This window comes from Akebia trifoliata, chromosome 6 (assembly GCF_017979445.1).
Source record: "Akebia trifoliata isolate Shusen 1 chromosome 6, ASM1797944v1, whole genome shotgun sequence".
Classification (NCBI taxonomy): Eukaryota; Viridiplantae; Streptophyta; class Magnoliopsida; order Ranunculales; family Lardizabalaceae; genus Akebia; species Akebia trifoliata.
Window position 1 is genome coordinate 6,196,115 of NC_141380.1, and position 143,469 is coordinate 6,339,583.

The 143,469-nt window shown below is 34.6% G+C and overlaps 13 protein-coding genes, 1 non-coding gene and 1 pseudogene across 32 annotated transcripts; 7 read left to right on the plus strand and 8 right to left on the minus strand.

Annotated features, from left to right (window-relative positions):
• The first annotated feature begins 1,850 nt into the window (after positions 1-1,850).
• Positions 1,851-3,466, plus strand: LOC147399906 (Chloroplast-targeted copper chaperone protein). The gene is made up of 3 exons (XM_086446625.1): positions 1,851-2,358; positions 2,475-2,550; positions 3,080-3,466. The coding sequence occupies exons 1-3, from the start codon at positions 1,960-1,962 to the stop codon at positions 3,232-3,234; spliced, it is 630 nt and encodes a 209-aa protein (XP_086302751.1). The 5' UTR covers positions 1,851-1,959; the 3' UTR covers positions 3,235-3,466.
• A 7,233-nt stretch (positions 3,467-10,699) lies between these two features.
• Positions 10,700-11,672, minus strand: LOC147399907 (dirigent protein 25-like). Its single transcript, XM_086446559.1, has one exon. The coding sequence runs from the start codon at positions 11,294-11,296 to the stop codon at positions 10,700-10,702; it is 597 nt and encodes a 198-aa protein (XP_086302685.1). The 5' UTR covers positions 11,297-11,672.
• A 1,263-nt stretch (positions 11,673-12,935) lies between these two features.
• Positions 12,936-18,042, minus strand: TRM19 (afadin). Its single transcript, XM_086445470.1, has 5 exons — positions 17,582-18,042; positions 16,343-16,431; positions 14,283-16,229; positions 13,957-14,143; positions 12,936-13,880 (listed from the first exon to the last, which is right to left on the minus strand). The coding sequence occupies exons 1-5, from the start codon at positions 17,712-17,714 to the stop codon at positions 13,255-13,257; spliced, it is 2,982 nt and encodes a 993-aa protein (XP_086301596.1). The 5' UTR covers positions 17,715-18,042; the 3' UTR covers positions 12,936-13,254.
• Positions 18,043-30,400: 12,358 nt separating this feature from the next.
• Positions 30,401-31,728, minus strand: LOC147399909 (protein SLOW GREEN 1, chloroplastic-like). The gene has a single exon (XM_086445471.1). It carries the CDS (start codon positions 31,631-31,633, stop codon positions 30,605-30,607), a length of 1,029 nt encoding a protein of 342 aa, XP_086301597.1. The 5' UTR covers positions 31,634-31,728; the 3' UTR covers positions 30,401-30,604.
• A 4,899-nt stretch (positions 31,729-36,627) lies between these two features.
• LOC147399910 (putative glutathione S-transferase DHAR1, cytosolic) lies at positions 36,628-41,533 on the plus strand. Its single transcript, XM_086445472.1, has 6 exons — positions 36,628-36,786; positions 36,877-36,967; positions 37,105-37,248; positions 37,873-37,990; positions 38,078-38,218; positions 41,244-41,533. Exons 1-6 carry the CDS (start codon positions 36,729-36,731, stop codon positions 41,331-41,333), a joined length of 642 nt encoding a protein of 213 aa, XP_086301598.1. The 5' UTR covers positions 36,628-36,728; the 3' UTR covers positions 41,334-41,533.
• Positions 41,534-44,000: 2,467 nt separating this feature from the next.
• On the minus strand, positions 44,001-45,536 carry LOC147399911 (uncharacterized). Its single transcript, XM_086445473.1, has 3 exons — positions 45,337-45,536; positions 45,118-45,223; positions 44,001-44,420 (listed from the first exon to the last, which is right to left on the minus strand). Exons 1-3 carry the CDS (start codon positions 45,367-45,369, stop codon positions 44,266-44,268), a joined length of 294 nt encoding a protein of 97 aa, XP_086301599.1. The 5' UTR covers positions 45,370-45,536; the 3' UTR covers positions 44,001-44,265.
• A 12,702-nt stretch (positions 45,537-58,238) lies between these two features.
• On the minus strand, positions 58,239-59,947 carry LOC147399912 (uncharacterized). The gene is made up of 3 exons (XM_086445474.1): positions 59,718-59,947; positions 59,483-59,588; positions 58,239-58,657 (listed from the first exon to the last, which is right to left on the minus strand). The coding sequence occupies exons 1-3, from the start codon at positions 59,748-59,750 to the stop codon at positions 58,506-58,508; spliced, it is 291 nt and encodes a 96-aa protein (XP_086301600.1). The 5' UTR covers positions 59,751-59,947; the 3' UTR covers positions 58,239-58,505.
• A 2,837-nt stretch (positions 59,948-62,784) lies between these two features.
• On the plus strand, positions 62,785-62,937 carry LOC147399913 (U12 minor spliceosomal RNA). Its single transcript, XR_015179553.1, has one exon. It is a non-coding gene; the product is annotated as a U12 minor spliceosomal RNA (small nuclear RNA).
• Positions 62,938-63,654: 717 nt separating this feature from the next.
• Positions 63,655-69,056, minus strand: LOC147399914 (metal tolerance protein 11-like). Its single transcript, XM_086445475.1, has 6 exons — positions 68,753-69,056; positions 66,952-67,061; positions 66,590-66,835; positions 64,891-64,971; positions 64,548-64,781; positions 63,655-64,193 (listed from the first exon to the last, which is right to left on the minus strand). The coding sequence occupies exons 1-6, from the start codon at positions 68,919-68,921 to the stop codon at positions 63,846-63,848; spliced, it is 1,188 nt and encodes a 395-aa protein (XP_086301601.1). The 5' UTR covers positions 68,922-69,056; the 3' UTR covers positions 63,655-63,845.
• Positions 69,057-74,376: 5,320 nt separating this feature from the next.
• LOC147399915 (auxin response factor 16-like) lies at positions 74,377-78,331 on the plus strand. 4 transcript variants are annotated; one of them, XR_015179144.1, is made up of 5 exons: positions 74,377-74,799; positions 76,109-76,214; positions 76,504-76,694; positions 76,774-77,142; positions 77,257-78,331. XR_015179144.1 is itself a non-coding variant. In XM_086445476.1 (5 exons), exons 2-5 carry the CDS (start codon positions 76,197-76,199, stop codon positions 77,295-77,297), a joined length of 360 nt encoding a protein of 119 aa, XP_086301602.1. In that variant the 5' UTR covers positions 74,377-74,799; positions 76,109-76,196; the 3' UTR covers positions 77,298-78,327. The 4 variants fall into 4 exon arrangements, 1 of the variants encoding a protein (XP_086301602.1); XR_015179145.1 differs by having other exon boundaries at positions 76,112-76,214; XR_015179146.1 differs by having other exon boundaries at positions 76,125-76,214.
• A 297-nt stretch (positions 78,332-78,628) lies between these two features.
• LOC147399916 (20 kDa chaperonin, chloroplastic pseudogene) lies at positions 78,629-80,094 on the minus strand (annotated as a pseudogene).
• Positions 80,095-82,557: 2,463 nt separating this feature from the next.
• On the plus strand, positions 82,558-90,903 carry MKP1 (mitogen-activated protein kinase phosphatase 1). Of its 9 annotated transcripts, none has more exons than XM_086445478.1 (4): positions 82,558-82,704; positions 83,027-85,662; positions 89,912-90,077; positions 90,282-90,903. In XM_086445478.1, the coding sequence occupies exons 2-3, from the start codon at positions 83,206-83,208 to the stop codon at positions 89,984-89,986; spliced, it is 2,532 nt and encodes an 843-aa protein (XP_086301604.1). In that variant the 5' UTR covers positions 82,558-82,704; positions 83,027-83,205; the 3' UTR covers positions 89,987-90,077; positions 90,282-90,903. The 9 variants fall into 9 exon arrangements, with proteins under 9 accessions (XP_086301604.1, XP_086301603.1, XP_086301607.1 ...); XM_086445477.1 differs by having other exon boundaries at positions 82,595-82,704; positions 82,941-85,662; XM_086445481.1 differs by having other exon boundaries at positions 82,600-82,704; positions 83,111-85,662.
• A 1,363-nt stretch (positions 90,904-92,266) lies between these two features.
• LOC147399918 (UDP-galactose/UDP-glucose transporter 5B-like) lies at positions 92,267-104,457 on the minus strand. 8 transcript variants are annotated; one of them, XM_086445488.1, is made up of 12 exons: positions 103,633-104,457; positions 103,417-103,530; positions 101,813-101,926; positions 101,627-101,719; positions 101,384-101,453; positions 100,256-100,354; positions 98,764-98,839; positions 96,409-96,521; positions 93,574-93,662; positions 93,348-93,434; positions 93,026-93,094; positions 92,267-92,939 (listed from the first exon to the last, which is right to left on the minus strand). In XM_086445488.1, exons 2-12 carry the CDS (start codon positions 103,519-103,521, stop codon positions 92,835-92,837), a joined length of 1,020 nt encoding a protein of 339 aa, XP_086301614.1. In that variant the 5' UTR covers positions 103,522-103,530; positions 103,633-104,457; the 3' UTR covers positions 92,267-92,834. The 8 variants fall into 8 exon arrangements, with proteins under 8 accessions (XP_086301614.1, XP_086301613.1, XP_086301619.1 ...); XM_086445487.1 differs by having other exon boundaries at positions 98,764-98,843; positions 101,388-101,453; positions 103,633-104,456; XM_086445493.1 differs by lacking the exon at positions 103,633-104,457 and adding an exon at positions 102,444-102,574 and having other exon boundaries at positions 98,764-98,843; positions 101,388-101,453; positions 101,824-101,926; positions 103,417-103,532.
• Positions 104,458-118,686: 14,229 nt separating this feature from the next.
• Positions 118,687-120,315, plus strand: LOC147399919 (uncharacterized). The gene is made up of 2 exons (XM_086446626.1): positions 118,687-119,305; positions 120,053-120,315. The coding sequence occupies exons 1-2, from the start codon at positions 118,694-118,696 to the stop codon at positions 120,131-120,133; spliced, it is 693 nt and encodes a 230-aa protein (XP_086302752.1). The 5' UTR covers positions 118,687-118,693; the 3' UTR covers positions 120,134-120,315.
• Positions 120,316-123,498: 3,183 nt separating this feature from the next.
• Positions 123,499-125,624, plus strand: LOC147399920 (uncharacterized). Its single transcript, XM_086446627.1, has 2 exons — positions 123,499-124,188; positions 125,383-125,624. Exons 1-2 carry the CDS (start codon positions 123,547-123,549, stop codon positions 125,461-125,463), a joined length of 723 nt encoding a protein of 240 aa, XP_086302753.1. The 5' UTR covers positions 123,499-123,546; the 3' UTR covers positions 125,464-125,624.
• The last annotated feature ends 17,845 nt before the right edge of the window (positions 125,625-143,469 follow it).

Consider the following 143,469-nt stretch of genomic DNA (forward strand, 5'->3'; position numbering starts at 1 on the left):
ATATGTACTAGTTTCCCTAATCTGCCTCAATATTATCAACTCCATGTAGCCAGGAAATCTACCTAACATATGCATGGAGCATTAAATGTATTTCGTTGGTGTTATAAACAACCTCAGCATTAAGATTATTAAAATACCCTTCATTTTCCTAATTGATTAGAACATACAATCAAGGAAGATTATTATACCATCAGATGATCAAGATTATTATGTCATGTGTCTCTTAACCAATGTGTGGATGTGCTTAAAGCACATATTACCTTGATAAATAATATTAATGATATTTGAATAAGAACAAAATCATCTTTGTTCTACATTTGTTCAAATAAAATGCTTAAGCTAAATCCATTTGGCTAAGTGAAAAATCATTTCTTCTTCTATATTTACTATCTTCCAATTCATTAATACTGGTTCTTCCAAGTATAGGCCAACAACATTAAAAAAAGGCTCACTATCCCAAATATGTTTTGCTAATTAAATGAATTTTGTTCCTCCGTTTTATTATGTCCAAAATTGTAGAGTGTATATTTTCCTCTACTCTTAACCCTTGTTAGCAATCTCCCGTTTAATTTTTGAAAATTTCACGAATTTTCATTTTTTTTCAATGAAAGTATTATTCTCCGGATTATTGAATTATTCTGAATAATTCATGGATTTTAAGTTTGAAAATAATAAAATGCATTTTTTTTTATGACTTTTATGAATTGTTATAAAATTCAGTCGGAAAAAAAAATGCTACTATAACTTGTTGTATCTTGCAAATTGTAAAGTTGTAAGTTGTGACATGTAACACAAGTCGACTTTAAAACAGCCGTTCTTCAAAATTTTGGAGAAGTCCATCTTTTTACGAGATAAATGTCTATTTTATCTTTAAAAAACTAATGACATGACCCTCTACATTTATTTGAGATTACATCTTAATTTTTCAAATTGATGATTTGTCCATTGACTTTCATTTTATTTTAAAAATCAATGGAACAATAACCTCAATGTCCTCATTATCACCACCATCACCTTCATCATTAACTAACATTACCAATTTTATCATCACCATCACTATCATAGGGTCAAATTTTTTATATTTGAACTTTTGAAATGATATGAATAATACACGTATGAAGCATATGCCATATATTTTTCATTTATCATATTTTTGACCGAATTTTAGATCGGGTTTTTGCAATCAAAAATCGAATAGAACTTGAATTTTTTACAAATTGAATTTTTACTGTATTCTGAATTGCTAACAAGGCTCTCGATTGTTTCATATCCCAGTTAAGCCCCATGACCCTCTTATATTCATAGTTCTCTTCCTCTCCAACAGATCGGTCTTTTGGAATAGTTGTTTGATTAACATGGTATCAAAGTGCTAGGTTCATATAGGTCATGCACGGGTTCGATTCTTTCCACCCTAATCGGTGAGAAGTGTATATTTTCCTCCACTCTCAACTGTGTTATAACCCAGTTAAGCTCCAAGACCCTCTCATATTCATAGTTCTCCCCCTCTCCAACATATCGGTCTTTTGTTTTAAAAAATGGACTGGACTAGTGATCCCACCTATCTATGTAATTAAATAGGTTTGATTTAGGAATTTTTCTTTTTTTTAAGATAAGATTTAGGAATAATAATATGATTTTTTATTAATGAAAGTAAATATAAATTTCCCTAACCAAATTGAACCATGGTCCAATCAATTTGACAAATTTTAGGTTCAATCATTTAAAAAAAAAAAAAAAAGTTGGGAATTATCATATTTATATTTTTATACTCCAATTAATCTTGTTTTATTTTTAATATCTAGTGGTCCTGTCCTCAGTCCTCACTGCCTCACCAAGCTTAAAAGCACATCACCCAAGCTCACTTGGAATCCCTCTCTCTCTCTCTCTCTCTGTCTCTGTAGATTTATTAAACCAGTCCTTCTCTTTAGTAAACTATCACTTTAACTTTCTTCAACAAAGATGAAAAGAATTGATCTCTTCTGTTCATCTCCAGCTTCAACAGCCATATGTGTGAGCATGGATCAACGATCCATGGTTCGACACAATAACAGATCGATCGATCGCCACCGTCGAAATCCTCTAAGAAGCATAGGTACCACCCCATGTTCCTCTCTACCACCCATAAACCCTAAACCCTACCATCAAAGTGGAAGAAAGAGTTCTTCTAAGCCCTCTGAACTTATAAGCCCTTCTGGGTCTTCTAGATATCTCTTGCCCAATACTTCTCTCTTTGACATGTTATCAAACTTCGACCCGGTTTCTGCTCTGGTTCCTTTTGAACCAACCAGCCGGTCTAAGTCTGTTAAACCAAGTAATCTTTCTGATGTAAAACCTTCTTCAACTACATCTAGTAATCAGGTTTGTTTAAGTTTAAACTCTCTCTCTCTCTCTCTCTCTCTCTCTCTCTCTCTCTCTCTCTCTCTCTCTAAATTTGTGTTATAGTTTTTAATGAAAATTTTGGATAAATTTGATAGGTTGTGGTTCTAAGGGTGTCATTGCACTGCAAGGGTTGTGAAGGGAAAGTGAGAAAACACATCTCTAGAATGGAAGGTAACATATAGTATTAGTTTCCATAATAAAGGAACTATATATGCTCTCCATCTTATTTTACTTTAAAAACTCATCTTAGTATGCTAATTTGAATTTTGAACTTTGAAGTAGTAGCTCTTATACTATTTTTAGTTGAATTTTAGTTAAATTTTAAAGACCCATTATTACTTGAAACAAACCTAATTCTGGGTCTTGTAATTTTGTAATTTAGATTTTGATCTATGAATTAGTAGATCTGATTCTATTAAGTTGAGTTTTAAATCAGAACCTACTTATAGTTTGATGAGTTTTTTAAATCAGTTATCACTATATGGTAATTTAAATTTTGAACTATTAATAAGTAGATCTGATAACTTATAATTAAATTTGATTGACCCATTAATTCAAATTAATAAAAACCTAATTATTAGTTTGATGGGTCTTCTTTATCCACACTATCATAATTTGAACTTTGATATAGATCTAAATAAATGAGAAATTTTGGGTTATTATGTTTTTTTTTTTTTTTTTTTCTTGGTAATGTGAACAGGGGTGACATCATTCAGCATAGATTTCGCGATGAAGAAGGTGACGGTGATTGGGGATGTAACACCGTTGGACGTGCTTGCAAGTGTCTCGAGGGTGAAGAACGCACAGTTGTGGCCATCATCACGTGTCGGTGGGGGCCTCGACTTACTGAAATAATGGAACAAAATTTTAATTGTAAAATTCAATTGAGTTGTGTGATTGATCTGGAACTGTTTTATTTTAATCTAATCTAATGTTATCGTCTAGGATAATTCTAATTTGATTCTCAAAAAAAAAAAAAAAGTTGTCTGATTCCATTCTGCTCATCAGTTTTTGATGGAAACAATGGAATCTCATGGGTGATTTTATAATTTTTTTTAGCCATTCCATGCAATTTGCACGCTTTTGTACATCCCAATAACCTTTCTCAGTGTTGAATATAGTTTCATTGAGTCGACTCAATTCGAATAAATTTGGTTGGCATGGTATATAAACTTGAAAATGATCGATTCTCTGAGTCAACTCAAAAAATTATTACGAGTCAGACTTGTCCAAGGCATGTTGATTGTGGATATTCTGTTTAGAAAAAACAGAAAGTAAAAAAAATATAAATGAATGTTTTTGGGATTAAGATAGTTTGATTAAGATAAATCTAAGTTAGAAGGGACATGCGAGCTATATATGTTATAATTATAAGAATGAAGCATAGTTTTAAAACACATCGAGTTGACTTGAAACTTGACTGAGTCGACTAATTGACTCGATCAACCACTAAACTCAATGGAACCAATTTGTTATAATTATAATTTTTTTTTTTTTTTTTTTAGGAGATAAATATTTATTTATTTAATATATGTTTACTTGACTCAACTAGATGCACATTCGACATACATAAAATAGTCAGAATAGATAAACACACAAGAATTTAAGAGTAGACCAAATGGAGGAACAAGATTCTTTCAATCGACCCTAGGTCATAGAATAAGACTTTTAATAATGATGATGACGATGATAGAGATTAATTAAATATATTGATCTCAACTCGTGAGTTATCGAGTTGTCTAGAATGTTGAATTCTAAAATACAAGATTTCTTAATTGTTAATATACATTTTTACTCATTTTTATTTGAAATAATGATTTTTTGACGCCACGTTCTAACATAAGCCCCCATCATAGAATCATAGATCATTTGCCTTGGGATACATAGAATCATAAGTTTTTTTCTTGTGTATCCCGAGGCAAAAGCTGCGGTTTTGTAATGGAGGTGTATGTCAGATGGGGGTGTCAGATTATCACGACCCTTTTATTTAATGCTATACATAGATGACTTGTATATTTTGGTGCACATGGACCATCAGATTACAATCCATCTCTCTCTCTCTCTCTCTCTCTCTCTCTATATATATATATATATATATACACACACACATACACACACGAAGCGTTCGGAGGCCCTAAAAAAATCAAACATTTTTTAGGAGATCATCCTCACCAAAAATCAGTTCATTCCAAAACTTATAACCCTACTTTACAAGTTGAAGATCGTGGACCATTCGATTTTTGTAAATCACTTTGATGGGGTTAGAAATTTAGAAATAGACTGATTTTTAATGAAGATGATGTCTACATCATAGAGATCACCATCAATAAAAATCAGCCCATACCGAAACTTCTAACCTACATATTGAAAAAATATTTGACACAATGTTTAAGTCTCTTTAGGGCCTCCGAACGCCATCCTATATATATAATTTCCTTCATAAGTTAGTAAAGAAAGACCACACCACGTTGTGGCATCCAAGCGTTATAGAGGTTCGTGGTGTGGTCAAGAAAATTTCAAGTAGAGAGTTGTAGATCACACAACTTAAAGAACTTTCATAAAATAATATTTTAAAAAAAAATGTGACAAATTTACGAGTATGGCTCATTGTTTATTGTAATTATCAAAATGTGAAAGGGCAATTATATTTGAGATTTTAATGTGACAATTTCACAAGTTTAAAGTGAAAATCTCGCAGGATTTACTATTTTAGTGAGATCATCACTATACAAACCAGTGAAATTGTCACTTCAAACCTGCGATCTCGCCACTTGAAAAATCTGCAATTTCGATCGATCACAAATTGGTAATTAAAATGAACAGTGAGCCAAAATCATAAATTTGCCAAAACTTGGTCATGAAATGGTATCCATTTTCATATGCCAAAAAAAAAAAAAACTCAACTTTTCTTGATCATTTGTTTTTAAAATCTGAATTTTACATTGAAATTTAGAGGTGTGTGGTGTTGGATGGCAATCCAGGTGGCCCCAATGACTAAGTTAGTCAGGCTAGCCTGACTCATACTTGAAACCCCATCATTCAACTCTCACTGCCACTGCATCATTTCCGTTCTGGTTGAGATGATGTGTTAATGTTCATGCTCAAGTGAAACATAGTGTACATTGCACATGTGTGGCAGACTCCATGATGAATTCAGACTCAGAACTTTAATACCCTTACTATTGGGTGTTGGTGGGGGCTGGGTCCACCCAATTTCATTCAAGAATCTGTACCCATACTGTATATTTCAATACTTTGGTCCTGTTCGATACCCCCAACAAGTTCAACCAAATTTTAAGATTTTTTTTTTTTTTTTTTTTTTATCTAAAATATTTTACAAGATCGTTTTAAAGGTAATTCGGGATTGTGCAAATGGATAACTAATCTTTCAACAAAAAAGTTACAATAATTTAGAGTGGTTTGGAAATGATTTTAAGGGTGAAATCTTTGTTAGAAGATCACCTGTAGGGTTGGGCGGAGCCACGATTTTCTTTTAGTTGGGGCAAACTAATAGTTAATTGGAGGGGGAGAGGGCAAAAATTGGAGGGAGTGGGGGCAACAAGGTCAAACGGGGAATATTAATAGTTCAAAACATAGGGGTGTCTTGAATTTAAGTATAAATTCAAGGGTATCTAAAATGCCCAAAAAAGTTAAGTGGGGGCGATTGCCCCCAATGTCTACTTACTAGCTCTGCCTCTGATCACCTAATCTATCAACTAAATTGTGGGGAGATAAATCGATAATTTTTTAAATATGACACATATTACCTTGAGATACAAGATGAGAAGTCGGGATTTGTCACCTATCTTCAGTGTTTCATATTAAAGGTCAAGGCCAACTTCTAGTTTTTGCTTCTCAATCTCATATTCAGAAGCCATACAAATACAATCATTTGCCTTAAAGGGAAAAAATAACTGGAGAACGTAAATTTTCTCCAATCGAGGTTAGAATGAGTGGATTGGAATGTAATAAGTTGGATTCGGGTTGGTATTAAGTAAAATTGATCTGTGTATGGATAAAATTTCGAAAATATTGACTTCAATTAAGAGATGTGAATCTAAACCATATACGTGGATCCCGACTCAAATATGGACACATAGGTCATGTATTAAATTGGATTTAAGACACCAAATCCACTTTGATCAAATCATTGTAACTAAAAATGGCATTTTATTTATTTAATATATAAAGTCTCATTGTTTTGAAAACACCATGTTTTTTTCGTTTTAAATGCATTTTTTTTTTTACGCTTAATATAAGTTGTTTTCACGTCTTTTTTTTTAAAAATAAAATAAAAATTAAAACTAAACACTATATTTCTTTGTTGTAATTTTATTATATATTGATAGGTAACTTTATTTTGGAATTATAACATGTATAACTAAGTTTGAGAGACCCACCCATGAGTTGCCTAAGTGGTAAGGGCGAGCACGTAAAGTATGGGTTAGGTGCACGTCACGGGTTTGATTCCTCTCTCTTGAATTTTTCTCATGATTTAACTGGAGGACCATGGCGGTAGATTGTTGTGGTAGTCCTCCCCGAGATTAGTCGTGGTGCGTGCAAGCTGGCCCGAACACTCGATTAGCAACAAAAAAAAAAAAAACCTAAACTTGAGAACATGTTCTATTGAAAAAGTAGAATAATGTAAAATAATATCTTATGTTTTATTAAATATATAAATTTTTTTCCCCGTTTTTTACATTTTTTTTTCTGAAGTTTACCCTCGTCGTTTAAACCTGTATTTCAACTTTGTGACTATGGATCGATCCAGATTTGAACCCAAATGATCAGATGAACTGATCTGGGTCCACAATTACCTTGCTTTTATTATTTGGATCTACATGGGATTTCACGCCTGACCCGACCCGACCAATTTGCTGACCACCTTTCTGATCCATCCCATTCTCCTGAGTCTTGTCCTGTTGTAAAGGATATCGTTGAGATTAGTAAGCTCCTTTAATATTCCTAACGGAACACATATTAAATGTTATATTAAAGGCCCAAACATAGTCGAGTCAACTAGATGACTCGTGAGTTGACTCATACAAGTTTATAATAGATATATATATATATAGAAATATCCATTCAATTTTTTTTTGAAAATTAAAATTATATTTATTTTCATTTTTTCATATAAGAATAATAATTACACATAACTTAACCAAGTTTTCAATATGATTTTCAAATTGACCCGATAAATCAACTTTGGTCAAGTTGTTTATCCATTAAGATTAAAAAAAAAATGGCACCAAAGTGAGTCGACTCAGCTGAATTTATAGTTCCAGAAGAACTATGATTGCATATTTGCATGTACGCAGCAGGACCATATGGCAGGCACTAAAAGGTAATTAATGTGTTGGCAACATTTTTTTTTTTCAACTTTTTCCAATGGAAGGGATTTTTTAGAGAGCTGCTATTGTCATGCCAACTTTTACTAATGCCACTCCAATTCATATGTAAATCACTAAAGAATTTACAGTTGGCATGGCGTTAGTAAAAGCTGGTGTGAAAATAGTAACTCTTTTTATTTATTTATTATTATCTGTATAGAGAGTATGAACATCGAGTACAATAATAACTTTTTCTTTTAAGGGCAAACTACCAAAACAGCCATATATGAGGCTGAAGTTATTGGACCAACCATGTTTTTAAAATGGGTAAATTATCACCAAAAACCAGCTCATTCCAAAACTTCTAACTCATGTAGGACAAAACATGTTGGGCAAATTGTTGGGCAAAATTTTGGGTGCCGACCATTTCCATATATATGTATGGGAAGCGTTCAGAGGTCCTAAAGAGAACCAAACATTTTTGAAAATAGGGGTTATAAGTTTAGAATGGGCATAGAGATCATCCTCACTAAAAATCAGCTTATTCCAAAATTTCTAACCCTAATTTACAAGTTGAAGAATTGTGAACTGTTCGATTTTTATTAAACACTTTTGATGAGATTAGAAGATTCAGAATGGCATGATTTTTGATGAGGATGATCTCCTCATCATAGAGATCATCCGCACGAAAAATCAGCCCATTTTGAAACCTCTAACCCATACATTGAAAAAATATGTTTGGCACAATGTTTGGCTCTCTTTAGGGCCTCGGAATTGCACCCAATATATATACCTGATTTATTTTTCTATGATATCGTCACTTTTACGATAAATACCAATGTTCTTACTAAATGTTATCAGTGAGATTGTCACTTTAAAATTAGAATAAATAATTGTGAATAAAAGATCTACGGCTCTCCTCTCACACACTTCTAAATAAGTTATAAGAAAAAGGATTTTTCCAATTAATTATAAGTCTTGCTACAATTATTTGAAATAGTACTCGTCGAAGAGAACCATCGATTTTCCTTGAGTGTATGACACTCGTTCTTAACAAAAAACCATGTATGATTTTTAGGCCTGTCGGGCTCTACCTAAACCAGCCCTATACCCTTATCGGGCGACTAAGCCCAACTCTGGCCTTAACGAGTTTGGACTTGATTCGAGTTGAGTTTAGACCAAATAAAATTTCTACAATTCAAATTTTTTAATTAAAAAATATATATATATTTTTTACAATAATTTATTTTGTGTGTTTGAGGATTATGCTATCAAATTTGCAATTAATGTCTTATTAACTTATAATTGTTGTAAATGATAGTTAAATTCTAATTATACAACATATTTTACTTTTTATTAGAAAAATATTTATCTAATTAATATTATATAAATGTTTCCAAAATATATAATAGTGGGCCGCGTCAGGTTGAGTACTAGCAGATCTTAGCCCAACCGGGATTTGATGGGCGAATTTTTTTTTAGCCCAACCCTATCCCCTTACGGGCTAAATATAAAGGCCTTATCTGTGCTGAGCCGGTATAACGGGCCAGCGGACTCAATTGACATCCCTAATGGTTTTCTATATACTCAAGTTCAGCAACACTTCAAGTAGCACTGTTGCTGAACTTGAGTATATAGAAAACCATTAGGGATGTCAATTGAGTTCGCTGGCCCGTTATACTGGCTCCGCACAGATAGGGCCTTTATATTTAGCCCGTAAGGGGATAGGGTTGGGCTAAAAAAAAATTCGCCCATCAAATCCGGGTTGGGCTAAGACTTGCTAGTACTCAACCTGACGCGGCCCACTATTATATATTTTGGAAACATTTATATAATATTAATTAGATAAATATTTTTCTAATAAAAAGTAAAATATGTTGTATAATTAGAATTTAACTATCATTTACAACAATTATAAGTTAATAAGACATTAATTGCAAATTTGATAGCATAATCCTCAAACACACAAAATATATATATATATATATATATATATATATATATATATATATGTCCATTTGCCCCCACAAACTTCTCCCTTGGAACTAACTTAATCAACATATCAGCTAGCTTGTAACCCTAGTTTGAAAGAAACTTATCGTCTCTTCTTAACGTAGGCAATCTTTCTGAAACACGTAAATTATGTGTCATGTTTTTTTTGGTCTAATTTGCGTCCGTCTGATTGTTATCATACTTGCCCTTTCAGAATACAAGACATTTACACAACATAGGACTGACAATGTTGTATAAAAGAAGAGTCATGAAAATCTGACTACCCCACGTGGCACACTCAATTGACTCTCCTAACGTGACAAGTTCAAGAACCGTAGATCTGTAGGCCTCAGGATACACGGTTCCCTTGAGATATACATTTTTATGGGGAAGTGCAGTTTTGTTTCCCGAGGCGTACAGATTTAAGGTTCCCGAACTTGTCACATCTCAGGAGAGTCGATTGAGTGTGCCCACATGGGCAGGGGTGGATTTAGACTGGGGGCAATGGGGGCACTTGCCACCATAAAAAATTTCAAACCTTCTTTGGAGTAATGAACTATTGCATCCCAATTTGTTTTACACTCTTAGTTGCCCCCACAAAAGAGTTTCCATTGTTATGTTGCCCCCACACAAAAAATTACAATCTTCGTTGCCCTCACAAAAAAACTTCCACTCTTACATTGCCCCCACATGAGTTAAATCCTGGCTCCGCCCCTGCACGTGGGGTAGTCAAATTATCACGATTCATAAAAGAAACACCACCTCTAGTGAGTCTCTGGGATCAAAGTTGATAGTCACATTAAACCCCATCTTTCTATCTGAATTGATTCACTTTGGAAAACAAATTAAGCTGATACGTAAAAAGATTTTCCCACCACCATCAAATTTTTACCTATTCTTTTCTATTAGATATAGATTTCAATCACAATTTAAACTCTAAAACACATTAGTATGTAAGGTAGATGGTAAACTGCAGCAAAGTCTCTACACCATCGGTGCTATGCTAACTCTGTTGCATATCCCTTTGCATTTACATACTTTGCGTTGCCACCCATGATGGCAATCTGAGATTCGGAGACTGCAGTACAGTGCACCCCGAAGAAGCTGAGATTATCAACATAATTGCCGCTCTCGAACATAGCAGTAAACGCCATGGTCTGGCTACCACTGTCCTCCGAGCTCCCAATGTAGAAACCTTGTGCTTTTCCAACTAGGCCTGAACCGTGCTCGTGTCCTTCAGTTAGTTCATCATCGATAACTGTCATTGTCCCAAACATAAGTTTCTGGATCGTTGTCCCCAACGGAAGTTGGGCCCCATTGATCAAGTTATTACCATTGTTTTGAATAATAGTGTTTGTACTGCCACTGAGGCCAGTGAGGAACGGAATGTTGTTGTTGTTGATAATTTCGTTATTGAGGGGAACACCGTTATTGACAGGGAGGACTGCTCCATTGGGCTTGGAAAACGGGAGTCGACCATTGACTGCTGAATTAGTCACAATTCTTGTCACAGCTCGAGCAGTGGGGTTGGACCCATCAAGGATGTCGTGCATGAAGAAGGATAACGGGTGGTGAGGGTCCGTAGTAGCCACCATAGCACTAGTTGATGAAGATGGGCCGGCATTTGGTAGTGTAACGGTGGGCGTGTCTATGGGTGCTGCCTTGGGTGCAATTGTGGGTGTTGATGGTAAATCTTCATCGAGAATTCGAGATGAGGCAGCACATGTGATGGTGAGTGCTAGTAACAATAGGAAGGTTAGAGCTTTGAGTTTAGTGGAATTGGGCTTGTGGGGTATCCATTTGATGATTTGGGGGGAAGAACAAAAGATCAGAAGGTTTCTTTCTTGTGGTTTAGTTATGATGGGTTCGGACAATTTATTTGTGTTTATAAATAGTAAGTTTGGGATTTAGAGATAGAGAGACATGAGTTGGTATTTTAGGCTGTGATTGCATTGAGAGAAGTGGAGAGAAGAGAAACTCAATTTCGCTTTACCATGTTTGGATTGACAAGAGAGAACTTGGGGTAACTTTGAAATTTTAAAATATCTTAAAAGAGATCTAGGGGCAGAGTTGGCATTATAAAATATTTTAAAAGAATTTATTTCCTCTTCTCTCCACTTATAGAGAGAGAAAACTTACCTTTTTTTTCTCTTCTCTTCTCTCCAATTCTTATCTCTTCTCTCCCCACTTAACAATCCAATCAAAAGAAACACAGAGAAACTCAATTATTTTCTCTTCTCTCTCCATTTCTTCCAGTCCAAACACAGCGTTAGTATTAGAGTTGGAAGGGTTGGAGTTGGTGCTGTGTTTCCATCCCTATGGTGTGTGTGTGTTTGAAACCTGAACCTCATGAGGAATGGTTGGGATATAAAACTGGATGTTATATTGTCAAGACCTATGGGCAGTTAATGGTTGGTTGGAGTAAAATCTAAACTCAGTTTATGCTTTTAGTTCAAAGCCCATAAAGCCTCCAACCCTATAATGGGTTTGGACAATTGAGCCCACTAGGGTTTAGGGTTTAAGGGTTTACCTTGTAGAAATCAGAGCGGTTGTATGATGAAATAGCATAAATTATACTAAGTGGATATTAACTATCAAAAAAAATAAGCAAAGGGACAAATCCACTCGTAGATCCTAATATCATTGTTGTTGTCGTCATCAAAGCCTTCAATAACAAAACTTTAGGTCAGCTAAATGAATTTTGTTCCTCCAGTCAATTCTATCCAAAGCCATGTCATCTGCAATTGAAAGTGTGTTCTTTTTATTTTCACTATCTCAATCTATGTTCTTTTTCCGTCTACTTGCCCTTTTAATACCTTCAACTTACACATTCCTTCTAATTGGAGTCATAATCAACATACACCGAATTTACCCCAATCATCTCAATCGGTTTTCTCTCAGTTTATCGCCTATTGGAGTGACTCCTATATTTTCTCAAACATGATCATTTCTAATTTTAACCTTCCATAGTTATTCCATTCATCCATCCAAAATTTCTAATATAACTGAAAAAAGTTCTACCAAGTTTAGTACGACAAATTTGGTGCAAGGCAGACGGACAGGTAATAGTAATCAATACTAGAGGTTTTCTCAATTCTCACCCCAAGTTTTGTTCCAATTTAATTACTCAAATCCAAATCCAATCCCATTCCCAATCCAGGCACCATAAACACCCAACCGGAGGTTGGGCTCAACTTGTTTAAGAGTGTGTTAGGCTTAACCAGGTTGAGCTCATACATAAACCTCCATTCATTTGGCATTACAAAAGCATTTTCAATTGATTTGTTTCTTCAGAATGTGAAGACTGATCTATATTTTTTCAACTCTGAAATGACAACTACTCCAATACAAGTACCTATACTCTAACTGTTACAATAAAAGCAGGTTCTTGTTCCAACTGTTTACATGCTCCCGAACTCAACGACAAGTTCGCACGTTTCACTCGAATTGTTTACAAGCTCTCAAACTCGATTACAAGCTCATAGAGCTTTTCATAAAACTGGTTACGTGCTCCCGCACTCAGTTACAAGCTCACAAATTTTGTTCAAACTGTCTACAAGTTCTCGAACTCAGCTACAAGTTCATCAATCAACAATCTCTCTATTCCCCTACCCAAGGCGTCAATATCATCTCTCAAATTCATCCATCTTATCTCCTCCAACACCCCTTGTGGGTCATCCCTCACTTCCTTTCCACGGCTAAGCACAAACTTCCATAGCTCGTCTGTGAGCGTCTCTTTGCTCCACCGATGTCCAACCCTTCTCCCTGGCATCACCCATGGGTGCAAGTCCATATGCGGCTGGAGAATCTCCACCAATCCCAAGTTTATACGGTCAAACAATAGTTTCCTTTCTGATCTTGGCCATGACATCTGTTCTCCATATTTCTTTTCCAGCATCTCAAACACAGGAGAGCCCACCGGGCATTCTGGCGAGTACCACGTTGCCAAGTGCATATCCCGGTCAAAATCATGGAAACCTGAGTCAAGAAGCACATCTACTATGTAAGAGAAATCTCTCTTCTCTTTGTCTCCCAACATTCCCATCACTTCATCTTTTTCTTTCAAGAGACCAAGAGATCGTTCTCCAGTGTCTTCATCGCTTGAGACAGTCATCTCGGATCCTTCTGAGTATGCATTCGATGATTCCAACTTGAGAAGTTGAAGCTGCATCCGGAGTCCTGCCACAAGGAAAAGATGTGTAGAGCTTAATATGAAGAAGTAAGTCACAATGCAAGTAAAATATAGTTCACCAACCTTGAAGGTCAGCACTGAGACTCTCAAAGGAATTGCAACCAGATGATAAATCCTCTACAAATGGAGGTTCTAGAACCGAAATCGGACTCGGCTGTCCAGCCTCCTTAGAACTTGCAGGAGATTCAGTTTCAGTTATGGTGCAGCGTGACAGAAGTGAAGTTCCTTCTGGGGGTCCTATTGACGCTCTCTGGAATGTCATTATAGATTGTTAGAACAAAAACAGTCCCAAATATAATTTTAAGCGTAATTTACGTCATCAAATGAGAAACCACCAACGTATTTCTGTATACTGCAAACCAATTATGGAGAAACAAGAAAAAACAAACCTCTGGGATTGAATCATCCAGATAGTATGCAGAAGAGTCTCCATCTTTCACTGATGTGATACAGGATTTTGCTTCGGATAGCTGATCTTCAGGGGTTTCGAGAGACATTTCAGCATCGTCGGGAATATCGACTGCAATTTTATGAGTAAGTTGTATTGCCTCCTCAAGATCATCACTCAATAGCTCAAAAGTTGTAGGTTTGTGTTCCAACAGATCCTTCTCTTCAGGACCCATCCTTGATTTACCTGGTTTCAGATAAGTTTCCTGTAAAATGTGATTTTTCTCTCCATCAAGAGTGGTAGAATGAGATTTTGTACTGTTGGTTCTTATGTTGCTTTTGGAGGAAAAACGTTCAATCGGACCAGAATATCCCTTTTCTGACTTATTTGAGCCTCGATTAACAGATTTTTTTCTCATTGAACACCTATCACTGCTTAGTGCTCCACGTCTGAGGCTTGTTTTTGGACTCCCATAAACAGTAGATGAAGCTGGAAGAGATCTAGACCTTGGTAGGCTTCTGGCACACTCATCCTTCCAACCATCCCTACTGCTAATACCAAAAGGACTACACCTTTCAACTCCATCTTTCCTAGCAAATCTATCTCTGAAACCATCCTTACCAGCCATGGGATCGAAAGGCATCGGTCTCATTTCTCTGTCAGACATAGCAAGCATTTCACCAAGAGTACTGCTCCTACTAACCATACCCACTTCTTGAAACTTGTGTGTCATCCTCCATCGCTCTGAGAGTCGCTTCTTGGCCTCCCTAGAGATAGATGACTCGGCCGAATAGGATGACGATGGGCTATATCGGCTTTTCCGATCATAAAAGTGTCTTGAAGTTGGTGTCATAATCTCAGACTCATTTGCAGAGTCATTTTCTGACATTGTATATGAGCTCTCATCCCCAGAATACCCTCTGAGTCTTACACTACGTCTCATTTGTCTAGTGATCTCCTTAGCAACTTCTCGGGATCCCCGCACCTTGTGCTTCATAAGTTCCAATTCAATGGATGAGTTTCTCCTTTCCCGCACTTTTGAAAATAACTCCAGGTTCTCAGAACTTCGATATTCATCATGTTTCCTGTAACCTGAATGAAGACCTCCGGAAGAACTAGGAGATGAGACAGGTCTTGTTGTACTTGATGGGTTCCTGAGGTTTGATTTCAGTATGACAATCCTTGTAGGGAGAAGGCAGGACTCATCCTTCTCATTAAGTCGAGATTTCGAGACCTTATTTGAAATTTGAACACCAGGTTCATTATGAGAGTGACTATGCTTCCGAGGATAGTCTGTAGCATCCTTCCTTTCTATTTTCCTCTCAACATCTCTGTTCTCAAGACTCTGATCATTTGATGATTTTGGTGGAATACCCTTCAGATCTTGGAGATGTTTTGTGAACAAAGAATCTGGTTCTTGGAGAAATTTCAATAAAACTTCTGTATTGGAATCTAGCACTTCCAATGCATCATGAAATTCCTTTGACTGCAGAAACTTCTCATCAGTCGAGAAACGCTTCACATCCATGAACTTCTGTCGTATGAAATCCATCTTAGTCTCACTAAGCTTGGTGTTTTCCATCCCCTTTTGGACCAATGAATTACCATGCTTTTTGTCCTTTGATGTTTCTAAGACTTCAAAGACATCCTTGAACTCTTGCCGTTCCTTGTTACACATCTTAAACGACCGGCCCTCATAAGGTGTGGACTTTTCTAGGAAACCTATACCTATAGATGCCGTCCTCTGTTGATAGTCCTTTGAGAACTTCTTTTGTTGTTTACGAATGGGCTGCTGAGGTGGCAGTGTATCGAGACCCATCAATCTAGCAATAACACTTGGTGGACGTCGTTTGGATTCCGTTTCTTTCGATAATTCTTCTGCTAATAGCTTCTTCATCGGGGTTCCACTTGATTGCTTTGAACAATCTCGATTCAACTCACACTTAAGCTGAAACAACACAGCAATGCAGACGCAACAAACAGAGAGACTTTCCATCATTGATTCACCATAAAAATAAAAGGAGAAAACCCCAACAAGCACAAACAAGAAAAGTGGCTTACCAAATCTTCCTCTGTCGAGCAGCTACTGCAAGAACTAGAATCAGATAAAACCTTTGAAGCGTGTACCCATTTTCTCACCTGTGAGTTTCCTGGAAATAAATCCAACTGATATTAACAAGAACATTCGAAGAAAGAATATGAAAAGCATAGAGGAAACGAATTAGCCAAACATCGATCACAATTCACAAATATCAAATCCTAACCCAGAAAAACTAAAACTTGAGAAATCAGAGAAGTGCCCCAACTCAAAAAGGTAAAATAGAAAATATCATGCTCAAAACCCATTATGACCTATTCCAAAAAACCTAGAACTTATCAAAGCACAAGAAACAAATAGATATTGAAATACAGAAAATGAAACCCGAGAAAATCCGAGAAGTGCCGCACTCGAAAAGGTACTGAAAAGGGTTCAAAATAGAAAATATCTGGCCATCATGCTCAAAACCCATTACAACCCTAGAACTTATCAAAGCACAAGAAACAAATAGAAATTGAAACACAGAAACTGAAACCCAAGAAAATTAGAGAAGTGCCCCACTTGAAAAGGTAGTGAAAAGGATCCAAAATAGAAAATATCATGCTAGCATGCCCAAAACCCATAACAACCCTATTCCAAAAAACCTAGAACTCATCAAAGAAGAAGAAACAAATAGAATACCAGATAACAAATCATATATTTGCACAAAGAAGTTCGGCAATGATTTAAGTAACTAGCAGGTTCGAATAAAAAACATTAAAAAAAATAAAAATCAGGCGTGAAAATTATAAGGGATTTTAATGAGTCCAAAAAATGGAGCAAGGCGTCAGTAACAGCATAGAGTAAATTCAAATACTAAAGCTTCATCACTTCCATCAGAGAAATAAATGGTTTTCCTGAGCAGGCCTTCTACTTTTCCTTTTATTATATTTTTATTTATTTTTAATGATTATCAGGGATAAAGGTGGGATTTTTTTTATCCCAGGTAGCGCCTTCCTGATCAGACCTTTTATTTGGTGGGAGACATCAATGGAGCTAATTTGAAGAAATGACCTTAAATCATAGCTAATCATAAACCCTAGAAGTCATTGCAAACTAAACACAATCATGTCAATACTCTACCATAAAAAAACATACTTAATTCCAGAAGAAACTAAACCCTAAAATTCAACAAAAATGATGAACTCTACATTCTACAAACACTACTGGAAATTGGAAAGGAGGAAAATGCCCTAGAAATCACTGAAGAAACAAACTATGACCTTCTCCGATAATTCTCCTCGTCGAAACCAGATTAGTTGCAGATTTCGAATCAGAGTAGCTTTTGATCTTCGCCTCACTTCCTTGGTTGGGTTTCTCCCTTCCAATCGATCTCTTTTGCTGAATTCTCTCCATCTTCAAACACAAAAGATCAGAAATTCAACCTCGGAACATCAATCTAGATCAGAAATTTCGCAGAAATAACACACAGATTTCTCGAGAAATAGAACCGAAGAATCCGAGGAAATCATGGTCAGAAAGAATCGATTTTTAGCTTGTTTTAATCAAGAAATCATGGAGAGACCGAATCTGGATTCAGATATTGGAAACGCAAAGATCGGAACTCAAAATCGAAGTTTCAGAGAAACATGTGAGAGAGGTAAAAGTGAAAAAAAGTATATTGGGGTAAAAAAAAACCGCAAAAAGCGTAGAAAGTTACAAAGAGAGGAGACATTAATGTCGTATTATATACTACGCCTTTGCCCCTAAAAGAGAGATTTTGAACTTTCAAATAGCCATATCTTTGACGAGGTGCTATTGGCACACAAACTTTTACTTATTACATCCAAATTTTTTAAAATTACTTATCACACCCCTGTTACATATTAGAAGAAAATATTGGAGTCACTTTAGAATCACTCATTCAAACCTTTTATTTTTTGTTTTTTTTTTCTTTTTGAGTGGTGATACATTATACAAGTTAAAAATCAAAGTGTGAATCAATGTCAATTTTTAAATAACTTCTAACATCATCAAGATTTGGCTCAATTTATAATCTCGATATTACAAAACGTCACAATCGTTGGTTTAAACAATTTCAATAATTATTTATAATTATGTTTAGACACATATAAAATCCTAAAGACAAAATGTTGAAATCTAACGTACACAAAACAAAATGAAAAAACTTCTATTAGCACCTCAACTTTAATTTATTCTAAAATAATTTATTTATTTTCTTTATTTTTATTTGGAGTGTAATAATTGAAAGTTAGGGCGCCAAAAGCATCTCTCGATCTTTAAATTCTCTGACCCTGTAAATCTGATCGGGTTAACCTGTACCCGTGGTCCCAATTCAGGTGGGCCCGGTCAACCTGGACGATAACTGATTTCTATATAGTTGTGTAGTAGCTCTGAGAAAATGTCCCCTACCGTTGGATATGGTTAAGACAGCATCAAATAGACAGGTGACGTAAAGAATCTCGAGGTAATTAGATCCAATGGTCCAGATCGAATCGAATGCATCCAAGGAGAGGTGTGGTAGTTACAAACTGGTACAAATGAATGTGCACCGTAGATATGAGAATGTGCCCGGATTCACTTCAGTTGGGAATCTTCAGGAAATAGGGCTTCATCTTAGCCGTTTGTTTGATGGAGAGTCCCAACTCTCATTTATAGAGGTTTTGGCCCTATTGGGAATTGTTGTCAGCTTCTATGGTTGCAAAATACTAGAAACAGAGTCTAAGGAACATTTTTGGGTAAATCAGCATTTGATAACCAAAGAGGCATTCTTTAGTAAGTAAAAAATATTTGAGAAAATTATTAAAAGAGAATTCAATATGTTAACATTTATAAAAAAAGATTTTTTTTTTTTTTTTTTTTTTAATTATCAAACAAAGTCCAACCTTTTAATAACAACGGTTTAAATGGAGGCTAAATTGTTGGGGTGTTAAAGTATATTAAAATACTGTACAATCCAGTATTTTATACATTTGGAGGGCATTTTTGGTAAAATAATACATTTTAACACATAAACCTCAAGGGTTTGGTCCAGTGGCAAGATGTGCACTGGACAAGCATTGAGGTAGGTCATGTGTTCGAAACCCCATGAAGCTGTGAATTTCTTGGGGTCACCCTCCGAGGTCATGTTGACCAGTTGCACATAGGGTTTTCTGAGAGGGTGGTGCGTGTGATTGTTGGAAAAGTCCCATCCGAAGGGTGGGGACACCCACGATATTATTAAAAAAAAAATGTATTTTAACACGTTAAAACGCTGAACGATCCTACAACTTGATTCATTTTTTATAATTTTTGAAATAAAATAGATTATTTTTGTAAATATTAAAATAGTTAACCCTCTTTTAATAATTTTTCCAAAGTATTTTCAATTTTAATTTGTACTCGAGATGTTTCATGCCTCTTTAAGCACCCAATTATTCTTGGGGCAAGTACAATCTCCTCCCTCGGCACTCACCGGGTAATTTCTAGGGTAACTCCACAAGAGTAGTCCCGAAAGAGTGATTCAAGCTCAAGACCTTTGCTTCATGAGAAAGTACTTGTAATAATTGAAATTTTATGAGGATACAATCATAATTATCAAAATTTATGAGAGTATAATTGTAATTTAAAATTTTTTATGACAAATAGAAATATAGATTGGAAACTTAGATTTTGCTTCAAATGCTTTTCTAATGTTACCAAATGGCACTTTAGTATTTTTATAGCTAAATTGCTCTTACTTAGGTGACATGAGGCTATCTTTTAAGCAGACTCAATTATATCCTTGGATACTTGTTGGAATACTATGTCTTCAATTAAAAATAATGATTAATTTCAAGTCAAAGTCACTTTTTATATTTTATATATATATAGAAATAAAATACAGCTTTTCTTTCTTCTTCTTTTTCTCTTGTGACCAAACATGATGTGATAGAGATTATGGCTGATTAGATAGTGATGGTAGGGTATGGAGCCTATACAACACAAAAAGATGTGATAGGCTCCCATCTTCAATTAATCAATCGAGATTCGAAAATTATATGATTTTCATTTACTTAGAGAAAAATGATCATCAGGGGCTCTTTTTTTTTTTTTTTTTTCAAGAAGTTAAAGACGAGGGCATTTAGGTTATTATTTGCTAGTCTTTCAAAGAAGATCATGGCCAAACAATATGTTATCAGTTTGAACCTATGGGATTATCTCAAATATTCATCAAAATTTGAAGTGTTAATTCAAGTAAATTAATTTTCATTATTATTATATTATTATTTTCTTTGATATTTTAATTAATGATTGAATCATCCAACATTATCATCATGTGGACCACAAATAGTGGTAAAAAAAGAGTAAGAAATTATTGTATTATTGTAGATGATATGTATAACTCGTACTTTTATTAGTAATTCGTATGCCTTAGGAAGTTAGTATAGAAACATTGTTTCTCATAATTTACATTTATGGCACAACTATATAGTAAATGATGGTCCCTACATTGTGCACTTATGACAATCATAAATTCAGAAAGATTTCTCGGCACATTTCTTATCGGTGAAACTTCACAAAATTTTGCCATGTTTTTAGTTCAACAAAGTTTTATAGATTTCTAAAAGAAAAATGTGGGAGAGTGCACAAATGTATGGTGATTTTCAACCAAGGAGAACCAAGCAACCATAAGTTTTGTAGATTTATAAGAAAATAAGTGCAATCGAAATAAGAAAATGAATCGAAAAATCAAATACAAGATGCAATCACACAAAGAAACACAGAGATCGTACGTGGCTCCCTCTAGATTGAAGTACGTCTACGGATCATACTGATTCCATTATAAAGAAAAAACTCATGGTTACAGATTACACCCACCAAAAGTGAGAAATATAAATACTCCAAGAAATCTAATTAGGATTTTACATAATATTAGTAAAATTACAAAAATACCATTGAAAAATTACAACCAACGTGAAGGCGTGGTTTAATTTACAGTACCTCCTTGTTGACCAGTACTATCAAACTCCACAAACCACAACAACAAATTATAGTTATTTGCAAAGGAACGATCATGAATCACATTCTCTCGTTTTAACTTTATCTAAAACCAAGTCTTTTACTATTGAGAAGAAGCTTATATGCTTTTAATATCTTTATCCAAGATCTTTTAGGTCTTTTAACTTGAAGATTTCATTTAATTGAGATTGTAATTGGCCTTTATTGAACATGTACTTAGTCAACTTTCCCTTAGTTAATTGCTTATAGGAATCTTCTACATTTTTAATTTAAATAAGTTTATTTCTAATTTAATTCTTCACAACCTTCCCACTCATCCATCTTAATATCTTTATCTCTATTATGCTCAATTTATATAGACGATGTGCTTTAACTATGCAATATTCAACTCCATAAAATATAGCTAGTCTTACAATTGTTTTATAAACTTTTCCTTTTAGTTTGAGTCTATCGTAGTATTTCAAAAATGCACCGTCACTTTAACCATTTAATACTAATATTATATTTTTTAAAATCCTATTATTGGAAATCAAATTGAAGAGGAAAAAAAGAATCTTGAATAAATTCGATCACGAGAAAGATAATAAATGTTTATAGTTTAGTTTAAAAATTAACTAAAAAAATATCATAAAAATACAAAAGATTTATAATTAAATCTAAAATATATATTTTTCTTATCTTTTATGAGATTAATTGGGAATATTTCTCCAAATTAAAATATTGACAAAGGATAGATGTCTTTAGATTAGAGACTTAATTTAAAGAGCCAGAAGGCAAGAGTAGCTTTAGAGCGGTCTTTAGGTGTGTTTGATTGAGAGGTCGATGGGACCTTTGATTGATTTTAAAAGTATGGGTCTGTGTTTATTTTGAATATTTGCATTTCTTACCCAACAAAGCTGGTTTTTTTGAAAATTGGAGCCAACCACTAGAAGTATGTAATATAAAAAATTCGATAGAGACGTTTCTAGTTTGGAATGATCGTTTAAATCGGTAAAATAGAGAATGACAAAAAATACAATATGGAAATAGTTTGACAATATTGAAATAGTTATTCAAAAATTGAGAAAAAAAAGAAAATTCCTCAAAAATTGAAAATCACACAAAAATCTCTTTAGATCAATAATTCTTTAAAAATCACTAGGGGTTCTTTTCTTTTCACAACTAAAACTGCCCATAAACTATCACAATAGATGAGCCATAACTCAAAGATACGAATTGAAAAACTCTAAGAGAGTTTTTTTTTTTTGGGGCCTTGCCCCGTAGTGTAGTTGGTTTGACACATTGGAAAACAAATTTGAGGTCGTGGGTTCAACTTGAGCTTATCCATAAAAAAAATTATCGATAAAAAAAAAAAAAAAAAACCCTAAGAAAGAAAGAGACTAATTGGTACATAATTTTAAAATATTAATAAGTTGTTGGTGTAGAAATTTGAATTTTATTGAGATTCTTGGATGAATATTATATGAACCAGGATAAGATATTTGTAGGGATTACATCAACTAAGATAAGGAAACTAGCCTAACATAAATATTTTAATTTATTAGAATTTCTTAATATAGAATATCCTAATTAATATTACTATATATATTGTTCTCTCACACTGCCATCCTTTTGAGATGAGATACATTGATATAATACATATCATGATATGATGCATCATGTTCTCTCACAATTGGTACCATCACTATTTTCAAGTTATAATGAACATTTGATGGCCCTAAGTAATATTTAAAGGATCCTCATGGAGGGACTTATTTCTAAATAGTCCTTAAGTTTTCAACGATAGTTTGGCAGGACATTTAATAAATTTTTCTTTTCTAAATGGTCCCTCATTATTGGTGAACTCACAACTTTTTTCTTTACTGTCGAGCTCATCACTTTTTATTTATTGTCGAATTCAACACTTTGTATTTTCTATGTCGAGTCACAATTTTTATTGTTGAACTCACCACTATTTACTGTTAAGTTCACCACTTTTTATTATTTATTGTTGAGTTCATCATTTTTAAAATACAAAGTAGTGGACTCGACACTGGTATAAAACCGACCCATTTTTAATTTTTAATTTTTTTTTTCAGACTAAAATACATGGAAAGATCAATTAAAAACTTGAGATAATGACTTGTTTAGATGATTTCAATCCAAAAATAACCATTCTATACCGATTTTCATAAATAAATAAAAAAAAAAAATCCCATTGAAAATGACTTCTTCTTTCTTCTTAAATCCTTGCCGATGGAACAGAGTCTCCAAAACTTGATTGACATGCCAAAAATCTAAATTTTTTTTTAATGAAAATGATAAGTTCGGACAATTAGAGCATTCAATCGTGAGAAATGTGGGAGATGAGGTCTAGGGACAGTAAAGAAAAGAAAAATGTTTACTAAATAGACTATTAATAGACCATCGAAACCTTAGAGACTATTTAGAAAAAAAATCCCTCTACAAAGGTCCTTTAAGTAATTTTTCTTATGTAATATAGTGTATTAGTACTCAAAAAAAAAAAAACAAAAAAAGATAGATGATTTTAAAAGATTAAATTGGTTGATTGGAACCATCATCTTTCTTATGTAATATAGTATATTAGTACTCAAAAAAAAAAAACAAAAAAAGATAGATGATTTTAAAAGATTAAATTGGTTGATTGGAACCATCATCTTTCTCCAACGGTGATTAATGGACACTCAACGACCCGAAGCCATATTGTACATTAGTACCAAGGAAAAAGATATAAATGACATTAGTACCAAGGAAAAAGATATAAATGACAAACCAATTGAAGCCATATTGTACATTAGTACCAAGGAAAAAGATATAAATGACAAACCAATTAAATAGAGGTTGAACTAAGGTCCACTAATGGGAAGCAAGACTCTGCTCAGCAACAATGATTGATGAAGTGATGAGCCACAAATAACCACAAAATGACTTTAGGAAATAATTTATGTTGTAGTCCGGAAGATTTTTTTTTTTTTTTTTTAAGATTATTCATTTAAGAGTGCTGGTAATCTGACTCAGGCACGTCGGAACTCAATCGACTTACCTGACGTGACAAGCTTCTCGGATACAGAACTACAAATCCCCATAAAAAAAAGTGCAGTTTTGTATTCCAAAGAGAGCAGTTTTGACTTGTATTTTTGTGGGAATTGCTTCTCAAGTCTTCATCAAATATTAATTTGAATTCCAAAAATATGCTTTTTAGTAACAAAAGCATGAGAAATGCTCTCCAAACACATTTTTAATTGCTACCTTATTTGTAATGCTGTGGTGATGTAGTGATTTCAACTTCATTATTATCATTTGTTGGAGTAACTTGATTAGGTATTACATGTGATAAATCTTTAATCATGGATCACTCTCACAAGCATTTGATTTATGAGTTAGATCGAGGATCTGAGCAACGAAGAAAGACAAAATAAAAAATAAAAAAAATCATCGTTAGGGACATATGAGCATTGGCAAATGACTCCATCATGCAACCATACAAGGTTTTGTCAAAATGTAAATTTTAAGTGATTTAGATAGCTTTTTTAACCCTTTTCGTTATGCTTTCAAGTGTAATTTTATAATGAGTCGTGATAATTTGACGCCCCCATCATAAGACCGTAGATCATTTGTCTTGGGATACACAAGAAAAAGATTTATCATTCCACAAATCCCAAGGCAAATTATCTAGGTTCCGTGATGAGATGTATGTCAGAGGGGGCGTCATAAAATCATTTTTCTTTTACAATTTCTAGTGGGTAATAAATCTGAAATGTACTTTTGTTTGCTAAAGAAAAATATTTTAGCTAAACTTGAAAGCCTAATATTTTTAAACCATTGTCTCAACTCTCAACCCATCTTCATTTTGGGAAAATTGACTAGTTGGTGGAGATCAAATAATTAATTAATAACTCTTTCTTTTTCATTCTTAACCATCCAACTTTCTTAACCACAACTTAAGAGATATTACTTATGAAAGAACTTGTATTATGCCGTGAGATTATCAAATATCATCTATGAAATTATGTCGTGAATTGATCGGATTGACTTTACTAATCCCTATTTTCATTAATTTCTCTTTCAAATACATCAATTTCCAACAATTAATCCTTTTAAAACATCATAACTTGTCCACATTAGCAAAATCTTTATGAATCTAGAAACTCGAAAGAGTTTATAGTATCGTGTTAACTTGAACAATAAAAATAAAATCAATCAATCAAACTTTAATTAAAGCAAAAGCCAGCTACATGTTTAGGCGAGGGATGTTAATAGATACCAACCTCACTAATTAAATGTTCGTTAGAGAGAAGAAGATATAAAGAGAGAGAATAAGAGTCAGGTGTTAAAGAATTAATTTTATTTTATAAATACATGAGAATTTGGACTATTGAAGATGGTTTTTTTGCTGTTTTGGTCAAATTTGTTGGGTTACACTTTTTTGGGGCCCACCCATGGTGAACCTATACCCAACAATTGTGATTTTTGGCTATTTGATTAGAATTTATTTTGGGATTATTGAGATACCCCCTTTGTTTTCAAAGTGATGACGCACTAGTTCTGACTTAGTGATTTAATAATATTTAAAAACCAATTATTCAAGAACTAAAATCACTAGCTTTCCTTGTTATGTTAATTTGGAAACAATCATAATTTTTGTTTATATGGGCCTCTTTTAGGCCCATTCTTTGATGGATATCCAAACTAAAGTCAGCTTGATAAGAAAATTTTAGTAGTTGGGCACACAGATTTGAGGCATGAAATATAGATATCTTCCCTAATGATGTGGCATCAATCTCTTCTGTGAAAGAGGTGTTTGTTGATTTTACTCTGACGTTCAAGTCAATACAAGTGTTTACAAGAATAATCAAAATTTCCTATTCTAATTTTCCCTCATTTATGAAATTTTTTGCATAATCAAAATAGATTGTTTTCGGGGATCACTCCTTTATTCGATTTCCTCAAAAAAACAAAAAAACATAAAAAAGGTTTTGTCAGACTAGAATGTGCAATCTGGGCTTTAAATACTTCTCAACTAGGGTGTTAGGTCTCAAGCTCACAGCTTCTTTGAAGAGTCTTGGATTCAAAAATTTATGTGTTCATAATTTATACACTTTCGCTACAATTTGGTTAGGCCAAATTGCAGCAATGGGATTTAAAAGCCCAAAGAATAATAAAGGGAAGAATATTCGAGGCTCTCGTTAAAATTCAGACATACATCGAATTTGGTTCCTAACCCCATTGGTTTTCTCGTGGGGGATTTCAAGACCCTCATAGTTCCCACATTTTTTTTGGGTGGGACTAATCCCACGGTCACACACACACCGCCCCCTCAGAAAGTCCTACGTGCAACAGGTTGAGTCGAGGGTCAACCAGACCCTGGAGGGTGGCCGCCTTAAGAAATTCAGAACTTATCAAGGCTCAGCTTGCTACTAGGACAACCCCTTGGGGTTTATAGTACCGCCTTAATTACATGCAACTTGAAGATGATTTCAATAGCCGAAAATCATCCTGGAAAATGCCTTGGGAGATTCCTTTGGAACACAATTATAGACACAAATGGTACCTTACAAATTAACTTCTGGATCTTAAAATATTTACTCTCGACCATGTCTCTCATTCTGATTTAAGAGATGTAGTTAACGATGCTAGAGTTAGAACCTTGAGGTTGGTAGTGAAGAGACTATATTGATTGTGAAGCAATTTGCTTCTAAGGGAATATGAATTTCTTAGGAAAATAGATTCCATCGTTTGACTGCACCTGGGAAAATTGTCAACAAGAGAGTTGGTTCTTAGCTTTGGGGGTGGTGGAATCGTGAGAGAGAATACTAGGAGGTGGGAAATCATTTTCCTGGAGCATAGACAGCAAATTATTTTCCCTCCCAATATGAAAACTCACTGTGGATCCAAAAAAATGAATTCCAGAGAATGTGCAGTCAGACACATGAAAATCACATTTTTTTCAAGGAAAACATTTAACAGACAAGTTAGTTGCTATGCAGTATGCACAATCATACAGACCGAAAGTTAGTTGCTTCTCCGTAATTGGTTTGTATTAGAATTCAGACGAGTTTTGATACGTAACTCGTTTAGAGTAACAAACACACTACAAATGAGAGGTGAAGGGAATGGAGTTCAAATTCATGGGAACTGGGGATTACAAACACCCCCGGAAGTTGCAACTCCTACACCCACCTTCACAATGCATTGTTAAGTCGTAATTTTGATCCCCGAAATGATCTAATTAAGGTATATGATAAAATGCACCCAATAACAAGGATCCTTCTCAGAGCTCTCTGACATGCTTCGTACGCTGTTAATTTTTTTTGCCAAATGGGTCCTCACGTGGCGAATCTGGACCAACAGAGGTGAAACAGGTTGAGAAGATGGGTGTCCCAACAATAAAACAAGGATTCCACAACCAATATGAACATGGAAGATGAAGAGATCAGAATGACTGTCATGGAGGCCATCCCAATCTGAGCTATCAAAGCTGAATGTGCAACATTTACCCACAAAAATGTCTATTAAGCTTGTGTAAGCTGACATAGCTAACAACAACACAACCGGAGTTCTAAGGGCAAGTTGACAAAATCTTAGGAGGTGCTTAGTGTTACTTGACGCAGCTAGAACGAATAAGATCGAATCCAGTCTACTACATGAAATCGATGTTGTAGAGCAGAATCAGTAGCTCTAAGAATTTCTCATAGATATTAGATGCCATTCTTGGCTCATACTACCACCACCTTCCCTGCAAACCCCAGCCTTGAGGCAACAACTAAGCAGGTTCAGTCTTTAAACTTCCTTTAGCTATAGAAGACAATACATATCAGTTTCAATTGGATCATAAATCTAAGAATGTGCTCACCCAAATTTTAGGTTTCCCAATTTGGTTGTCATGGCCAGCGTTTTTATAGCCTAAAAGAACTCTCACAAATTTGCAAACCTCCAAACCTTCATCTGACTGGATCTCCTAGATTTTACATTATATGCCCGCAGATCGCATCCAATGCAGGTGGTGCATAAGGCCATCCTTTACACAGTGGGTTACTAGAAATGACGGTCTCCTCTCAGACAGGGATGTGGCCATTCAATTACCCTTTGTGCTAACAAGAGTGGTGCAGCTCCGGGAGGACCACGTGAGGGAGCAAATGGTGTCAGATAAAACTGCAAGTTATAGTTGAATAGTTTCTATTGTCGTAACCATGCAAAAAAAAGCCTTAAACACATGTAGCTCCGGTACGAATTTGTTAGGAACCGAGGCCTGGTTCACCCGTTCTTTAGTGCTACTTGTTGGAATAGAGTTGCCAAAAGGCATCAAGTACACAAGAACAAGAGAAAATTACATGGTTGACTGCACTAGTCCACAGGAGCAAACAATAACTGAAAACACCCACTCTATGATTTGAGAAAATACACGAGATACTGAAATTTCCGGTTCTCAAACCCTTTTACTCAACTCAAAACCCTCAAATTGAGATCACCCAATTGGAGTCTTCTCCAAAACCTAGAGATCACCTCCAGAAACCAGGATATATCTGGTATACAGAGATTTCAATACAATACCCCCAAGTACTCAGGACCCCTCAAGAAATACCTCTGAATGCTTCTACATTACCTTCGGATGCCCACAATGCTTATCCCACACCCCCTATTTTTTTTTTTTTTTAAAGAAAATATAGATTTGTATTAAAAGTGGTTGACTTGACCAACAGATAGTACAAGAAAAAGTAAAAGAACAGAACCAACCCCCCAAAACTTGCAACTACAGCCTACAAACCCAGACTCATCTCCCCATAAAATCGTCAAAGAAAATCACTTTGAATTCCTCATAGGCTACACAACAAGAACAGAAAACCTTCTATAGACACTCTGACATTATCAATCGACGCCACTTTTCCTTCAAAAACCCACTGGTTTCTTTCTTTCCAAAAGGCCCCAACACGCAACAAAAGGTAAAATAGACCACAAAATCCTCTTTGCCATCATGAAGGAAGGATCTAACCCCATCCAACACTCAAGAAATCCTCTGACTGTCCTAGGAAAGCAACCGACGATACAAGACATAAGAACCAAGTCCTTTGATTGGGTGAAAACACATCCCCCAAGATTGGGATTATAATAACTCATTTCAAGGACCCAGAATTACAATCATAAATGGTATAAATTCTCTGAGAATCATGGCCAGGCTAGAAGTGGGGAAGCCAAAGATCGATCTAGTTTTACCTTCCCAGGTGTCCTGCACTATTTTATTCTGATTTCATGTAGTTATTCTAACATGATTTGATGGCTAAGATCATACATAATACAGTTATATTTGCCTGTAAAATTTTCAAATAGGCATGTCCAAATAAAGGGAATAAAAAAACTTACATATACTCACATACATGGTTTTTAAACTCATCCGAGACCGAGACATATCGCCCGAGTTAACTCGGTATTAGAGCTGAACGAGACCAACTCACAAAGTATTTTGAGACGACCGCGTATCGTAAGATAAGCGAGTCGTCTCGGACAATATTTTCCAAAATCTTGGACGATACAAACGAGACAGCGCAGAAAATGATTAACTCACGAGTTAAATGGGACGTATTGGACGAGATTTTCAAAATCTCGTCCGAGTTAACCGAGACAAACGAGTTAAAGCCTCACCTCTCTATTCTTTCACCCCCAAATCGATTTTTTTTAATTTTATATTTTTTTGGGTTCATTTTTTAATAGGGATCATTTCTGAATTTTTTCAGAATTTGTAAATGGTTAAAAACCATTGTCTCAATGTCAAACGAGACAAGACGTATTGTCCGAGTCAACTCGGTATCTGAACTGAACGAGATGAGATGTGATACCGAGTTTAAAAACCATGCTTACATAAGCATTAAAGGGAACATTATGAATCTTAGCTTCCAATACTTTTGTAGTAATTATTTACAATTCGATAACTTATGAGTGTGCTTTACACTTTTTTAATTGTTTCCTAAGTTCGAACAAAAAATACCCATAAAACTTTAATCATGCCCATTAAAATATTGGATTTCCACACCCAAACCATCAAATAATTCAGTTTTTTCCCTCTTTTTGCTAACTAATTAAGAAGTAGAAATTCAAAATTCAAGTAATTGAAATAATTCAAGACAAAATTTCATCTCATCTATTTAGAATTCACTAAACAGTAACCTATGAGACTACAAATAAAAAAACATTACTATCTAAACATAAATAGAAAACCAAAGAAAAATAAACTTGACATATATATGAACCTCCCTTACCATGCCCAAATCCGCAGTACATTTTGCTCCTAACAAAGAAGAAACTCAATCCTCTCAGCTCTTCGAACCCATCTTCTGATTCTCTGCCATTTGTGAAAAAACCTTTGTGGCAATCATATTATCTTCAAAATACCGAGAATATGGGTGTCCCTTCGGGACAAGCCGTCGATACTTCTCAAACTGTTTCTCAGCCTCATCTTTCTTCCTCAACAGAGTATAAATAATTCCTTGGCAGAGATACGGACGAAAATCCCTCGGTTCTTCTTTCACAAGCTCCTGATAAATCTTCAATGCATCAGTATATTTCCCCTCCATAACCCTAATTTGGGCAAGAAGCAATTTAAAATCCCTCAAATCCTCTTTTTTCTTCTCCTTCTTACACCTCTTCATTGCTTCTTCAATCCTCTTCACTACATTCTCCAAATCACCCGATTCCAACTGGGATTCTGCCATTACCAATCCATGGTAAGCTTCGACGGATAAAGGGTTTTTAGATAATATCTCTTCGAACCCTAATTTTGCCAATTCAGCGTCTCCGCTGTAACTACGAATATGGGATTTTAACAAAGGCCATTCCTTTTCTGCGGGTTCGATTTCAATCAAACGATCGATGATAGAAATCGCTTCTTCGAGCTTACGGGTCTTAATCTTGACCTCCATTAGGGCTTTTAGGGCTCTAATGTCGTTTGGGTAGGAATCCAAATACTCTTCTAGGGTTCTCTCTTTCTCTTCATCGGTATCTGTGGTGGTGTCTTTGGTGGACTCAACAGTGGGTTGGGTGACGGGAGCAGCAATGGAGGGTTTACTAAATCGGTTGAAGAAGAGAGAAGTGGCGGCGATGGCTATGCAAGTGGTTTTGAGGAAAGATGAGAGTGGTTTTAGGGTTTCGAATGGTGGTTTTTGGTGGTGGTTTAGTGGGGTTGGAGGGAGAGGGATTGAGGAGGCTTTGAGAGTGAGAGATACTGTTGAGGTTTTGGAGGGAGATTTGAAGATGATTGAAGAAATGGGTTTTGAGAATAATGGATGATGGAGTGAGAGATGGAGAAGATGTTGGTGGTGATGAATTTTAGTAAGAGATTCCATTTTTTTTTCTTTCTTTTGGGAGGAGATTTGGAGCTCTGGTTTTGGTTTTGTGTGTCTCTCTCTCTCTCTCTCTCTCTCTCTCCACGACGAGACTGTGACTCTGTGAGTGAATCAGTGAAACCGACACAAGGGTGAAGAAGCCTAAAACCCTTTGTTTCAAGGTTTTGAAACCCGTTTATTGCCTCGTCGCGTCACTTACTGATTCTGAGTCATCTCGTCCGCGTCAAACCGACTATTATCTATATATCAGTATAGTAAAGTTTGGCCGTATCCTTGAATTTAATTAAAGGAGTAAAAGAGACAGGATAATAAAATTAAAAAGGTATTATTTTTATAATTAAAAAAAAAGATATAAAAGGAAAAATAATAAAATTTTAACTTTTAAAAAAAAATTCTAAATGACAAGATTGCCCATATGATGAATAACAAAATCATCTTTTCTAGTATAATCAGAGAAGGTCAAATAAGTATTTATCTACACTAAAATTTAACTAAAATGTTCAATGATATTTGGATAAAAAATATCTAATAAAATTATGAAAAATTATCAACAACAAAAAAAATGGTCAAATTACATACGAATTATAAAAGAAAAAAGCAATGCTAAAATTTAATAAAAGCAAACTAAAACACTGAATTGTTCGATACCAATATTTTACATTGTATTTTAAATATAAAAAAAAAACTGTGAAAAAATGTCGCTCTACGTATTAAGGCATTTGGGCATTTTCATCATTCAAATTCATACAACAATTGAAGTCATTTTTTTGTAATTTCAACAAATTTATTATTTTTTATCATTAAGTATAAAGAAACTTGACATTTTTTAATAATTTTTTGATAAATTTAAAATATTACTTTTTTAAGTTATAAAAGTACAAATTCGAGAGAGATGATGTTCTAAGAGGCTAGTTGCCTCACCCCTGCTAGTCGGGCTTATGGGTCTGAAACCTCTGTTGTTAAAATAAAAAATAAAAAAAACTTGCGTAAAATAGTCATAATTAGTGTTCAACGATGTTGGATATAAAATATCCAAATTATCTCTTTATAAAATTAATTTTCTTTTCTTTAATCCTATCATATATTTTTTTAGATCGATAAGTCTATTTTTAATAAGTTTAGTATCTTAGTGCTAGCGGGCTTTGAACCCGAGTATCTAGTATTATCAGCCAAAAACTTTACCAACTACACTAGTTGGCACCTGCAATCCCATCATATCTTATCGATTTTGTTAGGTAATTGGATAAAGGGTTGGGATATGTTGTCCCTTAAGAAAGACTTGTGAAAAACGCATATGATTCCAACTTTTTAAACACAAAGTCTAATGGTTGAGATTTATGAGTATCTTGATAACACAAATCTCGGCTATACTTATCTTGATGATAAATCTCAATCATTAAATTCTACATTTAAAAGGTTGGGATCATGTGTTCTTTTCATGAGTCATTCTTAGGAGTCAAGGAATCATGACCCAATAACATTTTTACCATTATCAAAGAAAAATATTTTGAAGTCCACATTTTGGTTTGTTGTAGAAAAGCTATGTTGGACGTCTTTCAAACAAGTTTATTAATCATTTCTATTAGTGAAATTTACGACTTCCAATCACCAATAAAATGGAAAGAATTTTTTTTTTTTTTTTTAACTTTCCTGGTGATTAGTACAAGATTCTTAGGGATACATTTTTGTACAAAACCCCAAAGAATATCCTATATCTCAATTGTAAACTTGAAGGAAATTTTTCTGAAAAAAAAAAAAAAAAGTATATTTAAAGTATTGTTCATGTTAACTATCTATGAGTGGGAATTGGGAGAGTTTTTCAAAACAAATCAAATAAATTATAACCCCTTACAAGTTGGACACGTTGGAATTTGAAGGGATTTCCCCCCCAAAAAAAATTTATTTCACACACTTACATGTGGGAATTAGGATAATTTAAAAAAATAAAAAAAAAACAAAAACAAATTAGAATATGTTCAGAATCTCTTACATTCTCATAAATATTAGTATAATATACTTGTACATGTAATCCACTATATCTTTTGCATTATCAAAAACCCTTTGTACCCAATCAACTTCCTCATATATATTTTTAAGAAGTAATTATACTCTATGTGCAGTATATCGTGTTTTATAAATATGTAAGTACAATTTCATAATCATTTGATTGTCACTTTCATAGTTAAATGCATTATTCGTGATAATTTACACAACGTTCTTCGCTCCAATCTCTTCTATAGTATTACAAAATAAGTCTCTAAGATACACACATGTATTTTTCTCACTTGACTCTTTAAATGATTTTAAAATGATAGTCTCTTTTAGAGACTATGCAATCATATTGATAAAATATCGTCATTTCAAATCAATCCAACCATTAGACATAAGTGTGTATCCTGATCCCATTCAAATCCAATAATCTTTAATTTCTGAAACATATTGATTAATTTCTACCTTGCCATTATGTACTAATTTTGTATGTAAAGTTGAATATGATGGTACTAAATAACTAACACCTTAATTTGAAAGAGCCTTGCAAAATTCAATAAACGATACATCTTGAATAATATTAAATGATATATTATACATAAAAAATGCTTAAACGAGTGCCCTATCTATAAATTTTTTATTTTTTTTGTGACACATAGTTGGTATTGTAGTTTGATGTAAACCCAACGTCGAGTTTTGTTCCCCAGATTGTGATAAAAATTATGTTGTCTTTCTTTTCTTATTAAAATCGTCACTTTCTTTAATAATTAAAAAAGTTGTAGCTTGAACATCATCTGATACAAGAGGACAACATGCAATATCCCATCTTGGTTGTTGAGACAAATGAGACTTTATTATTGCCATTCCCCCAAGATAATCCTTATTACAAATTTTGTAAATAAAACGTCCCTTTAGATCATTCGCATATTTTCAAAATTTGTCCTTTCTTCTTACCATTTTTTCTACGATAGTAACACATAATATTAATGGAAGAACCATCTTTGTGTCAAAAGTAAGCAACACACTACCTTTTTGAAAAACTATTAAAATTCACAATTAAGAAATTAAAACTATTAATCACAGATAACCAAAGATGTTTCTCATTCGTATCTCAATGAATAACATTTGTGGTTCTATTACCAAACCTGCTAATAATAAAAGTTACTTTGAATTGACAAACATGTATTGAAAGCGACAAACTCACTAGAAAATATGTTTTGAGAATTAAAATGAATAATGTACCGAACTAGAATTCGAATATAAGATGCAAATGTATTGAAATAAAATAATTATGAATGCATGCGATAAATCATATACGGTTTGTACGCGATTGATGTGGTAAGGGCACAGAGGCTATTAGTTTTTAATTTTGATATTAGTTTCCTAATTTGATATAATTTAATTTTGAGAATTCAACTTGAGGCTATTAATTTTCTAATTTGATATAATTTAAATTTAAATTTCCTAATTTGATTTAATTTGTAGTCAGGGCGTTAGAAAGCAATAAATTAATAAAAGTAATAAATTAAATCATTTTTTTTTTCTAAAAGATACCATAATTCATGATAGTTTGGTGCATGAAGGGGAGGACACGTGGCCCTACACTGTGAGAAAGACTGATGAGCTTGGATTGTGCTGCCTTCATCATAATTACTTCCTCTTCTAGGATCCTATAGACAACCTATAAGAAGGACCCTACAATGAAATTATCTACATTTTTCCAATTAACTATCAAAATATGCCTTTGTAGGATTTATTTTGATACATTATTGCTTGAACTTATAATGACACGTGGACCAACCATTTCTTAGGTCTATAGTCCTTGAAAAAAAAATGCCACATGAAAAAATTTAAGAAGCATTTTATCAAAAAGAAAAATAAGTGTGATATAACAAAAATAAAGGAGGGCAAAATTTGCATCGAAAATCATTTCGATAAAGGTCAAACGAATGTGACTAAAATATTAGGGGAAAAAAAAATGAAAGAATTGCATAGACCAAAGGGGTTTTTTCAAGGGTCCAACTCCAAACCACGTTGGACATTAAGGGGTTCTTATTTTTATTTTTATTTCTTTATTTTTGTAGAAGAAGAGAAATTGAAAAAAAAAGTTTCGTTTATACACCGAATAGACTAGAGAGAGAGAGAGAGAGAGAGGGGTGACTGGATTCTATATTAAAGAGAGAGAGAGAGAGAAAGACCATGAGGATGTGTGGAGCCGTGGAGCAATGGAGGACTGAGGAAATTCTTGGTCACTCATAATCTGGCGACGAAAATTTCACCGGACGACGGACGACCAATAAGCAAACTTCAAGAAGGGCCGGTGGGGGTGATTTTCAACTTAAGGTTTTTTCCCTCTTCTCTTGAATCTTGAGTTTTGAAGTGAGAAGAGAATATGAAAATACGTCGTATCTTAATAAAATACTTACGAAATATATGTATAAATCGCAATCTAATCGTTGTGATTCAAAGAATCTACGAATTAATTCAAATATTTGAATTTAACAATAGTTCTGATCGAAAAAAAATTTATATATTTAATTCGCTTATAATACACAAATCAATCACGAATTTACCAACTATGATCTCCCCTTTTAGCTTGGCCAAGATTATATCATTTGATGTTAATTTGAAATCACGGGAGTATACATTCGTCAAACGATTGTTCACACTAATGAACTTGGTCATGAAAATGGCCACGTTCGTATTTTTCAAATGTTGTGGGCCCAAATGAGGGGAAAAAAAATAATAAAAGAAAGAATTTGATACCATACCTACAGCCCACGGACTGGAGTCATCTCCAAACCAATCAATCATCTGGTCAAACATGATACGGTTCAACCTTCGTCTAAGAACGAAGAACTAACTGACTCCATATAACATTAATCTACTAACAGAAGTACTACATCATCAATTATATTTTTTTCCAAATCTAAAATGATCTGGAGAATCTCTCATTTAATAGGGGTACATACGTCTTTTCAAGAATATTCTTATAAAACAAACAAGTTGTTGTATTTTGCTGTCCGCTGTTCCTTTGTTCTTTGACTTGAAATCTCTCCAACACCACCACCGACTCCTCAACACCACCAACTCCTCACATCTGTTAATGGCTTTGGAAATCTGTGCTAAAGCTGCAACTGGTGATCCTGATGTTCATGGGGACTGTGAGATTCGTTTCTTCATCTTTTTAATTTCTTGTTCTTTGTCTTTTTAATTCATCTAAATTGAATAATTAAATCTAAATCTGATTTCAGGCCCTTTCACCCAAAGAGTTCTTCTAACTTTGGAGGAGAAGAAAATTCCCTATAAGTTACACTTGATCAACCTTGACAACAAACCCGAATGGTAATTTTTAGATAAATTTCTTTGTTTTTAACCCCTCTTCACTCTAAAAACGAATTAAACTCTGTAAAAAAAAAAAAAAGATTGTGTCTTTGGTGGTATTTAGGATGAATGGGTTTGTTTCTGTTTTTGATGATTAGGTTTTTGGAGGTGAGTCCTGAAGGAAAGGTGCCGATTCTGAAACTCGAAGACAAATGGGTCCCTGACTCTGACGTTATCACTCAGCTCATTGAGGAGAAATACCCTGAACCATCTCTTGTCATCCCCCCTGAATATGCCTCTGTGTAAGCTCTCTCTCTCTCAATCTTTTTAAACAAATGTGTCAAGCATGGTTGAAAAAGATTTGATTTTGAAGTGAACCCATGGAACAGAAATTTGATTAATAGATATTGGAGTCGATTATTTTAACTTTTTCATCTCTTTGGTAATCATGGTTGAAAAAGATTTTGATTTAAAAGAGAACCCATGAAACAGAACTTTGATTAATAGATAGCGGATTTGATTATTTTAACTTTTCATCTCTATGGTAATGGATCTAATTGTTTGCTCATTTGATACAGAGACTCTTATTCCATTAACCTTTTTTTTTTTGGCTTTAATTATTGTGGAACTATAGGGGATCAAAAATATTTATTTCTTTAGGGGATCAGAAATTTGATTAATAGATATTGGAGTTGATTATTTTAACTTTTTCATCTCTATGGTAATAATGGTTGAAAAAGATCTTGATTTTGAAGTGAACCCATGAAACAGAACTTTGATTAATAGATATTGGATTTGATTATTTTAACTTTTCATCTCTATGGTAATGGATCCAATTGTTTGCTCGTTTGATGCAAGAGACACTTATTCCATTAACCGTTTTTTTTTTTTTTTGTTTTCTGGCTTTAATTATTGTGGAACTATAGGGGATCAAAAATATTTATTTCTTTTATCAAGTTCTTGAAGAGCAAGGATCCAAGTGATGGCCTTGAGCAGGCGCTGTTGGATGAACTCCAAGTGTTGGACGACCATCTAAAAGCTCATGTATGTGTTTCTAGATCTATTCATGTTTTTTTTATACCCATTTTGAAAACACCCATTAGCGACTAATCTATCTTGGGCAAAAACCAGGGTCCTTATATTAATGGGGAGAATATATCTGCTGTTGATTTGAGTTTGGCGCCTAAACTGTTCCATCTCAAGGTTGTTCTTGGCCATTTCAAAGGATGGACCATCCCAGAGAAATTTACTCATGTCAATAACTATATGAAGGTTTGCAGATTTTCCTTTGCTATTATATGCTTGAAGAATTTTTTTGGTTCTTACCTTTCCTTTCTTTGTGAGCATGATTTCTTTTTAGCCAATTTTCTAATACGTGAATTGTTTGGGTCTCTGGGATGCATGTTTTGATGAAACTAGAAGAAATTCCCTTAGGTGTAGTTGATATCTGCAAATAATTTCTACCTTTTTAGAATAATGCTTGTTTGTTCAAAACTAGTTGGGATTAATGAAATCACATTTACATGAATGGTTGAATCAGATATTCGTGTCAATTTGGATTTTGAGTTTTTTAACAAGTGAAAATAAAAGAGTGAATATATAAATCTTGATATAAAATAAAATTTACGTCATCTAGCTATCGTAAATACGTTAGTGAAAACTAGGGCTGGTAATGGATCGGTTCGGTATTAGACCACTATCAAGTCGATCCAAAAATTTGACCCTATGAACCAAATCTGATCCGATTCAATGAGAAATTAGGGTTTTGCAATCGTCAGTATGAGAGAGAGAGAGAGAGAGAGAGAGAGAGAGAGAGAGAGGAACAATTGTTCTTACATCAAAACCCTCTGGACTTGAGAACGAAGAGAGCGCCAACATCTAGGGTTTTATGATGGTAAGGTTGAGTTCATGACGAATTATTGAAGTTGTGTTTCGCTTCATCTTCTTCCTTCACTACTCTACTAACAGTAATAGGGTTTGATATATCAGTCTCCATTTTCTTCAATGACTAAATCTAAATGAAAACCCAAACCAAACATCTTTGAAGAGAGAGTGTACTCACATGGAGAACAAGGGGAGCGTGAGGGAGACGAGGGTTTTTTATTTAGTCATATATATATATAATCTGAACCGATCTGAAATTTATCGGAGCTTTAAATTGTAACCCAAATCCGATCTGAACATTAAAAAATCAGATCCGGATCCTATTTTTTGGGATTGGATAAAAATCAGATCATTGCCATCCCTTAGTGTAAACTCCAAGTGCCAAGTCAACTTTCACTTAATCCTAGATGTAGCAAATATACCCACTTGTTTGCGTTCATGTCGCAAAGGGATATTAGTATAACCCTAGTTGAATGATATAGGGTAACACTATTTGTTTGAATATCCTTTTACACTGTTCATGATTATTTTCAAAGTGATGTTTTGGGTCAATGGGAAGGTAGACCCTTTCTGCTCACCTTCCTACATTCATCCTATATGTCGCCCACGTGCGGGTGTGTTGTCAGGCATGCGTGTAGTTCCAAGTGTTAGGCTTACTCAAACCCAAATCTTAGGGTACTGCGACATGGATGAATTGTTAATATAATGATTTCTCAATTTTAATTGTTGTTTCATCCGAACTTTAACATAATTATGCTTTTAAAATTATTTAGTATAATATGTCAGGTATGGCTAAGCCATTTCGGAAATATATCCATTAGGGCAGACCCTTCAATGTGATTAACAAGGGGGAGAACTTTCCTTGTTAAGAGAAAGCATAGGTTTGAGATCATTTATGTGGATGCTTTGAGTGAGCTATGGAGTATAATGCTCAGATACAAAGACTTTGATACTGGAAATGGGGTTATCATTCTTCATTTCTCAAAATCATGACATAAGTATCCCGTCCAGAGTACAGTGCCATAATTTCTTTGTAGTTTCTTTTTTTGTTTGTTTGTTAGGATGTAAGAAAATTGTACTGTATAAGTATCCATGTAGAATTTGTACATTGGGCATGTTGAAGTATCCTGGTATCCCCGGTATTTGATATCTTTCTATGTGTTACATTGAGTTCAGCAAGATTTTATTGTCTTCAGCCAGGATTCAGATCCTACATACGGAAATAGCCCATTATCCTGGACATTAGATGAAACCGTTACTCTAGATAAGGATTATCTCAAGGTGCCAAGTTTTGTGTCATTCACCTCCGCTCCCGAGTGTCACGTGCCCACGTATTGTGCCCCAGATCGACGTGTGACCCTCTTATATTCATAGTTGCGCCTTCCCCATCAGATCGGTCTTTTGGGGTAAATGGTTGTCAAGATGGTATTAGAGCTCTAGGTTTGTATAGGTCACGGGTTCGAGTCTCCTCAAGGGAATTTTTCACCTTATGGGTGAGGGTAAGTGTTGAGTGTTGTGTTATCCGCCTTTGGGGTAAATGGTCACGTATCGTGTCCTTGTTTGACCCGTGACCCTCTTATATTCATAGTTGCGCCTTGCGCAGCAGATCGGTCTTTTGGGGTAAATGGTTGTAAACACCGAGATGCTATTTTGATGTATCATATCCTTAACAAAGACATTGTTTACGCAGAACTTCCTGTTAATCTAAAGCCCTTTCTTGTTATTTTAAATAGACAAGAACAGAAATAGGATCCACCATATTGAATGAATACACATTCCTCAAATACCTTAATTTGTTTTGGCATCACAGGCATCAAGTACTTCCTTCAGATCTACAAAGTTGTGGTATACTGATATTCATCTCACTGATTGAGTACTCATTCCTCAACTACCTCAATTTGTTAGTGTATTTCAACACCTGTCCAAGGAGACATATAGCTCTCATTTGTCACTTTTTCTCTTAAGGTTTGCTATGAAGGCAAGCTTGGTATTTTTGGACCCGTTTTTGTACTGAGGTAAGAAGATTTGGTGAAGGAAATAAAGTTGGTTTCATGAAGTTTTACATATATTATTAGGAGGCTTTGTGAAAGTGGTTGTATGTGACACACGTAGCACACACAAACAAGACATATCTCGATGATTGATCATATGATATAGTCAATGCGTATCTCGATGCATCAGTCGATATATTTTGAATTAAATTTTATTTAGATAAGAATGGAATCTTATCCTGAAATAGGAAGTCTCTTTACCCCTCTAGGTAATCATATTGACTCTTCATCCACACATGTATTCTCTTTAAATTTTCATGACACACAAAACATATTTATGTTAATAAGGTAAGGAAAATAAAATATCCATTATGATTATCTAGTGTTTCCTAATGACAATAACCTTACATGAATTTTCACAGTTGCTTTTCTCTCGAGAGTCATTCATAAAGACTAAGCCTGTGAAAGAGGAGCATGTCATTGCTGGATGGGCGCCCAAGGTTAATTCGTGAAGGATGTTATTAGCTTCATTTCTTTGAGCTTGCAGTATGAATAGTAGAAGGTGAGACCATTTGCAATTTTATTACAGTTAGAACCATGAGAGATAATTGGGTGATCTGCATGTATTTGCAAATCTATTGGTTGTCGTCTTTTCTATCATTAGAAGATAAATTTTATATTTAAGAATATATGCTGCTTTGCTACCTTTTTTTTATATTTATTTTAAAAGAATGGCTATATGTCAGGCAACTACCTATTAAAATGTTGGGAATCACCATTCTTCATGTTTGTCTTGAATATAACACAAGTAGGGAATATAGCTTCCTCTCGCCGCCCTCTGTTTTGGGTTGAAGAGTGCTTTCTTACTTATGTCACTCAATTTAGTTTACCTTATGCTAATGTCTTAATCTTGATGCATAGTATAAAATTAGAACTGAATGCATTCGAGAAAATGTAGGAGTAGGTCCAATTGGCGATAAACTAAGTGAAAGTTGGTTGAGGTGGTTTGGGCATGTTTTATGAAGGCCAATTACGGCTTCAATTAGAAAAAATCTTCAGGTTGAAGATTCTAAAAGAACGAGAGGAAGACCCAAAAGAATGTGGATGGAGATAGTGAAAGCGTATATGAACAGAAGAGTGGAATAGAGGAACAACGTTTGGCCAACCCCAAATCCTTTGGGGTAAGGCTTTGATGACGACAATGATTAAGGTCTCAAGCTTGAAGCTTCCATTGTTTGACCTTCCATGTTGGGAAATCCCATTTTTTCCACAAAGGAGGAGAAGAATTAGTCCAAAGCTATTCAATCTTGAGAAGATTTAGTTCGGTCTTTGCACGGGAACATGGTTGGACAAGAGAGGATTAGGGTTTTCATTCCAAAAATTCTTCTTAAGTTCGCCTTATTGTGTTCCAACCCCAAGTACTCTTAGCTTTTAGAATTCATTTTCCGTTTTTTCACAAGTGATTGGGAATGAGATGAGCACCCTTGAATGTAATCGGCTAGACTGAGATGGAGGGATTAGATTCAATATAATTAGATAGGTAATTAGAATTTGAGTGTTCAGATTTTTGAGTTTGAATCTACCTTGATTTGATTTTAGTCTACTAGCCGATCTTGTTTAATCATCACTGCCGAAATTGATTATCACCTTAAAGCACATAAGAAAATTAGATCTCTAGTCTATGAGGAACTCTCCAACCTATCCCAAATATAAAGAGGATATCTCCCTAAAGATCTATCAACACTATGGATGCTACAAGTCTAAATGCACCTCTACACCTTTCCACATTTAAGTTGGCCCTAGAAAACTCCCATGGTGACCCCACTGCAATTACCCTAATTTTAAATGGTCAATTAATTGGGCATTCAGGAAAAACATGTTCAGCTTAGTATAAGATGAGAATGTCGAGACTGATTGATCGTAAAACTTATGGATAAAATTAAAAGTGATTAAATTCATGAAAATGTAAATCGTTGCTTCAATAGGGTAATAATTTTAGAGAAAGTTGATTAAGGTTGTTTGATCATATAGAACGCAGAACGAAACAAACCTAGTTACAAGGGTTATGCAAGTTGCACATTGTAAAAGTTAAAGCGAAGATTTAAAAAAAATAAAAATGAATTGAGGTAGGAAGAACTTATTTGAAAATACTTGATTAGGAAAAAACTTGTCTTCCGATAAAATTGAGTCAAAATGATATCTTTCTGGAGACACCGAAGTTTTGTTTATAGAAGAATGCTATCATCCTATGTTTTCCATAAGAGTCGTGATAAACTGACACTTTTGACGTGGCAGTTCACAGAATCATAGATCTTTTTCTTCGGCATACACAAGGAAAAAGATCTATGGTTCTGTTCACGTGTCATGTCAAGAGCACCAATTTTAGTGGGTCGGTTTATGATTTATCTTTCCATAAATGTCCCTAGAACCCTATGTTTTTTCATAAAAATCTCAAAAAAGTAATCATTTTTTATCTTGAACAGGTAAAAATTTCAATCAATGATTTCATGAAAATTTGACTTGAAATTAAAAATTTTAAAAAATTCATTTAATCATTATTTTAGGTCATTTTTTTAAATATATAAATAATAACATTAGAATGAGAATTATTTTTAACACTATAAAATCACTAGTCATGATCATGAAAAATGACTCATTATCTTAAATTGCTTATCACATCCCAATTAAATATTAAAACACCCAATTAAAATATTACAAAGGTGTTGCTCAAATTATTATCTCAACATTACAATTATTACTAGACTCATATAAAATCTTAACCCAAAAAATAGAAATCTAGGGAGAGAGAGAGAGTGAGTGATTCTATTGGCACCCCAATTTACTTATCCTCAACCATTTATTTATTTATTAATTGGGATGTAATAAGTAAAAGTAGGGGTGCCAATAGCAGCTCTCAACATCATCCGTGTGCTGGAATTGGTTGTGTACTCGTGCATCTCACGTGGATACTACGTTCGATAATCGATACAATACGGAACGAAAGATTGAAGAGTGGTGTGGTCAGAGACGCTTTTAAGACTGAAATTGGCCGTCCATCGAGGCTTAAAAAACAAAGCCGTTAACATCGTCGCTCTCTGTTAGTGAGAATAAAAGCGACGCCTCATTGTCTTATTTTTCCCAAATCCGGACGAAACTTCATATTAAATCAGGCCCACATATTTACATTTTCTTTAAAATAAAAATAATAAATAGTGAAATAGAAAGTCACCACATCACCTAATGATGATATATAATTACAGACACGTGTCACAACTTACAAATCATCTCTAGTATCTTCTTCTACTACTGGTACTAGTCGATCACACTTTTTCAACTGCTCATTTAACAAAGCTACAACCTATAAGACAATCTATCTTTGTCTTCATCGTAATGGGTGGCATTGTGAAACACCCACCATGGTTCACCTCACATTAATTGATATATTTATTTGTTGTTTTCATCGTTGGTATCTTCGATCGAGGATTCCAGGAGCATCTTTTGAATCTTTTGATTTGTCTCCATTTCTGAAATTCGATCCCACTTGTTGTTCTTGTACGCCTCGAAAAAATCTTTATTCTCTTTCTCTAATTCTTTCCACACTAGCAAATATTAAAATATTAGGCATGATGTATTATAATAAGATGTATCATGTGTTATGATTTGTGAACCTTGATAGTATTGGTGTGCAAGGAATTATTATTAATCATTTTACAATTTTTCGTTGATCATCTCTAATAAATCAGGGCGACCATGAACTTAGGTTGTATTTCTCGAAATCACATCTTACCATTTTTCTTTAAAAAAAATATATATTTATAATTAATTTTTTTAATCAAGCCACTCGACCCTTCTTAGTATCCCAATAAGAGGGATCAATATGGACATCATGAATCCAATATAGTGGACCATCAATTCCGACGTACTAAGAAACAAGTCAAATACAAGAGTAATGACTTCGTAGCTCGAGGGTATCCCCACGCTTTAGGTGAGACTAATCCCACGGTCACACGCACAGTCCTCTCGAAAAGTTCTACGTGCAATTGATTGAGTCGAGGGTCAATCAGATCTTGGCGGGTGGCCCCAAGGACTTCATTGCTTCGTGACATTTCGAACACTTGACCTACCCTTTCTATAAGGAGCTTATCAAGGCTCGGCTTGCCACTAGGCCGGACGCTTGGGGTTAACCCACATCTTGTAATGGATGTGTCGAAATGAAAAATCTAATGAGAAAAACTCAAAATAAGAATACGTGTGTGTGTGTGTGTGTGTGTGTGTGTGTGTGTGTGTGTGAAGTACCTGTGGCAGTAATAACTGGTTTTATATTAGCATGCTTGGAGAGGGCTTCCATGCACTCTTCTTGGGTCATGTGGAAGATTATACACTTCTCTATCAGGTGTTGCACCTACATGTACACCGCCAACAATATTAATGATAAAACGAAGTAATAAATAAAGAAAAGAGAGAGTTACGGAGAGTGAAGGCTGACATGAAACAAGAAATGATCTATAAAGTTACCATGTGTATGTATGAAGCAGAAGAGTCCCCCATGACTCTATACAGTCTCTATCTCTCTCACTCACTCTATATCTTATGTATCAAAATTTAAATGAGAGAAATAATTTATAGATCTATAGAGAAACAAAGCAACTCAAAAAGAGGGAGAGAGAGACAGAATTGAGAACAACAGGAGTAGGGGTTAAAGAACTTTGGAGAGAGAGGTGGAGGAGCTAATTAATATAATATAATTAATATAAAAGAAAAGAGAGAGAGAGAGAGCGTGGGAGGGTCCACACTCCCACGTGGGAGATGGACGATAATTGGTGGGGAGGGGATGAGGAAGATTTTATAATACGGCATCTTTTTTGTCTCGTAGGTGGTCTAGTTGGTAACTCTTCACGTGGCCCATGGGCCCCACCCCTACCGACTCAGCATCTCTCGACAATATAATATACTACGCGTGGAGAAGCCAGTGCACTCCGCGAACGCGTGACACACCTCTCAAAAGCTGCTTACTTGGGCTGTTAGTGGGCCATCTTTTTTTCAGGATAGGCCCATCTTTCACCAAGTTTGGGTCATGGTTTTTAATCTTGGTTTTCATTTTGAAATATGGGTTAAAGGTCATTAGGTCTTATATTAATCAATAAGAAAAGATCAAGTTCGAAAAAATTGGAGCGTAATTTCAAATATTCACCAAACCGTGGGGATCTATGTTTAAATATCTATATTTTTACACTAAAATGTCCTTAAATTACTTGTATAAGTGTGCAATGGCAAAATCAATGCTTCACCCTATTGCCTTTAGATCAATTAGAAAAATAACTTACTTATCGAATCACATTTTTACCGACTTTGTTAAAAAACAAAAATTATTTATCAAATCCTTGTACAATGATCCGCGTCCTTAGATACTTTTTTTTGAAAAAATTACTTAAAGGATCTTGGCAGAAGGATTTATTTCTAAATAGTCCCTAAGTTTTGCTTGTAGCTTGATAGGATATTTGGTAAATTTTTTATTTCTTAACGGTCTTTCATTATTGGCAAACTCATCGCCTTTCTATTTACTATCATGTTCACCACTTTTTATTTATTGTCGAACTCGATGCTTTTTTATTTAGTGTTGAGTTCACAATTTTTATTGTTGAACTCACCACTATTTATTGTCGAGCTCACCACTTTTTATTTACTGTCAAACTCGACATTTTTTATTTATTGTCGAGTTGTGAACTCGACACTGGTAGTGCATTTTCAATTTTGGAGCATTTTCAACTAAAATACATGGAAAGATCGACTAAAAACTTAAGATAACGACTTGTTTAAATGATTTCAATTCAATAGAACCATTCTCGATTGATTTTCACCCAAAAACTTTTAAAAAAAAACAGGTGAAACAATTCTAATTTTTTACATACATTTTTAAAATGTTTGAAGGAATCCCTTAAAAATGGTTTCTCCATCATTCTTAAATTCTTTCTAATGGAATGAAGTCCTTGAAACTCAATTGAGATGCCAAAAATCCAATTTTTTATTTATTTATAAAAACGATGAATTCGAATGAATAGGACATTCAATTGTGAGAAATGTGAGAGATGAGGTCTAAAGACTGTCAAGAAAAGAAAAGATTACAAAACAGACTATTACGAGAATTCCCAAAACTTAAGGACTATTATTTAGAAGGAAAAAAAACCTCCATCAGGGTCCTTTAAGTAATTTTCCATTTTTTTTTTTGGCCGATCCTTACATGTTGTCTCATGGATGGATTCTAGGGCAGGCTCTAGAACACAAATTATTGAGAGTGGTGTCGATTTTTCATTTTTGTACTTGTCTCTTACAAAGGAAATCTGATTTCCTCATTTACTTTTCTGCTCATTACCTACATGTCACTATCTGGTCCGTTCATTTTGATCTTAGAAACGTCGATAAATTTATTATTTGATTTTAAGACCTCCATCGACGATAAAAAAAAAAAAAAAATGGGTGTAAAAAAAGATCAAGCATCATCTATCGAAAGTAGAATGGTCCAAGAGCGATTGATTGAATCATCTATTGGCCCACTTGATGCAGCTCAAACAGAAAAAGACTCCGACAAGTGGTTCATGCTTTTGTCGAAGTTCATGTTGAAAACGTGAAGAAGCCCACTTCAATAAAAGACAGCCAAATTCCCATGTAGTCATTTTCCATACCAGAGCATACAAATTATCTTTCACAAATAAAATTGTATTAATTCTGAATAATAACTTCAAGAACTTTAATAAGATTTATATATATAATTTTTTTTTTATTTAAAGAAATCCTAATTAGAAATAAACTAGACTGAACCTATGTTTGTATATATTGATTGTCTATTCGAGAGAGATAATAACATGTCAAGATGTTTAGACGATAATGAATGATAAACATGTCGATCAAAGAGGTCTTGATTGGGTTATGATCGGATTTTAATCTATAGATATCAAATGATCGAATGGTCTCTAACAGATCAATAAACAGGTTCAACGTTGACTCTATTGTAGGTTTGATCACTAATCATGACCTTTATTTGATTTCAATGTTGTCCACTTTTTTTAAAGATTTTTCACTTATTTTTGGGTAGGATAATAGGGGTGCACTTGGTTCGGATTTTGGCAAAATTGGAATCGAACCAAACATGATCGGTTCTACAATTTTGAAACTGAACCAATCCAATTACCTTATAGAATCGAACCAATCCAAATCAACCTTAGTTCAGATTGGTTCGGACAGGTTCTTGGTTCTCATACTTTCAAAATAGAAAAACTAGTATTTTTTCTTTCAAAAGAGGAACCCTTTGTATCAGATCATAAATAATGTTTATTTTTAAAATGAAAATAATTTTATTATTAAATTTTGACTAAAATATGTATAAATTGAAAATTAGAGGAAGTTCAATGAGACTAAAAAAAATTTCAATTTTAAAATTGGTATTTTTGATGGATTAGTGAGGAAACTAATCCATAAATGGTAAACTAACGAATCCAAGTTTAGATTTGTATAATATATTTCATCTAACAAACATGTTATAAAGGTTCTCGTAAAAAAAATAAGGAATCAAACTCTTTGATAAAGGTTTTTCATAAATGGGATGATCCATTTGAGAGTTGAGAGAGAGATTTGTATATATTTTTTATGAGTTTTTGTTAGAAAAAAAATAGAAGAGTTGAAGTTGAAGAGTTTGATGAATTACCTCTTCGTAATATACTAAAACAGTTGAGAGAGAGAGATGGGTTACTACTTCATTTTTTGACGAGGTGGCGAGTGGCTAGGTAAAGGAGACGAACGACAGCTAGGTTTTCTTCAAATTTGAAGAAGAGAGAAATAGATAATAGAAGAACAAAACTAAGAATGGGTTTTATTTTATATATATAGGGTCGGGTTCCTACGACCCTTATTATGACTCACATTGCGACACACCGTTTTGTCTTATATGAGCAAAAATGTTTGGATTGGGCTGATTTTTTGTGAGGATGATCTCTATGGTGAGGAGATCATCCTTGCCAAAAATCAGCTCATTATGAAACTTCTAGACCGTCCAATTTTTGTAAATCAATTTTGATGGGGTTAGAAGTTTTGGAATGGGATGATTTTTTGCCAGGATGATCCCCTCATCACAGAGATCATCCTCACAAAAAATCAGCCCATTCCAAACATTTTTGCCCATATAAGACAAAACGGTGTGTCGCAATGTGAGTCGTAATAACGCTGTTCTATATATATATATATATTAATAGATACTTCGAATTTGTTCGGTTCTTGGATTAGTTCGGTTATGTTATACCCCTAATCTGGAAACGAATCAAATCAGTCGATTTTTTTTTGTCTTTTTACAATCCGCGTCTAAACCTGACTATGCTCAATCCGAACCAATCCAATCTAAAAGACTTTAGTTCGGTCTCGGATTTACCCAATCCAAGGTGCACCCCTAGGATAAACTAGACTTGAACTCGCACCTTCGTAGTAATAGTGCAATATATCAACCAAAACCCAATCTAAAAAGAAAAAATAAAAATGATTTTATGATGCCCTCCTACACCCCATCACAAGAATCGTAGATCATTTGCATCAAGATATGAAAAATCATAAATCATTTTCTTGTATATCTCGAGGCAAATGATCTATGGTTCTGTAGTCAGAGGAGGTTGCATTATCACAACTTATAAGAAAAAGGGGGTAAATTACACTTTGACCCCTTCTGATTTGGAGTACCTCTATTTCGACTCCTTAATATTTTGATAATTTTCACTTACTCCCATACTAGAGACTATGTTTACATTTGGATAATGTTTTACTATTTAATCATCTTAATTTTTATTGTGAAATGTGATTGAATTTTAATTTATCCAGAGAAGGGACTGGCATCTTAAAAAAGAGAGGATAAAAAGATCTTAATAAAAAAATAAAAATAAAAACGTTTTTTAATTGTTTGATTGACAATAAATAGGCGAAAGGAGCCCAAAAGAAATAGAAGAAAAACTATACAGAAGAAATTTAATCATGACCGTTAGGCATGTGGACCTGATCATCTGGGTTGGATGTGTGGCAGAGATAGTATGTATATGGTAGTGCAGTCCACCACATTAACATTCAACATGTCCTGTTACATCACGAGGAAACACAGACAAAGATGCTACGAATTGGTTCTCACGTGCATATGTTACCCTCATTCTCAGGTAACAGATTAGGTAATTGGTCACCTACATCAATATTATAATATAATTTATGAGAGAGATTCGATTGGCACACCAAATTTTACTTACCACACACACCAATACTTATGAAAATAATGTTAGATTAAAATTACTAATGATCATGGATCTTAAGCTAACACATCTAATCATTCTCCAATTCAAATTCTTCCAAGAAAAGATTTTTAGTTCACGTACTTGTAGCGATCTTTGAATGTTAGATATAAATCATTAAAGAAGAATAAATCCTGTCTTGGCTTGATTTTGATTTTTCGAACTCTTCGATCCAATCAACAATAGTGGGAATCTAATAATTTCAATGATTAATCTACAACACAAGAACAGCCCCAACAATGCCCATACCTATACACGCAACTTTGTCGATTGGAAACTTGAGAGAATAACTCATTTTTTATGTGTAAGATGGGGACGACTCCATTTAAATACCAAATAACTCCTCATTCGGCCCATCATAGAATTTGAAAGGACATCAATCCAAGTTGATTTGGAAAACCACTTACCCATAAACATTAAAACATGTTTGAGAATAAAATTTCCAAAAAATAAATGATTACTTACATATTGTTTGTTGTGTAATAAGTATAAAAAAAATGGGGTCTTAATAAAAGCTTTCTATTATAATTATAGTACTACTAGATCTAAGAAGGACCACTTAGCCAAGTGGTAAGACCTTGTGGAGGTTGTACAGTACTACTAGATGGACTTATAACTTTTCTTGATTGAGATACTAGAGTTTGTGTGTGCCAATCTTTGGGGCTATGGGGGTAGAAGAGGAAAAGAAATAAAGTTGCAAGGAATTCTTTAAAATGGGAAAAAAAATAAAAAATCATAACGGTATGTTTGATTACACTTGGAAAATGATAAGGATTTGAGTTTTCATAGAAAATAATAATTTCAAGTGTTTGATTGCAAATTTTTCCTTGAAAATCTATTTTTCAACACCAACAAAAGTCCTTCATTTGTTGAATTTTGAAATCCTACCATCATCCCAAGAAAAATGATTTTTCATCCAATATTGACTTTTTAATTGTTCTTTTTCATTAGGTTACCTGATCGAACTCTCTTCACAAACGACCTTGCAACTCTATCTTCCTCATCACAGGTTTGTTCTTCTTTCTCTCTAAACCCTACATCTACCAATTTTTGTAGAGCTCCTCAACGATCATTTGTAATCGATCGGTCTAGTACAAATCTCGGAACATAAACTCGACGACGAGTGAGAACCCTAGTCTTTGTTTATTTTTTTGATTTACCTTATTTTAGAAGTTTTGATTTAGTTTTGTTGTTTTGATATTGCATGAATCTCAGATTTTTGAGATTATTTTGATGGTGTAAAAAATTGATTTTGTTTTATTGCACTTGAGAATGTTTTTTTTATTTACCCTTCCTTTTGAGGAAAATATTGCCTTGATTTTGGTTTGGGAATTCATTTTCAGTTTAAAGGATAAAATACTAGTTACTTGCTGTGTCTTTCATCTTAATTTTAATTTTGCATCTGAGACAATGGTAAACAAAGCTACTGAGGGCAGCATAGCGATATTGTTTTAGATGATTACCTACATTGTTTACCTATTCCTCCTTTTTTTTTCCTTCTACCTGTACCATTGTACCTACCAATGATGAACAAAATGATTGGTACTTAAATACCGTGCAAGAGAAAGTAGCCTACATGGGGAACATTGAAATGAAAAATGTGATGAAAACAAAATTAATTTTTAATAGTAAGGTAATAAATAACATTGACATCCTTTTGAATGTTTAAGCTTAGGATGTTGTAGATAATATGTATGATTTATGCTTCCATTAATCAATTTGTTAGTGAAAGTTTAGTGTTACTGTTCAATTATGTAAAAAAAAATCACATTGGGAGGTTTGTTTTGATGAAACCGAAATATTTGTTTTGGGGCTAATGGTAATACAAACATCTACAGACAGACTAGTTAATTGGATTCTTTTCATCTAAAACATATGTTAGGACTGAATGAAACACCACTTATAAAATAAATCTTTAGGGTAGATTTTCATACTATAAAAATCAGTTTTTCTAGCTCTGTTTTGGTGGCATAAATCTCATATTTTTTTAGATTATTTTGATGGTGTAAAAACCTGATTTTGTTAATCACAAACCAAAAATTGCAAATCGGCTTAATAGTACACAAAACTAATTTTGTTGTCTATTTTAAGTTATAAAAAACTGGTTTTATGTGAGCTGATTTAGTGGTTTGAAATTGAAATGTTTAAGACTATTTACAAATTTTACTAGGTAAAAGAAGCCGATTTTATTAGAATGAGTGTGGTAATTCAAAAACTAAATTTTTTGGACTGTTTTAGAGATGAAAAAGTCAAATTTTAAAGTTATGTTGATGACGCCAAAGTTCATACTCTTGGAATAATGCTTCTTGTTGTTATATATAAAAGAGCTACTATTGGCACTCCAACTTTTACTTATTACACTCCAACTAAAAATAAAGAAAATAAGTAAATGGAGTGTAATAAGAAAAAGGTTGGGGTGACAATAGAAGCTTGGTCGTCTCCAATTCATATATGATTATGCCCTTCTTATGTCTATTGTTTAAATGCTTGATTGATATGATGTTGACTGCATAAGAAAGGAATAGGATTGCGATCATGACATTGATATTCAATACATATGTGATCTTAACACATCTTAGACGTAAGCGATCTCTACCTAGAGCACCTATAATAAATAAAGATTATGAGAGAAGACAGATTCTAAATAAGTTATACAACGAAAATGACAGGCATTGTCGTGAGCATTTTCGAATGAATAGAGCTACATTTCATAGATTGTGTAGTCGTTTAAGGATGCATAGATTGATTGATCGTCGATTAGTGATAGTTGAAGAATAAGTCTCTATGTTCCTATTAACAATTGGGTATGATTTGAGGAATTGACGAGCAAACTTTTCTTTTATACGATCTTCTCAAACAGTTAATCGTTATTGTCATGTTGTCTTGAAAGCATTAATTAGTATGTACAAGAAGGTCATCAAGGTAGTAAAACAAACAAATTCTCCCAAATATAACAACAACGTTAGAAATTGGTACCATTACTTTGAGGTAATTGTAAAATAGATCATGTTTACAAATAAATGTGTATCGATAATGTGATATAACCATGAGATTTTGATTTAATATAAGATGTTATAGGAGCTATAGACGGTACATACATTCATGCAACAATTCCTATGGATGAAAAACCTAAGTACCGTAATAGAAAATGAAATATTTGTTAGAATGTCTTGGTTGTATGTACTTTTGATATGAAATTCACATATGAGCTCACTGGTTGAGAAGGATTAGCACATGATGGTCGCTTATTAAGAGATGCAATTAGACTTAGGATTGATAGACTTACTGTGCCACTTAGTGAGTATAATATTTGACTAATTATATTATATTATTTTTTAATATGATGATATGCAAACATGATTGGCGTGTAATTTTATTTTATAAATTTGCAATATAGGTAAATATTATCTTGCAAATGTTGGGTTCGCAAATGTTCATGATTTTCTTACGTCTTTTCATGGTACTCGATATCATTTAAATGACCATCGTGAACGTCTTCCGTTGAATGCAAAAGAACTCTATAATTTTCGTCATTTTCATTGCGGAATGTAATCGAGAGAACAATTGGTCTTCTAAAGAAATAATTTGCTTATTTGAGATCTGCACCGTTTTTCGACATCAAAATACAAACTAGGGTTATCTTTGCGTGTTGTGTTATCCATAATTACATTAGGGATTTTGACTTGGAGGACATATGCGAGGGTGCTCAGATAGAATTAGAGGAGGAAGAATATGATAACATGCTAGGACAAGAAGAACATATAGTTATTGTTGGTACTCCGGCATGGACAAAAAAAAAATATGCATTAGCTGAAGTCATGTTGGCAAAATATGATCAACATTTCCATAGTTATTTTATTATTTTTATTGTAAATCCTTCAAATTCAATGTTTCTCTTTTGAAGGTTTTCTATAAATATGGAAACTTGCATGTAATGAATCTGATTGAGGTTTTAAGCTTGCTTTTTATAATATGTATGATCTTATCTCTTACAATATTGAAATTATAATAATGTTCTTTTTCTTGAAAATTGAATATTGCTTGAAAATGACTAAGTTTTATACTAATAACTTTTCTATCATATTTACTTTGCCTTTCAGTTTTAGGTAACATTTTATTCATTTTTGAAAGTTTAATGTCTTTATTTGTGATTGAATGTGTATAAATTTACTTATCATAGGAATGGAATCTTCGTCTCAAAAAAACAAGCAACAAAATGAGAAGTAACCAAAAGATAAATCATATTTGACATGGGACTTACCTATGGATAAAATTCTCATTGAAGTATTGTTGGAGGAATATGCCTTATGACAAAAAATTGACAATAGATGGAATACGAAAGCCATAAACAATGTTTGTTTTGTCCTCTGTAAAAAATTGGAAAAAGAAGTAAATGCCCAAAATGTATGATACAGGCTCAAGACACTTAGAAAGAGATATCTCAATGCCAATGAGGTGATCTCACAAAGTGGTTTTGGATGAGGCAAGGACACTCAATTAGTGACGACAGATGATGAGGCATGGAAAGAGAATATAGAGGTATGTTTTTAAAATATTAAATTTTAAGACATTTTTTTCTTCATACATTTATCATTCTGATTTTTTTTTTTGTCTTTTCTTATTAGAACCATTCAAAAAATGCAGAATACCATAACAAGTGCATCCCATTTTATGATAATTTTACCATTATTGTCGGTAATGATCAAGCAAATGAAGAACAATGTACAACTAGAATAGAAACTGAACTATAGATGTCTCCAATTGAAGAGATAGGTAAAAGTTCTTCTTTGGTTTATGCGTTCTCATTGTAGAATTTGTTAGTGGTATGCACATTAATCTATTTTATATAACAAACTTCATTTTAATCCAATTTTTTATTTTATTCATTTGATTGTATTTGGTAGGTTGTTAGTAATGTTGTTATCTTGAAGAAAATGTTCTTTCAAGAGTCTCGATTGTTGGATGGTACTGATATTGATATGAAATGAATGTTATATTATGGATAGTTACGACTCCAAACAATATTAAGTTTAGGTAATGTTTGATAGCATTTCCAACTCAAAGCATGTGTTCACACACAAACAACCATTCACTTTCAATACTAAAGTTATTCAAGAGAAAATATAATGTAATTATTTTGAAAAATTGCATACTTCATCTTTCAATATATTTTTTGATTTTTTTTCTGTGTTAGATCTTGATGAAATAGACGATGAGGTGTAAGAAGCAATTGGACAAGGTGACGTACCTACACAACAAACATGATCTTCATCGATGTCTTCTTGTGAAAATTCATCTTCAAAAAGAAAGCGAAAGTGTCATTCTGAAGAATCTAGTAATGCAACGATCTCCATACTTGCTTCTGCAACTATGCGTATGACAACGACAATGGAGAGACTTAACATAGTCAAATTGCAAAAAGAACTCAATGAAGTTTTTGATATCTGTCGAGAAATCATGCTAGAAGTAATTGACGACTTGGGTCAGCGCCAAAAAACAACACACATATTCCTTGGCTTGGCAAGTGACATGAAGAAGGATTGGTTATTTAGGCGCTTAGGAAAGTCGGATGGCGTTTATGTTGTTGGATGTCATATTTTTTGGGGAGATGTATTTACTGTAATAAAAAAATCATACTGATTTGCAATAGTTATATGTTGCATTTTTGGGGGGATATGTCTTACATATTTTTTGGGTATACGTATTTTGTATTAATCATGATGTATGACTAATTCATCATGTTTGTAAATTCTATACTACATCAATGTTATATATTATAATTTTTTATGGTGAAAGTATTTTTTTTAGATAAACTTCTTATCATGTAGGATCCATTTTATTTAATAACTAAAAATGACATTAAATAGTGAAATTGGAAAATATTTTCATTTTTCAACTTGCAATCAAACAATGGATTTAGAAAATGAATGCATTTTCCAATGTGCAATCAAACGGAGATAAATTTAACTTGCTGGAAATTCAAATTCCATACAATTTTTCCATGGATTTGACAATTTTTCCATGGATTTCAAATCCATGGAAAATGAATTTCCATGTGCAATCAAACATAAGTTGGAAGGGTATTTTTTAAAATAAAAAGGAGAACGATAATAAATTTATTATAATTTTTCTCAAGATTCATGCAAAATATTAAATCTCAACCTCTCTTTAAATATGATAAAGGGAATGGAGAATATTGTGCAACTGCAGCTAGATTTCTTATACTTTTCTAAGGATCAGTATGATTGCTCATGCAAAATGGATGAAACAATGATTTTCATTATATAAAAAAAAATACAATGTTTAAGTGTATGATTATGGACTTTCACAAAAATTCAATTTGCCCTCCCGTATCAAATTTTCACCATAGGAGGAAAAAATGCTTTCCTACTATGGTTTCAAAACTCAGTTTGACATCTTGTCTCGTTCATGGACAAGTCCTAGTTGTCTCAAACGAGGTAAATTATTTAACTTGATTTACAATTATTTACTAAAATATATATTTATATGAAAATAATTATTATTATCTTTCTATAAAATAAGGTAGATAAGAATAAATTTAATCATAAAATAATATTTTATTTAGATAATAAATATCTAAATTTAAAAATAAAAATAATTATTTAATTAAAATATATAAAATCCCAATTAACTTGGACGAATTTTATTGACTCGACTAAGATTTTCAAAATACCATTTGAGTCATCTCGTTTGTCTCACGAGATTTGTAGAGGTGAGACACCTTATCTATCTATATCATTCGTGGATAATATCAATATACCTCAATAGCAGACAAATTTAAAACCATGTTTCCCACCCCCACCCAGTAGTAAAAAATTTACTCATCTCTTAATATTTTTCTCTCCCCATTTACTCTTTATATGTGAGAAGACCGATAATAATATCATTATGATTATCTTGATTAATCATGATTATCTCAACTAATTAATGGGATATAATATTAGCTCATTTAGAGTAATTGATGAATATAGGGTTTGTGCATTATGACTTTTCAACCTCTCCTTGGTAATAACCCATTTAATCATTGTGATACAATATTCACCCCATTCAAAACTTTTTAACTTAATTATAGTAGCAAACAAAAGACATTACTTATATTATTGAAAAAGTTATTATCACACAATGACAATAATGCCCTTTTTTATTATGCATTAAAACAAATCTACATGATTGATGTTGTAGGTGCACATAGAACTGTAGATATTTTCCTTGTGTATCCCAAAGAAAAAGATATATGGTTCTGTGCACTTGCCACATGAATCACGTATGTTTTTAGTGTTTATCACGACTTTTTATTTTATATAAAAAGATGTTTATAATATGCACACATGCATCTCACACACCAAGAAAGAAACATCGTGTGGGTCTGGAATCAATGTATGTTGGTCAGAGGTGCAAGTAAATTGAAACAAAGCCATTACATCATATTCCACAATAAAATAAAAGGCTTGGAATGCGACGTTTCATTTGGCTTCATTTGTTAAATGCTTCCAAGTTCCAACATCTATTAAATGCTTCATATTAAAGGCATTTTTACATTTTATTTTATAAATTAAAAGATAAGTATATATATATACTTGCACGTGACCTACAACAAAGATGATGAATTAAGTAGGGCTTAAAAGGGGTCGGATATGTGTCTACTCCTATTCATATCTGGATTTTTAATTCAGATCCATATTTGGATCTGGATCCGACTCTAACTTGGATCCTATTAATTCAAACCATATCCGATTTTTTTAATATTTTTATACTTTCATTAAGTCCATATCCAAATCCAGATTAAATTAATTGATTCGGATCGGTCGGGTCAAATAATTTTAAGCCAATAAAGTAATTCATTAAAAAATGTGGCTTAAAGTGATTTGAATTCAGGACCTCCCCCATTTTAAATGATGCTTTGACCACTACACCTACCACTAATTTATTGATAAATGATAAATTAAAAAAATGTAAAAATCTAACATACAACATACAAAATAATATATCATTTGGATATAGATGTATATAAGGATGGTCTGTATTTGACTTGGGTCAAGGGACATCAACCCATATTTTAAGTCGGATATACTTGAAAAAATCAAATCCGTTAAAAATCGAATTCGGATTTCAAATAAAATTCGACCCATTTTATGCCCTATGAAGCAAGTCGCTAACACATGTCACGACCTCCAAGTCATCTCTCTTATCTAAGACTACAATTTTATCACGATTTTCAACATCTAATTCATGATTGTGATGCATCAGGTCATCACTACAAGATAATTACATTTTAAGAGACATACAATGGGGACCTTGGGACCATACTTCTCCTATTTATTTATCTATCTATCTATCTATCAATCCATCTATCTACTTGTTATCATCACCAGTGGTTCCGATAGAGGAATCCGAAAGCATCTTCTCAATCTTTTGAATCATCTCTGCATCTGAAAATTGATCACACTGATTCTTCTTGTAGGCCTCAAAGAATTCTTTATTCTCTTTCTCTAATTCTTTCCACACTATTAAATATCAGAGTATTAGATATGATGTATTATAATAATGTGTACTATGATTACAATAAAAGATAATTATAAAATTTGTAAATAAAATTACATGATTCCCTCAAGATATAATTATGTCTATGGATCCATACTGGTGAATTTAATTTACTATAGTTTAAAAGTAAAAGAATAATACAATATTTCTCCAACAAAAATTTACTATAAATTCCCCTAACAATCTAGGATTGGTGACCTACCAATATTAAAAATAAAAAAAAAAATGATTTTGGCATTCGAGTTAAGGACTTCACCCGTCGATCACCCAAGCAAGGGCCCACCAAACTTGAGCCATAAAACCCAATTGAGTAACAATAACTTATGTTGACCAGTGTCCTCAGCTTCCACAAATCATAGCATATATTGCTACTATATTTATTCATATTTTTTTTATTAGGGTGAATTACCATTTTGTGAGCTAAAAATGAGTTATTTACTATTTCGGCCTCACTGTTCATTTTAATTATGAAAACGTCAATGATCAAATTTTCATTAAAAAAATTCAGAACGATAACGAATTTGACGGTTTTAAAGTGACTATTTCCAATTAGTCACTTTAAAACCTCCGAATCCGTGATCTTTCACGTTTCGGTAATTAAAATGAATAGTGAGTTATCATTGTTATTATACAAACTTTAACATGGTATCAGAGTTATCATTAGTTTTACTCTTGCAATCAGGCTGATCATATGCATGATCTTTGTATAGAAAACCTTTCTTTTAAGGGAATAAAACTATAAATGGGTGTGTATGGCATATGTGTTTGAAATAGTAGTAAATGTTTACCTGTGGAAGTGATAACTGGTTCGATATTAGCATGCTTAGAGAGGGCTTCCATGCACTCTTCTTGGGTCATGTGGAAGGTAATACACTTCTCTATCAGGTGTTGCACCTACACATGCACCACCAACAATATTAATGATAAACTCCACATATTAATAAGTAATAAATAAAGAAAGAAAGAAAGAGAGAAAGTGAGGAGTGGAGGCTGAGATGAAACAAGAAATGATCTATAACTTACCATGTGTATATATGAAGCAGAAGAGTCCCCCATGACTCTATACACCCAGTCTCTCTCACTCTATATCTTATATATCAAAATTTAAATGAGAGAAATAATTAAGAGAATAACAAAACACAACAAAGAGAGAGAGGTTGAAGAACTTTGGACTTGGAGAGAGAGGTGAAGAATAACAATAAATAATTAATATATAAAAGAAAAGAGAGAGGGTGGGAGGTGAGAAATCCCACACTCCCACCCCGGAGATAAACAATAATTGGTGGAGAGGGGATGAGGTACATTTTATAATATTGTCAGCCTTTTTTTTTTTAAGTCGTGATGAATGCACGAGGTCTTAATATACGGCTGACCGATGTGGCAAGGGCATAGAACCATAGATTATTTTCATCGGGATACACAAGAAAAAATGTGTGGTTCTGTGCCCTTGCCACATCAGCTACGTAACAAGACCACGTGCAATTCATCGTTATTCTTTAATTTTAGTCATAAAGGTGGCCTATATATTGGCAACCCTTCACGTGCCACATGGGCCCTACCCCCTACCGACTTAGCATCTCGACAAGCTAGTGTCCCCATCCCAACCAATTCTTGATTAGATTGGGCCTTAGTCAGGCCCGCTTGATACGGGCCTATTTGTGGACTTGGTTGTGTTTTTTTATGTTAAAAAATCACTCACAAAATATTGAACCTTCTTGAGTTTTTTACTATAAATTTTTGGACAAACCAATTTTTTTACTAGTAGTTCTGATATATATTTATATGAAACATTATGTATGGGCTTGGGCTTAGACCTCGTGGGTTCAAGCCCGGCTTACCCATAAAAATTTCAAATAATGTAGTGATGTAAGTAATTGGACCCGGCCAGCCGACCCAACGAGCCTAGCTACATCCCAAACTCGGTGCATGATGGACTGGGCTAGATCGGGCCGAGTACCAATCCATTAGAGCCACATGAACACGTTCTCAACCCGTGCTTTGGTCCAGCCCTTACTGCCTAGGACTGGTTCATGTTGAGGGCTAGTTTGGGCTTTGGGAGATTAAGGGCATAAAATGGGTTAGACTTGACCCGAGATCTGAGGGATTTGAGTTTTCTAAACTTTCTTTTGACTTTGAAATTGAAGGGACTCAATGAGGCAAGATGTGTTAAATTTTTAGGAAATGTAAAAAAAATTCCAAAATTTCAATTTTTTTTATTATCAAGATTCTCAAATTATCATCTTTAAAACCCTAATAAGTAGTTATCAATTATTTAAAGATCCCCGATCCGTAGACCCATGAAAAGTGAACTCATATGTTCACACACAATCTCGACTGTGTATATATGAGATCCAACGGTTATGATAAAAGATGTATCCCGAGAATATATTACAGATCTCTAATATAAATCACAACAGTTGGATCTCACATATATATAGTTGAGATTGTGTGTGAACGTATGATTTCACCTTCACAAGTCTACGAATCCCAACCCTTAACTAAGATGATATTTTGTAGATAACAAATAAAAAATATATATCGTTACAATTCAAGAAAGATTAAAACTAAGATGATTAAGGGGGTCGTGATTTTATTAAAATGACCTTCATAATATAATGTTAAATGTAAAAAAGTGACTTGAAATAAGACTTGAAGTAGCACTCAGGGTGAGCATAAAACCATAGAAGTTTTACTCGACATACGAGTGATACACTCGTAATGATCGTAGTGCTACTTCAAGTGTTATTTCAAGTCACTATAGCAAGGCTCTAATAGTAAAGATGGTGGATTTCTCTATACTCCCAATTCATGTGTCCAACTAACCGCTAAGATATAAATTGAAATACAAATTTTTCTTAAGAGTATAATTTTGCCTAATACCTAAAGAAGAGTTTTGTAAGGTTGTCAAGTAATTTTTTGTTCATAGAAAAGTCAATCTGGGATTTTTACAAAATCTTGATTGACCAATCGCCTAATACCTAAAGTGAGTAGTTTTTTAAATTAGGGATGCCTTCAATACATGCATGTTTGTGTGATTGGTCAGTTCTAGATTATATAAAATCCTAGATTGAGTTTTCTGTGAGAAAAAAAAAGAAGATTCAAGGTTGGCAGTTGATGGTAGAACCCAACCCCTAATGTGAATCCCAATGTAGTTTTCCTAAGGATTCTAGCCGATATAAATTACGATATATCGTAGTAGAAGACTACAGTCAAACAAATTTTCCTTTTACCCGTGTTCAATTGCATTTACGTATAATGGCAACTTACAAATTGCTTCTTTCTCATGGATGGATACAAGGCAAGATTTGGAGCACCAATTATTTTCGAAAATTTTAATTCTTGAAAACAATTCTTCCATCTTTCCCCAACCTTCTCATCTCTTAGGTTTGGATGATTGTAATTAAACTTATTTTCAAGGGAAATCTCTTAAGAAAATGGCCGTGAAAAAATGAATTTCATCATTTGATTACATCTAAGAAAATATCAAAAATAGATTTGTTTATTAGCATAGTTTTAATATTAGTTAATTCGGCTCCAAGCACAACTGAACCCGCTCAACTGGATTTTGAGGTGACTTGGTTCAAAACTTTATGAAATCAACTCGTTGAATAAACTCAGCAAAACATTGAGTCTAACCAAAAAGGTGCATCGAGCCAAGTCAGAAACTCGACCATGTTTTATGGAGAGCAAAAAAAAAAAACATTTTTTTTTATTTTAAATATCAGAAATTATTTTTTAAGATTTATAAGTTTATTCGACTCATCTAAGTAAACTCAATTTGTCAACTTCATTCGACTTAATGGGCTTCTGAGTTGAGTCTAGTGTTTTGAGTTTTGAGTTAGAAGCAATGCTTCACCAAAAGAGGCCTAGCGATTTTTGGCAAGTTGAGGGTATTTTGGTCACTGTTGATTGGTTTCTCAATGAAGACTGTGGTTTAGGGTGTTATATAATCGTTATAAAAACAAGGGTAAACTGTAAACAACAACATTGTTGAAAGTTCCTTTATCTTTTAATAGTCCCACATCGAAAACAAACGTGCATCCCCTTATCTTGTCATCTTATATATACGGCGTTCGAATATATTAAAAAGTTGCCTTAAACTAATGAGTAAGGAAAACAAAGCGAGCGGTGAGAGCCGCTCGCCGCGCTAACAAAGCATGCGCTTTAATTTTTGTTGGGGTTATAGGCTGGCCGTGTGTTGACGCTGCTTACTTTGCAGAACTCACTCGTGCGGGCCTCCCTAAGCCCACTAACTTAATGACAAATTCATTTAGCTGTAAAATCTAACGTTTGAAACTAAATTTTATTAATCGATTTAAGGAATTAAAATAAGTCAAATTGGAGTCGATTTATTTTATTGTAAATTATCGAAATACGTTTAGTTCCATACTCTTTTCTCCTCTCTTATGCTAAAATCTTCAAAATGATTTCTCAATTTGACATCTACAGCTTCTGCTTGGAGCCCATTTTAAGCTTTTACAATTTGTGCTAAGCAGAAATCTGACGAAGCACCAAACACAGATTTCCAAACCCTAAAACACTTTTGGAGGCAAAAAAGTTGAAAATATTCCCAAATATTACCTAAAAAAATAAAAAAAATAAAAATTTCTCACTCAAAACCTATGGTCTGATTCCCCTTCAGTGTCTGCAATTCTAAGATTTCAAGCAAGGATTATACCCTTAAAAGGTACGTTTATGATGAGATTAACAAGCCCGGAGTCATTGACAGCATTCGTCCAATAGAAACATCTAATGTAATCTGCAATTTAAATGAAGCAAATAATCACAAAGATTTGGGATTGGCTAAACAAATCCTTCTCGATTCCACTTTGTCCCAAGCCAGGTCTTCTATCATTAAAGGTGAGAAACCATGCCCATGGCATATCGTGAATACTACCCTGTTCCATTCTGTCCAAAACCTAGTTTTCTACCATTGAAAGTCAGAAACATACCCACGGTATAACAGGAGACATGAATGCTCTATTTGAATCCCAAGTCCCAAGAGTTAACTATACATTACTAAAATAGAAACAACATTCGAAGTTTTAAACCAAAACAAATATTCGAAAAACTAATTTTCACTTTTACATACCTTCCCCAACCACATAAAACCACTTTTTTGCCTGTGTGGAAGAAAAGAATGTCCAGCCATTATGAGTGTGCCTGGGCATGCTCGGGTTTGTGCGTGAATTCATAATCAAGATGAACAAAAGCTCGTTCGATCTCAGGCAAAAATTCCAGCTTCTCTTGCAAAGCCTCTCCAATGTCATGTGCCTCCCGCAAGGGCATATTAGACGGCAAGACAATGTCAACCTCAACAAAGTAGTGAGACCCAAAGGTGTAAGCCCGCACAGTGTCGATGTGTCTTATGGCCTCGTGGTGGTTCCAGCAGAGGTACGTCAGTTTCTGGAGATACTCTGGTGCTGCTGACTTGCCTACAAGGGAGTTCACATTTTCTAGCACCGTCACTGACCATGTGCGGATAGTATACAATGCCAACTGCAGGAAATTGAAACCCGTGTAAGAAGTAAACAAAAAAAGTAAAGGGGATTAGTTTATAGAGTTGCTATTGGCACCCCAACCTTTACTTATTACACCCCATTTTTTAAAATTATTAATCACACCCCAATTTAAGATTAAAAAACACAATTCAAACATTGCAAAGGTTTGACTCAAATTATTATCTAAACATTATAACACTCATTCAAACAATTTCAGTAGTTATTTACAATTATGATTAGGCTCATATAAAATATCAAACCCAATTTTTACTTATTTTATTTATTTTTAATTGGGGTGTAGTAAGTAAAAGTTGGGGTGCCAAGAGCAGTTCTCTTAGCTTATGTCACTTACAAGGATAGCTCCAACTGGGTCCATCCATCCATTAAAATAATTTGCAAGGAGAGCAGCAATGAGGCCGATGACATTGGTGATGACGTCAAAGAAGTGGTCCTGCGCGTAAGCTTTGACGATCTCATTGGTGAAAGAGCGGCAATAAATAACAAGAAGGAGCTTTACCAATGTCACTGAGACCATTATGTCAATCACCCACACCTCTTGGTCCTTCGTCAAGTTAAAGTCAGACTCCTGTGGCCAAATGTGGGTTAGGTAACTAGCCAAACTATGGAGAGAACGATAATGCGGCACAGTTAAAAGTCAAAGTCATGATGAAAAAACGAAAAAATAATTCACTTACCTCATATAATAGTGTGCGCCCTGACTCCAAAATTATTTGTAGACCCAGTGTCGCCATGACAGATGCAAAAACAAGGATTCCCTGCTCAACAATGGGCACAGATAAGTGTTGATGTCCGACACAAATATGAGGTACCTCACACATAATAATTAAGAATCCCGAAAAGAAGCACATCCATACATATGAATTGTATTATAATATTTAGATAAATTTAAAACGGGGTGTTTAAAAATAAAGAGTAAGAAATGTGCGAAATTAGAAGAAAATGCGCCATACATTAATCCACTAAATTACTAAAAATCAATAAATTAACAGGAAGGAAGATTATCAAATGACTATAATTGTGCTCAGCAACTTAACAAAGACAAAGGGTTACTTACATTTCAAGATGTGTCAGGAAATATCTTAAGGCACACGGATTAACATTGCAGATAACCCTAAAAATATTGTGCCTTGTAATGTAATAAGGAAATACTTTTCCTCCTGTAATCTTAATTTTACTACCTAATAACAGTAGTTAATTATCTGGATAATATTGTTCACTCTAAACCATTGGCAGCCTAAACTGAGAACGAACAATTAGTTGTAAATCAACTAATACTCAACATATTGCAATGACATGAAGCACACATCTTAGGTTGAAACAAGTACCATAGCAACCCTTTGTTTGTGAACATTATTGTTACATAACTAACCTAAATCTCAATATCAGTCCGTAGTTATTGAATACACGGTCAAATATTGAATGCTCAACTCATATGAGCATGTGTAAGTATTTTTGCACATCTACCTTCTCTTTCTTTCCTTTTGGGGATTTGAAGGATCATGAGCTTGTGGGAGAGGTAGATTAAATGAGGAATTTTGGTGTCACAAAAAATCCATACTCCATGTTAAAAGACACAGTGTTCTCACAACATGTAACTAAATCCAAACTACACAATTAAGTGCAACATCAAGCCTTACCAAGAAAATCTGGGAATCAAGAAATTACAGTATCAATCAGATACTAGCATGACATACATAACATTCAGGTCCATGCTCATTAGTTATACAAATCCGATCGACAAACAACAATACATATGAGAAGTAGGAACAAAATCATCATTAAGATACAACGACTACGTGTCAATGAAGCAAGTTTATGCAACCAACGCCAAGGGTCTGAAAATTGGACCATTCATAAGTCAACTGGACAAGGAAGGGTTAACCCCAGTTCAACTGCTAGATCAACCTAGTGAACCATGTCATATGTGCCATCAATAAACGCTTTAAAATAACAAAATGCAATTGGTTTGAAATAGATAAGTTCGTTTTTAAAATTTTTTTAAATAAAAATGAAACAGGGAAACAATAGATTATTTTTATTCAATATTCATGTGGACCATTTAGGGAACCAGAACATGGATCATCACAATGAATCAGCGACACTTTCATATGTGTGAGCAAGCATGCAATTGCAACATATATAATAATTATAGTGTGCCCGTGCCTCTTTGGACTTCAGAATAGAAGAGGAAATTCAATAAAGTTGGAAGGCTGTTATTGAAAAAGGGGTAGTAGAAGAAAGACAATAAAGTTGGAATTGTATACTTAGAAAGTAATAAAAGAGGAAAATATGAAGTTGAAGTCCACCATTGTGTTTTATTCTACAGATGTGAATGTATATTTGACTAAGGAATAATCACAGAAGGTAACTGACCAATGGTTGCATACGTTTCTTCCCAATAGGATATTGATAGGGGTTTGGGGTCTGCATGGAGAATGCAGTAAACCACAGAATAAAACCAGACAGAAGATCTAGAAGTGAGTCCAATGTGGACGCTATGATGGCCAATGAACCACTCCTGATTGAGGCATAAACTTTAGCAACAAAAAGAATCATGTTTCCAATATTTGATATTCGGATGGCTGTTGTTTCGCTTCTAGCCAACTTTTCCCGCTCTTCCTAGAAGTGAACAAAATAAGCTAGTCAGTCCATGACATTTGAAGCTAGACAAACTGGTCAAAACGTTGTGATACTGATGTTAAACAAGGAGTAAACCAATTAAAAAAAACATAAACCTTTGACATTCTGGGAAGAAAACCACGTTCTGCTAGGGCATCCATTTCGATGAACCCATCCAACATTTCTACTTGCTGTTGGTAATACTCAGCCACGACATCTTCTGGAGCTAAACCCACCAAGCCAAGTAATTAAACAAGATTCATGAATTCTTTATAAGAATCAGTAGTAATTTAGATTATGAGATTGATATAATAATAAAAAAACGCACTGTTTCAAAGGGTTTGTATTTGGTGATTTTTGTGCAGATAGACAGGTTTTACCAAATTTGTATATTTCCCCTTTTGTTTTGACCTATTGCATCCCTTTTGTTCTGTTTCAAACCATGCATTATTTAAATTCTTTGAAAATGATACTCCATCTTGATGGTCCACGAACCCCATTCAGAGCTCTGTTTATGAAGTCCTCTTCTAGCATGGAACTTCAAATGTTAATTAAAGATTCTTTGTAAATGTCAATTACAGGATTTTCATGGACCTTCCTTCACAATTAGGCGAGATTCATAAAGAACTATTTGCAAAATACAAAAATGCAAAATATATCGATACAATAAAAACTTTACAAGGCGAGGTGCAAGAAAAAGTCCCTTCCATTTATCTAAACATACCAATATTTTTTAGTTTGTAAGTGTTATATTACAACAAAAGTATTTGTTGAATATTATTAGACAACTGCATGGATGTGTTATCCTGATGGGTTATCAACAATTATGGTGTAGCACGTCACTGACTTGGGTCCACATCCAACTTATATAAAAGCAACTACATTTTTGGCACCCACATATATAGAAGTGAATAAAAGGCATCATCAAATCAGCCTTCCTCACCACACAAAAAAGAGGAGAGGGGGGCATGAAGGACATCAATTTTCTCACACCAAAACTCAACTGAGCCCTGCAAATGTTCCAAATTCTTTCTAATGGGCAAACTGATAGAAATTGAATGTCAAAACCCTCACTAGTAAAATCCCTTTCCTGCACATATCCACTTTAACATCCACAACAACAAAGCCTTCTCTCAAAATTTGGGTTCAGCTAAACAAATCATGTTCTTCCATTCCACTATGTCTAAAGCCAAGTCTTATGTTATTGAGAGTGAGCTCATATATCCGTCTCCATCCACATTCTTTTAGACCTCTCTTGCCTTTTTAGGACCTTCAACTTGAACAGTTCTTCTAACTAGGGCAGTAATCTTGCCCAAACCATCTTAACCAACTTTCTCTTAATTTATCGCCTATTCGTTTCAAATTTTATCCTTCCTAATCTTTCCACTCATCCACCTAAACATTTTCATTCACTTACACTAGATTAATTAATATTTAATAATAATTCCCACATAATAGTACATATTATAATCTTAAGTTGTTCTTCACTGATCACAAACTCTGAATTTCACAACAACTTCTCCTGCTATGTTACCCACACAACCTGTATACAATATCTAGACTTAGTTGAAGTATCTGACACAAACCCGCCACTCATTTTTAAAATATCTGAGTAACATTGCTAGTCTTATATAAATAAATAAATAAACCCAAAACCCTTTGTTTCTTCAGGAAGTCGAGTACATAATTTAGCTCAAATTTCCAACTTAACAAAATCTGTTATTTGAGAACAAGTAGAATCACAAAAAACAAACTAAATTATAATTATAAAAAAAAAAAACCCAAGAGCATTACAATGAGAGAGAAAAAAATCCTCATAAAGAAATAGTTGACAAAAAAAAAATTCCATAATTAAAAACAAAAGAAAAATATTACAGTAATTAAACAAAATGAAGAACAAATAAGTATAGATTTTACCTAAAACTCCAAGACAGTCATGAAGACCACGAGGAGGTTTCTCTTTGTGCTCTGAGCGCTGAATCCCGTCAAAGTTTAACCTCCATGACCGTTCTTCATTACCGGATTCCGTCAAGAGAAGCTCCTCCGACTCATCTGTGTCACCCCGTGAGTTAGCCGGATCCACCATTTTTTCCGGTTAACTAGAACTTAAGCTTGAGAACCATAGAATCCAGGAAACTAATGTGATATAAAAGGAAGGAATCGATTTCACAAAGTTTGTTAAAAGGAGAGCTTTTTTGGATCTTAATGGGACCTTATTGTGGTTGAAAAAAGCGGACTCTTTGGAACCATGACAAGTGTGTGTTGTCGTTTAGGTTGATAGTGTACTGTTTGTTACAGATAGGACACGTGGATGGTTGTGATCTAATGTACTCCGACCCTTTATATCTATTTGATGTGATGCAGCTTTCGCTTTTGTCTGACAATAATGGCATTCATGTAAGATTTCACTAAAGCTTTGTCACGAAGAATGTAATCCCTGCGACTTTGATGCGTCTACTTGATATAAATAGTTGTGTGGGGGGGCGAAGAGGACAACACGTGGCGTCTAAGAAACAGTTTCTTATTTTAAAAGTGAATCGGATGGCTTAAGTTTAATAAAAATAAAAAATAATTGTTATATATTTTTTTATTTTTATTCTTAAGAGTCCCGATAATATGACTTGTCAGGGGCATACTCAATCGACTCCTTGATGTAGATATATATGACTTGGAATATATTTTTTATGGAGAAGAGCAATTGTATATCCCAAGGCATTCCCAAACTTGTCACGTCAAGAAGTCGATTGAGTATGCCATCTGGTGAGTCATGTTATCACGACTCTTTTTATTTTTACGATCGTGTCATTCATGTTAAAACACATGATCTCTATTCTATAAATATGAAATCCAATAATTAATATTTAAGTCCATCACAATAATATTATCTTAGAGATATTTATTTAAAAAAGAGTCATGATTTTCTGGGTAAAAAATTTTCACTCGTTCTGCACGCGACTAGCATGGCAAGGGCACAGAGTCATATCTTTTTCTTTGGTATATAGAAGGGAAGAATCAACGGTTTTGTGCCTTCGCCACGTTAGTTGAGTGCAGAATAAATGAAAATTTTCGTGTAAGAAAATCGTTAGTGTTTCAAAAAAGATATCTCAATAGTTGAATTTTGTGATTACAGGTGTTTTTTTCCCATGTCATTTTCTATCAATCATCTAAGTTTGACTTTTAAAAATCATCTTCTATCAATAAAAACCTCTTTCTTGGAGAGAGAAATACTAATTTCTTCTCTTTCCATAATTAGAACAAGGGATTTATTGGCTAAGAGCTTAAGAGAGAGAAATGGACTTCATCCATGGCTATTGAATTTGCTTTTTTTCTACACAATTCCCCTTTTTTATAAACTAGTCTTAGATGTGGACATTGATTTTTGTTGAATTTAGCTACATGTGAAGTTAATTTTGTGGACGAAAATATTGGATTGTAGTGCAAAGAGGGAAAACCATGGAAAGTGCTTAGTTACTATAGTCCAAGGATGATACCATAGATCAGGGTTCACCATTACCAAGTTACTAATCTTATTAAAAATAGGTTTATTGTAAAAAATAGGAAAAATGACCTTCCCCATTTTTGAAGGTTAATTTAGTGTGAGTTTTAATTGTTTTAGTATTTGTATTTCAATGGAAATGGCATTTTATGATAAGTTGAACTAAATACTTAGAGTCATGCCGGAGTGACATCAAGATTGAACTTCAAATCGGACATCTTAACGTAAAAGTGGTAGGAAACATAGATGCTTGTTCACTCATATCTCTAGGAAAAACATCTATGGTTCTCATACTCGGGGTGTGAGATCCAATCTTGAGGTCACTTTAACATTATTCAAATGCTTAATGCAATTTCATTCCAAAGTAAGAAGATAAAGTAGTTTTGGGTTGATTTGAGCTTTCGATGAAAGCATAATTAAAAAAAAAAAAAAAAAAAATTTAAGTGTTAACATACCAATGGAATGGAATGGTACTTATTTTAAGTGATGAGGTGCAATTGATACTGATTAGTATGCAATTAGTTGATATAAAAAAAAGTGGGAATGGAAAGGAAATTTGAAACTTGTAACAACGATCTCTATAGTAAAATTGGCTCTCAAGCCCTTGGATGTAGTTAACGATTCGAGCGACAAATCCTATAAAATTCCTGGTATGTGACATATATATATATATATATATATATATATATATATATATATATATATATATATATATATATGGGGGTGGTTCATGGGACATTTAAGAAACCTACTAAGAAACCAATGGATGTCGGTCATTTGATTTGGGGAAAACAACGGTTTGGATTGCGGGAGACATCAATTCCAATCTTTTATAACATTTGTAATTAATTCCAAACACTTCCCTCTTTTTTTGTCTAAAAGGAAATAAACTCTCTCTTTCTCGTCTCTTTCTCTTCTCTTCTCTTCTCTCTCTCTCTCTCTCTCTCTCTCTCTCTCTCTCTCTCTCAAACAATTCAAAGTCTTTCTCTCTGGGTTTCTCTCTTAATTGATTCACTAAGTATCACCCTTGAGTCTGTATGTTTTACCACAAATGAATCTGCTCGAGGAGATCAAATCTAAGTTAGGCCTTTTATTTTTACATTTGTTATAGATGCAAAAAGAGATCCCTTGGCATATTTTAGTCGTTGATGTAATGATGATCTACGAAATTAGAGAAAGAAATTGCAACTATAACCATGGAAGAATATATTCGAAAGTAAAGGTTGAATGAAGGTGCTAGCAAGGCTTCCCTCGCACTTTTAGAACAATTTTGCCTTTCAGAGAAAAAATAAAATTAATAGAAAAAAAGAGTGATTGTCAAAGTCAATTTCTAAGAAAATACAAAGAATACCATTTTAGGCTAACAGGCTCTTGTTAATATTAAATAAGGGAGACGGCCATACCCAAAGTTAGAATAACAAAGTATAGTATGTAATATTGTTCTGTAAACTGTAATATATGTCTGGTTAGATTGATGAAATTGTCTGAAAAAGTAGAGCATTACTAATACAATATTCCAGAATTATACCAAAAATCTGAAAGACAAAATTCATTTCCAATGTGAACAAGAACGATTTAATGTATAAAGAATAAAAGAATTGACAATTGCACAAAGTATGCACAGGTGGCTTCAAACCACAGAAAAATACCAGACAACAACAATATAAAACGTGTAGTAGAAGTGGTCTTTGGGATCATTTTACTACTTCAATACATTGCAATAAATCAAGCACAGCTCCTTTAGAACAATTTTCACTGCTGTTGGACTTTCTTTCTATAGTTATGGTTTCCCACAAGTGGGTACGTGCCTTGAGATTGGGGCGGTGCAGAATGTCTAGGCCCAATTCTTGTTATTTTCATATTTCGTCTTTGGGTATGATTTTATTTTATAATATCATCGTAGTTACCTCTATGATCAAGAAGGAAGATAAGAATATCATCATCAAGATGTAGAACAAACTTCTAGACTACTTTGATTTCAGATTGATCGATCGATTGAGAGAGAGAAAGAGACTTTGAAGCCGTTGTTCTATTATCTGTGATTTTAGAGAGAGAGAGAGAATTTATTTATTTATTTAAAAAAAAAAAAAAGAGGGAGGTGTTTAGAATTAATTACAAATGTTATAAAAGATTGGAATTGACGTCTCTTGCGATCCAAACCGTTGTTTTCCTCAAATCGAACAACCATCATCCATTGGTTTCTCAATAGATTTCTTAAACGTCTCAACGGGTTTTTTAATATTCATTTGATGGTAGAAGATTAAATATGATTGCGAGATAAATCTTAAGATTTGGAAGTCTGCCTGAATTTTAACCTAACAATAAAATTATTTTAGAACCCCAAAGGAGTGGCTCAATGGCAATTTCGGATCCAATAAGCGGTGAGAGTTCTTAGGTTGAGTTTAATATCCAGTATGAGCAGTATTTCATTAGGACCACCTGTGAGAGCGCACCCTCACTTACCCGGTGTGTGTGATGTGCATGCATTACACGTGTCCAAAGGAGGGACCCATATGCCTTGGTTCTTTCGACCCTTCTACTCTAACGTAAGTTCGTACACCCCCATCATTAAAAAAAAATTTGATTTTAAGATAAAACTAATGATAGATCAAATCCTGAGCCAATCAGGATATGATTGATCTAAAATCAATTAATTGGTATCTTTGTCAAATTCCAAATCACTGTCATTATCAATAGCGTAGACGAAGACGACACGACAATGAAGAGTGCGCATTTGGCAATAACAACCGAAAGTTGCTGCCACAGAATATTATGTGGAGGGTCCGCTAGTTCTCGCTTTCTACTTTGGTCTCAAATTCTACAAGGAGAAGACAGACACAGTGGATTAGGCACTCTCGCAACGTTATTCGGATTTGTGGGCCCACTATGCTCTTTGTTACAAGGAGGCTTCAAAATGGAACGCAAAGTACCCAATAAAATAATGTTCACTGAGAAATGAGAATGCTTGACTAGACGTCACGGAATCAAGAAATCCGGGATGTGATGCTCATCGCATATTAAATTAGAGAGATTCTATTGTCACACCAACTTTTACTAAGAGTATCTTAAGATTTGCGTTAATTCCTTGCTGATATCATATGTTTTGAGGGTGCTCTTTGTAAAAGTTGGCGTGGCAATAGAATTTCTCTTAAATTATAGGGAATTTCATTGGTACCCTGTGAAAAATTGATTATATTAGAGTTGCCCAATATAAAGAAGGGGAAGTGTTGTGCTCCTTAATAGAAAAAGAGAGCCACTATTGACCCACCAGCTTTTACTTATGACATCCCAATTAAAAATAAAGTAAATAAGTGAATGGATGAGAATAAGTAAAAGTTGGGTGGCAATAGAAGCTCTCTTGTTATTTGTTTTGAGAGGTTTCTATTTTGGGGGTTTAGGATTATATATATGTATGTGGCGGCGGTTAATGGGACATATGTGACAACATATGTAAAAAACAATGGTTTTTCAAAATATGGGTTAGAGGTTTTAGATTGAGCTGATTTTTTGTGAGGATGGTCTCTATGACGAGGAGATCATCCTCACAAAAAATCAGCTCAATCTGAACTTCTAAATCCATCAAAAGTGATTTACAAATTATTGGCAAAAAAATCGACGGTCCACATTCTAAATCACTTTTAATGGGGTTAGAAGTTTTAGATTGAACTGATTTTTTTTTTCGGATGATCTTCCCATCATAGAGGTTATCCTCACAAAAAATCAGTTCAATCAAAAACTTCTAACCCATATTTTGAAAATTTATTAATGTTATATTGTTTTTACATATGTTTTTTCATGTCCCTCGATCCGTTCCCTATATATATATATATAACGAGGCATTCGATGCTTCACAGTTTACCCTACGTTTTAGCAAACAATTTTGGATCGTTCAATATAACGCGATCCGACGGATGAGATTAAATCTCGCAGCGATTTAACTTAAACAGTATAACTTATAGATTTATTGCAGCGCCATCCCTCAAGATAGAGTTAATTTGTGCCACCTCCCTCTTTTCTTTAAACAGAAACAAAACAGAGAGTTCTCACTCTCTCATTCTCTTGACAGAACTCTCAAACCCTCTTACAGTTGAAACCTTCTCTCTCGCGAACTCTCTCATTCTCTCTCGGTCTCGCTCTCGCCTGAAACACTCTTGCTCTCGCCCTCTCTCCCAAGTGTTATTAAACAGAAACTCTCTCTCTCTCACTCTCTCATTCTCTCTCGCTCTCGCCTGAAACACGAACGTTGAAACCCTTTATTTCACTCTCTCACGCATTATTCCTCGCTGCAACTACCTCGCTCTTGCCTGAAAAACGAACGCTGAAACCCTCTCTCTAACTCTCTCTCACCCTATTCCTCGCTGCAACTACCTCGTCCTTGCGTGAACGGCTTTCGCTGCAAGACTCTTCTCTCTTCTCTCGCTGCAACTCTCGCTCACATGTGTTGCAACTCCCTCTCGACGAAGACAGGGTACTCTCTGAATTTTCAATACTTTCCTGAATGCTATTATTGATTCAAATTAATAACTTCATTGAAATTACATCTGGTTTCAAGGTAGAAAAATGGTTTTGATTCTATTTTAGTTTAACCTATTGAGTGATTTTTTTTTGAGTTTGTATAAGTAGTTTTGATTCTATTTTAGTAAGAATTATTTGAAATAAACATCTCTCTGTTGAGAAGATTGTAGTTCTAGTGTTTAAATTAAACCCTTACTTGTTATCCATGTGAAACCCCATTTTAAAATTCTCTAAATGCTTAACTTTGTAGAGAACCATTGATTTGTAATTTATTTTGAGTTTGTATCAGTTGTTTGATTCACTTTGTAAATTTCTCTAAAATATATGTTAATTATGCTAGCATGCTGTGCAATATGTACTATCTTGATAGGCTTAAAAATGACAAACTACAATGGTGATCTATTACAGACAATGTCATTGCTTTTAATCTATCTTCCTATGGCTTTACACTTATTCCCTCCTAGAAGTAATGCTTCACAATCATTTTGAGTATCGATAGAACTATATAAAACAGAAAGGTAATGTCTATTTGCATTTGTGCATGTCTTATTAATAAAATTCTTAAGAACCCTTGGGAACTAAAATACTTTGAATTGGGGTTATGTCCGGCTTCTTTGTGGTACATTGAGTCACTTAACATTGCACCAAGGATATGTTGTAACACATACTTTTGGAGAAAATGCTTTAAGAGGAGTTGAAATCAACGGGTTTGATTCATTTAAGGTTTTTACAACAGTTTACTTCAATTTTCGATTGTTACAACCTCTTTTGCTGTGCACAAGCAAAGTTCAACATCCTGGACATTTAGCTTCATAAAACATATTCGGTCATATTGTTGTCTTATAAATTTTCTTTTTAATTTGATTGTGATATGTCGATCACATGGCACTCCATAAGAACCTTCGTGCCCACAAAATAATTAGCTTCATAGGCATTCTTTTGTTCTTTATGTATGGTTTGTTCTTTTTTTCAAAATGGTATTATAATTAAATTTGGAAAAGGGGAGTTTAGAAACTAATTGCTCAATTTGATAACTATCAAGAAAATATTTTTTATTGTTCAAATTTTTGTTAAAGTGCATATGTTTAGAGGTCAAAAAATACGCGACATTATACTCCTTACAAATGATGATTGTTAAATACTTTATAATCCAACCTTTGTAGCTGTGAAATTGCCATTTTTTTACATTTTACAACAACTGGTTCGCAAAAAAATCGTGTTCTTTTTAATACACTCCTACTTCTGTTTTATGTATCTTGAAGAAGATTGATATGTTAGGCCATCTCAACCATTCACTGCCATCAATGAAAGTGGGCCTTCGAATACTGGGTTGTGGGCTAACCAGCACACATGCGGATATTCACGAAGGTTTGCTACTTCTTGACTCATCGTATTAGCTGTACAAATTTTGATCTCTCATTGAAAAGGGCAGATTAATTTTAACCCCAGTAACTTTGCAATAATGATATATGTTAATAATGTCAAAAATGGATATGAGGTACAAGATATTTGACTGGGGAACCCAATAGTTCATCACATTTGTAGAATTAATTTTTATGTTCGTACTGTAATTACAGATAGTTCGATTTGGTGTACTAATACAGCTATGTCATTCTTTGACATTGTTGAATGCTTACCTCATGTTCAAACTTTGAAGGTTCAAAAGCGAGGTTCTGTGGGAAGATCTCTATACATCACCCGTTACAAAGGGTATGACGACCTCATACATGATTTGGCACACATGTTTGGGATTCAAGGGCAGCTCGAAGATCCGCACAGTACCAAGTGGAAACTGGTTTATTTGGATCCTGAAAATAAAATTCTACTAGTGGGAGACGACCCTTGGGAGTAAGTTGGATTCCATAATAGTTACAATAAACTTGTTTTTAGTTGGTTTTCACTCAAATCTGTCAATTTCCAAATGCAGGGTGTTTGTAAGTTGCATCCAGAGCATCAAGATTTTGTTCTCGACTAAAGTTCAACAGATGAGCTTGAATGGGGATCTAGGGCATGTGCATGCACAAATTCATGTTAATGGTGGGTCCGATGACGGAAATGGGTGGAGAGGACACAATGATGTCAATATAGCTGCCCTATTTGATCAATGAGTTAGGGGTGTCAATGGATAGCCGAAATCCGAATTCGAATTCGAAAAATCGGATATTATCCGAAATTTTCGGATATCGGATATCAGATTCGGATGTCATTTTAACATTCGAATGAGTTTCGGATACAAATTCGGATATTGCGATATCTGATTAGATAATATCCGCTCCGATAGTAATACATATATTAGGTATTTATGTTTTACAACAAAACTTTATATATGCAAATATATAGTGTTATATATTCGTGTCATACATCAAAACTAATTTTCAAATCTTTATCTTCTCAAACCTACCTTCAACAGATGACGTTAATGGTGATTTCTGTTTCGATCGAACTCTGTGACTACGATTTTCTCCGGTCGGCGAGCATCAGGTACTCTCTCTCTCTCTCTCTCCGATCTAATCAATCGGAGTGATTTTTTAAGAAAATATGTGGGTTTCAACTATGGGAACTCCGACATGTCTACTCCCGCTGGTGAGCATCCAGGTATATATTCTCTCTCTCTCTCTACGATCTAAACCCACTGGAGTTTTCAGATGAAATCTGTGGGTTTTGACTGTGCGAACTCCGATCGGATCGAATATTATCGGATATCCTATATATTTTTCGAATTCGAATTCGAATGTTTGTTAGGGATATCTGATCGGATTCTAATTCGGATATAGCAGTATCCGATTAGATACCTATCCGTTGACAGCCCTACAATGAGTTCGGCCGCAGTAGAGTAACTGCTTTGAGCATAACTATTATGACAATGAATTATTTTTTGGTATAGGTAAATAGAAGATATAGTATAGTTGTGATGGTTTGATATTTTAGTTCGCACTATCTTCATCAATGCCAAGATCTTTGTAAAATTTGTAAGAATGAGTTGTCAAGGATGGCCAACGGATGTAGTGCCAAGATCTTTGTAACATTATAAGAATAAGAATAAGGGTTATGAGGAATGGATGTCAAATAGAGATATCTAGGTCTCAATCTTGGCTCTTTTGACATTTTATTTATGTGAAGAAATAACTATTTCGTTTGTTCTAATTCTAAGGCTTTGTTTCATAATTTAATAAATACAACCATTCCTTTTAAGTATGTGGGAAGTTGTTTCATGATTTAATAAATACAACCATCAAGTTTATGGGAAGATAGGAAATCCTTCACAGTAAATCGTCACCTGGACTATTGGGAGTTTGGCACCCATTTTTAGATGGTCTAAGATTTAACTTTTTTAAGTAATATAAGATTAAGAAATAGGAGTTGGAAAATGAATCCAGCATTAATTTAGCCACCCGTAATAAATCTATTTTCCTACAATGCGTTACTTGACAAAAAGTTTAAGTACTAAAAACTCAATGCCATATTTTTCATATTTACAATGGCCATTATTTATTGTTCTTAGAATACTATGGTTAATATCTCAGTCAAATGTAGTGTATCTTCACGTTATGGGACACTCTCTCCCCCCCCCCATCCCCCCACCCCCATTGTCATGAAAGGGCACCACAAAATATGAAAACTGATGCCACAATCAACCGAGAGGCCTACCTATTGGTTTGCTTAAGCTATATCAATTCTATGGTTTGAATTGATTTATAGATTTCCCAAATCAAAAAGTCTGGAATAAATATATCTAATAAAGCAAATGTAATAAACTCTTGTTGAGTACAATATTATTTCTACTAAAACAAAACTGCCATCACATCAGATGCCTTAAGAATTATGTAATCAGAACCATCACTGCCCTTGAACTCATTTCTAGCATATTTGGAGTACAAGACCATGTACTCCGGGGCGACTGTCAGTGGTTTCCTCTTTCCTTCTTCGTCCAACGAACCAAGCTCAACAACAATCGCCTGGTACAATATAAAGTGAGAAAAAAAAATGTGCATTATTCTCATTTGCCCATATGACGTAATTACTTGATGCCAAAGCCCAAACACAAACATATGTTTCAATAGCCAAATTTGCAAAACTACTTAAAAACTCTTTAACATTTATTATATTAAGAAAAACAATCTTACAATTCCAACCAACGGTTTCTCCTTGGAAGCAGCTGTCAGCAACAAACCACCAGCAGTTTTCTTCTCAACTTGGGCAACCTGAAATCAAAGAGTATTCAACTCTAAGGCACAATATGCTCAAGAACAAGGTGAAGTATTCATGTAGAATTTCTCCTGCAAAGTTTAGACAATCTAAGAAATGCATGTTATAGATTGTCTATACATATATAAACAAAGCATGATTTCAACAAACGTTCCAGGCTCTAAACCAGAATCAGAGAATAAATAGTAATCCAGAAATCTAGGATCCCTACTTTTAGGGAAAATCAAATGGCTTAAGAAAGAATCATTCCTTGATTAAAATACAATCATTCAAAGGCTTGAGATATTTGATATCATCAGTCTCAAGAACAATCACAATGTCATTTTCCTTCAATAAAAGATGATTTGATCCATTAAACTCAACCTCAGTCCCATCATAAATTTATCACAATTTGCAGTTGACAGAAGACATTTAATTAAGGGTATTGCAACGTGTTAAAGTTCAATAAATACACTTTGGAAATTGGGGTTTGTTAACGTTTTAAATTGGATTTTGTATCCACAATGTCCTTAAAACTATATTTCATTACCAAAATACCCTCATATGCTTAACAAAACTCATTAATTAAACATGGGTCTTGTTAACGTGCGCCCTTAGGACACACATTAACAAAATCCATTAAACATGGGTCTAGTAATGTGTTTAAGTTCAATAAATACACTTTTGGAAATAAGATTTTGTACTGAAAATGCCCTTAAAATATATTTTATTACCAGAATACCCTCATATGCTTAAGTTAACAAAACACATTGACAAAAAATTGTAGGACCAACCAAGTACCAAACACCTGCAATTTTATTTTATTTATTTTTTTTTAAAATTTTAGGAGATTGGCTATTAACATGTGGGCCTCTAATTCAAATTTATCGACCTTGAAGTTCTGTTTTAGCCGTTTGGAACTTTTGCTAAGGTCACTAACACCACTAATTGCTGAGATGGGAGTGTAAATATAGGTCTCCTTGGGATCATAATCACCCTGGGGAATATCTTCCCATTTCAGACATAGCTTGGACTCTAGAATTTGGAATACCTGTGGTGTCATTTGAGAAGAAACGAATATTTTGGTGGGCTTCGGTAAGCCTGCAAGGATGGCATCACTGCTCAACCCTAGTTGGGCCTTTTCCTCATAGGCTGGTCCAAATCAAAATTGCAGCCCGGACCCGAGTGCTTATCGATTTACGCTTGGATCTATTTTGGACTATTTGTTAAACCCTTGGATCTATTTTGGACTATTTGTTAAACCCTTATACTGACTAGCTTGGCCCAACTCAATTTACTTCAAATAATTGGGCCAGTCATGCAAAATCAAGTGTATTTTGACCCATAGATTGATATAATTAGAAATATGGACTTTGAGTAACTAGGAACAAAAAGATTTGGAGAAGGGAAAATTTTCAAATAATTACGTTGACAAAACTATCACATAATGTTGATACTTGATAATGATTTGTTAATAGCCTATGGTAGCTCTGTTAACAAATGTAACATTTTCTGTATTTTTGAAATATTTATCAGATCGGTAACTCACCATATTAAGGAATAATTTTTTTTCCAAACCGGCAAAATTTTTTTTTTTTTTTTTGGGAGGGTGGGTGGGGACATGGCCTTCTCTTATAGACTAGTGAAAAATGACCTTAAATGTCATTATGAAAAATTATTTGATTTATTTAGTCTCATAATCAATCTTTCATTTTTGACCTCATCTTAAACCCTTGTAGAAACCTTTGATATTTTTTAAATTATCTCATATTCTACTTCAAAAATTCTATCTTATTCTTGAAATTTAAAGGTAGAAGTAGATAAAATCTTAAAGGTTGAAGAAGGCCGTAAAATTTTTTTGGAAGGTTAATTTTTTGACGGATTACAATACCCAAAACTTGTCTAAATCTTAGAATAATTCCATCAAATTCAAGCAAAAAAGAAAAAAAAAAAAATGGAATCCAAGACAAAGATCATGCCTTGGGAGGAGGAAAAGGAGGGAGTATGTCCCATGCTAATGATACTGTTAGAGAACTGTTGACTTTAGATCATAATTACCATATCATGGTTGGGGGTGTGGATAGTACATGGAACACCTTTACGTATGTCGTGGCACTTTAGTTGATAAGTATAGATACAATGAAGAATTTGGGGCGAAGATGAACGAATAATTAGGGCGAGTTTGAAAACTATCAATTGATGATGAGGTTGAATAGATTAAAAATAATTATCATAGAGGGTGGAGAGAACTTGAAAATGACTGTTTTGGGAAGAAAAGTCCAAATATGATTTTAGGTCATAATAATTATTTAAGGGTGATTTAGGTCATAAATTGGATAGGTGCACTTAACAGTATGGTAAATATATTAAAGTATTATAATTATTTAAATATAAGTGCACTTACGATTTGCATCAAATGGTGGGTGCAAAAATTGCTACCCTCTCTGTGGTGTGGCACGATTTTATCCCACTTCCATATGTACATATCCTGTTCAATTCAATGCCAACGAAAGACAAGTGTGTGAGAAGGACTGCAATTTGGGTGGGTTGGGATCAATTTGCGTTCAATCCACACTTGATAAACACCAAACCATGCCCGTGCCTAACATGACGTTAAGATGAAACCAGGGGTGGAGCTAGTAAGGAGTTGCGCGCGGGCGCGGGCGCGGGGGGGGGGGGGGGGGTGTTACAATTGCCCTCACTGAACTTTGAGACACCCCTATATTTTCAACTAATTACATGCCTCATTTGTCCCCACTCCCTCACCTCTCTGCCCATTTGCCCCCACCCCCTCATCTCCCTTCAATTTTTGCCCCTACACCTTCACCTCCGTTTATTCAAGTTCTTTAACTATACAACTAATCATAATTTGCCCCCACTACAAGAAAATCCTGGTTCCGCCCTGGATGAAACACTCAACCTAAACCCGTAAAAATCGGGTTGTCTCATTTGACATTAATATTAGATAATTTAATAATGATAATGACTTAAATGATAATGACTTATATAAGATGTGATATATAAAAAACTATAAAATTTACAATTATTTATCTTAAAAGTATATTATAAAGTTCATGTAGTTAAGAAAAGATGACGATGATTAATTAAAGTTAAAAATGTGAATGCAATCGTAACAAAGAAATTAAAAAATAATTGATACAAAAAAAGATATATTTAAAAATATTTTTAAATTAATATCATACTAAGTTCGGGTTTGGGTAAATCGGACAACCCAACGTCTATGCCTGAACTCAACTCGATTTGATTCGGTCAATTTTTTTTTCATCCAATGGATTCGGGTTTGGCCCGCTAGTCGTACGTGGGAGTGATCATCGTCTATAGTCCACACGTGCCACTGCTACCTCCATAATTTGTTGGAAAAAAATAGAAACTTTCACTGCGTGCGTGACAGGGAATAATCCCTTACTGTGCATGTGCATCGCACGTGCAAATAGAGAAATTCAAAACTAAAAAAAAAGTGAAATTTAACTGTTGGCCAAAGAATCATCTTTTTAACTGAGGACACGCAAGGTGCGTGCATTACCTAACCAAGGTTAAATAATTAACCATGGTCGAGTCCCAAACCATCTTTAAAAAGGACACTAGTGGTCTTCATGGTTTCTCCTTCTTCCTTGGTCGCTTTGTCTCGATCTGCTCCTCTGTCTTCATCTCTGTAAGTCTCGAAATCTAATTTTAGATAAATTCTATCAAGATTTGTATTTGTTGGATTTCTTCTTAATTTCTCGTAATTTTCTAGGGTTTTATTAGATTTGATCTTCTTTAGCTTTGATTCCATCTTAGATTTCATAATAGCTTTCATTTACTTAATTCTATTCCCCAGTTATTGCGCCCCATGTTAACCTAATCGATTGGATATCTTTCTTTAATTTTCTTTTTTGTTTTTTTTAGAGAATTTCAATCGACAATGATGGATTTTCTACAATTACCGTGAGATTTCTTATTCTGTTTGTTGATTTGTGGAAAATCGTGGACAGATGGAGAATTTAATCCGTCTTGGTTTATTGGGTCTATGGTTTGATATTTTGCATTTTGGTTGATTGTGGACTGTTCAAATATAGGGTTACCAAAAGGGAAAAAATGATTCATGTAAGAAGAATTTAGGGTTTTGGGTCCAATTTTGGTTGGGGTTCTTCATCAAGGATTTGTAGTGGGTATGGTAGGGGAAGAGGAGGATGCCGGGGGTTCTCGAGGGCGGAAAATTTTCTGGAGATCGGCTTCTTGGTCTTCTTCACGGACCGCACAACAAAGCCCCGCACATTTTGAAAATGTGAAAGATTGTGCAGATTCAAATAGTACGGAGAAGAGTAATGGTGGGCAGTTTCGACGGTTTCCTGTTCCTCTTACGCCTCGTTCTCAACAGAACTGTAAGGCTCGTGCTTGTTTGCCCCCATTGCAACCATTATCAATTGCTCGTCGAAGCTTGGATGAGTGGCCAAAAGCTGGTTCAGATGATCTTGGAGAATGGCCCCAACCTCCCACACCAAGTGGCAGAGCGGATTCGAGCAAGCCTAGAGAAGGGTTGAAGCTTGATTTGTCTTCGTTCCAGAAAAGCTCGGATCCTCTGGGCGGTCTTGTTAATAGAGATAGGATTGCTTTCTTTGATAAGGAATGTTCCAAGGTTGCAGACCACATTTATCTTGGAGGCGATGCGGTTGCTAAGAACAGAGATATTCTGAGACAAAACGGTATAACCCATGTTCTTAATTGTGTGGGATTCGTTTGTCCTGAATACTTCAAGGCCGATCTTGTGTACAAGACATTGTGGTTACAAGATAGCCCATCAGAAGACATCACGAGCATACTATATGACGTGTTTGACTACTTTGAAGACGTAAGAGAACAAGGGGGGAGGGTTCTGGTCCATTGTTGTCAAGGGGTGTCTCGTTCCACGTCTTTAGTGATTGCATATCTTATGTGGCGAGAAGGACAGAGCTTTGACGATGCTTTTCAATATGTGAAGGCAGCGAGGGGTATTGCAAATCCGAATATGGGTTTTGCTTGTCAGTTGTTGCAGTGCCAAAAAAGGGTTCATGCCATTCCGTTAAGCCCTAGTTCAGTACTGAGGATCTATAGGATGGCACCGCATTCTCCTTATGATCCTCTTCATTTGGTTCCGAAAATGTTGAATGATCCTTCTCCTTTGCTTCTTGACTCTAGAGGAGCCTTCATTGTACATGTGCCTTCGGCAATTTATATCTGGATTGGTAAAAATTGTAAACCAATCATGGAAAGAGATGCTAAGGGTGCTGCTTTTCAGGTTGTTCGGTATGAAAGAGTGCAGGGCTCTATAATAACAATTGAAGAAGGTGAAGAACCATCAGAATTTTGGGATGCTTTTTGTAATCTTGCGTCTTCTGTGGATAATAATTCCATTAGTAAGGAGAAAATTGAACCAACAGTTAAGATTGGTCCTGGTGAAAGAAAAATAGATGCTTATGATGTAGATTTTGAAATTTTCGAAAAAGCAATCACTGGAGGAGTTGTGCCTCCGTTCTCATCATCTGAGACTGGGCATGAAACCCACTTGCCTGCAAGAGAAAGCAATTGGAGTGTATTAAGGCGGAAGTTTGCCTCTGGAAATATGAAAGAGTTTGTCTCAGCTCCCAAGGTATCCCTTTGTAGAGTTTATTCTGATTCGATGTTGATAGTTGACTCACATAGTCGTGTGAACAAAATTCTACCTTTATCTGCAGACTCGTCTGCTTCGTCTTCACCTTCGTATCTTTCTCCAAGTTCTCTTTCTTCTGATTCAAGCAATAGTTCTAAATTTAGTTCAGAATCGCCATCTTCACGTTCTCTTACGCCATCACCTGCCTCATCAAACTTGTCTGAGTCATCACTCCTTTCATCCAAGATGTCTATTCATCCCATACCTAATAGTCTTGAAGTCCAAGGTGTTTGTAAATCTTCAAAACTTTGTTCTAAAACAGTTATTTCACCATCCAAACGATTTGCAGTTTCCCTTGCTGAACGCAGAGGTAGCTTGTCCCCGTCTCTAAAGCTGCCAATCTTGAAAGAAGATGTCTCTCTTTCATCTAGACAGGTGAAGATTGCAAGTCAACAAAGTGATCTCGGGAGAAACAACAATTTCTGCTCTTTGGAAGAGCCACAACATGAAGGTGTGCCGGCCTCCAAAGGGGGGAATGCAAATGACAAGGGATATTCACCTCAAGAAAACCTGTCACTAATGTGTTCAGATGTGTCAATTATTGGTGGTTCGTGTTCCAAGGTAGACGATTCGGTTGATATTTGTGGAGAACCACTGAGAAATTATCCTTCAAAAGAGGCTTTGGTGGACAATGATTCAAACTTATGTACTCCGATGCAACCCTTGGTATGCCGCTGGCCTGGATTAGAAAAGGTTACAGAATTTGGTGATGGTGATCTGGATTCTAAATCCGCGTTTTTCTTTTTGACTCCAAGTACAGGTGTAGGCACTTACAATGATAGGATGATGTATTTGTGGTTAGGAAAATCCTTCAAACATGATGACAGTCGGATTCCACTGAATAACAACAGAGATGTAGGTGAAGTAGAAGAGATTGATTGGAATCAAGTTGGTTATGACCTCTTTGATCGAATGGGTCTGCCAAATGACGTCCCCATTAAGGTATGGAGATTGATTTTGAAGCTATTTTATTAAGTTATATTGCATACTTTTATTTTTCCTCAAGTGTTTCCAAATGTGAAAAGGTTTATTGCAAGTATATCGACTCCCTTGATGAGGACTACTTGTCACTTCTTAAAAATGGGTTATACCCCGTTATTTATTATGTCCTATCTGATCTTAAATGGGATTTCTGCTCTCTGATTGCTAGTTTAGATACTCATGGTTGTGTGTGGGCGTAAAAAATGTTTAGATATTTATAGTACGTAGTAAAGTGCTTTCTTTTATCTGATATCAGTAAACAAAGTATTTTTCCTTCCTAGGTTCTCTGGGCACCATCATCAAATAGTTCAGTTCCTAACAATCAATGACATAGATGTGGAAGTGCTAGGATAAGATAACATTGCATTTGATTAAAAAAAAAACTCTATGTTGCATAGATGTGGATACGGTGTCAACTACGGATGTATAGATATGATTGAGGAAAAATAGAAATTCAACTGTTGACATGTTTCACTATCTTTGAAATTAATTAGTAAATGATTGTTGTAATTTTTATAATCATTCATGCTGTTTGAAACCTACAATTGCTTTAGATCTAGGGAATTCTAAATTCAAAAACTTAGTTGCATAGAGCGGTAGTGTCTACAGAAGGATACTTACCACTTTCCCCAGGATTTCCTGTACTTGCCTTATTAATTATATATATTATTTTGATTCTGAAAATTGAATGGGCAAAGAGCCAAAAAAATTTCTTGGCCTATTCGTTTTTACAAGGAATGCTTACAAGAAAATTTCCCCAGTAATTAAGATATATGTAGATGATGATGATTACACGATTATTCCTAAAATGTCTTTGATAAGGATTGGAAGAGGTTATGGATTTAGTGATTTCTCCCTTCCTATGGGCGTTTTTGAGGAATCGATAAATTCTCAATAGGGTGTCGATTGCAAATAAATCCATTTCTTTTAGAAATTATCAAGGATTTCTATTCAAAATAGACTTAGAATAGGCTTGTGATAATGTTAGCTGGGTTTTTTTGGATAACATGTTAGTGGTGGTGGAAGCTTTAAGAAGTATGACATGCAGGGTTGTGAATCATGGTATGGTATGATAAATAGGATGCAACTGAAATAATGGTCTCATATTTTTCGCCTGGAATTTACAAATGAAACAATTGTTTCATAGGAGTTTGTTTTGATCAGTTGAAGCATTTAAATTTATGGACTTTTTAGGTAGTTTTAGGGCCTAGGATAAATTTGGGTAAGAACCATATTATTTGTTTTGAGGAAGTAAAGAAGATCAAGATGCGGTTTGCTTGGGTTGTCAGGGGGGCAACTTGTTCTTGGAACTATATGAATGAAGACAACCGAGATCTGATGACTGAACACATGTATGTAGAAGATTTTGGCTTAATGAAATTTAATATGTATGAAAAGGAGGAAGGGGCATGATCATTAATAGCACCCTTTCTAGCCTCATCCATACTCTTTTTCTTTCTCCCTTCGATTTTGATGTCTGTGCCTGTTGGTTGGAGAAGAGTATGAAATGTTTTTGTGTGGGGGAAAAAAAGGAAGGGGGGGGGGGGGGTGCCCACAATTTTCATTCTGCGGAGTGGAATCACCAGGTGTTTGAGGGAGTGTGCTAGTCTGTTGAGAAATGTATGATTTCAATCATGAGTCTTTTGTATTTTTGGTGTAAGGCCTTTCAAGAATTTAAGGGGGTCTTCTTTGAAGTTTTTTTGGTGAGATGGGAGTGGGTTTGTTGAATTCCTCCATCGTAGTAGTAGTTCTTTTGGTTGTTCCCTTTGTATGGTTGGCCGGTCACCTCAACCTTTCTTTTAATAAAATTTTTCGCTAATTAGAAAAAGGAATATGGTTTTTCTAGGGAAATGGCTTTGGAGTTATGGAGAGGAGAGGAAGTATGCGAAGCTGCAGGTGGTGAAAAAGTGGAATGACATTTATACCATGGGGGGCCCACACTCTTGGTTATATCATTGAAGGCTACTTGGCATGCAAGTACCTTGCTGAAGGCCACCACATGGGATGACACTATGAGATACCCTCGCGGCCTCACTCAAATGTAGCTTTGGTAAGCAGCCACCAAAAAGGGTGACTTAGGTTTAGAGACCGCAAAGGGGATTCCTCGTCTGGGGTACTTACTCTGGAGCCTACCCCAGTGTGTTTTTGATGGGAAGGTGTGACAGAGAACCTGGGGCAGCTGAGATGCTGCAACGCTTAGGCACCTGCTACCTGCCAGGTACACAATGATACTATTGTACGGCTATTGTTAGGCTGTCAGTGTATGGTCTACCTTGACCCATACCATGACGGACCGTACGGTTCCAACTAATGACATGGCCTGGTGAACAATTGAATGCTGACACCAATTGGACACTATAACAACTCCTCCAACCACTGGCACTGTTATGCCTGGCAAAGGAATACTCTGTCATTTCAATGGACCGAACTCTATAAAGATGAGAATTTGGAAGATGACAAGGGATCATGCATTCTCATATACCACCCTTGCTGCTATGCTTCTCTGCCTTCACTCCCCTCCATCTACTAACCTTGGCATGTTACTGTTTGAAGCAAAGGTAACCTAACTTCAAATTTTGAGAGATTTAAGCATAGGGTTATAGGAAAATTACACTGTTGATAAATATTCTATTGTAATATCACCATTGTCTATAAAGAATCCTAAGTTAGTATATGTTTGTTAAGCCTATTGAACATAACTGCAGGTAGTCCCCCTGGGGGTTGGCTTAGCTGTAAACTAGAGACATGAGTTTGCTCCCTCTAACCGTGTATTCGAAATTGGGTGGCCTCCTAACTAACTTTGTTGCACGGTTGGAAACTTCTGCGGGGTCAGGGCGTGCAATTGTAGGGACTAGCCCCATTCTAAATGGTATGGGGAATGATGGGGACATCGGAGATCGTACGTCTTTAAATTTTATGTTTTATTTAATTTTATTTTTAGGAGAGTATTTTAGTGATTAGGTTAGTATTTGAACTTTTTTTTTTCCATGGCCTTAGTATAGATGTTTGTCGTTAGTTTTGTAACTGTAATGTCCTTTTATTAAGTTTATAAGGGTTGAAAATTGAGGAGAAGTTAATGAAAATTAGAGTATTTGTAATTTATCTTTAATTTAGGGTAGTTTAGGTAATTTTCTCTTTATGGTTTTCTTTTAGTATTTAAAGACATCTTTATGTTATTTGAAAAAAAAAAGTTTATGGAATAGAATATATTGTAGAAGTTTCTATTTTTCTTATTTGAGTGTTGGTGCATTCAACTTGGTGATGCCATAAAAATCACTGAGGTGATTGCAATGTACATTTATCATTTTTTCCTCTTTAATCTTCTTCTTATCCTCTATTTTTTTCTTTTTAGGTTTATTTGTGAGAGATCAAGAACCCGTCAAATCTTTTCTTAACCTATAAACACGTATACCATTAATCTCTTCTCTAGATCTACTTGATACTTAAACCCTATTTCATACCCCTAAACTTAATTATAATACCCTATTGCAAAATATGGCAATTGCAAGACTTTGTGTTTTACATACCCTATTGGCCTTTGTTGAAACCTTTCCCAATGACCAATAAAATCTTTTGGGCCTGAAATCTCTTTTCTTCAATCCCTGACCTTTTTCTTTATCCTAAAAACCTAAATCCTTAACCATAATTGTAAAACGTCTTAATTAAATACCACAACTCAACACTTTTTGGTTTACCCAAAATGTTTTTGGTAATTCTATTGTAGTCAAATCCTTAACTCAAATCCCAAACCAGATTCCCAACCCCATTATCTCATCTTCTTCCTGCTCCGTCCTGCATTAGGAAACCATGCGATCTCAAAGAAAAAACTGTGGTTTCAGAAAAAAGTTGGTACTGTGATGATTCCATCAATTCTCGTTGAAAAGATTTTGGATTGGTTGGAGACTTTCAATCCCGGTTGCCATTTATGGTACTTTTAGGTTTTAATAAAATTATAGTTATAAAAAAAAAAAAAAATTAGTTCCTGAATAGGTTCGTGTAATGATTTTTTAGTATGCTGAAATATTGAAAAATATTGCTATGGATTCCTGAAATTGTCTGTCGTTCTTATTCATCATTGCACGTTTCAGTGGTTGTACTCTTTATTTCTCCTTTTCCTTACTCTACATATAGGCCAGCTAAACCTGTAGGAGCTATTCTTGCATATTCTTCATTGATTCTAACTCTTCTGTTGTGTGCTGAACAAGTGTAGGTGGTTAAAGAGGGAGAGGAACTGGAAGATTTTCTTAAACTGTTGAGTGTTTTTAGGCAACACCAAAAGTTGTAAAAGATCCTACTATGTCACGAACTCAAATTGGCACCACTATAGCAACTTTGTTTGTCATTCTGTTAGAGCTTCACTTGGCATGGTCAGCAAGGTAATGAACTTCAAATTTCTTTTCTATGTTAAATAAACATAGAGCTTCTATTGCCACACCAACTCTTTTCAACATACCCCAATATATGTGCTAATTCTTTGGTGATTTACATACGAATTGGGGTGGCATTGGTAAATGTTGGTGTGGCAATAGAATCTCTCTAAATATAATGCCCATGTTATTGTGAGATTACAGAATATATAGTTTTTTTGTGATAGGGAACACAACTCTGTAGTCCTTTCAAAAGTAACAACCACTGTGCGTGTAACAGATCTGGAGTCTTTTGAGTTCAGTTTGCAGTATATCAATCGACTATTCTGCCTCTTGGTCCTTCAGCTTCCTATATTAAAGTAAAATGTTTTCCAAAATCATTCAAGTCCAAGATGATCTACTGTTTTGTTTTAGTGTCCCTATGTCTTCAGAAACATTCTCATCGCAAGATCAGGGTTGTCAGTGTTGCTGCTGGCCATTTAATTTCTGCTGCATTAAGTGGGAAAAACCAAATGTGTGTCAAGTCTTTGTGGATGATGATGTGGGAAGTTAGCCGGGACAAGGTTTAGTTCTTTAAAGGAAAAAAGGTTGATTCGGTGATTCCATCCTTAAAATATGGTTTTCATACCACGCCTTTCTTCTGTTTACAGGAGGTTGCAGATGAAGTCGTTCGTCGCAATTCACCTGGATGTACAGTGACACAGTCTCGTAGGCCTAGATAAGCAAAAAAAATTGTATTCTGACACACTTAGAATAACTCTTTTATGTACACTATAAAATTTTAGTTGATTTCAGAAGGCTCTTTGGCGAAGTTGATATATCGAATTTTATTCCATGGACCTTTGTGTGATTTTACTGACTGCGAGAGTGTGCGCGTGATAAAAAGCATGCCTGTTCAGGACATTGGTGCTCAAGTTAACAATGGCTTTTAGTAAATTAAGTAGTGGACTCTGAATAATGGTAACTCTTAGCATTATGCGGTATATATGCCATAGATGGGTATGGTCTGGTTTCCCATTTATTTGTTGGGGATGGATATGGTCCTGATTTATCAGGTATCAGATTCAAACTAAACAGGCCAGTGTTATCCATAACCATATCAAACTAAACAGGCCAATATTATCCATTATCCATATATGGGAGGGTCTAGTCCAATTTGGAAGGTCATCCAGACCAAAACCTGTATCCGACTGGTTAATGTAGTAAAGGTTGGTTTTGTAGAGCTCATTACGGATTACATCGCCTGTCCTAAGATGGTTTTCTATGTTGAAGTTGACAACCGATGATGACCGAGGTGTAATGAGGTGGGCCAGAACTAAATGGACCACATCAACATAGCACCCAAATACACCATCGGATGCTACGTTCATATATAGAGCTTGGAATTTTATGAATTCTAAAAAAAATTAAAATTAAAATTAAAATTGAAAAAAAAGATTTTTTTTTCACTGTTGGATTTAATTTTAAATCTAGGTGTTCAATCCCCTTAAAATTTTAAAGTAAAGATTTAACTCCAAAATATTTTTTTTGGGTGGATTTTTTTTTTTTTCCCAAATCCGATCTACACAAACAAGAGGGCTGAGTTATCAATGGAACCAATGGGGTAGGGGTAGTCTGATCCATTTACGCCAATGCTTGATATGATTGGCTTTTATCTCGTTATTATCAGCCCAAATTCATAAACTGATAGGTGATTCGTTTTGTTTTACCTTTGCCTTGGGACACAAATGTCAGCTTTTTGTATTTTAAGTATTGAGTAAAATTAAAATTTTCACATTGATGACGTAGAGGTTTATCTGGATACAAAGCATCTATGGTTCTATACACGCATCCATATCAGCAATGTGTGAAACGATGTAAAATTTAATGTTACTTCAGTATTTTCCTCTTACAAATGCAACATTAGGTCCCAAACACATTTGACAACTGGGAGCTCCAGTTCCAGTGTGAATTGTCCATTGTGCCCAATGCCTTGTTTATCGCCTGCAGCTATTTCTTCTGCAACTATAATTACAGCAGAAAAGGGGCTCTATTTTTCTTTTTCTTTTCCATGAGCAATGGATCCCAATCGAAAAAACTTTGAAGGAAACTTCTTCCTTTAATTACACATAGCATCTTCAAGGAGGTACCCCAAATATCAATAAAAAGTCGGGATGTGAATTAAATACGAAAAGCCATGTGTCATAATGCGACAATGGTTCCTTCAAAATTTCCAAATCTCAAATTCATAAACATTTCAAAACAGTAGTATTTAGTATTTACAGTTAACATGATACCTATGCAGTTTGTTACCATTGAATACAAAATAAACTTCAATACAGCAATAATTTAGCTCCAACTTCTTTTGATATAAATAATGCTGAACCAACTACAACAAACAGCTTCTAAGCAGCTTATACTTAAAACCCATTGTGGAAAAATTAACTGAACCAACAACAATAAACAGCTATTGTGAAAAAGTTGCAACAAACAGGTATTAAATTTTAAATTCACCATTTCAATGGAAAAAATGGATTCAAGGGCAGTAATAACCTCTCCATTAGCAATTTCTCTTGGTTTTAACCTTCTAAGAGGTGAGGGAAGACTCCCAAAGAATACACTATATGGAACTCAATCCATACGTCTCCCCCGTCTCTATTTGCATTCATTGATATTTTATTTATATCTGGACCGTGTGATAGCTTAACTCTCACCAAAATCGAATAGTGATATGAAAGTGAAATTCAAGACCAATCAAATAGTAACCATGAGATCCCTCTTCTTCTATCAGGGGGTCCCAGCACCCCCACCATTCACATTTTCTGGCTGTGTTGGCTTTTGAGGTCTGCTTCTAAGAAAGCTTTTTGCATAAAGAGAACTAAACACGATGACCTGGTATTTGTAGCAAAGAGTGTCATTGGATGAAAATAAACACAAAAACAGAAAATTTGTTTAAGGAATTGAGCTTTTAGGCCTACCGCTCCAATCCATTGACTTGAGCTCAAGGGATGTGCAAACCATATGCATGACAACATGATGCTCACCAACTTGCCCATCGAGAGAATTTCATAAGATACCATGGATCAGAACCATATATATAATTCCCAACATATTTATCGACAACTCCAATATAAATAAGAGAGCTTCTATTGCCACGCCAACTTTTACCAATGGCACCGCAAGATGTGTGCTAATTCTTCGATGATATACATGTGATTGGTGTGGTGTTAGGAAAAGTTGGTGTGGAAATAGAATCACTCTATAAATAAGTGCAACTGTAATGTTTAGGATGTTCATTACCTGTCTTGTGGTCATTATGGTGGCAAAAGTGAGAGCACCAAATGTCCGGATTGTGTAAGAAATGAAGAATTGACTAGCTGTCGCTACCTGCAATCAAATATTAGTTAGTAAAGATTTCTTTAAGTTTCTTGATCTTTGTTCATGGTGATAGGTGTTATAGAAGGAACACGAAAATGAGAGTTTGAGACAAGTAGTAGATAGATAAGTAAGAGAAAATATTACTTACAGTAGAAAGCAATGCAATATCGAAGAAGCAATCATTATGCCGAAACACAAAATCCACGGCCAAAAGAAGATGTCCCTGTAACACAAGTCCTAATTCAGAATACACAAAAGGTACATAATCAGTAATTGCAGAGTATAGTGGTGAGCTCTACGTGGCAGAATACGATAAATGATGATACGGACAAAAGAAAATAGTGCTGATAAAAATATGATCTTGCAGAGAATTTGGTGGAAACATAAAATAAAGGACTTGTCAGCATCAGCAAAGTATTCATGATCAAAATAACAAATTAGAAAAAAAGAGAGAAGAATATAGGAATTTGTGAGGGTCAAGATCATTGTTAGAATTATGTGCTACAACAAAACATCAATCACAAAAAAGTGTGAATTAAATATTCGGTTAAAAAACATGAATTAAAAACAAACATTAATGTATTTACATATGCCTAGGGTGCTGCAGGTCAAGTAGTAATGTAAGAATAGAAGAAGCAAAGGAACAGGTTCGCCATAGAGAGAAATAAAAATAGGGAAGAAGTAAGTAGAAAAAATGAGGAAAGAAGAAACAGAAGAATTGCAACCAAAGATTGTTGGAGTTGTAAATCTGGTGAGACTTCTAGATATTAAGGCCGAAAGGAAAGATGCAATACAAAATAAAGGTCCTTTGCGCAAATTAACTGTCATAAGAGGCAACTTTGAGGGAAAAAAATGAAAGAAATACAACACATCCCCATAACACACATTTCTGAGTAAAAAGAAGTGTCTTCCCCAAGGCATAAACATTTTCAATGCCTTTTTGAATAAGGTGTGTGTATCTTTGAGGGAAAAAGCTACTTAAAATTGTAAAGGTCTTTTTTCGGAGCCTTGAGGCATACAACTTCGAAAAGATTGATTTACCATATTTTAGAATACTTTAGCCTGTTGGAATGATGTATTATTCATATAAACTAATATTAATTAAAATTTTTTTTTATATCTTTTTATTAACAAAACTAAAAAGATATATTGTGGAAGTGGAAATAGTTTCATTTAGTAATGTTCGTCAAAATGTAATAGCATGAACCTTATTGACGTATTACTAACCTATACCATGCTTAAAAAAAAACTTGAGTTCGTCAGTAGTAGGGCATCATGGTGATGTGTACTTTTGCCACTTAAATAAAAGCTATGCTAATAAACTTTGGTAATGTTGCTATGAAGGGCAGTTTTGTACATAAGTTGCCTAAATTTACAGAAGGTTCCAAACTATAAGTTAGTTTGCGATAAAAATAGTACTTTAGAAATCTCTCTTTGAGATCTTTTCGACAATATAAATGATCAAATATTTTTGTACAATATGCAATTAATTTTAAAATTTTTCTTATAACACCTAGAAATTTGATTTTTAACATCATGTAGAAAGAATTTAAGAGAAGAATTGTCAAGCTTCATAATGAGAGCTTGGCAGATATTTATAATAACTAATGTGTGAATGGACATAAATGTCCTGACATAGAAATAAATAGAAAATTCATAATAAACTACTTCCAATAATGCATACAAAAGTAGTTTGCAATAATATTGAAACCCACTGCTGAAGAGTACAGAACAAAGCGGCAACCCATAATGATACATGCCCATAGAAGACTACCATAAAAGGCTAGTCGGCCCAACAAAAGCAACCCAGCCTATTCCTTTCATTGATTTCAATGAAACAAATTATTGAACTCCCAATTCCTAGCTAACAATGTTCATAGAGCTGAGAGGCAACATTGTCGAAGAGGATCAATCTCGTAGCTCAAGTGAAAGGTGACAACTTGCTAAGTTGGTAACGTCTGAAGTATTGCTATCACAAGTGCCTTCACCAACTAATTACTAACCACTCTGACCCGTCTTGGCAGAACCCAGGGCAAAATCAAGGTTTGAATAGAAGTGAATCCTCATCGCCGGGATAACTCTATGTTCCAACCTTGAAGTACTAAAGAACAATCTCAAGCCTATAATACTAGTCTTGCTCCAAGTTGAGGTTCTGTCAGGTCTAATAAACAGAGTAGTGTCTAGTATTTGTCTTTTCTAATGATTCCCAACTCATACCAAAGTATATAATGGATTGGTGGGCAGCCAACATCTCATCAGAACATCATGTATCCGTTCAAGAGAGATCCTTGCTTCACATAAGTTCATGACACAGAAGAGTAAATTTCTGGTCCAACCCAATTTAACTTTCTGATAAAACTTAAGAAAGTAAGAGTCTTCAATTCTAGTCAAGTCCAACACCAGGGAAACAAATATGTTCACTTGAAAGTATGTCTCTTTGAATGAAAACTACACGGCAAAGGTGTCTTTGATATCAGTGGAAATGTCGACATTAGGCAAGTTGAACCAGAATCATTTAGAAATCTTGAAGGTGTCTTTAACTTTGGAATCAATTTAGGGACCACCAAGGTCTCTAAACGGGCTCAACATTGTTCTAGAAATGGTCAAGCCTTTCTTTTCTGAAAAAGAAAGGCTCAAATATAAACAGAACTAGTGTCAAAATTATGGCTTAAAAAAAAGACTCACTATCACAAACATCAAAAGCCTTAACCGAACTTTATGGATTGGCTGGCTTGATTTCTATTCACTCGATTCTATCTCAAGCCATTTCTTCCGATTAGATTCTCTTCTACTCCAAAGTATTACGTATAAACATTCACAAGTCAAAAATAACAATGACTGGAAACACTACTACATCATCCCTATGCCCTGGTTACTTATTTCCCACAATCAGTAAAAAGAATGTGATGCAGAACATTCCAATCAAGAAAAAAATGCTAAACAGAATAAATAAACACATTTCAGAAAAGAAGCAGAAACTCACCACTCAGACTGAGAATACAGGAACATAACGCTGTATAAAATATCTGATTATGTATTTCCATATCATAGCCCTTAAATAGCTTGTCCTGGAATGTGCTTGTGAAGCCATCGAACCTGTTGACCATACATAGTAAAGGATGTTTGAAGATCAACAAGCCTGGTATTACACTTGAGTGCCAGTGTACCTTTTTGTAGAGGACCAAGTGAAAAATAAAGCTTTTTTTTCGTCGATCCCTGGTCAATTCTTATAAAACAATACCATCCACCACCTTAGTTACTACAATGTACCCATTATATGCAATAACTTCATTAACGGATGGTTGAAGAATATCTGAAAGTAGAAACTTGACAATTAGACCAGTCCAATGCACTTTGGGCTGGTCCAGCAGAAACTCTGGCCTCAAGGTAGTTTGGTCTGTCTTTTAATTTGCTTCCATAGTTCCAAAAATCAGAATGGAAATGATGATTCTGCTGATGAGCATTAAGATATTACAGAATGTAGGAGAATTGTCATGAATTCAACCTGGATTCTTGATGATCCGTTAACGACCCAAGGCCAATTTTTGTTGACCCATTTGGTTTGGGTTATGATCCAACCCATTTATCCTCTTTGTAACCCTAAGTATATAAAGGGTATTTTAAGGTTTCATTCTCTGAGTGAGAAAAAGGAGAGCCGCAAGAGAGAGAGAATGGGTGTAACAGGGGAATACGGTTTTCTGATGAGCTTTGTAGAAATCTTTTTGAAGATAGTGGATTGATCATCGCTGCCCGTGGATATAGGTATCTTGCCGAACCATGTAAATCGTGTCTCCTGTTTCTGTTTTCTCTATTTCATTTTGCTTTTAATCTCTTGCTCATAGTTCGTTTTATTTGTTGCACACTTTTGCACAACACATAATACATTCTTGGCATACTAAATGACTAGGCATGGGTAGTGCTACAAGGAAGTCATGTAATGAATGGTCCAATTGATCTGAATTTTTTTTATCAGTAAGAAAAGTTATTGAACAAAGGGAAAAAACCAACTGTATATATACAGGTTGCACTAACTTTTATAGCCGAAATGAAAGATAATATCACAGGTAGCTATCTGACAAATAGTAAAATGTGAAAAATGAAATCCTGCAAAGCACGAGAAATGAACTTTTATGATAAACTATTTATTTGAAACGATTAGGATTAATCCCACATTTGATACCTTATCCCTTGGTTAGCAAGAAAATGAATTCAAATCTCATCCTCCCAAAATATTGAATACAAACAGCAATCCAAATGGCAAGATACATAACCCCAATATTGGGATTGCATCATATCTAAGCTCTAAGCCAAATATCAGGGGCATCAGGAATCCTATTTCCCTGCTCAACTTGGATGATAAGAGTGTGTGCTCCTGTTGAATCAGAGAAAGGGACTTTTCTTTGCTAGAAAGCTTCATGATGGATTCTATTAAGGTCAGAAGTGGTTCCTTACTTCCTTCTAATGCTACATTGTGGATATCAAGGAAAGAGGGCGAGACCATGTCAAATTAGAAAGTTATCATTTAACACTTGCACATAGAGTAGCCCTCGAAACTTTCTCCTTAATAATGGACAAAATATATAATAAGGAAATAAAGGAAGCAAAGGACCACTGCAAAAATATGGAGAATATTTAGTTGACCTTGTCTAGCTGATGAATCACCATATTTACTGACACTTCTATGTACGTACACTATAAGGACGTGTACTCAGATCTCCAATATTATTTAATTGTGTTAGTTAATCTCCCGGGCGCTCTTTTTTCCCTAAGCACCAAGCAATGGCATTTCTTGAGTTTCCATCAATAGCAGGTGAGCATCAATTGACATTTGCACATCCAACACAGTACTTAGAATACCTTAACTCCTTGCCAAAAAGGGTGAAAACACGCAGTATTGCGAGCAAATTTTGTAACATATCACTTTGATTTGTTTTAATACAATATTTCATATATAAGTTGGTACTTGGGTAAAGCTAAAGAAATAGCAAATGTGGGCCAATAATTCCTATTCTGGGTTTTTGTCATTCGGAACTTTTGGGATAAACTAAATTCAATATACCTTCAAAATATAAGATTTCAAAGGGGAAATACTTCTGAAACCAAGCCCGTTTCCACAGGTGCATGGGAACTAATCTGGCAACAGCTGCCTGGATGCCATGTCAACCCTAGCGAACACCCTAGGTGGCAGGGAACAAATCCTGTTGTAGTGTTAGGCTGTCACCCACGGTTTCCCCAGGGATGATATTTGTCCCAGCAACGTGGTTTGGAGCATAATTTAAAAGATATTATAGCATAAAAGTTATAAATACTGAAAGAGTAATAGGCATGGCATCATTACCCAAGATAACCAATCATTAGAGAAACACCCCAAACCGTGCTTTCTCTTCCTCTATTATAAGGACTAATGTCTGCTGCTGCCTACATAAATAATCAGACAGAAACAGCTCATCAGCTTCCATTAAAAATCAAACATGAGCACATTATGTATATTAGTAGTTGCCGTAGATGGTAGAATGACATACTTTTAGATCTATAATAATTCTTATATATTTTCAGGAAATTAAGAACAGGGTTGAACATGGGCTACATAAACTATGTAGTTGTCAGGTAAAACAAATCCCCAAAACTGAAAGCCCTAACACTATCATCATGTGGTTTCATGAAAGGAGAAGCAGGAATTAAAATAAAATATCTAATCATTGTCAGAAATGATAGACAATGATATAAATTTGGCATGCATCATGCACCCACCTTTAGACAGACATATAATATCTCACCACAAAATCAACTATTGTTTTTATTACAATCTAAACATAATTGCTTCATTTTTTTTATAAATTTTAAATTATAGGAAACATCATGTTGAGTCCACGAATCTTATTTTTCAGGGTTTGAAAAATTAGACAATTTGTACATGTGACGGACTTTGACACCCACACATATCCATGCAACATACACTTTTAAGATGAGGCTTCACCAAATGGCCCTGAGACTTGTCAAAATTGGCATCCATTCAGGCTTTGAAAAGGTGTTCACCCTACATATTTTTCTCACATTGTCTTTTGTCAAAGGCATGTGTCCCAAGTGTATATGTTGGAATTGGACGTGGTAAATGTATGTCAGCACCTTAACAATTCAATTTAGTGTCTTTTTCTTCAATCCTTTAGATTGACAATAAGCTATATTCTAGGTTAAAATAAAGCTGCAAAAACATTCCTTCCTCCATATGAACTAGAACATTGTAATTTTACATATGTTTCCCTATTTTTTATTGAATCTATCCTATTATTTGTTTGTTGTATAATAGTAGGCACGTTCATGAGGTTTATGCCCCATGGCATGAGGCGAAGTTCTAATTCTTTAGCCCATCTAACCACCTTGCCACGCACTTCCACATCTAAAAACAATGTTCTTAATCACAATTCACAATAGAAGCTTCAAAAGGCCAAGGACATAGTTTCAATCTTGCAATCTTGTATAATTCCATCTAGTAGAAATATTACATGTTCTGATGCAGAACTTACAAGCTATACCCCAGTGGTGAAACTTGAAAGGCATAAGACTTGCCTAGAAGATACAAATGCAAGATAGTGTCTACTCTATGGTACTTGACGCCTATGAACAAGTAGAAAGTGGAAACATAATAATATTTCTACTGGGAAAAATTAAAGCAATGGAAAATACAATTGGGAATACTGAATGAAAGTGATGCAGCAAGAGTCCGGTTCGATTCATGCCCAAACTTTCGAGTACAAGAGAAACATATGCTTTTTCTTGGCTAGAGTAGCATTGGAAATTGAAGACTAGAGAATAGCATCATTAGTTATTACCGGATATAGAATAAATAATGAACACCCTAGTGTCACTAGTACAGCGAACAAGTAGTCTTGGCCCTTGTATTTCTTCTGCATGATAATTGTTCCCCAAACCTGTTGAAAAAAAAAAAAAAAAAAACAAAGACTGAGCTGGAGAATAAAACATGCGTACTGATATGTACAACCAAATATACATGAACAAGCCAAGGAACAGAAATCTGACATGCTTTCGAACTAAAGAAATGTAGAGTAGGACTCATTTCACGAATTGAGCCTAATAGCGTGTTCATGAGAAGTTATCCACACTCAAAGATTTAAGTGATCACAATAACCTTGCTTACCAAAACAATGAAAAGAATGGAAAGTTCTAGGAGCTCCTCAATCTGATTTTACTAATGATTGGTAGTTATAGTTATAACTATATAAAAAATATTACCTTACAAACTGCAAAATGAAGAAGCATAGTGCTGGTATTTTGCTCTCAAATGTGACAATTAATTACAATTGATTTAGGCTGTGGACATATAAATCCTAGTCTGTCTCTCATGAATGAAATGAGCAGGCAGTTTTCCCTAATGAAAACCTCTAAACTGTTACTCTACTTTCCAACTAAATCAAATTTTGGAAGCTTACTTCACTATACATGGCATCATCATCAAAGATGGATCCACTCACCAATGAAGACAGGTTCAATATCATTTTCTCTAGTCATCTTCTCATGAAAGATTAGTGGTAGTGTCCAATATCCAAAACTTGGAGATGGGTGAGGATATGATGGGAACAAGACTACCTTGATTGAACTAGCTACCTCAAAATCAAGGTCATCTAGCATCTCTAAGCGAAAAAAAAAAAAATGCACCCACCACCTTCATTCTAAAACTAACTGTACACACAACATTAAAGTTAGAGAACGTACATAATCATTGAGCATTTCATGCAGGATAGGTGTGGGAGATTGTAGAAGAAAAAAACAATGAATATATGTTCCCAGCAAATAAAATACTAAAACCAACATGTAGCAAAGGATTAAAACAGAAAGTAGACTGACCAGCCAGTGTTTTTCATGACTTAAAAGTGGCAAAGGATTAAAACAAAAAGACCACTGAACAGCCACTAACTATACCGAACCAAATAGAGATTTACTTGCCATAACAGGTATCATCTTGGCGCATTTTGCAAGTGTCTGAACTGGGAAGCTGACATACTTGAGGGCCTGAATAAATTTTTGTGGTCAATATATTTCTTCCAACAAAAATTGTCAGTTTTCTCAACTCCCATTTGAAGACAACTATCCAGGAGAAGTAGAATGCAAATTAATAACAAACAAATCTTTCTTTCTTTCTTTCTTTTTTCTCATTAGGGAAACATGACAAAAGGATTATTTACCTCGTACTGGCATGTTGTGGTCAGTATGTTTGATACTGATATGAGGCAGTATTTATAAACTGGGGCAACAGGGACCAAGGCTTTTTTACTTGCCTACAGAAAGAATAAAAAGAAAAAGAAAACAGACAAATTCTGTTGATAAAGATGCTTCTACAATTCAATTAGTGAATAGAGTTGAGTTGTTACCAGTAAAGCACCTGCAGACACAGCAGACGTTGTAATGCGGTTGCAGAAAACAAGAAATAAAGAATATTTAAAAAACTCTTTATTTTCCCCATAAGGAACTCTCATGATCTTTTCCTGCAAGAAAATTAACTCTATTTTTATTCAGAACTTACATGTAGCTTGCATAAATGAAAGCACATATAAAGACAATGGGAATGAAAAGTTTTGATGCTTTTTTATGTTATGTATAATATATATTGAAGACTGAAAATGACTAGTAAACCAATATGGACAAGGGATAATGAGTTGCCCAAACTATAACCTATGAGACATGCCGATTGTTGTCCCCACATAGACACTGGTATATCCCTAGAAGAGTGCAATAAACTTGTTGTCTTCATCCAAAGTAAATCAATAAGCGAAAATCAAATAAAAGAAAGCATCTATACAAGAAAGTGGGAAAGAAAAGCTATGACCCTTTTTTTACATGATGGTACCAAGCCCTTAGTTATTTTCATTCACATAAATGATCCTATATATTACTATAAGTATGACGGAAAAGAGACAAGTAACAACTTTGAAGGAATACATGGAAGACTGAAAATGACCATTGCATCAAAATGGAGAAGGAATAATGAGTTACTCGAACAACCTTATGAGGTATGCCTATCGATGTTCCCACTTAGCACCTAATATAAAGGATCATTTAGGTTTGATCCTCACAAGTCATGAAGAACAGCTTCAGTCAGCTAAAACTCCTAAGAAAGATCCAACCAAAATCTCCTAAAATCAAATAAACTTCACTAGTTATTAAAAACTTTCGTAACTTTCATTTACATCAGTAAGTACCCTTATTTATAGAACTCTCTAACCAAAGACTTCCTAATTCAAATCAAACAATGTGGAGTCTACTTCTAAACAAATCATTAATTCAGAAAATAAATAAAATTCTAGATAGGTAACAGATAAAAACACCCTAAAAATTAGTTTATTTCCTTAATTCGAATTCCTGTTTTTGTCAACCTGCTTTTTCCTTCTCTTGTAGGTCCAATACTTTTGTTGAGGGTTTATCCTAATATAGTTTGGCTTTATCGACCAAAAGCACAGTTGGGCGGGAAGTGCAAAAAAATTGGCACCATTAAATGATTCAAATAATAATTCCTTGGTCACTTGCATTGCTATCTCAAACACTTTCCAATTTGATCAAATCCCAATATCAATGATGTGGAAATTCAGAAAATCTCTCTAGAAATCCCATTAATTTCATTCCTTCCATGCTTGAATGAATCACTCAATATAACCCTCCACACGTTATTATCCATCAAGTCATCTTGTCGACAAAGATTGAAATAAAATTCCTAAGCTAACAATCACAGATACCATCAAAGACCCAGATCATAAACCGGTGTTCAAATTTACAACAACCCCAAAAAAAAAAACTGCAAGTTTTATTTAACAAATTCTTACTTTAACAGTTGGATTGGTGCAACAACAACCTATAACTCTCCTCTATTACCATGAATTTGTGTCCCAAAAATAACCAAAGAAAAATTAAACATGAATAATGTATAAATAAAGTTTTATAAACCATTGAAGATGATTAAGGGAAGATTGAAGAATCTTGCCTGTAATACACCATAGATAACTAGAGTGGTCATGATCCCAGATACTGCGAAAACCCCTTTCCACAAAAGGTTCTCCTTTACAGCAGATAATGGAGGTTCAGCCATGCAAGCTCTCTGTTACACCAAATGAAACAAAAAAAAAACCTCATCAAACCATCAATCGAAACTTCAAACAACACTGATCGATAGAAAGAGACAATAACAAAGGATGAGAACCTTTAATGGATGATCGCACGTGGATTTTCTCTATTGATGATCACCTGAAAGAGAATCGAGAGAGAGAGAGAGAGATGTGGATTTAGAGTGCGAGATTTTGGGATCGATAGAGTGAGTTTTGATAAAAGCAAAGACGATTAAGAGAGAGAGAGTCTCAGGGACACGTGTCATTACAGAGGAGCGAAATAGAGAAAGACAAACCAGAGAAAAAGGGTCGTGTGGGTTGAAGGCGGAGGGTTCTATAATCTAATCTATAAGAGAGAAGAGAGGAAATAAAAGCTCGGACTCATGATAACCTGACGCTCTCATGGTAGTTGGTACTCGCTCGACCTGGGAAACATTTCCTTCATTCTCTCTTATGTACAGTCACGATGCCACGTGTTAACATAAACCACGTCATTAAAAAACATACAATTTCTTTAATAATGGATTAAAACCAAAACAGAGACGCATTCAACGAACTAAGATCGATCTCCCCAAAGGATTTGCTACCCATTTTACGATCGAGCCGAAAAAGAAACCCAAATTCCGAATTCAAACCCTAATTTCAGAAACAATTAAACCAAAAAAAAGTACCACAAAAACCCTTTCAGAAATTCATTTTCTCTGATTATCCTAATTTAACAAAAATTGAGCATCGAAATCATTTCTAGTCCAATCCAGGTCTATTGCCTCGACGAACGATCATTCCAACGGTTGATGAAATTGACTAAGAGAAAGAGATTAATCGATTCTAGAAACATGCAGAGATCAATGGATAGGAAGATTTGGGAATCAAGGGTTTTCATTTGGGAGAGAAGAAGTAAGAAGGAGATAGAGATAGAGATAGAGTGACTCAATTGGTTTTTTTATTATTTATAAATGACGTGGCTTCAGTCCAACAAAGAGCATACGAAATTTCGAGCCAGGTCACAATGTGGAGCACTGAGGACTTTCCTAAGTTAGTTAGTTAGAGTGCGATTTTGTTGACGTACGGTTCGGTGATCAAGTATGACCTCGCCATCTTATTGGAGGATTTTGTGCGATTTTTTTTAAACACATCTTTTTCTATCTTTCACTAAAAACCCTTACTTATTAATTAATTACAAAAACCTCCAATAGAACCCACTACCCGGTGATTTTGAATTTAAAATATCAATTTAATATGAAATGGGAAATACTTCCCTTACAAACATAATAAGCTTTAATACTTACTCAGGGTTGTTTGGCTAAAGTAATATACCACATCAGCAGTCCAACACCACTTGTTTTTTTAAATACATCTTTTTCGATTTTTCACTGAAGGCTTCTAATTATTACCTAATTACAAAGACCTCTAACAAAACCCACTGCATGGTGATTTTGAATTTAAAATATCAATTCAATATAAAATGGGAAATACTTCCCTTACAAACATACTAAACTTTAATACTTATTAAGCGTTGTTTGCCTAAAATAGTTTACCACATCAATAGTCCAACACCATAACCCTCTAAATTTCATCCAAAAACTTATAATAATAATAACAATAATAATAATAAATTATTTTAAATTGAAGAAAAAAATTCTAAAATAAAAATCATTTTTCACCTTTGAATTTCAATTTTAAGTTTGGGAGTTATGAGGAATTTTGATACACACGGTGATTTCAAAATCTTAGATTAAGTTCAAAATAATTTAAAATAATTTATTATTATTATTATTATGAATTTTTGGACGAAGTTTAGAGGATTGTGGTGTTGAACTGCTGATGTGGTAATCTATTTTAGGCAAATGACCTTTAATAAGTATTAAAGCTTACTATGTTTATAGGGGAAGTATTTCCCATTTCATATTGAATTGATATTTTAAATTTAAAATCACCATGTAGTGGTTCTGTTAGAGGTCTTTGTAATTAGTTAATAATTAAAAGTCTTAATTAGTGAAAAATAGAAAAAGATGTGTTTAAAAAAAAAAAGTGGTGTTGGACTGCTGATGTGGTACATTACTTTAGCCAAACAACCCTTAGTAAGTATTAAAGCTTATTATGTTTGTAAGGGAAGTATTTCCCATTTCATATTAAATTCAAAATCACCGGGCAATGGGTTCTATTGGAGGTCTTTATAATTAGTTAATAATTAGGATTTTTAGTGAAAGATAAAAAAAAGATTGTGTTTAAAAAAAATCGCATAAAATCCTCCAATAGTATTGCGAGGTCATACTTCGTCACCGAATCGTGCGCGGGGCCACCATGGGAATATTGCTGATGTGGTTATGCGTCCGTATCATAGATATTTGTCATCGAGATACGAGTGAGAAGCATCTATGATTATGGTTTTGTGGGCACCATTGCCTCCCACGATGTCAATTTGAATGTTACTTCAGTATTTTCCTTATTTAAGAGGACTGAAGGAGGTTATTAGGTAAGAAACATTATAAAAAAAAAAAAAAAAAAAAGAGAAAAAAAAAATTATTGTGTTTTAATTAACATCTAAATTTGATGTTATGTATTTAACAACCAATCACTAGTAATAGATGGAGACGTGGTGGTCCAAATCCAAATGATAATGTTAGAAAAGTACTATGGGCCAACTTAAGGAGCAATATTTAAAGCCCAAAGATTGAATCCTTTTGGTACACTGCCCAGCTTGTGATTAATTGAAACTTGATGCATGGGCCATCTCATAACCTGTGTGTATGGTTCAAAAGATTTATTGGTGTGATTTGATGGTGGACCATATGCTTTGCCCTTTTTGATCTTGATCCAATGGTTAAGATCCTCTAACTGGTTTAATTTGTTTGTTATATCCATAATTTCTTAATATAGGAATTTTCTACCAAATGAACCTAACATTTGGGCTGTAATTATTTAACCTAATTAATAAAGATTTTTCACCTAAACAACCCTTGCCTTAAGAAGAAGAAAAAATATATATTTTTTAATGTATGAATTATCTCTGCCGACTAAAGAAATTAAATACGATCTTGACTGTGTAAATACAAAATCCAAGGTTTGCCGAAAAATAACAATGGTTTGGAAATTTGATAAAAGTAGGAGAGGTCAAAAATAATAATAGTTTGGACTTAGCAAGCTTTCTAAGTATGATTCTAAAGTAAGTAAAAGACACCAGTGACAGACATCTATTGTCTTAGTAAAAGTATATATGTATGTATGTATATATATATATATGGGTCCCGTTCAATGGCTAACTTTTTGACAAACTTTTTAGCAAAACATTTTTCAAAACATGAGTTAGAAGTTTTGGAATAGACTGATTTTTGGTGAGGATGATTTCTACGGTGAGGAGATCATTCTCACCAAAAATCAGTCCATTCCAAAACTTCTATCCCATGTTTACAAGTTGAAAAATCGTGGACCGTCCATTTTTTGTAAACTATTTTTGATGGGGTTAGAAGTTTTGGAATGGGCTGATTTTTGGTGATGATGATCTCCTCACCAAAAATCAGCCCATTCCAAAACTTCTAACTCATGTTTGAAAAATGTTTTGTCAAAAAGTTTGCCATTGAACGGGACCCATATATATATATATATATGGGTCCCGTTCGCCACCCTTAGTTTTACCACACACTTTAACAAACGCGTTTTGTCTTACATGGGTTAGAAGTTTCGGAATGAGCTGATTTTTGGTGAGGATGATCTGATCATCCTCACCAAAAATCAGCTCATTCCGAAACTTCTAACCCCATCAAAATTGATTTACAAAAAATGGACGGTCCACGATTTTTCAACGTGTAAACATGGGGCTAAACATTTCGGAATGGGCTGATTTTTGGGGAGGATGATCTTCTAATCATAGAGATCATCCTCACCAAAAATCAGCTCATTCCAAAACTTCTAACCCATGTAGGACAAAAAACGTTTGTTAAAGTGTGTGGTAAAACTTAGGGTGCTGAACATTTCCCTATATATATATATATATATATATATGGGGGCGGTTCAAGGGCCATCTGAGAAACCGTCTAAGAAAACTTTCGTTTTTCAAAATAAGGGTTAGAGGTTTTGGATTGAGCTGATTTTTTGCAAGGATGGTCACTATGATGAGAAGATCATCCTCACAAAAAATCAGCTCAATCAGAAACTTGTAAATCCATCAAAAGTGATTTACAAATTAGTGATAAAAAGTGGTAAAAAATCGACGGTCCACATTCTAAATCACTTTTAACGGGGTTAGAAGTTTCAGATTGAGCTGATTTTTTTTTTGGATGATCTTCCCATCATAGAGATCATCCTCACAAAAAATCAGCTCAATCCAAAATTTCTAACCCATATTTTAAAATTTTATTTACCGTCGAAAGTTTTCTTAGACGGTTTCTCAGACGGCCCTTGAACCTGACCCTATATATATATATATATATATATATATATATATATATGGGTCGGGTTTCGTATACCCATATTACGACTCACATTGCGACATACCGTTTTGTCTTATATGAGCAAAAATGATTGGAATGGGCTGATTTTTTGTGAGAATGATCTCTATGGTGAGGAGATCATCCTTGCCAAAAATCAGCTCATTATGAAACTTTGAGCCCCATGTTTACAAGTTAAAAAATTTTAGACCGTCCAATTTTTGTAAATCAATTTTGATGGGGTTAGAAGTTTTGGAATGTGATGATTTTTTGCCAGGATGATCCCCTTATCACAGAGATCATTCTCACAAAAAATCAGCCCATTCCAAACATTTTTGCCCATATAAGACAAACGGTGAGTCGTAATAGGGGTCGTAATAACGCCATTCTATATATATATATATATATATATATATATATATATATATATATATATATATATATATATATATATATATATATATATATAGGATGGCGTTATTACGACCCCTATTACGACTCACATTACGACTCACCGTTTGTCTTATATAGGGTGGGGTTCCGTAGACACATAAAGCTACAACGTGTTTGTCTTATATGGTTAAAAAGGTTCTGAATGGGCTGATTTTTTGTGAGGATGATCTCTGTAGTGAAGGGATCATCCTTGCAAAAAATCATTCCATTCCAAAACTTTTAACCCCATCAAAAGTGATTTACAAAAATTGGTCAGTCTAAAATTTTTCAACGTGTAAACATGGGGCTAGAAGTCTCTTAATGGGCTGATTTTCGGCAAGGATGATCTTCTCATCATAGAGATCATCCTCACAAAAAATCAGCCCATTCCAAACATTTTTTCCCATATAAGACAAAACACGTTGTAGCTTTATGAGTAACTTTATGTGTATACGGATCCTAATCCATATATATATATATATATATATATATATATAGGGTCCCGTTCAGCACCCTAAGCTTTACCACACATTTTAACAAACGTGTTTTGTCTTACATGGGTTAGAAGTTTTGGAATGGGCTGATTTTTGGTGAGGATGATCTCTACGATTAGAAGATCATATATCCTCACAAAAAATCAGCTCATTTCGAAATTTCTAGCTCCATGTTTACAAGTTAAAAATTGTGAACCGTCCATTTTTTGTAAATCATATTTTATGGGGTTAGAAGTTTTGTAATGGGCTGATTTTTGATGAGGAGAAAACACGTTTGGTAAAGCGTAGGGTGGCGAACGGGACCATATATATATATATATATATATGTGGTCCCGTTCAACAACAAACATTTTGGCAAAACATTTTTCAAAACATGGTTTAGAGGTTTTGGAATGGGCTGATTTTTGGTGAGGATGATCTCTACGGTGAGGAGATCATCCTCACCAAAAATCAGCCCATTCCAAAATTTCTAACCCCAGTTTACAAGTTGAAAAATCGTGGACCGTCCATTTTTTGTAAACCATTTTTGATGGGGTTAGAAGTTTTGGAATGGGCATATTTTTGGTGAGGATGATCTCCTCACCGTAGAGATCATCCTCACCAAAAATTAGCCCCTCACCAAAAATCAGCCCATTCCAAAACCTCTAGCCCCAGTTTACAAGTTGAAAAATCGTGGACCGTCCATTTTTTGTAAACCATTTTTGATGAGGTTAGAAGTTTTGGAATGGGCTGATTTTTGGTAATGATGATCTCCTCACCATAGAGATCATCCTCACCAAAAATCAGCCCATTCCAAAACCTCTAACCCATGTTTTGAAAAATGTTTTGCCAAAATGTTTGTTGCTGAACATTTCCCTATATATATATGGGGGGCGGTTCATGGGACATATGTAAAAACATATGGAAAAACAATGGTTTTTTAAAATATGGGTTAGAGATTTTGGATTGAGCTGCTTGTTTGTGAGGATGGTCACTGTGATGAGAAGATCATCCTCACAAAAAATCAGCCCAATCTGAAACTTCTAAATCCATCAAAAGTGATTTACAAATTATTGGCAAAAATTGGTAAAAAATCAACGGTCCACATTCTAAATCACTTTTAATGGGGTTAGAAGTTTTAGATTGGACTGATTTTTTTTTTCTGGATTATCTTCCCATCATAGAGATCATTCTCACAAAAAATCAGCTCAATCCAAAACTTCTAACCCATATTTTGAAAATTTATTAATGTTACATTGTTTTTACATATGTTTTTTCATATGTCCCTTGATCCTCACCCATATTTATATGGGTGGTGTGTTTGGCATCCAACATTAGGGAGATAACATGTTTGTCTTATGTGGCTTAAAAATTTCAAATTGAGTTGAATATTTGTGAGTAGATCATTCTTACCAAAAATCAGTCGAATATGAAATTTCTAAGTCCATCAAAAGTGATTTACAAATTTTTTGTTAAAAATCTACAGTTTACAATTCTAAACCACTTTTGAATTGTGTGTGTGTTTTTAGGTCGGTCCAAGGTAATTTTGGATTGGGCTTGTAACTTATGTAAGTGATACTTCTAAAAAGGGGTTTTATTTTCTTTTGGTTAAGAAGTGAAGCTTCAAGTCTAAGTTTTTTTCTAGAGAAGAGGGTAGAAAACAAAAGAAAATCAAGAGAGGAGAGGTTGAGAGCTTTGAGAAGATTGAGATCTACAAGAAGAAGAAGCTAAGTGCTAGAGGTGATTCCTTGTATCGATTTGTCATGTTTTCTTCATAATGAAATCGAATTCCAACGCTTATACTTCCGTGGATGTAGCCTTTAGGTGAACCACGTAAAATCTCGTGTTATTATTTGTGTGATTGTTTATCTTTTTCACATTTGCTACTATTAGTTAGATTATCCTTCATTGTCATTATCAAGTAAGGTCTTGGAAGATGTGACATACAAGGTGTTTGGTAAAATATTCAATAGATGTTTGATCAAATTACTAAGTGAGCTTCATAAAAGTGTTCACATTCATAATAATATGGTGATGGATGATATGGTGGTGATACCCATCTTCACCACCTCAAGCATTGTTACTATGCTTAACAAGTACAACATTAAGGATGTAAGTAACATGGTGGAAAAGCCAATTGATATAACTATAAAAGAGGTAAGTTAAGAAACTCTCATCTGATATATTTTCACATCTAAATCAACTTGTGTTTATGTATTTTAATTACTTTGGTGCTTCAGGGTTTGGAACTATTCAGGATTTCCATGGCAGGGTCGACCAAAGTTTTTATCGGAAGTTTTGCTATTAAAGAAAGAGAGCTGTTAAATGTTGCAGTCTATTTGTATTGTTCCTTAAACATATACATCTATGTAGTTAGTTGATTATGAACTTTGAATTTATATAGAGCTCCACTACTGTGTTGGAGTCTGTTTCAGTTGGTTATCTGATTAGCTTCTTATCTTAAAGAAACTCTTCTATTAATCCCTTATCGGATGTTCAAAGAATTGCATTTTATACTATATTACGTCTTAAAGAGATCCCACTTTCTCATGAATTCATCGTGAATCCAAATCTGTTGGCTCAACTTGATCATGGACACTTTTTTTTTTTTTTTTCTCCTTGAAGTGGTCAAAGTATCAATACAAATTATGGGCTAGTAGCGGCTGTGAACAAACACCTCTAAATGCAAGATATCCATCGCTATAAAATTCAATGGCAATTTTCGGAACGTCGCAAAAAGATGTAGAACAAGTTGCGAAAGTTTTCATTGAACGCTTGGCACTAGGTGAAAACTGAAAATTTTGACAAGAAACTTTGATGGGCCAAAGCCCACAAATTTTAGAAATCAAATTTTGACAACCCACGTCCTTATGCAGTTTTTGATTTTCCTCAATTCGATGGCTTAGAGCCATCAAATTTCTCCCATCCTCCATTAATTTGACGGTTTTGGTTCGTCAAAAAAAAATTGTGACAATGAAAATTTTAACTCTTTGGTCCGTCAAATATAGGTTTTTCTCACGTATTGTGGATAACAAAAAATATAAAGTCAAAATGCACTAGTAGAAATCATTGACCTCGAAGTCGAAATCATGCGATGAGACCCATTTTAGGCAATTTTACTCCCTATTTTCGGCATGTATGAAATTATCTAGTGCAAGACAAAAGGAAATGAAAAATGAAAAAGTAAATGCAATATACATATCCCTACTAATGAAATCTAGGATCCGACTGTGGTATCATTGGGTTTATTGTAGAATCAACGTGATCAGAGTGGTCGTCAAACTACATTAAACAATGAAGCATCAAATTAGTTATCCTAATCAAGTAGAAGACAATTAGTGGTAGAACAAAATCTAGGGTTTTTTTTACAAGAGGTTGAAATTGATTGATGAAAGACATGGATGATAGGGTAAAATTTAATGATTAGTTTACCCTTATTAACTTAGTAAGATTTCAAATCTTATTAAAGGTCATTGAGCTCACCTTGTGGCATCCAATTTTCAAAACCTTGGATCAAACCCTCTTTTTATTTATTTATTTATTTTTGATTTTTTGATTTTTTTTATATGAGCTATTCCATGAAATCTAGAAGGGTGTGGTGTTTGATTACTAATTTTACCACCCATTTAAACTCAACTGCCCTTAGCAAGATTTGAAATCTTACCAAGTTAATAATGAACGTGTTTCTCAAATTTAATTCCATAGAAGTTAGAGGAGATGGATCTTTAGAAAGAAATCAAGAGTTTTTGATTAACGACTTGAAGATGATAGATTTTCTGGGATAAAAGGGGCTTTGGCTAGGACGTGAAGAGAAGGGAATTGAATTCATTTTCATTAGTCTATAAGAGAAATAACCTAGGTAAGGGGGCGAACTATATCATTTTGAGATCACACGAGGGGTAACTCTTATATGGGTTTTGTTAACATGTGCCCTTACCTCCAAACTTTATTTTCCTACCAAAAATGACCTCAATTTTTTTTCTACCCAAAATATCTTCCAATAGTGCTTATTTTCAAGGTGTATTTAATGCATCTTAATAAGTGCTCATCATAGCACACGTTAGCAATACCCCTATGATATTATCAAAATATGTAAGGGCATATCTAAATCATCCTTCTGTTTTTTCTTTGGGTCCATTTGAAAAGAAAGAGAAATTTTCATAGGGAATTGAAACAGATACATTTTAGAAATTAAGCCGTAAATTCCATTGGGAAAAGGATTTTCAAATGTGGGAAATGCGCTCAATGGATAACTTCTATTAAAATCTTTCATCTATCCCGAGTCACCCTAGCATTTGTGTTCTCAATTTTCCACTATCCATCTTCCTTCACAAATATTTATCTATAAATAAAGAAAGAAATCATCAGAAATAGCAAGCTTACACTTGGCAATATGACAACAACAAAGCTGACCATAAAGCTTTAAGTAGACAAGAGAACCAATATATGCCGAAGCAACGAGAAAGCAAAGACTTGGTGGATTTTCTATTTAGTCTTTTGGCCCTCCCTCTAGGCTAGTAATCAGTCTCATCGCAACGAAGAACATGTCTGGGTGCTTTGCTAATCTATATAAGAGTGCAAAGAACTTTAGTTCCGCACACTTGCAGTCAAAAGCAATACAAAGATTTGCTTTTGAAATCCTTATCACCTTTCTGTCCTGGTGAAATTCCTCTGCTACCTCCTAACACGTTTGGAATTGCTACAAGTGTTCTTCAAATCATACTAACATAACCACCAACAAAAAAGGGACCCTATATCTGTCCTATTTATAATGGTCTAATGTATGGTGATGGATGATGTGGTGGGGTCCACTACCTCAAGCATTACTATCCTCAACAAGTTTTAAACCTAAGGATGTGAGTTTCATTGAAGAGAAAGAGGTTGACATAATTAAAAATCTGATTCATTTTCATTTAGAGTCGTGATAATCTGACTATTCCACGTGGCATACTCAATCGACTACTTCTATTAAAATCTTTCATCTATCCCGAGTCACCCTAGCATTTGTGTTCTCAATTTTCCACTATCCATCTTCCTCCACAAATATTTATCTATAAATAAAGAAAGAAATCATCAGAAATAGCAAGCTTACACTTGGCAATATGACAACAACAAAGCTGACCATAAAGCTTTAAGTAGACAAGAGAACCAATATATGCCGAAGCAACGAGAAAGCAAAGACTTGGTGGATTTTCTATTTAGTCTTTTGGCCCTCCCTCTAGGCTAGTAATCAGTCTCATCGCAACGAAGAACATGTCTGGGTGCTTTGCTAATCTATATAAGAGTGCAAAGAACTTTAGTTCCGCACACTTGCAGTCAAAAGCAATACAAAGATTTGCTTTTGAAATCATTATCACCTTTCTGTCCTGGTGAAATTCCTCTGCTACCTCCTAACACGTTTGGAATTGCTACAAGTGTTCTTCAAATCATACTAACATAACCACCAACAAAAAAGGGACCATATATCTGTCCTATTTATAATGGTCTAATGTATGGTGATGGATGATGTGGTGGTGTCCACTACCTCAAGCATTACTATCCTCAACAAGTTAAACATTAAGGATGTGAGTTTCATTGAAGAGAAAGAGGTTGACATAATTAAAAATCTGATTCATTTTCATTTAGAGTCGTGATAATCTGACTGTTCCACGTGGCATACTCAATCGACTACCCTGACGTGGAGAGTGTAAACTTGGTCCCATGACTTCCCTACTGCCACGTCAAAAAAAAAGAAGACCCATTTCACCTCTTCTTCACTCTTCTTCTTGCTTGTCCATATATGATTGAAACAATTAGTGTGTGTTTGATAACACTTTTGAAGTTTGAATGGAGGTGGTTCACCTTTAAAATTCAAATTTCAGAAGTTCTATTGCTATTTGTTTTGATTCAAAATTTAGAATTAAGAACTAAAATTCAAAAGTTTTGGTTTAGTGATGGGGGGACGCTGGATGAAAGTTCTGAATTTTGAATTTATTTTTTATTTCTAAAATACCCTCATCAAAACATTGATTTATATTACTTATCCATTCTTTATACAAACTCTAAAACCTTTATTTTTAACTTTTCTACCTCTCCTTTCTCTTCGACCTCTCCTTCCTCTACGACAGGTCTGTCAAGGTCTTTCCATTTCTCTCGTTTCGTGTTCGAAAACACTATATTTTTTACCCCGAAATTAATACAGTAAGATCTCTTTCTATCTTTGATCTATCATTCTCATTCATTAATAGACATCTCTTTTTCTTTTAACATCATATGTTTCATATATGTAATTTTGATTATACACTTGTAATTTAAAAATCTTTAGGATTTTTTGAGTGTATGGGATTTAGGTTATGTTGATTTGGGTATTTCAAGAAAAAATGATTAAGATTATTAGGATAGTCATTTTAGTTTTGGACAATTTTTAATAGGATATTAGTGTCTATTTTAGGAATAACTCAGAATTCTTTATTCCATGGATGATGAAGAGGTGATTATGTAGTTTACATCTAAATCCAATTGGGTAGTTCTTGCACATCAAAAAGTATTTTTGAATATCGTCTATATTGTTTTACCATAGACAAGCAAGTGGTTTGATAGGATAATTAGGATCTTATGGATTTTCACATTTTTGATGAAATTTTTTCAAGGAGTTTAGAAGTTATTTTTTGATGATTTATGCTTACGTTTACTAGGAGGTGCATCTATGCTAACTTGCCATAAGTTGTTAAATTTAAGATTTGCAATTTAGTTAACTATTTATTAGAATTACAAAAGGGTAATATTGTCAAAATGACTATTATCTTTTAAAATTTTGTTTGTAACCAAAAGCTTTTAAAAATGACAAATAAACAACTTTTTCATAACCAAATTTTAGATTCCAGATTTTAAAAAACAGAAACTAGATTTTAGACTTCAGAAGTGTTACCAAACATATCTTTAGATCGAGTTGAATCACATAGATCTCAGGTTCAGATTTGTATTTCTTATCTCCAAAAGCATGAAGATGTTGGAGTGGATGGAAAGAGCTTTTTCGCTTGAAAAAGATCCAAAACCCTTAATAAGATCCTCAGAAATCATCTTCAATTCCTTGGAAAACCTTGAATCCTCAATCTCTCAAACTTTTTCTACATAAAACGCCTAAATCTCCTTCACTTGATCCATTTCTAAACCTTCCATTACTAAAAGATTCAAACTTGGAATCTGTTTTGAACTACGAAGTTCTTGGAATCGAAATCCACCAAGAAAAGTTAGATTAATTAAACCAAAAACATCTTATGAGAATCCTACAATTGGGGGAAGAATCAGATGAAGCCCTATGCGTAGACTTCCAGATTCAAACTCAATCCTTGCAAGAGGAGTATCGATCGATAATCCTTGAATGAATTCTTTAGAAAAAGTTGCATTTCAAAGCTTGGAGAGATGCTCAAGCAATCCAAGTAGTTGTAATGGTGACCAAGAGATATTTCAGATTTGCGTTTTATTATTTTTATTATGGCTAACGTTGCAGAATCTTACATGGCAGCCATGTAAGTAAATGAGAGTTGGGCTGAAAGCTTTAAACTTCTCTCCACATCAGGGTAGTTGATTGAGTATGCAACGTGGGGTAGTCAAATTATCACGACTCTTTCAAAGTCATTTCATGATGAATGCACGCAGTCTTGGTATGCGTTTGACGTGGCAAGGGCACAAAACCGCACATCCTTTTCGGGTGAAAACGATCTATGGTTCTGTGTCCTTGCCACGTCAACCGCGTACCAAGATCGTTGAGAAAACAATATATATATGTTTTTTTGAATATGAATATTTTCATGAAATTTAAAAGATTGTGTTGTTGGATGGTCAATGTCATAGTCAATGTGGGCCCAACGATCTTTTTTAAGATTTAAAATCTAAAACAATAAATATGTGGTGAGCGGGTAAGAGAGAGAAATTCTCTTTATTACTAATGTCATTCGTGCCACATGTCAAACGTTTGTTGGGTTGTGAGTAAACACGTTGGTAGGCGTGCACAAAAAATGCATCATATTATCAGCATTCATATAATAAATCAGTAGTAGAAAAAACAATTGTAATGGCTTGGAGCTCATGAAAAATAGACTAGGGTCTTGTTTCAAATTTTTATGCAGCACTTGAAAAAGAAACGAAATTAATGAATACACTATCTATTCAAGAGATCACTTGGCAGGTATTTTGTCAAGAGAAATTCTCTTGGCACACCAACTTTTAGTTACAACACACCAATCCTTTTGAAATTAAATGCTTTTCTACATATAAGTGTGGTGTGTTATAAGTAAAAAATTGGTGGGTTTCTGAAAGTGAATGTTAATTATACTTTATCTAGTATATAGAGCTCTAATTCCATTGAGAGATAGGAGGAAATTTTTCTGGGAAATTACACTTTGACTCCCTATAGTTTGGTGTAATTCCGTTTTGATTTCTTAATGTTTTGATAATTATACCTACCTCCCTTATAGTTATCTAAGGGGTTCACTTACCCCCTTTCGTCAAATATTCATCAATCTAACTGTTAAATTTCTTTTATAAAGATCATTTTACCCTTTTCAAAATGTTATTCTTTTTTATAAATAAAAATCTGCTTGTGAAAAAATGGGTTCAATTATGAATGCTTAGCTGAGACATTTTTAATTTTTGTTTGAAAATTTATTTTTTAATAAAAAAATAATATAAAATAAGAGGGTAAAATTATAAAATAACATCCGAATTTTAACCCAGTTAATGAAAGGGGAGGTAAGTGCAATTATCAAAATATGAGGGGTCAAAATGGAATTATGCCAAACTAAAGGGGGGTCAAAGTGTGATTTACCCAACTTTAAAAAAAATCCAACTTCCTGATTGAGTTTAAAGACAAATTATTTTATTATTATTATTAATTTTAATTTTTCAAAATTTAATTTTAATTTATATTAATTATTTATTTGTATTTTTTTAAACTATTAATTATTTTTTCTCACTTTTACAAAAAATAGTAATATAGTCTTTATTATTATTATTATTTCATTATTTTATTTTTATTACCCTTTATTTTCTTATTATATAATAAAATAATAATAAATCCTATATTATTATTATTATAATTAATTATTATTATTCTTAATTATTTTTTATTATCTTTTTTTTTCTCATTACTATAATCAAATAGTAATATAAGTCTTATTTATTTATTATTTAGTTTTTAATTTATAATAATATATTATTATCATTATTATAATTATAATTATTTTCTATTATTTATTATTTTTTAATTATCTTTTCTTTTCTCATTATTATAATAAAATAGTAATCTAAGTTATATTTTTTAAATTTAATATTATTTAATTTTTAATTTATTATTATTAATTACTTTTTATTATATTTTCTTTTTTCATTACTATAATAAAATAATAATATAAATTTATTTTTATTTTTTAGTTTTTAAATAATTATTATTTATTTTATTTTCATATTATCATAATAATAAATATAATTTAAAAGAGACCATGAGAGAGAGAGAGTTGCCAACTTTCACCTCTTAGGGTGAAAGTTGAAATACTTCAATTTTAAGAAGTTGGAGAGTTACTGAGTTTAGCTTTCCAAACATAATCTTTAGCAACTTGAGTTGTTAACTCTCATATTTAACTTTCGTTTATCAATCACACCTTAAGATTAGTGGGTTTTGCACGATGAGGAAGTCTTTATCTCATAACAAAGTTTTTCCCTTCTTGAGAAAATATTTTACTACCCTTGTTTTGATAGTAGTTCCATCTATCTCCCCCATCCATATTATCTATAAATAGATCATCACGTATATAACATGGTTTTACAATAGTTAGCTACACACAGACATGGCGACAACAAAGGTCACCATTAAGCTTCTGGTGAACAAGAGGGCCAACAGAGTATTATTTGCAGAAGCGAGCAAAGACTTCGTCGATTTTCTTTTCGGCCTATTGTCTCTACCCCTTGGCTCTGTAATCGATCTCCTTACAAAGGAGATGATGGTGGGGAGCTTAGGAAAACTGTATGAGAGTTTGGAAAACCTTAGTTCCACCTATATCCAGCCAAACCAAAACAAAGATTCTCTTCTGAAACCAAAACCATCACTCTGTGCTGTCAACATTCCTTTCCTACCTTCGAACATGGCTAGTAAATACTACACATGTTCATATGGCCACAGTAATCACACCTACATGACCAAAACTGAAGGGACTATATGTCCTAATTGTCAACGCAAAATGGACAGCGAGATGGTCTATTTTGATCCTGAAACTTCCAATGTGGCATCATCGTCTAGTGAAGGAGGAGGTTACGTGAAGGGTATGGTGACATACATGGTTATGGATGATTTGGTGGTGACGCCTATGTCTCTCATTTCTAGCATTACTCTCCTCAACAAGTTCAACATTGAGAAAGTCAGTCACCTTGAGGAGAAGGTGGTAGATTTAACTATGAATGAAGTAAGAAACCTTCTTCTTTCTTATGCATTTTGATCTAAATCTGTTGTTTATTTATTTATATATTTTTTGTTAAATTTATATATATTTTTTATATGAGTAAACTAGGGTTGAAGGGGCTCCTTTTTATTATTTTTTTATTTTTTATTCTAAGTCCTGATAATATGACTCTCCAAGTGGTACACTCAATCGACTTCCTAACGTAGACAAGGTCGGGAACTGTAGATCTGTATGCCTTGGGATACATGATTCCCTCGGGATAAACTTTTTTATGGGGAAGTGCAATCATGTATCTTGAGGCGTACAGATCTACGGTTCCCAAACTTGTCATGTCAGAGAGTCGATTGAGTATGCCACCTGGCAAGTCAACTGATCATGACTCTTTTTTTAAAGGACAATGTTAAAATGACTTCCTAGGGCATTGAGCTGACGTGGAGGTGTGCCCTCCACCATAGATGCTTTTCCTATGGCAGTGCACACCTCCACAACGAAAAGCATCTATTGTGGTTACCTTCGACCAAAAAAAACATCTATGGTGGAATGCACACCTCCACATCAGCTCAAGGAAATCATTCCAGCATTACTCTCTTTTATTATTAAATTTACTCACGAGTAAAATTACATATTACATCATCTGCTATAATTCTCGCAAGCTCTTGCGAGATAAATTCTTATTTTTATTATTTGTTTTTCTTTCTAATTTTTTTCTTTTGTTTTCTCGAGAATTATCATTTGTTTTGGCGATGTCAGGGTTTGGAACTGCTGAGGACATCATTGTGGTCGAGCACCGTCCTATCTGATTCTTTCCTTGAGAAGGAAGAATCCAATTAAGTGTTGCAGTTTTATTTATTGCTTGTTAGGCTTATGTACGAAGTTTGTCCATCTTATTAGCTTCTTAGTGTCGAAGTAAGCTTCACTATACTCTTTGAGCCTTGACGTTAATTGTGAACATAAAGTGTACTGAGATACTAAAGAATTGCATTTGATGTTATTATATATCAGTTGCAAAATACTATTTTAGTTCCGAATAAGCAAAAGCAAAGAAAATGACCTACCATTAAAGTGCTTTAGCAAGCAACTTCTCTTGAATTGCATACTATTACAAGAACTCTTGGGTTGAAAGAACAAATGGGTAACTTAGATGTACACTTCAGGCATTTGTATATATTTGAGATGGAAAATGCTAGCCTAAAACCCATGGCTTGACGCTCTCCATCAACGTGATCATTGGGATGTTAAGGATTCCAAAGAAAATTGTATCCCTAGGAAATGCATGTTAATCCCTAGAAGAGCCAAGCTGATCTTTAGGAAATCTGTGTTTCTCCTCAAATCCTAACCGTCATGTTGATATTGGAGAGCCTCAACCGTGGATTGAGGCTAGTAAAGCCCATTTGAAATATCCACTCCCTTATCAAGCTTTCCACGTGTCATAATGCATGATCGTTGTATGTACGTTCTAGATTAAGTGAGACTTTACTACATCCACATCCGCTTCAAAACTGAAGAAAAGGTAGGACATTTTCAAAAAGATTTATTGGGCAATCTATTTATCGCACTTTTATTTAAAAAACTCTCACAACTAAGGAATCTTACTTTATCAAGTTTATTATTCAACAAATCTTGAAGTGATATCTACGTTATTTTAGAATATTAAATTTTCAAAGAAGCCTCAATTTTTTAAATCAAATACCAATGATATCTTGACTCCGCTCAACATCCATTTTCTTACCTAAAACCATCGTTGGGCCCACATGGCCTCATTGGCAATACAACATCACAACCCTTTAAATTTCACGTTAAAATTTAGAGAAAAAAATTAGTTTGATCCATGATTTTGGGAAAGAGAATGAGATGATATAGATATTTGATTTAAAGAACTAAATATATTATATGTAATTAATCTTTTAAAATGATATGGATCATTTTCCAAGACTTTTTGAGTAACCAACTTGATAAAATAAGATTCCCTTGGAGTTGTTAGAATTTTAAGGGAGTTTTATAATAAAAATGCTACAAATATGTCTATCCAGTAAATCTGTCTTTTGTTTTTCTGAGTCCAAATAATAGTCACTGAAGGTGGATGATTAAAATCCTCCTCACACCTCAAAACATGCCACATAATTAAGAACTTGAAAAATTAATAATAAATTTTTTTACGAATTAATTACAAGGGTAAGCTAATGTTCACAAAAGCCTGGTCATTTGGTCCCTCAACAATGCGGCTTAAGGAAGGGGAGTGGTTGAGGAGTTAAGGTTGCTTGGAATCATTATTGAGGTTCATTCTTGGTTGGTGGTAAATGCAGTGAAGGAAGGGTTAGTTCCTTGACAACTAGACTTTGGATGCTTCTAAAGGGCTGCATAAGGAAGATTCAACATATGTTTGCAAAAATAAAGTTTTCTGATCTGATGACCTCGTGACATTCAAAAACATGATCCGATGCAATGGGATTGTAGAGGACAAAATTATATGACTTAACAAATAATAATTAAAATAATAGTTATTTTTCACCATTGACTTCTATTTTTAAATTTGGATGCTCGATAGCCATTAATTTTCAATACCTTGAATCAAACTCGAAAAATAATTTATTTTTTGATTATGAATATTTTCATGAAATCTAGAAGATTGTGATGTTGGATTGTTAATGTGGGACTAACAACCACCCTTTTTAAGATTTGAAATCTTGAAAAATGAATTTGTGGGCAGAGGACGTGCGGAGAAGTTTTCTCTCTATCATTGATGTCATTGGCCCCACATGTCAAACAATTGTTGGGCTGTGAGCAACATATCACTCTTCCTTTCTTCTTTCATTCAACATATTCTTTGCTCACTTAGTGGGAAAAAAAAAAAAACAAAAAAAGTGGATTCTTGATCATGTGGCATGTATTGACATGTGGGAGGAGAGTTTGGATCCTCCACCCCTGGTGTATAGGATCCAAACTATTTTCTTTATTCCTAAAGTAAAATACTTTCCTTACTTAAGTAAGGAATGTTTCCTAACCCATTACCTTTGGCTTCCAAAGAATTGATCCCATGCCACAAGGTTGCAAAGAATAAAATTTTGAGAACTTTGAATTTGATTTTTCAAATTTTTATTTTTTTTTTACCATTGAATTTTAAATCTAAGAGTTCGGGGTGTGTGTGTGTGTGTGTGTGTGTATATATATATGGGAAATGTTCAGCACCAAACATTTTGGCAAAATATTTTTCAAAACATGGATTAGAAGTTTTGGAATGGGCTGATTTTTAGTGAGGATAATCTCTATGGTGAGGAGATCATTATCACCAAAAATCAGCCTATTCCAAAAATTCTAATCCCATAAAAAATGATTTACAAAAAATGGACGGTCCACGATTTTTCAACTTGTAAACATGGGGCTAGAAGTTTTGGAATGGGCTGATTTTTGGTGATGATGATCTCTTCACCGTAGAGATCACCCTCATCAAAAATCAGCTCATTCCAAAACTTCTAACCCATGTAGGACAAAAATGATTGGCTAAAATGTTGGCCAAATTTTTGTGTGCTGAACGGACCCTATATATATATATATATAGGGGACGGATCATGGGACATATGTAAAAATAATGTAATAGTTATTGTTTTTCAAAATATGAGTTAGAAGTTTTGGATTGAACTGATTTTTTTGTGAGGATGATCTCTATGATGAGAGAATTATCCTAAAAATAAATCAATCAAATTTGAAACTTCTAACACCATCAAAAGTGATTTAGAATGTGGATTGTTAATGTTTTACCAATAATTTGTAAACCAATTGTGATGGGCTTAAAAGTTTTAGATTGGATTGATTTTTTGTCAGGATGATCTTCTCATCATAGATACCATCCTCACAAAAAATCAGCCTAATCTGAAACTTCTAACCCATATTTTTGAAAAGCCATCACCCACCCACCCATGAGTTTGTTTTCCTTGCATCTGAGTTTTTCTATGAAATCTAGAAGGCTAGCTGTAGCTTTGGATTGCCAATGTAGTAATCCATGTGGGCCCAACAGCCCTTAGTATGATTCAAAATTTTACTAAGTTAGTCAGGCTAGTCTGACTCATTATTAATTATTAAAGGTATCTTACAAGCATTCGCAGTACATAAAACTAAGATCAGTGGGTCCGGCATGTTGGAGAAGTTTTTCCCTTCTTCAGAAAATGTTTTACTACCCTAATGTTTTGTTTGTATTTCCATCTCCCTGGCAACTCACATTTATATATAAATAGATCTCCATAGACAGCATGGTTTACACAGACATGGCTAGGACAAGGGTGACCATTAAGCTTCTGGTGGACAAGAATGCCAACAGAGTCTTATTTGCAGAAGCGGACAAAGACTTTGTCGATTTTCTTTTCGGCCTATTGTCTCTACACGTTGGATCCGTAATCGATCTCCTTACAAAGGAGATGATGGTGGGTAGCTTAGGAAAACTGTATGAGAGTGTAGAGAAACTTAGTTCCACTTACATCCAGCCAAACCAAGACAAAGAGTCCCTCTTGAAACCCAAATTATCATTTTTTTGTTCTGGTGACATTCCTTTCCTGTCTGCGAACATGGTTAGGGAAGAATCAAAATACTACACGTGCAGCAATTACTCTAGTCCCAAGTACATGACGGACACTGCAGGGACTATATGTCCTGCTTGTAGCCGGAACATGAACAACGAGGTAACCTACATCGCTCCTAAAACTTCCAATGTGCAGTCATCGTCATTGTCTAGTGAAGGAGGAGGTTACGTGAAGGGTGTGGTGACTTACATGGTTATGGATGATTTGGCGGTGACGCCCATGTCCACCATTTCTATATTTGCTCTCCTCAACAAGTTCGATGTTGAGAATATCAGTTCCCTTGAGGAGAAGGTGGTTCGTTTAACTATAGATGAAGTAAGAAATTAACCTTCTTTCTTATGCATTTTCATGTAAATCACTTTATTTTATTATTATTAGTAGAAGAGTGGTGATAATATGACGCGGTTTTGACGCATGCCCTTGGCGCTAAATGATGTGTTTGCTCGCAGACTAACATTTGACATATGACGCAAATGACATCAGCAATAGAGAGAGTTTCTCTCTTGCCCACTGCCCACATATTTATGTTTCAAATTTCAAATCTTGAAAATGGTTGTTGCGCCCACATTGATTATTTCATTTACAATCAACAGCACAGCTTTCTAGATTTCTTAAAAATATTCTTATTAAAAAAATATATATTAGTTTTTGTGCTTGATCCAAGGTGTTGAAAATGGACAGCCAGTGAGCGCCCAAATTTAAAACAAAAAATTCAATGGTGAAAAATAACTAATTTTTAATATTTTTTTTAGAGTTCATATAATTTTGTCCTCTACAACTCCATTGTATCGGATCATGTTTTTGAATGTTACAAGGTGATTAGATTAGAAAGTTTTCTTTTTCTTACCATGGATAGGAGAGAGAAAATGGCATTAGCAAAATACCGCGTCATATTATTAGAATTCTTATTATTGGTATAGTGAAAACCTATAAACATTTTTGTCGCCTGTGGTCTTGAAAACATCCACTTTTTTTTAAACAATAGTGACCTTCCAAATTCAATGAAGAAATGTGTAATGGGTGATAACTTATTGTTACCGAATCTTACATGTGTCAGTAAGGTTTAATTCTCATGTAAATTTCCTTATTTATTAATACAATTTTTCCTTATTTAGCAAAGATGCATTATTATTATGAGATATTTATGAAAAAGTAATAAACTTTTGACGAATTTATGATTCTGGCTCACTGTTCATTTTAGTTACCAAATCATGAACAATAATGAATTCAAAGGTTTTTAAAGTGACTTTTTCGCAAGTTTAAAGAGATAATTTCATTTTAAATCTTCAAATTGTCACTTTAAACCTGAGATATAATCACTTCATTCTGAATTTTTTTAAAACAAAAACAGATTGTTCATATTTTGGTTATTAAAATAAACAGTGAGTCGAAATCATAAATAACTCATTTTTAACTCACGAAATGGTAATTCACCCTATTATTATTATTTTTATTATTATTGTTGCTACTGTTGTTCTTGAGAATTATCATATATTTTGGTGGTGTTAGGGTTTGGAATTGCTGAGGACATCATTGTGGTCGAGCAGAGTTCTGTCAGAAGTTTTCCTTGAGAAGAAAGAAACCCATTAAATGTTGCACTCTTTTTTTTTAATCGATAAGTTGGTGTGGGAGGGCCACTCCCTTTTTATTAATCACAATTATCCCGCGAGTAATTCTCACCAACTCTTGAGAGATTGTAGATGTTGCAGTCTTATAGTTTGTAAACGTATTTACCAATGGTTTGTGAGTTTTGGTTTGTTGATCTTGTTAGAAAGTTTTTTCGCTAATGCATTCACTAATAACTTGTATATCTTTGATTGAAACGTCAAGTTCGAATTCAAATAGCATTCTTCAAGATCCTATAACCAAGTAAAGTTTTAAATCACCCATCTGATTCACTAATAAGTCATCTACTGAGGAAGCTCTGGTTTTCTTCAAAGACTCATCAGACTGCAGAGAAGGTTGCTTATTTCTTGGTGTAAACCTCCTTTTGTATGGATGAATTTAAACGTAGATGGTGTTAGCAAAACAAAAAAAAAATGTCTGATATGGGGAGCCAACATTTTAAAAGGGAGTTGGTGAAAGCGCCTCGATCCGTCAAAGGTAGATCCGCTTTGGGTTTGAAAAACCTGGTTTTGGGGTTTTATGGAGGAGTAATGCTGGGGTGACATAGGCCATACACTGTGATTCTCACAGTTCTGACGTGGCAGAGTATCCATGGCACCAGATCTGGAAATGTGTCTCCATCCATATTCAATCAAAATTCAATAAAATAAAAATCAACCCTGTATTAGAAAAGAAAAAAAAAATGAAGATGAGAGAAAACATAACAAACATATCAAGATTGGGCTTTCATGCGAAATTTGTCTTGATATTTTAGTGGATTTTCCTTAAAGTGTATAAAAAAGTAAGATAGGATGATTATATCCATTAAAAATCTTCTGACATTACATAGATCAAATTATGGTCATCTCTTATAGATCAATTTTAAAAAAAAAATTATTTCTCTTATCAAAACTAATAATCTTTAAATCACATAGATGATGATGATGATGACTATACCAATGATGATGGATATGAGTATGATCATCATCCAACTTATTTAATTAATGTATATTAGATTTATTAAAATATATAAGTAATTTTAAATAATTAAAACATAATTTTAAAACTCGACTTGATTATTCATTGAGTTGATACAACTAAAAAAGTAGCTAGTCCACACAAATGAGTCAAATAAAATTATATTAAATTTTAGTTTTTAATAAATAAAATATTTATTTATTTTTATTTTTCACAAAAATATTAATAAATAAATACATTGGTCAAGTTTTTTATTTGACTTCCTATATTATTTGGTCAAATACTTTGTAAAGTTATTAAAAGGGTATTTCAAGTATTTTTCTTTAAATTTTTTTCAAAAGATTCTTAATAGACTAATATTATATTAAGTGGGACTTAAATAGTCTGTATTCTTTACTAAAGGACCATTTAGTGCATATCCTCGATAAAGAGTCCTTGAGAGTCATTCTCTTTTTTCTTTTTCTTTTTTTTTTTTGGCTAAGAATGCGGGAGACCAACTTTGGATTCGACGAGTGATTGTTTGCTCACAGCCCAACACTATTTTGATATATGGCGCTGATGACATGGTAATAAGAGAGCAATTTCTCTCTCCTGCCTGTACATTCACTACCCAGAAATCTTAATTTTTAGATTTTAAATCATAAAAAATATTGTAGGATCCACATGGATTATCATATTGGCAATCATACACCACATCTTTCTAAATTTCATAAAAAACCTCATGGTAAAAAAAAAATAAAGTTTTCTGAGATTCGTAAGTAGTATTAAAAATGGATGGTTACCGAGCACATATATAATTTTAAAATTAAATACAACGGTGATAAATAACTTTATTTATTTTTTTTGTTTGAAATTCATAGAATTTCATCATCTATAACACTATTGCATTGGATCATATTTTTAAATGCCACAAGGTGATCTTATCAGGAAATTTTTGTCGTTAACTGTGCACAATAGAGAGAAAAATTCTTTATTATTGCTTATGTCATCAGTGCCACATGTCAAAATGGTGTTGGTCTATGAGCAAACAATCATTCAGATTTGACAGAATTATTTTTCAGATGGAATTCCACATTGGCAATCCAACACCACGTATGACACCCCACTTGGGATACTCAAAATATTCTCCTGATATGGGATGTGTCAATACCATATATTTTCTTTCATTGGGATATACAAATGCACAGATTTATCATATGCATATGTGTATCCTGAGGCAAAGAAACGGTGGTTCTGTCAAAATTTGGAATACCTCCTTGAAAATGCCACTTCAAAATTTTTTCCCTTGTTTTGAATGCTCCAAAATTAACTAAGACTTCATAATTTTTATCTTCAGTTTCACTTTTCCATTAATTGTAGTTCCTCATTAAATTTAAAGTTCAGATTTTGTTTAGGGAAAGAAAAATTATTTAGAGCAGCCGTAATTTCGTTTTGGAAATTGGTTTGAGATACGGCATTAATTCTCTACCACCAGGGACATATAACTAGGAGGCCGACTAGCCTTACTAATTTAGTAAGATTTCAATTCTTACTAAAGGTCCTTGCTGATGTCATGAAAAAAATTCATAATACATGAGAAACAAAAAATACAAAAACAATTATTATGGACTTAATCTATGGTTTTGAAAATGGACTGCTACCAACTTCCACGTAAATTAAAATTTAATGGTGAAAAATAACATTTTTTATTTTTATTTTGAATTTTTTGTTTCTAAGTTCACAACTCTGTTTCATCGATCATGTTTCTGGATGCCACAAGGTGGGCTCAACTACCTTAGAGTTGAAATTGAAATCTTACTAAATTAGTAAGGCTAGTCGGACTCATCACGCATGTAGTATATATCATCCACCAAGGCTTATTACAGTAAGGCACCACTACACAGTCCAGGAAATAAATTAACAATTAATGGGGTTAGAATGATCCTCGAATTGATACAAATCATAGACGAAAATTGATTGAATCCAATTGTTTGAAGTGTTCTAGGTCCACCACTACTTGTGGGCCCGGCATGATAGAGAAGTCTTTCCATCTCCCTCCACACGCATTTATCTATCTATGAATATAAATATAAATAGACCATCACAGAGAACATGTTTTTAGGGCATCGCTCACTAGTGACTAGACACAGAGGCATGGCAACAACAAAGCTGACTATTAAGCTTCTGATTGACAAAAAAGATAATAGAATATTATTTGCTGAAGCTGGTAAAGAAGTAATTGATTTTCTTTTAGGTCTCTTGTCTCTACCCTTAGATTCCGTTATCGATCTCCTTACAAAGGAGAAGATGGTGGGGAGCTTAGGAAATCTGTATGAGAGTGTAGAGAACCTTAATTCCAACTATGTTCAGCCAAACCTAGACAAAGATTCCATTTTGAAACCAAAATCATCTTTCATTGCTACCAACATTCCTCTCCTACCTTTTTTTTTTTTTTTTGATAAGTAGCAATATATTCATAAGTAAAAAAAATAAAACTAGGACAGTCGAGATGACCAACCTAGCAAGACCTTACAAACAGACGCTACTCCCCAGAAATACAAAACATCCCATCCCAATTATATATAAAATCCTCGAAGAAGATCCCCCTGAATTCTCTAAAAACTTTAGACCAACAAAACTAAAGGCCCATAATGGAAATAATCGTTTCTGTGCCATCTTCTTTTTTCCCCTCAAAGATACGGCTATTTCTCTCTCGCCACACCCCCCAACATATTGCAAATGGTGTAATACTCCAAAGCAACCTCTTCATGCCACCCAACGAAAATCCACTCGATGACCAACACGTGAAAAGGCCCTTTATTGTTTTGGGCAGGCAAGTTAATAAACCAAATAACTTAAAGAAATGTGCCCAAATTCCATACGTGAATTTGCAATGAAGGAGGAGGTGATCCGAAGATTCCCCATGGTCCATACATAGAACGCAACAGCTTGCCCCATACCACCCCCGCCGCATCAACAAATCCGTCGTTTGGATCCTTCCTAAAGAAGCTGTCCATGTGAAGAAGGCAACTCTACTAGGCACCTTCGGGCCCCAAATTGAGGCATACGGGAATAAGATATCACCATCATCATTACACAAGGAGTGGTAAAAAGAACATACCGAGAACCTACCATCCTTGCTTGCCATCCACACTCTCTCATCCTCTCGACCCCTATGGAGCTCAAAGCACGAAGCTACATCAATTACTCTACCAACCTCTACCAAATCCGAGCCGTCAAGACCCCTTCTAAAATCAAAGTCCCAAGCCCATTCACCGCCTACCAATCTTCGGAAAGCTACGATAGGAAACCCTTTTTTCGCGGATATAGCATACAAAGAAGGAAACAACTCCATAAGGGGCTGATTACTGCACCAGATATCCTCCCAAAATCTTACTTTGTTCCCTTGACCCACTTTAAATTTAAGCCTCAACTTGAACAGAGAATTGGTCTTCATAATACCTTTCCACATTCCACAACCATGCGGGTGCCTAGTTGGGCCGCTCTCCCATCCCGTTCGCCTAGCCCCATATTTTCCTTCTATGACTTGTCTCCACAAACTATTGCCATCAGACCCAAACTTCCATAACCACTTCCCCTTCAAAGCTAGATTCATTGCCCCAAGTCTTCTAATCCCGAGCCCACCCTTTTTCTTGTCTGAGCAAACCTGTTTCCAATTAACTAAATGATGTTTTCTACTCCCACTTCTGTCATGCCATAAGAAATTACGGAGCAACCTATCCAGCCTTAGCTCCACACTACGGGGCAAAGTCAGCACTGATAGAAAATAAATTGGGATACTAGACAGGACACTTTTAATCAAAGTCAACTTGCCTCCCTTGGAAAGATAATTTGCTTGCCAAATCGCGAGTTTCCTTCCTATTCTCTCTATTATCGACTCCCAAATCGACACCATCCTGTATGGAGCCCCCAACGGAATCCCCAAATAAGAGGAGGGCAGGCTATCCACTTGCCAACCCAACGAGGCCGCAAGTAAAGAAACACACCTGACCCTACCGACCGGAAGTACCTTGCTTTTCCTCATATTAACTGGGATGCCTGACACTGCTTCGAAGCAACATGATAGACCACCAAATCTTCTTGTCTGCTCCATGGAATCATCTAAGAAGACTAGTGTATCATCTGCAAATTGAAGGTGGGAAACAGTGACATTGCCTGCTCCCACTGAGAACCCCGTGAAAAAGCCATTCATCACCCCTCTCTCCACCATCTTCCCGAGCGATTCTGCCACAATGATAAACAAAAAAGGGGATAAGGGATCCCCTTGTCTGAGACCTCTAGTGCTCTTAAAGAAGCCGCGGGGCGTCCCATTCACCAAAATCGAGAAAGATGGGGACGACACACACAACATAATCCAAGAGATCCATCTGTCACCAAAGCCCATTCTCCCCAACATGTACTCCAAAAATTGCCAGTTGACGTGGTCATAAGCTTTCTCAAGATCTACCTTGCAAACCACCCCCGCTTTACCTGACTTCAGTCTAGAATCAATGCATTCATTTGCTATTAAGACCCCATCTAGAATCTGTCTCCCTTTAATGAACGCACTCTGATTGTACCCTATCAGTCCTTGAATGACGCCTTTTAATCTTTTAGCAAGGATGCTCGTGATGATTTTGTAACTAGTATTCACCAAACTGATAGGCCTCAGATCCTTGATGTCTTCTGTCCCCACCACTTTAGGGATTAAAGCGATAAAGGTACAGTTAGATCGGGGGTCAAGCAATCCATCTCTAAAAAACTCCTCTATGACCGCGATGAAATCTCTCTTGATGGTCTCCCAACATGTTTTGTAGAATTCTATAGGAAATCCGTCCGGCCCGGGTGCCTTGTCACTCTTCATGCTTGAGATGACCTCCCAAATCTCCTCTTCTTCAACCGGCCTTTCTAGCCAATCGCGTTGCAGCTCGGTGACTCTATCAAACTGCAGTAACTCTGGTTTTGGTCTAGTACAATTCTTATCGGAGTAAAGTTTCGAGTAAAAATCTACAATTCCTCTAGCAACCGCCTCTTCCCCTTCCATCCACTCTCCGTTCACCTTTAGTTTTGTAATCCGATTGTTTCTATTACGAGCATTTGCCATACTATGGAAGAACTTTGTATTTCCATCCCCTTCTTTGAGCCATCTGGCTCTTGATTTCTGCTTCCAACTAATCTCTTCCATAAGAGCCAACCGCTGGTACTTCTCGCGAAGATTGATCCTTGTTGCCTTGTCACTCATCGACATCGAATTCGACTCTTCCATTCTGTCCAACTCCTCGATTCTTAACAAGGCATCTTTCTTCTGTACATCCACCCTTCCGAATGATTCCTTGTTCCACTTTTTTAGAGCTTCCTTTAGAGCCTTCAGCTTCTTCCTGAACACTTCCCCTGCTGTTCCTGCAAACACAAAACTCCCCCACCAATCTGTTACCAATTCCTTGAAATTATGTTGTTTCAACCACATAACTTCGAAGCGGAATGGACTAGGACCCCTACTAAACGGCCCTGCTTCCAACTGTATGGAACAATGATCGGACGCTGGGTTAGGAATGGCCATCTGAGAAATCTGACAAAATAACTGAGCCCAATCCTCTGAAACAAGAAATCTGTCTAATCTGTTGAGGGTGGGTACATCGTGGTGGTTGGACCATGTGAACCTTCTACCCTGAAGAGGGATATCCACTAAATTATTCCGATTCACAAACTCCCCAAATCGCCTCATCCTTGATGTTATCCTAGACCCCCCTTTCTTTTCACAAGTGAATCTAATGACGTTAAAATCTCCCCCCAAACACCACGGACGGTTCCAGTATGTTCCTACATCATCTAATTCCTCCCAAAATTGCTTGCGCTCCCATTCCTTGGTAGGACCATACACTCCCGAGAACACCCAACTATCTTCCTTCCCTACACACCTGCACAAAATTGAAATCGTAAAAGCCCCCAGTAAGGAGTCCTCAACCTCAATCAACTTCTTGTCCCATAACACCCACACCCCTCCTGCTGTCCCATTAGCTGTTAAGTACTTCCAACCCATGTTCCGAACACTCCAGATATCCCGTATCATCGCCTTATCCACCTGACTCAACTTAGTTTCTTGTAATGTTACAATGTGAGGTTTGTACGATTGAAGCATTGACTTAATCGAAGCCCTTTTGGTCTTATCGTTAATCCCGCGCACGTTCCAAGATAAGAGCCTAACCGACATTTGTAACATTAATATTTGCCCCACTTCTCAAACCTAAAGATGTCCCGGACTTAACAATGTTCCCGGATCTCTGCATTTCATGAACCTCTTTAGCTAACTTGGCCTTTAGCTTCTTCACTCTACTCTTGTCACTCACTTCTACTTCTTTCCCTTTATCCAACCAGACCTGCTGTCTTGTCTCTTCCTGACTTTCCCCTGCCTTGAGAATGTACTCCACCTCATCCCGAATATTGACCTGTTCCTCGTTTAACGGTTCTTCTTCTCTAATCGTTGAATCGTATTTGTCCCCAATCTCATCCCGTTTCTTTAGTGCCAGTTCCAACAAAATCCCAGCTCGTTCTGTCTGTCTTTCTGTCACCAACTCGGCAGACCAACTAATGTCATTCAGATTTTTAACAATCCAGTCTGCTAAAGCTTCCACAACCTGAACTTTTGATCTCCCTCCGCCCCAACTCCTCAAATTATCCTCCAAATATGCCAAGTCCAGGGGACCGGTTTTCGAAATTGTATCCTCCTGCAACATATGTTCCTCCGCAAGCCTAGCAATGTTTTCACCTTCTACAGGCACACCACTACTCCAGCATTCCCTTCGTCGATCTGACTTTTCAACGGATTGGAGAAGCTGTAGGAATCCGCCCTGTCCTGTGGCACACAAGCCCCCCAATCTCCCGTTGTTGTCCACTACCTGTGGCATCATCTCATGCCCTAACCACTGCTTATTGCTTTCTATTATCTGATTTTTATTTTGTGTTACCGAATCTCCCTCTACCGTTAATATAGTCAATGGACAAACAGATTCTATGACAAATTCCTTGGAAATTACCTTCTCAGATTCACTACTCCCGGGCATTTCCGAATTAAGCATGTCTTGTAACAATTCTCTCTCTAAGAACCCAACCTTAGCTTCAGTCATTGTGAGTTCAGGAGACTTACCAGGATCGCCTACACCGGCCAAAGAGTCATGTTCTGTCAAGGTCGTGTCCCCCGGGTCAGCTGTGTCCCATAATAGGAGCATATCTCTAACGGTTTGAAAGCTTTCCATGGGCTTGGCCCCTGAAATCATTTCAGGCACTGTCTCTGATTGCTCCTTGTCAATGGGCTTAGCCCCTTCAGACAATACAGGCCCTAACTCAATCTGAACCTCATTCGTGGACTGATCCCCTATAAACCCATTAGGCCCTGTCCCAACCTGAACCTCGTTTATGGGCCGATCAGTCCCTGTCCCAAAAGGGTCCTCGTTCGTGGGCTGAGCCTTTGTACGCGCAGTCGGCCCCAGCCCAAACTGATCTTCATTCAAGGGCTTGGTCTTGGCAGTCTCAACAGTCACTATGGACCCTTCCAAATCCTGTCGCATGTCCACATACGAACTTGATGGGTGTGTCCCGTTTGACGCTGCCACGTGCCTCCTATTCTGATTGCTTTTCACACACTCCTCTTGACTGACAACGGCTACCTCTTTACCTTGCTGCTGATGTACCAGTTCTCTACCCAACACCACATTACCCACTGTGTCATTGTTTGAAATTGAGAAGGCATTAAATGCATTGTTAGAATTTGAAAGGGCATTAAATGCACCTGTCATAGTTTGTTTTGATAATACCACACCATTATTGCTAGTACCAAACTTCTTCTTCTCCACTCCAGTGTTACAAGCAGCTGAAATTTTAATGCCCACTATGATCGAGCCAACTCTAGTTGGGACTTTAACCATCTAGGAATGTCTAAAGCCCTCCATCTGACTTTGATTCTCGCCGCTGTGAGATCTACCAACAACCTTGTTGATTCATTAACTTCCAACAGGCCCCCCAATAAGCCACCGATGAATTCGTAGGATGTAGTCTCCCATCTATGGAATGGAAGACCGTAAATGTCTATCCATGTACCTGCTTGTTCCCAACTATACGCAATACTATTACAATTAGCATACCACGCTCTTAATTTAACCACAACATTCTGAATCTGTATTTGTTTTGAGTTTCTAAACATATCATACTCTTTTTTACTGTGACATAAAAATACTCTCGTATTGTCACTGCAAGGCCTTAAAGTAATGGTGACGGAGTTTGCAGCCATAGAGTTAACAACTTTTTCCGTCTCGTCCCAGCAGATTGTCTGATCACCAGCTTCACAAATAATCGCCCACCTCCACGCCCCGAACCTATCTGAGACTCCAACCACATTGGTAGAAGCTGGTAGCTCTTGGTGATTACTCATAAGTTTTGCAGGCAACGTTCTACCTACAAATCCTCTCCTCCAGGTGCTATCACCAGTTTTACCTCCTCTGAGTAAGGCCTCCGATAGATTGTCCCAACCTAAACCATCATTCCCTTCAGGGATCAACAGGGATGGGAACCATCCTTCCCCTGATAACTCAGAAATTTTCAAAAAACGTCCATATTCATTTATATATCCTCGTGCCATCTTACATCGGCCCATAACGGTTGATTTCTTCCAAAACGATTTCCCTGAGTTCCATCTTTTTGCTTCTACCAGGATTTGCACCAGCCACAAGCGTTCCTCTTCTAACAAGACAAGTTCCGATCCGCCCTTGTCTCTCCTCTCCACTAACCTGGTAGCAAGGTTATTTTTCACCCAACAGTTCTGGATCTCAAAAATCTTCTGGTCAACCTGAGCTAGGATAGCCCTCCCCACCAGTGAATAACTGTGCTTCACACGGGCCTCCATCCCTCTCACATTCTGTTCCTACAATCCCAAGTACATGACCGATACTTCCGGGACAGTGTGTCCTACTTGTAAGCACTACATGCGCACTGAGATACTCTACTTAGCTCCAACTGGGACTTCTGTAGTGACACCACCGTCTAGTGAAGGAGGAGGTTATGTGAAGGGTGTGGTAACATATATGGTAATGGATGATTTGGTGGTGACACCCATGTCCACCATTTCTAGCATTACTCTTCTCAACAAGTAAGTGAGAAATATTTTTCTTTCGAATGTATTTTCATCTGGGGGGGGTGTTAGCATTTTCCCTAAGGGCATCACGTTAAGAACTTAAGATGCATTAAATACACCTCCAGGACTTATTTTATCACATAAAATGCCCTAAAAAAATTTCCTTCCAAAAACACCCTCAAATGCTTATTTCTAAGGTGTTTTTAAATGCACTTTAACATTGAACCTTATGGCGCACGTTAACAAAACCCTTCTTGTAAATATCTTGTTTTGTTTTTTGATTTCTTGATAATTATCATTTGGGTTTAGGTGGTGGTTTCCGGGTTTAGATCTGCTGAGGACATCGTTGTGGTCAAGAAAAGTTCTATCTGATGTTTTCCTTGGGAAGAATAGAGCTAATTAATTAAATTAATGTAGCAGTCTTATGTTTGTTAAACCTAGATTTTGTCGGTTTTTGGCTTTTGGGTCTCATTAGCTTCTTCGAGCAGAAGTAAGCCTTAGAGAATTCCTGACATTGTGAACATGTAGTGTGGTGGGACACTAAAGTGTTTGGGTTGAATTATAAATCAGATTTTCTCTTTCAAAGTTGCAACAATGTTTATCTTGCATATGTACTCAGCATGTGCTATTCATTAACAGTTGTTTAGACTTTGGAATCATGCTATCGCAATACCATGACCAAACTACCATTTTCTATCTGAATATGCACAAACCAAACTAAATAAAAAATGAAGAAGGTGGAAACTAACTTTTCTTGAATTGCTTAAGATATATAATGTTCTCATTATAAGGAAAAAGATTTCATAACAAAATTTCGCCATTGTATTCTGAATTTTTGAGTGCTAAAGTGACCACACTATGTCATAATACTCCAAAAACGACTGCTCCTACAATCGCAAAAAAAATCATTTTAAAATGAGTGATTTTTTAATTGCAACAAACCAAAACAGTTGGAAAAAATAACAGTTGCTACAGTAAAATAGGGATATAGCGACCGTACCCAACCGTCACTATTGGGTATTTTTTCTTTTTTTAAATATTAGGTCTCGCTATAAGAACTTTTGAAATAAAAAATTGATTTTACACCTGCCCCCTCAAATGTTGCTGAATATTGGAGATACCCCTATATTTTGAAATTGATGACCTAGACCCCCGACTAACAACATGAAAAGACCCAAATATCCCTCATCTTCAACTTCCATAAATCTAACTATTTTCTGAATCACCTGTTGTAAATTATCTATTGTTAGAATTATCGAGAACCCATTATTAGGATCAATCTCAAATGCATTCTTCAAGTCCAACTTAGGTATGTCCACATCAAGTGTCTCGATGTATGCTTCGGCTTTCTGGAAAAGAGCTTTTGCATTGCTAGGTTCAAGCTTCAATACCTGTTTTGAAACAAATATAGTAAATAAAACAAATTTATTAAAACGAAATAACTTTGATGCGAACCAATTAGATGGAAATGCAATCAAGAGTACCATTGAGCATAGCTTAGCAGCTTCACTAAACTACTTCAACTTAAGTTTACATGCAGCATTGTTCAGATTGCAAGAGACCTTGAAAAACTTCCCCAGCTTCTTCATCCCGAGCTTAGCATCCATTTCCTTGCTTGGAGGATATTGTGAGAGGCTTGAGGGCTCACACGCATATGGTTTAGTTGTGAAGAACTACAAACAAAAAACAAGCAATCATGGAAACCATCTTGCACAATACATTGAAAAATATAAAGGGAATTGTAGAAAGACTATCAACTCACATCGAAAAGACCTCACGAAACCAAGCAACCAACAACTTAACAAAAATTGAACTATTGTTCAATGGGGTTCAGAAGCTCATTTCATTTAGATAGGAATCTGCTCCTACATTTCTTTGAATTCATTTTTAACTTTATTATTGGTGTCTTTGCACATGATTGTGTATAAAGGTTCATTAGCAGGGCCGACTAGTAGTTCAAGTAGTAGTTGGTTCTCGAATTCGATTTAGTTCCAAATATGTGAAAGAAACAAAGTCATTGTGCACTAATTCAGACACGTGGACTACTAAACATTAAGAGGAAACTTCACCTTTGTCGGAAAACCCAAGCTAACAGCACTCTCTTGTATTTCTTCAGATAGAATAAATTGAGGATTCAACCCAAAGTAATTAAAGAACTTATTTGCAGGAAAGTTATCAACAACTACACTATCCCACAAATACGTGAAACACATTAATTGAAACTTGCCAAGGCAAAAGTGAACAAAGTTATTGGTTGATCTAATTTGTAAAATTGATTTTAAAGAGTAATTAGATTAGAAAGCAACCTCATGACCGAAATTGCGGGGACTATATGTCATTGTGGACACGAAATGAACAACGAGATGGTCTATTTTGATCCTAAAACTTCCAATGTGGCATCATCACTATGTGAAAAACTTGAAATTTGACGAAAAAATTAGTAATTTTTTCTCCCAATAGGAGAATCGATGGCATTAGACTTGATGGTCATTGTTCTGATTTATAGTTTTCACCTTTGCATATGGATTTCATTAGGATTTGGCATACCTCTAGCAACATAATTTACATACGAGTATCCATTATTTTTGTGTACATAAGCATTAGTATTACATTTTGCTTTTAGGTCTGCTTGTGGGCACGACGCACATGTAACAATGCTTGTTGGTGTTGTCAAGATATTGAAGAGTCGTGAAAAATATCTAAAGGTTTGCCTTTGATCAATTACTTGCCTCATTTCTCTTTTTCTATTAGTAGATTTCAACTTAAAATGCATTTATAACTATTAGTTTGTTAATTCCCAAAAGAAACACATAATTCCATTATGAGAGAATGTGATCATGAGTAGGCTTATTACTGATTTCATCAGCATAAAAGGGGTAAGAAGAGCACAACACTTTTTTATATGGTGGCTATATTATGTTAATCAACAAACCCCAAGTTATCAAAAATGATAAAAAAAGAAAACAAGTATTTGGATCTTTTACCTTCAAGATTAAAATATCCATGTTTTTCTAACTTTAGGGTACTATTTACCATCATCTTTTCATGAATTGGATAGCATGGAGGGTCAACAACAATTTTCAATGTTTTAATTAATTTTTTACCAGTGTACAAGGATTTGGGGCCTTGGACTGGAAAAAAGTTTATGCATATGTTCTTCAAGTAGGTGACATTACAATAAACATTTCAGGTCTTTATTCAAGTAAATTCTTGTTCCAGGTATTTTGCAAAACTTCTGAGTAGGAATGAAGTCATATAGAAGGCAAAACTTTTAAAACAGCAAAGCTTGTCTCATGGTGCATCAAATCCCAAGTTATTGAAAATGATAGAAATACTGACTAATCATTTTAGTATGTGACGTGCCACCCTTGTTATTTCTCATTCATTATGGTATTTATTTGAAGACAATGACATGTTTTTTTTTTATTTTATTGCTTTGATAAACAGAATTGCAAGGTATTTTAGTAAGGGCTTAAAAAAAAAAAAAACACTATATTTCCTAAACCTGTCCTAGACAAAGCATTAAACATATTGACGGTTTACATGGAAAAATAGCTCTTCTTAATTTCTTCAAAAGGCATATAGGATGTCTTTCATCTTTATTTTTGTTTTATACTTCATTGCTAGAACCTGTTTGTTTATTGTCTGCAGATTATATATATACTTGTTTTGCTTTTAATTGTTGCTATATGAAGTTGTATATCTCATTCCTATACTCATACAATGTGATTTTTCTATGAAGCACTCCTTTCGTTAGTAATTTTCTATGAATTGTCCCAAGCACAAGTTTATTTTCTGGTGGAAGATGACCATACTCAATGCTATTGATTGGTAAGATCATTTTCCCCTATACTTCCACGATTTCTTATCTTATATAAGTAGAATTCGATGGCATATTTGGGATAGACCATCCTAACTATCTACTAGACACTAATCTACATATCACACGTGAATGGGGTTGGACTTGATATCCTTGGTTGAAAATCAAACGAATTGGATGGTTGCAATCGTTTATGCCATCTTATTCTTTTGTGGATTCGAAAAAAAAATGCTCGAGTCCGAAAATTTTCAGGTAAGATCAGCTTTAAAATTGGAGCTGTAGTTTAGTGTGGCCTCTCTGATGTGGGACATAGATTAACTGTCCTTATTTCTATCAATCTTTCATGCTGGTTTCCTAAATTTATACTATAGCATTAATAATACGTGGATGTGAAAATTAACTTTCGATTTTGAAGAAAAGTGCACATCATTGAAGATCTGTTGCAACCAACTTGGATCAAGGTGTGTACGTTCTAAAGCAGGATCGTCAACTGAATCAGCAAGGACCTCAAACTCTTGCACCCTCTGGTGGGAGTTCTTAAAGCTATTCATAACAGATGGAAGTATTGTTTGTGAATTTGTTGGAATTGCAATAATATGTTTTGTGTTTGATTTCTAATTGGATTTAATGTGAATTGAGTTTCTTGGGTGGTCAAGATTAGGTTTCTACGAATGATCTTTATTTTATGATTTTTTTTATTACTATTTCAATTATTATGATTGGTGAATTAGATGACCGTCTTATTGTTTGTTAAACCTCCAAATTTGACTGTCATAGACTATAGAAAATTTTTTTTTTTTTTGAAGCTCATCCTCCAAAAAATTGACAATTAAGGGTTGTAAAAAAAAAATTCTACAAGAAAATATTTGACAGGTTGGTTCATCAAAATTTTCAAAATTTGACGGACTGAGTCTGTCAAATATAGGCTTTTTTCACATAGTGCATCATCATCATCATCTAGTGAAGGAGGCGGTTATGTGAAGGGTATGGTGACATGTATACATGGTTATGGATGATTTGGTGGTGACGCCCATGTCTCTCATTTCTAGCATTACTCTCCTCAACAAGTTTAACATTGAGAAAGTGAGTCACCTTGAGGAGAAGGTGGTAGATTTAACTATGAATGAAGTAAGAAACCTTCATCTTTCTTATGCATTTTGATCTAAATCTGTTGTTTATTTATTTTTTGTTCAATTTTTCTTTTTAATGAGTAAACTGGAGTTGAAGGGGCTGTTTTTTTTTTTTCTTTTTTCTATTTTTTTAAAGAGTCTTGCTAATATGACTCGCCAGGTGGCATACTCAATCGATTCCCTATTGTGGACAAGTTTGGGAATCGTAGATCTGTACTTCTCTGGATACATGGTTCCCTCGGGATCAACTTTTTTTGGGGAATTGCAACCATGTATCTCGAGACGTATAGATCTATGCTTCCCAAACTATTCACGTCAAAGAGTCGATTGAGTATGCCACCTGACAAGTCATATTACACAACTCTTTTTTTAAAGGAAAATGTTCAAGTGATTTCCAAGGGCATTGAGCTGACGTGGAGGTATGCATTCCACCATAGATGCTTTTCATCAAGTGAGGAAAAGCATCTATGGCAGTGCATACCTCCACAATGAAAATCATCTATTGTGGTTACCTTCGACAAAAAAAAAAATCTATGGTGGAATGCACACCTCCACATCAGCTCAATGTCCAAGGAAATCATTCCAGCATTACTTTTTTATTATTTAATTTACTCACAAGTAAAATTACATATTACATCATCTGCTATAATTCTCGCAAGCTCTTGCAAGATAAAGTCTTATTTTTATTTTTTTTCTAATATTTTTCTTTTGTTTTCTCGAGATTTATCATTTGTTTTGGTGATGCCAGGGTTTGGAACTGCTGAGGACATCATTGTGGTCGAGCAAAGTTCTATCTGATTCTTTCCTTGAGAAGAAAGAATCCAATTAAATGTTGCAGTCTTATTTATTGCTTGTTAGGCTTATTTACGAAGTTTGTCCATTTTATTAGCTTCTTAGTGTCGGAGCAAGCTTCACTATACTCTTTAAGTATTAATGTTAGTTGTGAACATAGAGTGTACTGAGATAATAAAGAATTGCATTTGATCTTATTATATATCAGTTGCGAAATACCATTTTAGTTCCGAATAAGCAAAAGCTAAGAACATGACCTACCATTAAAGTGCTTTAGCAAGCAACTTCTCTTGAATTGCATACTATTGCAAGAACTCTTGGGTTGAAAGAACAGATGGGTAACTTAGATGTACACTTCAAGCATTTGTTTATATTTGAGATGGAAAATGCTAGCCTAAACCCATGGATTGACACTCTCCATCAACGTGATCATTGGGATGTTAGGGATTCCCAAGAAAATTATATCCCTAGGAAATTTATGTTAATCCCTAGAAGAGTGAAGGTGATCTTTAGGAAATCGTAGTTTCTCCTCAAATCCTAGCCTCAACCGTGGATTGAGGCTAGAAAAGCCCATTTGAAATACCCACTTCCTTATCAAGCTTTCCATGTGTCATAATGCATGATCGTTGTTGTATGTACATTCTAGATTAAGTGAGACTTTTACTACATCCACATCCTCTTCAAAAATTAAGAAAAGGTAGGACATTTGAAAAGAGATTTATTGGGCCGATCTATTTATTGCATTTTTATTTAAAAAACTCTCTCACAACTAAGGAATCTTACTTTATCAAGTTTATTACTTTTTTTTTTTTTTTTTTTGATATATAGCATTGTCTTTAGGAAACAAAACCAAATTGGTTGAGTTGACCAACTTGGTGAGGTCTTACAAAACAAAACTATTCACACATAGAACAACAAATCCCATCCCAACAAACAGGCCCCTAAACTCCTTATATACTTTGTACTAACAAAAGATAAGATCCAAGATAGATATAATCGTATTTGGACAATCTTTCTATTTCCCCTCGAAAATATGCCTATTCTTTTCAAACCACACCTCCCAACAAATTGCCAAAGGTGTAATACTTTACAATATTCCTTTCAAGTTTATTACTTAACAAACCTTGAAGTGGGATCTACATTATTTTAGAATATTAAATATCCAAAGAAGACTCAATTTTTTAAATCAAATACCAATGACATCTTGACTCCGCTCAACACCCATTTTCTCACCTAAAACCATGGTTACACCCACATAGCCTCATTGGCAATACAACACCACACCCTTTAAATTTCACGGTAAAATTTAGGAAAAAAAAAATAGTCCGATCCATGATTTTGGGAGAGAGAATGAGAGAATATAATAGATATTTGATTTAAAGAACTAAAAATATTTTATATAATTAATCTTTTAAAATGATGTGAATTCTTTTCTAAAGCTTATTAAGTAACCAACTCGATAAAATAAGATTCCCTTGGAGTTGTTAGAATTCTAAGGGAGTTTTATAATAAAAATGCAACAAATAAAATAAGATTCCGAGTAAATCGGTCTTTTGTTTTTCGGAGTCCAAATGGTATATACTGAAGGTGGAGGAATCCTCACACCTCAGAACATGCCACATAATCAAGAACTTGAAAAATTAATAATTTTTTAGGAATTAATTACCAGGGTAAGCTAATCTTCGCAACAACCTGGTTATTTGGTCTATAAACAATGTGGCTCAAGGAAGGGCAGTGGTTGAGGCGTTAAGGTTGCTGAATATGGTGTGCTTGGAATCATTATTGAGGTTCATACTTGGTTGGTGGTAAATGGATTGAATTAAGAAGGGTTAGTTCCTTGGCAACTAGACTCCTTGGTTCAGATTTGTATGCTTCTAAAGGGCTGCATATGGAAGATTCAACATATATTTATAAAAAGAAAACTTTTTGATCTGATCACCTTGTGACATTCAAAAACATGATCCGATGCAATGGAATTGTAGAGGATAAAATTATATGAACTTTAAAAAAATAATAAAAATAATAGTTAATTTTCACCTTTGACTTTTATTTTAAAATTGGATGGTAAGTAGCCTTCAATTTTCAACACCTTGGATCAAATTCAAAAAATAATTTATTTTTTGAATATAAATATTTTCATGAAATATAGAACGTTGTGATGTTGAATT

What these genes read in the sequence shown, in the direction of transcription:
- LOC147399909 (XM_086445471.1), bottom strand. Translation starts at nt 31,633, where the DNA reads ATGGAATCTCTTACTAAAATTCATCACCACCAACATCTTCTCCATCTC.
- LOC147399907 (XM_086446559.1), bottom strand. Translation starts at nt 11,296, where the DNA reads ATGGTGGCTACTACGGACCCTCACCACCCGTTATCCTTCTTCATGCAC.
- LOC147399914 (XM_086445475.1), bottom strand. Translation starts at nt 68,921, where the DNA reads ATGGTGGATCCGGCTAACTCACGGGGTGACACAGATGAGTCGGAGGAG. An exon ending in TTCTTCCCAGAATGTCAAAG is followed by an intron (nt 66,836 to 66,951) that starts GTTTATGTTTTT and finishes GTTCACTTCTAG; the next exon opens with GAAGAGCGGGAAAAGTTGGC. An exon ending in GGCGCACACTATTATATGAG is followed by an intron (nt 64,782 to 64,890) that starts GTAAGTGAATTA and finishes ATTTGGCCACAG; the next exon opens with GAGTCTGACTTTAACTTGAC.
- LOC147399918 (XM_086445488.1), bottom strand. Translation starts at nt 103,521, where the DNA reads ATGGCTGAACCTCCATTATCTGCTGTAAAGGAGAACCTTTTGTGGAAA. An exon ending in ATATTGCATTGCTTTCTACT is followed by an intron (nt 93,435 to 93,573) that starts GTAAGTAATATT and finishes ATTTGATTGCAG; the next exon opens with GTAGCGACAGCTAGTCAATT. An exon ending in CAAGTCAATGGATTGGAGCG is followed by an intron (nt 92,940 to 93,025) that starts GTAGGCCTAAAA and finishes TACAAATACCAG; the next exon opens with GTCATCGTGTTTAGTTCTCT.
- LOC147399920 (XM_086446627.1), top strand. Translation starts at nt 123,547, where the DNA reads ATGGTTTACACAGACATGGCTAGGACAAGGGTGACCATTAAGCTTCTG. An exon ending in TTCGTTTAACTATAGATGAA is followed by an intron (nt 124,189 to 125,382) that starts GTAAGAAATTAA and finishes TGGTGGTGTTAG; the next exon opens with GGTTTGGAATTGCTGAGGAC.
- TRM19 (XM_086445470.1), bottom strand. Translation starts at nt 17,714, where the DNA reads ATGGAGAGAATTCAGCAAAAGAGATCGATTGGAAGGGAGAAACCCAAC. An exon ending in GCTCGACAGAGGAAGATTTG is followed by an intron (nt 16,230 to 16,342) that starts GTAAGCCACTTT and finishes GTGTTGTTTCAG; the next exon opens with CTTAAGTGTGAGTTGAATCG. An exon ending in TGGATGATTCAATCCCAGAG is followed by an intron (nt 14,144 to 14,282) that starts GTTTGTTTTTTC and finishes ATGACATTCCAG; the next exon opens with AGAGCGTCAATAGGACCCCC.
- LOC147399919 (XM_086446626.1), top strand. Translation starts at nt 118,694, where the DNA reads ATGGCGACAACAAAGGTCACCATTAAGCTTCTGGTGAACAAGAGGGCC. An exon ending in TAGATTTAACTATGAATGAA is followed by an intron (nt 119,306 to 120,052) that starts GTAAGAAACCTT and finishes TGGCGATGTCAG; the next exon opens with GGTTTGGAACTGCTGAGGAC.
- LOC147399911 (XM_086445473.1), bottom strand. Translation starts at nt 45,369, where the DNA reads ATGGGGGACTCTTCTGCTTCATACATACACATG. An exon ending in CTGCTTCATACATACACATG is followed by an intron (nt 45,224 to 45,336) that starts GTAACTTTATAG and finishes GTGTACATGTAG; the next exon opens with GTGCAACACCTGATAGAGAA. An exon ending in ACCAGTTATTACTGCCACAG is followed by an intron (nt 44,421 to 45,117) that starts GTACTTCACACA and finishes AATATTTGCTAG; the next exon opens with TGTGGAAAGAATTAGAGAAA.
- LOC147399906 (XM_086446625.1), top strand. Translation starts at nt 1,960, where the DNA reads ATGAAAAGAATTGATCTCTTCTGTTCATCTCCAGCTTCAACAGCCATA. An exon ending in CAACTACATCTAGTAATCAG is followed by an intron (nt 2,359 to 2,474) that starts GTTTGTTTAAGT and finishes TAAATTTGATAG; the next exon opens with GTTGTGGTTCTAAGGGTGTC. An exon ending in ACACATCTCTAGAATGGAAG is followed by an intron (nt 2,551 to 3,079) that starts GTAACATATAGT and finishes TAATGTGAACAG; the next exon opens with GGGTGACATCATTCAGCATA.
- LOC147399910 (XM_086445472.1), top strand. Translation starts at nt 36,729, where the DNA reads ATGGCTTTGGAAATCTGTGCTAAAGCTGCAACTGGTGATCCTGATGTT. An exon ending in CTTGACAACAAACCCGAATG is followed by an intron (nt 36,968 to 37,104) that starts GTAATTTTTAGA and finishes TTTGATGATTAG; the next exon opens with GTTTTTGGAGGTGAGTCCTG. An exon ending in CCCCCTGAATATGCCTCTGT is followed by an intron (nt 37,249 to 37,872) that starts GTAAGCTCTCTC and finishes GTGGAACTATAG; the next exon opens with GGGATCAAAAATATTTATTT.
- LOC147399915 (XM_086445476.1), top strand. An exon ending in GTGGGAGACGACCCTTGGGA is followed by an intron (nt 76,695 to 76,773) that starts GTAAGTTGGATT and finishes TTCCAAATGCAG; the next exon opens with GGTGTTTGTAAGTTGCATCC. An exon ending in TGCACAAATTCATGTTAATG is followed by an intron (nt 76,884 to 77,256) that starts GTGGGTCCGATG and finishes TACCTTCAACAG; the next exon opens with ATGACGTTAATGGTGATTTC.
- MKP1 (XM_086445478.1), top strand. Translation starts at nt 83,206, where the DNA reads ATGGTAGGGGAAGAGGAGGATGCCGGGGGTTCTCGAGGGCGGAAAATT. An exon ending in CAAATGACGTCCCCATTAAG is followed by an intron (nt 85,663 to 89,911) that starts GTATGGAGATTG and finishes GAACAAGTGTAG; the next exon opens with GTGGTTAAAGAGGGAGAGGA.
- LOC147399912 (XM_086445474.1), bottom strand. Translation starts at nt 59,750, where the DNA reads ATGGGGGACTCTTCTGCTTCATATATACACATG. An exon ending in CTGCTTCATATATACACATG is followed by an intron (nt 59,589 to 59,717) that starts GTAAGTTATAGA and finishes GTGCATGTGTAG; the next exon opens with GTGCAACACCTGATAGAGAA. An exon ending in ACCAGTTATCACTTCCACAG is followed by an intron (nt 58,658 to 59,482) that starts GTAAACATTTAC and finishes GATATTTAATAG; the next exon opens with TGTGGAAAGAATTAGAGAAA.